This window comes from Hakea prostrata, chromosome 10 (assembly GCF_041222555.1).
Source record: "Hakea prostrata isolate BN-2017 chromosome 10, UWA_Hpros_2, whole genome shotgun sequence".
NCBI lineage: Eukaryota > Viridiplantae > Streptophyta > Magnoliopsida > Proteales > Proteaceae > Hakea > Hakea prostrata.
This window is the reverse complement of record NC_142609.1, coordinates 37,282,297-37,426,475: the sequence shown is the minus strand read 5'-3', so window position 1 is coordinate 37,426,475 and position 144,179 is coordinate 37,282,297. Positions and strand designations below refer to the sequence as shown.

General features: G+C 37.7%; 7 protein-coding genes, 1 non-coding gene and 7 pseudogenes across 8 annotated transcripts; 4 read left to right on the top strand and 11 right to left on the bottom strand.

Annotated features, from left to right (window-relative positions):
- Positions 1-2,304: 2,304 nt before the first annotated feature.
- LOC149002747 (putative F-box protein At4g22030) lies at positions 2,305-3,672 on the bottom strand. Its single transcript, XM_089138226.1, is given in 2 exon segments — positions 2,305-3,417; positions 3,420-3,672. Coding segments are annotated over 2 exon segments (1,305 nt in total). The 5' UTR covers positions 3,612-3,672.
- Positions 3,673-8,442: 4,770 nt separating this feature from the next.
- LOC149002746 (putative F-box protein At4g22030 pseudogene) lies at positions 8,443-9,838 on the bottom strand (annotated as a pseudogene).
- Positions 9,839-17,556: 7,718 nt separating this feature from the next.
- LOC149002745 (putative F-box protein At4g22030 pseudogene) lies at positions 17,557-19,114 on the bottom strand (annotated as a pseudogene).
- Positions 19,115-29,661: 10,547 nt separating this feature from the next.
- Positions 29,662-30,592, bottom strand: LOC149002744 (putative F-box protein At4g22030 pseudogene; annotated as a pseudogene).
- Positions 30,593-35,523: 4,931 nt separating this feature from the next.
- LOC149002743 (putative F-box protein At4g22030 pseudogene) lies at positions 35,524-36,919 on the bottom strand (annotated as a pseudogene).
- Positions 36,920-45,117: 8,198 nt separating this feature from the next.
- On the bottom strand, positions 45,118-46,572 carry LOC149002742 (putative F-box protein At4g22030 pseudogene; annotated as a pseudogene).
- An 8,923-nt stretch (positions 46,573-55,495) lies between these two features.
- LOC149002741 (peroxisomal membrane protein PMP22-like) lies at positions 55,496-70,506 on the bottom strand. The gene is made up of 8 exons (XM_089137940.1): positions 70,121-70,506; positions 69,859-69,957; positions 58,164-58,265; positions 57,935-58,010; positions 57,535-57,605; positions 57,338-57,423; positions 57,153-57,250; positions 55,496-55,913 (listed from the first exon to the last, which is right to left on the bottom strand). The coding sequence occupies exons 1-7, from the start codon at positions 70,190-70,192 to the stop codon at positions 57,199-57,201; spliced, it is 558 nt and encodes a 185-aa protein (XP_088994066.1). The 5' UTR covers positions 70,193-70,506; the 3' UTR covers positions 55,496-55,913; positions 57,153-57,198.
- A 53-nt stretch (positions 70,507-70,559) lies between these two features.
- Positions 70,560-72,651, top strand: LOC149002740 (pentatricopeptide repeat-containing protein At5g66520 pseudogene; annotated as a pseudogene).
- A 1,893-nt stretch (positions 72,652-74,544) lies between these two features.
- On the bottom strand, positions 74,545-78,922 carry LOC149002739 (aminomethyltransferase, mitochondrial). Its single transcript, XM_089137428.1, has 4 exons — positions 78,728-78,922; positions 77,774-78,345; positions 76,905-77,023; positions 74,545-75,234 (listed from the first exon to the last, which is right to left on the bottom strand). Exons 2-4 carry the CDS (start codon positions 78,329-78,331, stop codon positions 74,676-74,678), a joined length of 1,236 nt encoding a protein of 411 aa, XP_088993554.1. The 5' UTR covers positions 78,332-78,345; positions 78,728-78,922; the 3' UTR covers positions 74,545-74,675.
- Positions 78,923-82,218: 3,296 nt separating this feature from the next.
- Positions 82,219-84,929, top strand: LOC149002738 (protein FAR1-RELATED SEQUENCE 5-like). Its single transcript, XM_089138764.1, has 4 exons — positions 82,219-83,186; positions 83,305-83,824; positions 83,913-83,978; positions 84,380-84,929. The coding sequence occupies exons 1-4, from the start codon at positions 82,219-82,221 to the stop codon at positions 84,419-84,421; spliced, it is 1,596 nt and encodes a 531-aa protein (XP_088994890.1). The 3' UTR covers positions 84,422-84,929.
- A 3,286-nt stretch (positions 84,930-88,215) lies between these two features.
- On the bottom strand, positions 88,216-91,164 carry LOC149002737 (pentatricopeptide repeat-containing protein At1g11630, mitochondrial-like). Its single transcript, XM_089138943.1, has one exon. The coding sequence runs from the start codon at positions 90,960-90,962 to the stop codon at positions 89,775-89,777; it is 1,188 nt and encodes a 395-aa protein (XP_088995069.1). The 5' UTR covers positions 90,963-91,164; the 3' UTR covers positions 88,216-89,774.
- A 70-nt stretch (positions 91,165-91,234) lies between these two features.
- TRNAW-CCA (transfer RNA tryptophan (anticodon CCA)) lies at positions 91,235-91,306 on the bottom strand. Its single transcript has one exon. It is a non-coding gene; the product is annotated as a tRNA-Trp (tRNA).
- Positions 91,307-100,095: 8,789 nt separating this feature from the next.
- On the top strand, positions 100,096-109,436 carry LOC149002735 (putative folate-biopterin transporter 4). The gene is made up of 7 exons (XM_089138972.1): positions 100,096-100,386; positions 104,109-104,236; positions 106,401-106,622; positions 106,967-107,425; positions 107,914-108,111; positions 108,248-108,385; positions 108,709-109,436. Exons 1-7 carry the CDS (start codon positions 100,306-100,308, stop codon positions 108,968-108,970), a joined length of 1,488 nt encoding a protein of 495 aa, XP_088995098.1. The 5' UTR covers positions 100,096-100,305; the 3' UTR covers positions 108,971-109,436.
- A 2,184-nt stretch (positions 109,437-111,620) lies between these two features.
- Positions 111,621-135,895, top strand: LOC149002734 (tobamovirus multiplication protein 1-like). The gene is made up of 11 exons (XM_089138971.1): positions 111,621-112,115; positions 112,456-112,546; positions 112,627-112,679; positions 115,193-115,285; positions 122,351-122,422; positions 122,964-123,036; positions 123,169-123,214; positions 123,340-123,403; positions 130,075-130,128; positions 134,967-135,044; positions 135,143-135,895. The coding sequence occupies exons 1-11, from the start codon at positions 111,987-111,989 to the stop codon at positions 135,233-135,235; spliced, it is 846 nt and encodes a 281-aa protein (XP_088995097.1). The 5' UTR covers positions 111,621-111,986; the 3' UTR covers positions 135,236-135,895.
- Positions 135,896-137,017: 1,122 nt separating this feature from the next.
- LOC149002733 (fatty acid desaturase 4, chloroplastic pseudogene) lies at positions 137,018-138,482 on the bottom strand (annotated as a pseudogene).
- Between the last annotated feature and the right edge of the window lie 5,697 nt (positions 138,483-144,179).

The window sequence follows — 144,179 nt, the reverse complement described above, 5'->3', positions numbered from 1 at the left end:
AAACCAACTCATGGATTTCACTCACTTGGGACCTTCTCGACATATTTGTTCACCCTGATTGCTAGCATTAAATGAATATCATCTCCATTAGCATCATCTGCAACAGAACTTCATCTCAAGTTTACAATTAATCATCCATACCTTTTATTCATTTCAATGAATATATGAAAAGTAAATAAATTTGTAGATAAGCATAGTTTCAAGTGCCTTCATCGATTACAAAAATAATGAAAGAAAAAAGAACTATAAGTGCGCTTGCATTGACGAAAGCCTTTTCCGCCGTAACGGGCTTTGTGAAAGTGCATGACCCACTACTCGAAAGAGGGTCACCAATAAAAACCAAAACTCTTCTTCTCATTAGCCGGATGACCAGCCAGTCAAGACAGATCTGTCAATGCCCATCCTCCCTTTCGAGTTCTATTCTTAGGGATAGTTTCATTCCCTTGGGATTAAGGTAACCCAGGGGATTCGGTAACCCAGGGGATTCGGTGGATGGAGGAGTCTGCCGGGGCAGGCCAATAAAATCGACCATAGATGGGTATCGGTCCCCTATGTATGGAGTAAGGCGGTTGAGCAGTATCCATTGATCAACTCCAGTCTCCAGGAGGAAATTCATGAGAGGCAGGCAACTATTATTGATCGGAGAAGCGAGATTCAATCAGAAGTTATCTCGTAAGGAATTTTCTACCCGGTTTGGACTGGGGTAAACATTCAAGGTTTCGAAGGGTCATGGACATTCACTCTCCTAATAAGGAGAGGAAAAGGCAGTGTTCATTGAGAAATTAACTACCTATTCAATAAAATCCGAATATTTGCTTTTCATCCACTTTGCTGTTCTATCCACTGTTCATCGAGAATGAGGGGTTAGGCTTTTTTATAGATTCGACTTGACTTTATTCCAATCCAATCAATCCCTTCATTGTTTCGGAGGAACACATTTCGAGGACCTCAATCCAAATTTGGTATCAATCCATGACACTCTACTGCCTCTCCCGCCTCATAATTGATTCTATCCGCTAGCCCAACAATAAGAGAGAAATAGACTATCCATCCAACAAGCAAGATCTTCATGCTAGTGCACTCATCCATTGCGCTAAAGCACACACATCCGTCTTCTTGCTGGGTGCCCTTGGGGGAATAAGATGATTCTAGATTTGATCTGCTAGCCCACTGACTGAACGATGATTTCCTCCCTAGCTGCGAGTAGATCGATTGAATGCGTGACAAGATTGAACCCACGACCTCTCCACTAAGAGGTATTGGTATTACCAACTGACCAACCCTATGATGCATACCATGTTGCTCAAAAATTATTCTTGATGAGCCTAATAAGCTGGAGTATACTCCCCTTGGTGTATCTCCCTACAACTTACCACATTATATTGATCTAACTTTTAAAATCTACAAGTAATTTCCTAAATTGGGGTGATTGGAAGGTGTTTTTAGGACAATACTAGTGTCCCATTGAAGTCCCCAAAACCCCCAAATGAGTGAATTTCAAGAGGAGATCAAAATCAAACACTCTTGGTCGCGGCCCTAGGGGCTGGTTTGACTGGCCCTGATAGGCTTATCCTGCCTCCCCATGAATTGGGTGTGTGTTTTGTCTTGTTTGATGCCCAGGCAATTCCCAAATGATACCTAACCTGATTTTCATGTTTCTTAGGGTTATTTTGGGCCATTTGCCCTCTCCAATTCGGAAATTCTTGGACATTGGAGTTATTATTGTCGTTTATGGGTGAGGAGAGATATCATCTTACATCATGCATTTAATTTAAGTTCATTTTTTGTTATTACCTTCTCATATGTCTCCCGTCGTTGACATATGCATTGCATTATTGACATGTTGAAGGTAACGTATCCTTGGATATGGACCACTAAACTGTGAATGTGTTGTGTGTCATATGATGCCGGTAATGGGTTTGGATAGGAACGATGTCTCGTCAACAAAAGGTGAACTAATTTATGCCTTTGGGTTGGGATCTAGATAGAGTTTGAAATTTCAACTTTAGCTTCCGAAACTTTTAATGAGATCTCAAACGACATACCAAAATTTCCAAAACTTTGACTAAAATATTATATATATTTTTATTCCTTTATTTCGGACATCCATAAATTCTTGATATTTAATCCAGTTTTTTTGAGTTATGGCATCAACTGGGTCTAGCATCAAGTCAGATTCAAGTTCTTGCTCAAATTCACAATGAGTTAATGGAGGCCTTTTCTACAATATGTGTTACCCAAAGTCTGTACATGACTACATTTCACAAGATTAATGGAGATGATGGTTGCTCATCTATAGTTAAATTAGAAAAGCTTGCTGGCAAATTCTTCAATGGATTCACCATGTCTTATGGAAGAAGAAAAGGATGATGATGCAAGATCCCTGAGCTCAGACAAGCTCCTTCCCAGTTGAAGAGCCACCTTCATTTCATACAACTCCCCGTTTTCTCTCTTGTCTACTTTTTCCTTCAAGGTGGACATGATAGACTCTTCCATCAGCCGAAAGAAACCAGCATTACTCCTGTACATCTCAAACACCATCCCTACTTGTCCACCATGCTCCATTGTGTTCACTATGGCTGCTAGAGCTCCTGCAGTGGCTCCCAAAAAAACTGCCCATGACCCATGATGTTGAGAAGCTGATCCTATTAAAGCAGATCCCACAGCAGCAATTCCTGTAAGTAGAGGCCCAGAAATGGCTAAAGTCTTATTAACTTTCAATGCCAACTTGCTCAGCCTCAAATACTCCTCGGTATCCTTCCCCTTTATCACACTAACTATTCGTCTCATTTCCTCTTCCAGCTTTGCATTCCATCCATTAATGCTTCCTTTCCTTTCTCTGTTTTCACCACCAAGTCTTCTCTGATGGGATTCTTGTGGCCACCACACTGCAGGCTCTACTGTCTCAGGGAACTTTTCAAGCATTGCTCCAAGCAAGGGAAGAGGGTAGGCCCTATCAAGAGCCAAGACCTTGTCCATGGCATCTTTCACATCCTTTGTTGTGGGAGACCCAATTGCAAGTGTTGTTTGGATTTCCCTTTGGAGCTGCTTGAACAATCTCGCAGCATTTCGCTGCTCTTCAGCTAGTTGGGAAGGCTGGATCTTGTTCATCACAACCAACATCCCCGTGGCTGCTGAATATAAGAGAGTAGAAGAGAGCTTGAGAGCTAGAAGAGGTGCCCCTGTGCCACAGGTGGTGGCTGCCAAGCCAACCATAGTTGCGGCGGTGAGGGTGATGGCATTAATGGACGTAAGAAGGAGGTGGTTCCAGTTATTCCTCTGCTCTCCGATGTTGTTGTGCATCTCTACTCTATCAGCAACTGCTTCCATAATAGCGTAAAGCTCTGCAACCACCTTTGAATTGGAATTTAGCTGAATATCATTTGTGTTGCGACTTGGGTTTGATTCTGTAGTGGTGTGGTTGTGGTTCCGCTGTTGTATCCGCTTCTCAAGTTCAATTCCTCCACCAAGTCTCTTTTTGGGAACCTTGGGAGTGTGAGTCTACTTGGCCGAAGTTCAGGAGCCTGAAGCATTGCTTCAATCCGTCTGCTTCGACGACATGAAGAAGAAGAAGAAGATGTGAAACTAGAAGCTTGACAAATCGCAGCCATGTTAACTGAAATGAACGATGTAATTTTTCTCGCTACTTATTGTTGTTTCTGGATTTGGGTTTCAAATACTTTGGAACTAACACACTGGATCTGGGGTGATTGATGAGATTAGATACCTGTTATCGTAGTATTTATAGAGGGAAGCACTGGAGGATGGAAGATTGAATTGACCTGGTTTAAGCTCTTTGAACGTGTTGACGAGATGGGAATGAGGCTTGGACCTTGGCTTGGATCCTTGACAATTACCAACTTGCAACTCTACGGACTACGTTGTCAACGGTAATAAAATGACCGGTTAAGAACTGAACCAGGCAACAAGAGGACTTCGTCATGCACTCCTGTGGCTGTTTGGCTCGTTCTCCTTTGTCATTTTCATGCTTTTGAACAATTCAATGCTATTTGCCGGACCCAAAATAAATAAATAAATAATCAAAATATTAAACCAAGAATAATGATAAAATATAGGATTTTTTTTTCTTTATCGAAAAAAACCTAATAGAAAAACATATCATTTTCTCCTCTCACACAAGAAGTTATTAGATATGCGTGAGACTTTTTTTTTGTGCGAGCGACCATGTCTAGTAACAATTTCTTGAGATAATAATTTTTTTTTTGGGTGGTAGTCTTTTGAAGTAATTAATTATTTTACAATAGGATAAGATAATAGTTTATCATGCTTATGTGTTCTAGCATGGTCCTTATGCCTCACTCACTCTTGTTGACTCTTTTTTATATATATTTGAAACAGGTAATTTTTATATATAGGAGATAGAGGTATTACATAATTTATCATTAGGCATAGTCGAATCCATGATCTCTTCAAGATGTGTTGGTCTTACCAACCAAGCAACCGTGGCTATGATTATATTTGGTCATTGTATGCTCAATTGCAAGAAGAATGGAAAAGGAAAGTGAAGTGAAGGGACAAGAATTACTTTTGCCTTTTAAGTTGTTTGACTGCAAGAAAAGTAAAGCTAATTTTACCAAGTTATTTGGTTGGCTCTAATATTGAGGTAGATTTTTTAAAATTTATACATCAACCTATTTTATTGTAAGTGCCATGATTATCTTATTCCATGAAACAAGATCCTAACATATCGTATTGCATTGAAAACATTGCATGCCTTGTCAGTAGAACCACATTTCAGCTATATGCTAATTGCATTAGAAACAGACATGTTCATGTCTATTTATTCATTCCCCACAAATGCATGGATAGTCTCATCTATTGACGCTTGTAATTTCGAGTTTGCAAAGTGAAAGGTGAAGGCACCAACTGATTTTCTTTTGGCTACCAATGCTCTCACTGAAGATGTAGAGTCAAGAGTTGAGATTCCCTAGGTATATATATATATATATATATTTTTTTTTATTTTTTTTTTTATTTTTATATATATATATATATATATATATATATATATATTTTAATTTTTAATTTTTTTTTTTGGGGGTGGGGGTTGGGGGGAAGATTCAGGCTCACCCAGGCTAGCTACTTGCACTTTGATCACATCCTCTAGGAACTAGCTATTACATATAATTTAAATATAAAGCGAGGATTTGCCTGGCCCAGAGGGAATTCAAACTTCTGACCTCTTACTTAGAGGTGCTGAGATAAATAGTATCCTAACAACCAAAGACCTAAAATTACTTTTCCTAGCGATATAAGTTTCACTTTACATCAAAATATTGGCATTTACCTTGCAGCCAAATGAACTCTGTAGGACTGAGCTGACACCACTTGTGGGTATGCTTGAAAGTCATTTATTATAAGAAGAAAGGTGAAGAGTGTACAAAGAGGACAGAAAAAGCTCAACCCTCCACATACCTTCGATATAGCCATCACTAAAAGAAACTAACTTGGTATAACCTAATATAACAAATGGTGACTGTTGGGAAAATGTCATGTCAACATTTTACATCAATGTTACATTACCCTCCATTAATTTTAATGATAACGAACACAAAGTACTAACGATTGTTTTGAGTTGTGTGTGCCTAGTCCAAGATGAGAGCAAATGGACCGAACCAATTTAACACTGGATCCTAAACTAAAAAGTCAAGGCCAAGATCAAGCCAATAGTGGATATAAAGTCCAAGTTAAGATGAGCATAAAGAATGGAATGCAAGAAGACTAAAAAACATCAATGAAAATCAACTCAAGCTCAAAGCAGAATACTTAACAAACTAGGGCCTAGGACACCTCTTTGCACATATAAATGTAATTGCACTCATTTGCATCATGTCATTAGATTAATCTTAAACATGTTAAGAGAGTATATGTAGACATAGGGGTTGGCTAGAAAGACCAAATTCTCTTTCTAGTCCACTAGGCTCCAAACTGCACCGTTTGGTCCCAAACGTTGCACCGTTTGAGAAAACGAAGCACTAGACAACGTGCCCTATGATTGTATATGAATTCATATACAATCACAATGGCTCAGATGGAATACTCTATCTAAGCGGATTATGATCCGTCTGAGTTAGTGTACCCCAATGGCTATTTTCCAAGTGATGGCACACCCTTGCCCAGAAGGAGCGCCATCTGGGGTAAAATTTAACTGTTAATTCTAGGCGTTGGGTGGTTGGGCCAAATAATTGAATGCCCATATTTATAAGCCCAACCACTCCTATTTGAGAGATTCTACATTGCTAATTGATTAATTGCTCCCCAACCGTTCTCAAGCTCTCAAATTTATCAAAGACTTAATTGTTATTGCCTCTCACACTCTTTCATCCTTGAAGAACATACCAAGGTGCTTAAACAAACTTATTGAAACTGCTTCTTCTTTTTTATTTTTTTCATTTTTTTCATTTTTTTTTGAGTGCATATCATTGTTATTTGAGCATACGTCTAACTTGCATCACACTCACACAAGAAGTAAAGTGCCACGTCCTTGTTAGATAATATCCTTTATTTTCTTGTAATTTGTTGTTTTAATTCTACTCTAGATTTGATTGGAATTAGTTAGGAATTAGTTAAGGACCCTCTTGCCCTAGTGTAAACCAATATTTGTAAATAGTGTTCTTCCTCTTTTGGAACAATGATTTTAACGGGTGCTCTTATCTTTGACCAACAAGATTTGTAAGGGTTTGATTAATCTACCCATTGTATTGAAAGAGAATCATTATTTGAAATCTCTCTATGACCAAGAGAGGAGTGGACATACACGTGTAAATGTTGAACCACTATAAAAGCTTTGTGTTGTGGTTGATTGCAATTGTTTAATTTTAATTAATTTATTAATTAATCTTGAATTTGCAATTAAATCAAAAAATTCGGCTAATCCACTAGTTGTAACCTACTCACCCCCCTAGGAAATTTTGTTATTTTAGCTCTATTTGTCTCGATATAAGATGACGGACTAATTTCGTTTTAGCCGTTGTATTTAATAGTTGGCATCCTCTTTGTCCATGCATCACCTATCCAGTGATCGAGCAAACTGAACGGAAAAAAGTGTTGGATGGAGAGAGTCCAAATTCAAATTCTTAGTATTTTGTTTTTATATGTACAAAATTTATATTAAAATGAGAAACAATAATTTTAATAAAAAGGTTTGAGAAAAGGCTTTTTGAGATCTATAATAAATGAAGGTTTTTAAAAATATCATTAATAAGGATATATTAGGATAATAGAATCAGTGAAGGTAAAGTAACCATCATTTTATTATGATTTGAATTTATATATTTGACTTGCGCCACTCTCACACCTTTATGAGACTTGAGGAAATTGAGGTATGAGAAATAAACCATTGAATATATGTATGTAAAATTAATTAAACTAGAGACAATTGGGTTTGAAAACTACCATTTTGCCCAAGTCGTCTACTCCAGACAAGCATTTTTTCAAGGTATTACTTAAAAAAAAAAAAAAAAAAGCTTTCTAAAAGGTCTCTAATGTATTACTCAAGACTTTTAAAATTAATCATTGCCTTTAGAACTGAAGAGCTGGTTGCCAAAAGCCACATAGGTAGTGTAAGCCGGAATTTGGGTAGCTTTTGGAGATAGTTTTCTTGAGGCATACCATGGATGGTGTTTTGCATCAATGCCAAAGTCTATGATTTGTCATGTCTTGTATATGCATAAACACTGAGGGTAAGATCCATACTTCTCAGTGGAGTAGTTATGGGTTCGACCCTTGCGGATGATAAAGCTCCCCCTTGAAGATGTAATCGAGGTGCGCACAATCTGGTCCAGATGAACCTTAGATACCAAAAAAATAAAATAAAAAATAAACATTAAGGATAAGGGTTTTTATCATATATCCTCTCTTAATTAAGTATAATTAAGAATAAGATGATTGCAAGAGACTGCCAAGAGAGACACAACATACTCTGAGCCTCTTCCCCTCAGAATACCTCAATACAATGACTTAAACTAATATGATAACCTCAAATTGGAATGTAAATAAAAAACATTAAAATAAAAAATAAAAAAAAAATCCTGAGAGAATTGATGTGTTAAAGATCTACTTCGCTTGTGGCCCCAGCAACCCCAACTTAACAAAACTTTCGTTTAGGATAATTGCCACCATATATTGTTTAAAGTGAAAATGTTCTATAGATTATAACACCTAAATTCTCCCATACAATGATGATGATCAATATATATAGAATGCAATTATGCATATATCTGACTTTATTATCGATCTGTTTCTAATTGTTATCTAATGGTTGGGAGGAACAAAATGGGTAAATTTCCAACAATAAATTTTCCTATTTGAGTTGTCTGATGTTTACACTGAGTTAATCAACTTCTTGCCTACAGCATCCGTGACTCAATTTGTACAAGATTTACACTGCACATGGTGTATGTGTTAACTACAGGAAAAAAATTAGAAGAGCTTGCTAGCAAATTCTTCGATGCTCTCTTCATCTCTTCTCGAAGAAGAAGAAGAAGAAGAAGCTGCTAGATCCCTGAGCTCAGACAAGCTCCTTCCTAGTTGTAGAGCCACCTTCTTTTCAAACAACTCCCCATTGTCTCTCTTATCTACGTCCTTTTCCTTCAAGGTGGACATGATGGACTCTTCCATCAACCGAAAGAAACCAGCATTGTTCCTGTACATCTCAAATACCATCCCTACTTGCCCACCATGCTCCACTGTGTTCACTATGGCTGCAAGGGCTCCTGCAGTGACTCCCAGAAACGCTGCCCATTGCCATTGATGCTGAGGAGCTGATCCTACAAGAGCAGACCCCAGAGCTGCAATGCCCGTGAGTACAGGCCCAGAAATGGCTAGTGTCTTGTTAACTTTCAATGCCAACTTGCTCAGCCTCATATACTCTTCTGTGTCTTTCCTCTTCACCACCTCAACTATCTGTCTCATTTCCTTTTCTAGCGTTGCATTCCATCCATTGCTTCCCTTCCTTTTTCTACTATTACCAGCAACACCGAGTTCTTTCTGTTCTGGTTGTTGTGGCCACCAATTTGCTGGCTCTACTGTCTCTGGGAACTTGTCAAGCATTGCTCCAAGCAAGGGAAGAGGGTAGGCCCTATCAAGAGCCAAGACCTTGTCCATGGCATCCTTCACATCCCTTGCTGTGGGAGACCCAATTGCAAGGGTTGTTTGGATTTCCCTCTGGAGCTGCTTGAACAGCCTCGCAGCATTTCTCTGCTCTTCGGCTAGTTGGGAGGGCTGGATCTTGCTCATCACCACCAGCATCCCCGTGGCTGCTGAATATAAGAGAGTAGAAGAGAGCTTGAGAGCCAGAAGAGGTTCTCCTGTGCCGCAGGTGGTGGCTGCCAGGCCAACCATGGTAGCAGCAGTGAGGGTGATGGCATTAACAGATGTGAGGAAGAGGTGGTTCCAGTTATCCCGCTGCTCTCCAACGCTTGTGTGCATCTCTGCTCTGCCTGCAGCTGCCTCCATTACCGCATAAAGTTCTGCTACTACCTTGGAATTTGGGGTGTTTTCATCAAATTCTCTTGTGGTTGTGTCATTGAATCTGGTTCTCAAGTTCAATTCCTCAATCAAGTCCCTTGCAGGAAACCTTGGAACTAAAGCTCTATTTGGTTGGAGTTTTGGGGCCTGGAGTGTTGCTTTAGTCCTGCCGCTTAGACATCGCTTAGAAGATTTTGAAAACAACGATGAACACCCTGTGAAACCTGATGCCTGAAGTGCTGACATATTAGCAGTGCTGCTGATGATTTACTCAGTTGTATATAAGCTTCCGGTTGTTGTTTTTGTGGATTCTAGATTTGGGTTTGGATCGTTTTTGAATCGAAGATTGAGAGTGAGGTGTAGATTTGGAGTTGATCGATCTCCAATATCACTTTTTATAAAGAAAAGATGAACAGGAGAGAGAGAACGAGGTGGAACCCGTCTCAAGTGGTTTGAATTGTTCCCGGCTTCCTTAATTTATTATTAACGTGTTGACCTGAAATCATCGGAATGGGCAAACTTAACATTTCGTTTGCCCCACTTCTGAACGCTTCAAGTCATGTTTGACTGTTGAGGGTTTCTACCAAGAAAAAAATCAGGTTGAGGGACGGATTTGGACGATTTCTATACCGATTCGCATCGGATAATTTGGGTCAGCGGATTCGGCTTATTTCACTGGACCGGTTCCTATTCTTTGACCGGTTCTCCAAAGCTAGTCGTTTTCTTTATGGTATTAATGTTGGTTTATTTTGTTTATATATATATATATATATATATATTTATATTTTGGTAGAGTTTATTTTGTTAACTTAGTAAAGCTTCAATATATGATTATTCTTTCCAATTGTTGCTCTGACTAGTTATGCATAAGGGTATGCCTCAGGCACTGCTGGAAATATCCGTTGATGGTACTTAGATTGCAATAGTATCTATGTGGGACCGATATGTGTATTATATAAAATTACTCAAGGTCGTTACCACAAAATCAAATTGAGTGAAACCCTAAACCCTCTCTTCCATCACTGATAGGCAGACCATCTTTTTTTTCAGCTAAACACTAGCCGAACGACTTTGGTTTCCTTGTCTCCACCTTTAGTCAATTGATCTCTTTCATCTTCATCAATCCATCTAGACTCTATCCGCATTCTAGCCCAAGTCGAAATCAAACAATATGTTGAGGTTTTCAATGCTTGCCTCCAAAGCCACCTTCTTTGAGGGGAAGAAATCCCCACAGTCTTCAAACTGCATTGAATTGATATCGAGAACTTCCTCAGTTCCCATGGAATGAAATTCTAGAAGTTTTCTTTTTCCAATTTATTAGTGTAGTGAGGAATTAATAAAATTACTGCATCGAGCATGATGGAGCAAATAAATTTTGGGGTAATGCTTTTGTTACGTCTTTAACTCTCTTCATTTGGTTTTGGAAAGCAAACCATTGTGTAACAGATTGAATTAGCAAGTATAATATGTTGACTATCCAATATTGAAAAGTTTTGATTTTAATCTTACTTTTCTTACCTTTATTTTTCATGCAACAAACCTTTATCTAGGTCATTCACCTCTTGTGAAGCAGGAAAAAAAAAAGAAGGGGGGGGGGTAATTACTACATTATTCCCTATACTTTTTGAAATTACTAATCTAACCTTAGACTTTACCTGTAATTACTGTTGCCCCCTACCATTAAACTTTGTTAGTTAAGCGATGACGTAGCAATTTTTATTTATTTTAAAATTCCAAAATAATCCTAAGATTTTATTCTACTTATTTACACTATATTCAATTACATTATTACCCTAGTAATTAGAAGAAGAAGAAATTAACCCTAATTTGGTAGCTCTTTATTTTGAACTTTTTTATATGTAGTCTTCAATTTGCTGTTTTTTTTTTTTTTTTTTAATTTTTTATTTATTTACTTTCCAATTTGATGTTATCAATTTTAAGAAGTTCATACTTCCATTAGATTTTCATTTATTTACTATCTAATTTGGCATTATCAATTTTAAGAAATTCCATTTCAATTCTGAAATACAATATATATGATATATATTGTTATACCAAATTCAAGCTTAGACCACCAAACTGGAATGAACCGTTCAATTTGGTACACTAGTCTTGACTTGGTTCAAGGAATCAATGAGTAACTTGTTGGCATACGCTTTCCAGGAAGTGACTCTTCCTTGAGACTACCCTCATGATATTGCCACGTAGAAATGTTGACATGACAGCATGAATTTTAATAGATATCTAAAATGTTACTTCTCGACAAAAGTAGCGAGAGGATGGGAGATAGCATGTTTCTAGCAACAAATTTGTCAGAGCATTAAATTTGGCATTTAATGCTATGCCCTTGTACCTCAAGTGCTTAATGCTTGTCATAGGGGCACTAATCCGTCCAGATCTTCTTGGGAACTGCTTCCTTACGATTTCTCTAGAGTTTAAGAGGGAACACATCATATCCAAGGTCCACGTATGTCAAGATTACTGACAAATGTGGGGGAGGGTGTATTAGGTCCTAAACTTCTCAAGCAAGATTTGGGCCTTGGCTCCTCCAACAAGATTGGTGTCACAACCCATCCAAGCCCCCTCCATTTCGAATACATAGATCCAATGGTCAAGGTTTGTCTTTTTCAGAAAGAACATAGATTTGTCTATAAAGGCAAAATAAGAGGGAACAGAAGATAAGCTAAGATTAGTCTTACATTAACTCTCTTGCAACTACCAAAGAGATCAAAAATCTTTGAACATTAACTCCTCTCAAGGAGGATATGTGTTATCAAAAATCTGACTTGCGCATCTGAGGTGACTTCCCGTCCACAGAGGAGACCCATTCTTATTATTCTTCGTGTTTGTAGATAACTGGCTCAAGTCATCCTCAAACTAAACTAGCCATGTGTTATATTCTAATTAATTTAAGGGTTAAGACAAATCCAATGAATACCTTTGGATTAGAATATTACACTTGGCAATGGGCTATAACTCATTTAACGCTCATTGGAAGAGCCCCTCTAAGAAGAGGATCCAAACTTGTGAAATCCCCAGGATTTCTAACCCTTCAACCAATGATTTCAGGATCGCGAATTCGGACCTCGAGTTGGCGACAATTTTGGGCCATTTGAACTGAGCCTAAAAGTTTAGAAGTGGCAATGATTGTGGATGACCCTAGTGATCACTCGACATCTCTCCAGGAGTTTAAGAAGAGAGAGAAGGTCAATCACGATGGCATTAAAAGACGATTTTGGCACGTTTGTAGACTAACGATGGAGCGTCCGATTGACGAGGTAAATATATCCAAACGAAGATAATCGAAAGACCTTTCTTTCAAACAAAAAATCACCGAGATTGGACCTCAAATGGGGGTCCAAACATGAACAGAATGAGTGGCCGGTTGGCCCCTGCTCCTCCCCGATGACGGGACAGAATCAAGATTTCAGGTTTTAAAACCCTATTTTATGTTTCAACTCACCTCAAACACATTTTCTAATGCTAGAGTGGGGGATGAGGCTTTGGGAAGAGGAGAAACTAAGGAGAAGAGTAGATTCCATCCAATCAAAGGTGTTTTGTGATCCGGATCGTCGCAAGAACATTGAAAAAGGTGAGAATCTTTAAACCCTCTTCTTTAAGCATAGTTTTGTGGGGTTCTCTTCACTTTGAATGTGGGATTTTGGTAGTTGAAGAATGTGAGGTATTTTAAATGCTCTTAAATAGTTGTATTAATGCTTTCCTCTAGTATGTGAATTGTTTGTGCGAATCATTGCAAATGATTTCACATTTTGATACTCTGAGACGCCCGCGGGTGATTTAGAAAGCCAAATTTGGTTTTTATTTTTTATTTTAATTTATTTTTATTTTTATTTTTTAGAATAAATTGGGCGAAATTTAAGGTGCCTTTAGGACCCTATTTCTACTAATTAGACATTCCCAAAGTTTCGTTTCGATTCGACTTTGAATTGGTAGCGAAATATTGACCTTTCGCTGAAACTAGGTTGAGAACCGTGGGTTTCAACCCATATGATAGATTGGGTTTTTGTAGGATGATTTTGGGATATCTTTGAAACCCAATTGACTCCTAATTAATATCAATTAATTCTATTACATGCTTAGGTTTATTTTGATTATAAACACTGACACTTGAGAGCAAATTTGTGAATTTTTAGAACATAATCGAATTGAAATGTGAGGAATATACTTAACCTTATATTGCATGTTTAATGATGTTAATTAATTTTCATTATTGATATCTTGTCTTGCTTTAGTATTTTTTATCTTGTGATGATGTGTGTGACTTTGCGAGAATGAAAGGTGAGGAAATATCTTTGCTTCTATTTTTCAATATTCTTTAAATGATGATATGAAAATGTATGTGGATTGGTTTTGAGACTTAGATTCTCTTATGTATATTTACCAACTAGGGTTGTGGGTTTGCCCAGTACCTAGTGAACTTACATGAGTATGCATCCAAACCTAAGTACAAAAATGTTAGGTGTCTAGAAGTGTTTAGGTAGATAACCTCATGAGTACTATTACCCTTCCGATAGGGGTATTGAAACCGAATAACCCGTGATGTCAATGGGTGGGTCCTGTGAGCATCAAGCAGGCCCACTACACTCATGAGATGGTAGGGTTGCATATAATAGATAAGGGCTCATGGGCGTTCAAGACCGATAACCAACCTATGAGAGGACATGGAGAGCATCATGTCCATTATATGTGGATGACCATAGGGTTGAGAAATGGAATCCAACAGATGCCTCCCGTTGAGGATCCTATCTCTAGGTGAAAAATGATACTGAACTGAGTTGGTTGGTGCCATGGGGGAAGTATCTGGACCATATGTAGTACGAGACCGTATGACTATGCATTGGGCCTAGAGTAATCCTTGACACGCGTCAGTTCTCATGCCAAATGGTGATGTGAGAGAGTGGTGACTTATTTCTTAGCCACGGATTGATGTGACTTGACCCAACAACCGCGAATAACCCAAGATATAAAGATTGTTGAGGGAGAGAGAATGAAACCGCCCAGAGAAGACTGGTCTATGACTTAATGCGTGTCTAGTACAGAGACTTCATGATAGAGTTAGGAGAATAATGTCATAATCATTCATATGTCATATCATTATCATTAATTACATTATTGATATTCATGTTATATGTGTAATGGGATCTTGTGAATGAATGCATGATATGATGTTGAGTTGATCTCACTAACTTCTGTTGAACTCTTTCCTTTTATGTGTTTGTTTCTATTAGAATATACTACAGGTTATGAAGACTCCTTCAAAATTGAGGATTCATCGCCAACAGACCTTCTTGAAGGAGTGACCGAAAAAGTGGACGCGCATGGAGCTTCATGCCTTTGCCATGATTGTTCCTATGGTGTTGGATTCCATTAGAGAGTCAGTTTAGTTTAGATTCCGTTGCAAACAAACTATCCGCTTTTCTTTTCAAACTCTAATGTTTATGTCTTTTGGATTTGAGAAAGTAGAGAAAGATTGATTGTTAGAGGGCTGATCCTTAATAAGCATAACCAATCTACTTGAAATTAATGTTTCACCAATCTCTGGGGATTCGATTCTACTCACTATTATCATAGATTCAATTGAGAGAAGGATTACATGTGGTGGATTCGACACCCACCACTCTTCTTATTAAGAGAGCCTGAAGACTAATCACGAAACCCAAATAGGAGGGTCGTTTCCATCAGTGGTGGGTGGTTTCTAGCAAAGAGTAGGAAGAAGAGGAAATCCATTCTCAAGGTTGGGTATATGATGAGACACAAGGGTAGTTTCATAAAATGATAGTCTAATATTATTAGGATATTTTGGTCATTTCATTTTGCATGAGACTTAATTGAGACTAACTAACACTCTCAGTTGTGTGCTAGACGTATTATTGGAGTGCGTTACATGTAATATAACCCACTTAAAGGAGGTGCTAAGAATTTTACCCCAACTGGTTACCAAAAAAAAAAAAAAAAGAATTTTACCCCAACTAAAGTGAGTTAGTTGCCCTTTAAAATACTCTTTTTACTTTCTATCATAAAAAATGAAAGTGCCATGTGAGTGATTTGTTATTGCTTTAACAATTGGGTAAGTGGTAAATTAATCATACTTATGGGTTCTAGGACTTGCTTACTAGAATTACTACAACTAATGTCCTTACATTGGTCAAGTATGTTTGGTTGCAAGGAGAATGGGAAAGGAATTAATTTTTTTCCTTTTAAGCCGTTTGATTCAAAATGAAGTCCAGTAAAAATAATTTTATTAAGTTGTTTGGTTGATTATAAAATTGATGTAAAAATTTTCAAATTTATAGATTGACCTATTTTATTGTAAGTGTCATGATATTATGGTATTCCATGACCCAAGACTACTAGCACAGTGTATCATTGAAAACATCATATGACTTGTCAATAGACCCACACTTCGTGTATATACTAATCACTGAATTGCAAACATACGCTCATGTCTATCTATTCATATTGCACAAATGCATGGATGGTCTAATCTTTGACGTTTGAAGTTTAGAGTCTACAAGGTGCAAAACGGAGGCACCAATACGTTTGCTTTTTGCTCTCATTGAAGATGGAGAGTCAACGGACAAGATTTCCTAGATTTTTTTAATTTACTTATGTTTTTGATAAGTAAACTAAAATTACATTTTCATTCAAAATGTGAAAATATTCTACTTGAGAAAAGTAATATCCTTATGACAAACACTTAAAAAATATTTCTTCCTGAGACAATAAATTTCACTTTACATTTCCTTTGCAATCAAAGGAACACTACTTCTTCTTTCATTCTTTCTTTTTATTTATTTTTATTTATTATTTAACATTGGGTAAAAAAAAAAAGGTTTAGGAAGCATTTCTCTTATTATCAGAGCCAAGTTTCGATCTTGGGACCTGTGGGTTATGGGCCCACCACGCTTCCGCTGCGCCACTCTGATTAGTTGTTATTTAAAGGTTATGTATTGTAATAAGATAGAGGATAGAGTGTAAGAAACTAACCTAGTATAATCAAACATTTCAAATGGCGACATTAACAAAGGGCTTGTTTGGTTACATGAGTCTGGAAATTTCAAATCTATGGAGTCACAATTCATAAAATTAACTCTTTGGTTGTGGAATGAAATCTGTGGTTTCATCCTAAAAAACTATTTAGTCAACGTGATTTTTTTTTTTTATACAAAGAAAGCAAATATTACATTGTATTGAGATCATTCAAAGATCATTCAAAGACCTATCAATCCATATTCTATCACTTTGTCTTCCTAAAGCTTCGTTGGCAAGTTCTTGAGCAAATGGTGACATTAAGCAAGAAACTAAGATTTGCCTTGAGCATCCATTGCAAATTTTTATTGTGTTTCCCCGGCTTCTAGCTAATGACCTAGTAAAATTTGTTACTTCGGCTTAATCTCTATATAAAGTTTTATAAAAAGTTTTATCTCATGAATTTCACTTTGTAAATGTAGAATTTTATATGTTGAAAAGTTTTCTATTGTATTTTTTTCTCTAATAAAACAAATATTATTACATTTCTCACTTTTTTATTAAAAAATAAAGAAAATGAAAAAATTTGACAAAATAAAAATTTTTGAAGTAAAATTGCTATGTTGAAACAGCCCCGTACACCCCTGGAATCTTCCTTCCTGTATTAAAAAACTCCAATTCATGTGCACTTCAACAACATTCTCACGGAGGTAATGTTATATAATTATTTAAACATGTGGTGAGACTTCGGTCATAACCTTAAACAGATTCGAAATCTAGACTTCATATTATGAGACAATGGTCTTTGCCAACTAAACTAATTCCTTAAAGTTTATTGAGTACCATTTTAGACACTGTATTTTGAGGAAGTTTTTAGATAAATCTCTTTTAGATAATTATCTTTAATTTGTATGAGTATCTTGGGGTACCATTTATTGTTTAAAGAGAAAATGTACTACAGATTTTAACACTTATCTCCCTTACATTAATGATGATGACCAAGAATCCAATTATCTGCTGCTGCAATCTGATTTTATTATCAATGTGTTTCTATAAGTTTATCCAACGGTTGGGAGGAACAAGTGGGTATATTTCCAAGAATTTCTACCCAAAAAACTATTTCCGAACAATTAATTTTCCTCTTTGAGTTGTCTTTTGTATGAAGCTCTTGTCTACAGTATCCGTGAATCAATTTTTACAAGATTTATGCTGCACATGGTGTATGGATAATCTACAGGAAAAATTAGAAAAGCTTGCTAGCAAATTCTTCTATGCTCTCTTCATCTCTTCTCGAAGAAGAAGAAGAAGAAGAAGCTGCAAGATCCCTGAGCTCAGACAAGCTCCTTCCCAGTTGTAAAGCCACCTTCTTTTCAAACAACTCCCCATTTTCTCTCTTGTCTACGTCCTTTTCCTTCAAGGTGGACATGATAGACTCTTCCATCAACCGAAAGAAACCAGCATTGTTCCTGTACATCTCAAATACCATCCCTACTTGCCCACCATGCTCCACTGTGTTCACTATGGCTGCAAGGGCTCCTGCAGTGACTCCCAGAAACGCTGCCCATTGCCATTGATGCTGAGGAGCTGATCCTACAAGAGCAGACCCCAGAGCTGCAATGCCCGTGAGTACAGGCCCAGAAATGGCTAGTGTCTTGTTAACTTTCAATGCCAACTTGCTCAGCCTCATGTACTCTTCCGTGTCTTTCCTCTTCACCACCTCGACTATCTGTCTCATTTCCTTTTCTAGCGTTGCATTCCATCCATTGCTTCCCTTCCTTTTTCTACTATTACCAGCAACACCGAGTTCTTTCTGTTCTGGTTGTTGTGGCCACCAATTTGCGGGCTCTACTGTCTCTGGGAACTTGTCAAGCATTGCTCCAAGCCCAGGGAAGAGGGTAGGCCCTATCAAGAGCCAAGACCTTGTCCATGGCATCCTTCACATCCCTTGCTGTGGGAGACCCAATTGCAAGGGTTGTTTGGATTTCCCTCTGGAGCTGCTTGAACAGCCTCGCAGCATTTCTCTGCTCTTCGGCTAGTTGGGAGGGCTGGATCTTGCTCATCACCACCAGCATCCCCGTGGCTGCTGAATATAAGAGAGGAGACGAGAGCGCCTGAGCCCCCAGAGGTTCTCCTTCCCCGCGGGTGGTGGCTGCCAGGCCAACCATGGTAGCAGCAGTGAGGGTGATGGCATTAACAGATGTGGGGAAGAGGTGGTTCCAGTTATCCCGCTGCTCTCCAACGCTTGTGTGCATCTCCTGCTCCCTCTGCCTGCAGCTGCCTCCATTACCGCATAAAGTTCTGCTATTACCTTGGAATTTGAGGTGTTTTCATCAAATTCTCTTGTGGTTGTGTCATTGAATCTGGTTCTCAAGTTCAATTCCTCAATCAAGTCCCTTGTACGAAACCTTGGAACTAAAGTTCTATTTGGTTGGAGTTTTGGGGGCCTGGAGTGTTGCTTTTAGTCCTTCCGCTTAGACATCGCTTAGAAGATTTTGAAAACAACGATGAACACCTTGAGAAACTTGATGCTTGAAGTGCTGCCATGTTAGCTGTGCTGCTGAATATATAATTTCTTCAGTTGGATGCTTCTGGTTGTTGCTTTTGTTGATTCTTGATTTGGGTTTGGAGCGTTTTTTATTCGAAGATTGAGAGTGAGATACAGATATGGGGACGTTCGATCTCCATTGGGGAAGTGGGCGGGGGGGGTGGGGGGGGGTCCGCTCGGGTTGAATTTCGAATTTGACCTGGCTTTCCTTACGGCATATTAATTAACCTGTTGACCTGAAACCGGGTCACGGGTTGGACGACTTTGGACTCTTCTGCAATTCATGGCAAGTAAAAGCATTGGAATGGGACCTGTTGACCTGCAGAATCCGTCCGTCTCCCACTTCTTCTGAATGCTTCTTGAAGAGTTGGAAGTCATATTGCGGGACGGGTTTGGACGATTTCAATTCTGAGAATTTGGGTCAGCGGAAAAAAATGGCCTTATGGCACCGGACTGGTTCATAGTTTTGGACCGGTTCAGAAATCGGACATAAATTAATAACATGAAAAATTCAAAAGTGCTCAACAAAATATCATCTAACATCAAAATGGAAAAATAAAAAAATAAATTTTCATCCCAAAGGACTCTTCTTTGTTTTCTTTTGTTTGGAATTAAAAGATAATATAAGGAATTTTACGAGCGCCATATATCGAGCGGCGGAAGATGTGTATCCTTCATAAACGAAGCTTAATCTGCTTGAATTTTTAAATTCATTGAAGGATCAGGTTATTTTAGGGCCTGTTTGGTTACATGAGTCTCGAGATTTCAAATATCTAGAGATTTCAAATCTATAGATTTCAAGTCTATGGAGTTATAATTTATAAAATTAGATGTTTGGTTGTGGAATGAAATTTGTGGATTCATCCTAAAAAATTATTTGATCGACGTGATTTTTGTGAATGTACAAATGTATAGCTTTTTTGAAATCTCGACTTTCATCTAACCTCAAATGAATATAAATTTTCATCCCAAGCTTTTTTTGTGTCTTGTGTCTAGATTTCAATGAATCTAGAGATTTTTACAACCAAACTGGGTAAAATTCTGTATCCTTCATGAATCTTAATCGCTTTGAATTCTTTAGATTCATGTAAAGGATCGGGTTATTTTAGGGGATTAGCGGATTGGCCGGAGTTTGATATCTTCGAGTTCCTCGATCATTTCCAAAAGTATATGTCGCTACTTTGTCAATTGGCTAGCTCCCTTTTTTTGGTGTGGGGAACATGCTTAGGGCCTCATTTTATTGGGTTTATGATCTAGCAGTGATCTATGCATGGATACAAGTAAGATCCGGTGTGAACATGGCATGTAGCTGTTCTTTTCTCCCAGCCCAGCACAGGGGGTTTTAAATCAAGATCATAGACCCACTTATTAACAAATTAAGTTCATGACTTTGTTAGGATTTGGTTATGGTTTACTAAACAACACTTCATTTCGTCGAATCCAAATAGCATAACAAGTTAGCATAATTATTGAAAAAAACCAATGTAACATAGGTTTCCCAATGTTGAGTGATAAAATAATGAACAGCATAGAATAAGCAAACTAGCTAGTTTGGTTGAAAAACTCAGTGCATAGCTTTAGTGGTCCAGCGGTCCAAATTCGTTTGGTTCATTCGCAATCAGTAAATAGATATTGCCAATTAAGTGATTCTATTCCGACGCCACAAAGCAGACAATTAGGCTGAATTGGAGTCCATCAAGAGAGAGTCTCTTTAACTGGAATACCTACATTAACCAAACGCCAGAAGAACATCTTATAATTTGGGTGAATGTTGATTTTCAAAAAGAATAGCCACCAAGCAACAAATTGAGACAACAAAATATTATTTCAATGTTTGGTTAATTCCTTGACAGCAAGTTTAGTTGAAAAGGTTCCATTAGAAGAAACTAGAGATTTTCAACTATCATATTCTAAATTAAGGATTACAATAGCAAGAGCAACAACATCTCTAGGGAACGGCAATCTTATTTCCTCTAGAAAAAAAGGTCTCCTCTCCCCCCACATCGGTGATTAAAATCGCCAACTATATAATCCTGGGTTGTGGAAATCCAAAGGTTGAACCAGAAATTGGTGTCTTTGCCATTCGGCCACCTTTCGAAGGACCATACCTCCAAGAAGGGGGAAATCTTTCATAAGCTATTCCAGATGTAGGATAAAGAGTTGTGTGTCACCTTAGGATCAAAGAAAGATCTTTCAGGGAAGTATTTAGCCTTGATACATTTGGCCCATATTGAGTTTGGCTAAGATATCAACCCCCAACCTAGTTTTAGAAGTAGGGCTATTATTGATACCTTTCATCTTCTTGAAACCTAAGCTCTCTTCTTTTTTTGGTGTGCAACATTTATCCCAAGACACAAGAAGAAGTTGTTTATCTGGCTTTGTGTGTCCCAATTAGAACCTCCAGCAAATTGGATCCATTTGTCTGCAAATGGTCTTGGGAAAGAGAGAGTGTTGCTTGTCATGGATGGGAATAAAATTAAGAACAGATAGCATAAAACAGTTCTATCTACAAATATAAAAGATTTTGCCTTCCAGCAAGCTAATTTATCATTCACTTTGTCAATAATGAAGTTAAAATTCTTGTTCCTAGCTCTTTTGTTAAACAAGTCTTTGTCATCCATTTCCTTGATTCCTAGGACCTCTAGGATTATGTTCTTCTATTGAGTGGAACATTTCTGCTAAAACAGACTTCACTTTTGTCCAGATCAACTACATGGCCAATTATTTGGCAAAATTTTCAAAGATGGTTTTGATAAATCATCCTAAATGACTCTAATTTCCAAAGTGAACCTAATATCATAGTTGAAAAACTGAGTTCTTGGCTCCACTCTTCTTTTAAAAAACTTCACTACTTGGAAGGGGAAAAAATAGTGGGACTGATTTACTATTTTGTGTTTTGAAATACAAAAAAGCATAAGTTACTGCTTGGAGAGGCTCTCTCCATAAGTGCCCAATGAGGTATAAGATTTAGGGATGCGTAATATTCTAATCTAAGGACTAAGACAAATCCAATGAATACCTTTGGACTAGGAGTGCCGCTTAAACCCCTATCTTTTTTCTTTTTTGTGTTATGGAAGTCTTGTTCAAAATCCCTGGGGACCCTTAGTAATACCATTAGTATTCCTATTATGGAATGGAAGTGTAAATACTTAGCATCAACTTGTTTCAGTCAAAATCATTAACACTAGATTTTTAGTTTACCAATCCAACGCAGTTGGTTCACACTTATAACTTTAGAAATTTATTACTTTCTTAAGCTATGCTCTACTCTGTACTGTAATTTTGGTTCCAATCTTAATGGATCAATGTCGCAGATTTGGTACCAATTCCCCAAATCATAGATCCAATTTTGAGTTTTAACTTGATCGGTTATGAAGCTAAAGTGTGTGTTGATCTCTTCCATTAGCTTGATTTTTCCAAAGTAAAGGAGAGGTTAGGTTACTAAAATGAAAATCATTACATTGGCAAAAAGGAATAATGGAAATCATTGAATAGGCAAAGACAAAAAATAAAAACCACTGAATAGGCAAAGATGAAGAATGGAAACAATTGAATTGGGAACAATGAAAATGATGAAGTTGGAAATGAGGCAAAATCGACAGGAAACCTTTATAAGAATAAAAGGCATTTCTGGAGAGTGGAAATCACACACTACAACAAGAGGAGGTCGTAGTTCTAAGGAAGAGAGGGCACGATGTTTTATTCAATTATCATTTATTTGTTCTTCTTTCCTATGTCTAGCTAATTCTTTCTTTCAATCAAGATTAATAGAAGTTTAATTTTCCACAATTGCGAGACTCTGGGTAATTAGTTTTTTTCTTTAATTCTCGGGTAATTTTATGTTTTTCATATTTATTGTGTGATTGGATTAATACCTAATCAAGAGGTCTATTATTTGATGATTAATTCAATAGTTGGTCAATTAGAATAGTTATTTATTGATTATTTTAATATAAGTGATAAATAACATCTTTGAATGAGTAATCAATACTCTAGAGAGTTTGCTATGGGAATATATATCCTAGTTAAAATAAACAAGGTTCTTTTTTTTTTTTGCTTTACTGGCTAAAGATTGGGTCTTCAAGATTTAATGGAATATATAGGCATAACTTATAGGACTGGTCCAAATGTTATGTTTATTGATTAGCAAAAAAAATTACTCAAAGGGCGGATCCAAAGGTTATTGAGAAAATAGAGAAAGATTGGTTGTTAGAGGATTGATCCTTAATGAGCATAACCAATCTACTCGAAATTAATGTTTTTGTTTTTGAGTCAATGATCAATTGAGGGAACCAATACTGAAATTAATTCTTAAATTAAAATTTTGTTATTATGGTTCTCTTGTTATTTACATCATCTATTGTTTGTTTTACTTATTCTTTAGTTTCTTAATTCAAACCCCCCCCCCCCAAATTTTTATCACAGAATAAGTTTTCACCAATCTCTGTGGATTCGATTCTACTCACTATTATTATAGATTCAATTGAGAGAAGGATTACATGTGGTGGATTCGACACCCGCCACTCTTCTTATTTAGAGAGCCTGAAGACTTATCATAAAACCCAAATAGGAGGGTGGTTTACATTAGTGGTGGGTGGTTTCTAGCAAAGAGTAGGAAGAAGAGGAAATCCATTCTCAAGGTTGGGTATGGGATGAGACACAAGGGTAGTTTAGTAAAATGATAGTCTAATATTATTAGGATATTTTGGTCATTTCATTTTGCATGAGACTTAACTGAGACTAATTGACACTCTCAGTTGGGTGCTAGACATATTATTGGAGTGCATTACATGTAATATAACCCACTTAAAAGAGGTGCTAAGAATTTTACCCCAACTAAAGTGAGTTAGTTGCCCTTTAAAATACTCTTTTTACTTTCTATCATCAAAAATGAAAGTGCCATGTAAGTGATTTGTTATTACTACAACTAATATCCTTACATTGGTCAAGTATGTTTGGTTGCAAGGAGAATGGGAAAGGAATTAATTTTTTCCTTTCAAGTCGTTTGATTCAAAATGAAGTCCAGTAAAATTATTTTATTAAGTTGTTTAGTTGACTATAAAATTGATGTAAAATTTTTCAAATTTATAGATTGACATTTTATTGTAAGTGTCATGATATTATGGTATTCCATGACCCAAGACTACTAGCACATGATGTATCATTGAAAACATCATATGACTTGTCAATAGACCCACACTTCGTGTATATACTAATCACTGAATGAAGATGGAGAGTCAACAGACAAGATTTCCTAGATTTTTTAATTTACTTATGTTTTTGATAAGTAAACTAAAATTACATTTTCGTTCAAAATGTGAAAATTATTCTACTTGAGAAAAGTAATATCCTTATGGCAAACACTTAAAATTTTTTTTACTAAAATAATGGTACATTAAGCATTTTTCTTATTATCAGAGCCAAGTTTCGATCTTGGGACCTGTGGGTTATGGGCCCACCACGCTTCCGCTGCGCCACTCTGATTGGTTGTTACTTAAAAGTTATGTATTATAATAAGATAGAGGATAGAGTGTAGGAAACTAACCTAGTATAATCAAACATAACAAATGGCGAAATTAACTAAGGGCTTGTTTGGTTACATGAGTCTAGAGATTTCAAATCTATGGAGTCACAATTCATAAAATTAATTGTTTGGTTGCGGAATAAAATATGTGGTTTCATCCTAAAAAACTATTTAGTCGACGTGATTTTTTATTTTATTTTATTTTTTTGTTGATACAAAGAAAGAAAATATTACATTGTATTGAGATCATTCAAAGACCTATCAATCCATATTCTATCACTTTGTCTTTCTAAAGCTTCGTTGGCAAGTTCTTGTGCCATTTCCAGCAAATATATTGGCTTCTTCTTGAAAATTGATATCCCTTTGAGAAGTGGTCCTAATATCAAGAAATCATGAACTAACTCCAGTGGCCATGGTTTTTGGGGACGTGGTAGAAAATCTGCAAGTTGGTCCCAATTAGTCCAAATCGATTCGATGTGAATATTGTATTGTCTTGCCTTCTCTATTCCCTCTTTCAGCCCTTTGACAATAGCCCAAGGTAAATCGGCTCCATCTAGAACACCGCTCCAGCAATGTATAACTTGGTTGTTGACAGTAATTCCCCAACGACATCCTGTCTTCTTAGTTCTCTGATTTGCAACACTTGCACAGAAGAGCATTGTAAGAGTAGGGATGGGAATTGTTGTGAAATTTGGTGCATGATTGATTTGATCATAAACTGGTGTAGTGACGAAGTTTAAATCGCCAAATTGCCCAGGTGGTGTTAGATGGAGATCACAACACCAAGCATTAACAAATTTTAACACTCGTATGGGCTGTGGTGGTTGGCTCCTAAATTTCGTTTCATTCCGAACAAGCCATATACCAAAACAGGTGGTAAATATGATAGCAAGCATCTAGATTAACAAAACTTTGTCAATGTATGAATTATAAAATAAATCCAAACAGAAGTCACTAATATTGTTGAAAGGTAGACTTTCAGTTCTCAATCCTAGTGGTCCTGCTGCCTAGACCTGCCTTGTCCATTCACAATTGAAGAAGAGGTGCCAGCTCGATTCACTGCTTCTACCACAAAGCTCACAATTATCCAAATTTATATTCCATTTGGCAAGAATCCCGTTAACTGGAATTCTTGCATTTAGAAGACACCAAAAGAAAAGTTTAAATTTGGGATGAATATGTAGTTTCCAAAAAAATAACCACCAACATTTATCGAAATGGATGCACTTGCTATTCGCAACTAGAATCTGTTGATAAGCCAACTTGGTAGTCAATTTTGGAGCAGTAGAAAAGCTCAATTTCCAAGTATCAGAATTCAAAGGAAGTTGCAGATTATGAATAGCTGAAGAAATTCTGGAGCAAAATGTTAGAGAAATTTCAGAAGCAAAACGCCCTCTAGTCCTAACAACTTCAGGTACAATAACCCTTCGAGAAGAAAAATGCAAATTGAACTCACCAACCGAGGTCTCAGATGATTCCTTAATCCAAGGGTCAAACCAAAATGATGTCTCATTCCCATTTCCCACATCTCTAATGACAAATTTATGAAGCAAGGGAAATACAGATCTTAGACTATTCCAAGCAGGCGATCTAGCTTTAGACTGTACCTTGGGATAAAAAATAGTGGCGTCGCTGAAATACTTAGCTTTAAAACATTTGGCCCAGATTGAAGTGGGTTCAGATAAGAGCCTCCAACATTATTTGAGAAGCAAAGCTTTATTCATTATCTCTAGCTTTTTCAACCCTAATCCCCCCATACTCTTTGGTGAACAACATTTATCCCAGGAGATGAGTGTAAGAGACTTACCTTGGCCTGATTTTCCTAGCTAGAACTTCTGGCAGATCGAATCCAAAGATTTGCAGATTTGTTTGGGGAACATGACATATTGCATGTGATATAGAGGAACAACTTGCATCACAGATTGAATCAAAACAGTTCTCCCTGCAAAGGAAAGGGAATGGGCTTTCCAACCAGCCAGCTTAGCCTTAACTTTGTTGAGAATGGGGGAAAGACAAAAGATTTAGCCTTTCCAGGGAACAGAGGACTACCCAAATAAGTAGTAGATTTACCCATTTCCTTAATGCCTAAGAGGTTCAAGATTTGTTGCTTTGTTGAACCACTGGTGTTCCGGCTAAAGAAGGCTTCACTCTTGTTGAGATTAATCATCTGTCCAGTGATCTCACCAAAGATATCCAAGATGCAGTTTGATAACACGGACATCATTCGAGTAGCGGGACAAAAAGAAAGATATCATCAGCAAAGAATAGATGTGTAATCTCAGGGGTAGTCTTAGCAACTTGAAAGCTCCAAGGAGTCAAGACAAAATTTCCATGATGAGAAGGAAAAGATAAGGACTCAGGGGGCAACCCTATCTCAAACCTCTAGAGGCAGAGAACCAGGAGTAGGGGGATCCATTAAGCTTTACTGAGAAAGATGCAGAGGAAATAAGGCAATCAATCATGTCACAAAATTTGGAATCAAAACCAAGACACTTTAAAACTTTTAGCAGAACACTCCATTCCACTCTATCATATGCCTTTGACATATCAAGTTTCAAAGCCACAAACCCCTGTTTGGCCTGAGATTTTTTTAATGAAATGAAAAATTTCCTGAGCTATAAGAATATTGTCAGTAATTTGCCTACCAGGCACAAATGCACTTTGCAGTGGGGATATAATATCATGGAGGAACGGTTTTAGCCTCATAGCCAATAATTTAGCAATAATTTTGTATGAGACGTTACACAAGCTCATGGGTCTAAAATCAGAAACCTGACAGGCATTATCCTTTTTAGGTATGAAACAGAGCAAAGTGTGATTAGTCCCAGGTGGTAACCAAAAATTATTGAAAAAATTAGCCGCAAACTGTACAATATCAGGTTGAACTAATTCCCAGAAATGTTGAAAAAAGCAAGCTTGGAAACCATCAAAGCCTGGGGCCTTAAAAGCCCCAATAGAGAACACAGAGGAATGAAGTTCCTCCAAGCTAGGACAACAAGTCAAAGAAGTATTATTCACAATCGAGTTTATGAGGGGAAAGAGTATGTCAATAAGAGGAGGAATATCAGGATTACTAGAGGTATAAAGATCTTGCATAAACTTAGCAAAACAATAAGCAATACCTGCAGGATCATGGATAAACTGATTATCATGGAGAATAAACTCAATTTTTCTCTTCTTCTGATGGAATTTAGAAGCATTATGATAAAACCGAGTATTCTTGTCTCCATCCGAAACATATTGGAGTCGAGACTTTTGGAACCAAAAGGATTCCTGGGCCTCATAGACCCACCTCAACCAGTCTCTCTTTTGGAAATAGAGATTCCAATTAGGGTCAGAGCAATTTTCAATAGCAAACAATTCCATCTCAATCCTATCACAAATGTTAAGCACAGAGCCAAAATTTGAAACATTCCATCCTTTAAGGAAATTTGAAAGTGAGGCGAGTTTAGAAGAAAAAAAGCTCTCCTCCAATCCGCTCCAAGCCTTACCAACATCGAAAGAGAAGTCAAGGTGTCCCTGCTAGGCCAATTGATAATGAAAGAGTTTTCTTCCTGAGAAAAAAGCACCGTTAGTGCTAATGAGAATAGGTGAATGATCCGAACCAATTGCAGTTAATTTTGAGAGTTTCAGATTGGGAAAAGAAGAAAGGAAGTTTGGACAAGGAAAAGCTTTGTCGATTACTTCTTTAGTGAGATGGGGTGGTTGCTTGTAGTTTGAGCATGTATAAGTGGGACCATCACCAACGACTTCAGATAGATGAAAATCAGAAATGAGATTACATAAAAAAGGAAGAGCAGGCGATGGTTTGAACGTGCCTCCCAATTTGTCAACAGGCGAAATCAATTCATTTATATCCCCACAAATGATAAATGGGAAAGAAATGGTTGAGAGGTGGATGGCAAGATCAATCCACACTTGCTTTCTGGAGGGGTATTGAGGGGGTGCATAGATGAAAATAATTGCAAACTAAATATTAGCAGATTCAATTAGCAATCCGGAAAAGTGATTTGAAGAAAACAAAATGGGGGTTGGTTGTCATCGGTTAGAAAGGATCCAAAAACCACCCTGAAAACCCCCAGAACCGATACTGGGAACTTCATGCACAGACTCGTAGCCTTTTAGAGCACCCATGAAACGTTTATGGATGTTGCTAAAGTTTGTACACTTAGGTTCGCAAAGAAAGAGAAGTTCAGGATTGAATTTCCTACAGAGTTTTTCCAATCTCAAGAGTGTAAATTTCCCATTAATGCTACGAACAGTCCAACTAAAAAACAACATTTTAGACTTGATCTCTCTCCACCAACACACAAAAGGAAGCCAAAGCCACCACACTAGAGACATGATTTTTGTGAACTCGCAAATGTTTAGCGCTATTATAGTCACAATGAAATTTTTGAATTTCACCTCATACCCATAAATCTATAGATTCACTTTTTTAGTGTAAAAAGATGAATCTCTAGATTCTATGAATTCAGAGATTCTCACAACCAAATGGGTATAAATCTCAGATTCATGAAAACAGAGATTTGAAATCTCTGGATTCATGTAACCAAATAGGCCCTAAGAGACTAAGATTTTTACCTTGGGCATCAATGTAAATTCTTATTGTGTTTCCCCAACTTCTTGCTAATGACCTAGTAAAGTTTGTTACTTTGGCTTGGCTTTGGGCTTTTTTTTTTTTATTATTATTATTTTTTTTGTCTCAACATAAAGTTTTAACAAAAAGTTTTCATTGATAAATTTCACTTTGTAATTGTAAAATTTATATCTGAAAAGTTTTCTAATGCCTTTTTTCTATAATGAAACAAATATTGTTACATTTCCCACAAGTAATTCTTTACATGTTGACTTTTTTATTAAAAAAAAATGAAAAAATTCCAAAAAAAAAAAAAATTCTGAAGTAAAATGCTATGTTGAGATAGCCGCTTTACCCATGAATCTTCCTTCCTTTTCTTCTTTGTCTTTTTTCTTTTTTTTTTATACATTCTATTGGATAAAAATCTATTTTATGTGCACTTGAATTACATCTTCACTTCGATAAATTTATATAATTATTTAAATATATGGTGGGACTTCGCTTCTAACCCTAAGAAGACTCAAACTAATGACTTCATAATATGAGACTATAGTCTTTGCCTACAAGAGCAGACCCCACTGCTGCAATGCCCATGAGTACAGGCCCAGAAATGGCTAGTGTCTTGTTAACTTTCAATAATAACTTGCTCAGCCTCATATATTCTTCTGAGTCCTTCCTCTTCGCCACCTCAACTATCTGTCTCATTTCCTTTTCTAGCTTTGCATTCCATCTCTACTATTACTAGCATCACCGAGTTCTTTCTGTTTTAGTTGTTGCGGCCACCAATTTGCAGGCTCTACTGTCGCGGGTAACTTGTCAGGCATTGCTCCAAGCAAGGGAAGAGGGTTGGCCCTATCAAGAGCCAAGACCTTGTCCGTTGCATCCTTCACATCCCTTCTTGTGGGAGATCTAATTGCAAGAGTAGTTTGGAATTGGATTTCCCTCTGGAACTGCTTGAACAGCTTCGCAGCATTTCTCTGCTCTTCAGCTAGTTGGGAAGGCTGTATCTGCTGAATGTAAGAGAGTAGAAGATAGGTTGAGAGCTAGAAGAGGTGCTCCTGTGCCAAAAGTGGTGGCTGCCACGCAAACCATGGTAGCAGCCGTGAGGGTGACAGCATTAATAGATGTGAGGAAGAGGTGGTTCCAGTTATCCCGCTGCTCTCCAACGCTTGTGTGCGTCTCTGCTCTGCCTGCAGCTGCCTCCATTACCGCATATAGTTCTGCTGTCACCTTGGAATTTGAGGTGTTTTCATCAAATTCTCTTGTGGTTGTCATTGAATCAGCTGGTTCTCAAGTTCAATTCCCCAATCAAGTCCCTTGCAGGAAACCTTGGAACTAAAGTTCTATTTGGTTGGAGTTTTGGGGCCTGGAGTGTTGCTTTAGTCCTTCTGCTAAGACATCGCTTAGAAGATTTTGAAAACAACGATGAACACCTTGTGAAACTTGATCCTTGAAGTGCTGCCATATTGGCAGTGCTGCTGCTGATTTACTCAGTTGTATAGATGCTTCTGGTTGTTGTTTTTGTGGATTATAGATTTGGGTTTGGATAATTTTTTAATCGAAGATCAAGATTGAGGTACAAATTTGGGGTTGTTGTCTATTTGTATAGAGAAGATGTACAGGAAAGAGAGGACAAGGTGGAAGTCGGAACCCGCAGCGCGAGTGGTTTGAATTGGACCTGGCTTCCCTAACTTCTTCTTTTTTATCCGAGGAAAAAGAAATATATTAAGTATGATGAAGATTACATCGTTTTGTCTTAGAGCTTGTTCCATACATCATATCTATCATAGATCTTAGATTAGTCTTAGCATATCCATTAGCCTTACTTACTTCCTTTGTTGCCAGGTTAACAAAAAGTTTTAAAAGAGTGGGGGATTGAAAAGTAAAGCAAGCAATAACGTCTAGGTTTTTCAATTTAACTACTATATCAAGAAGGCTTGTCAAATGTTGTAGCAGCCACACATTGCCTTTGGAGACTTTGGTAGTAGGGATGTGATTCTATCATCATTGCACCAAATATGAGTGATTAGAATATTTTCCTTCTTTGCTAGGTCTAATCCCAAAGTGATTGCAAAAAGGGTAGCACCGATCCATCATTATCATTCACACAACCTGTCTCCACCGTAATAGTCTTGCGTTTTGCACTTATCCCTGCACTCCATCCTACTTTCTTTAAAGATGCATGAGCTACGCCTGCACAAAATAAAACTGGTGAGTAAGACATCGATAATTCGTTGGAAGCATAATGTATTTGTTGTTCCAAAATAATATTATCAATAAAGGTTTGGTGCGATTCTTTGGGTGGGTGCAGAGTTGAAGATTCCAATTGAAACTCCGCTATTCAAAAACAAATATTATTCATAACTCTAACCAGGTTGGGTTTTTGTTTGTCAAACATCACATTATTCCTTTCTACCCATAAAAAATAACAAGTGATACTAAAACAGTAAAAGAACCAACGAGAGGCTTCTTTGTTCAATAGTGTGTTAGCTAGAAAAGAAATAACAAAGGTGGGTGAATCAAATCTCTAGGGGTTAAGTGTTGAATTTTGAGTCCTAAGGATATTGCCATCTAGATCCTCTTGGTCCATTAGCAAGATAAGAACAATGACATAGAGTCTCTGCCTTATCTCTGCATAGTTCACACACAAGGTCCATTTTCGACCATCGGGCAAGAATGGACTTAACTAGCTATCCTGCATTCAATAGACGCCAAAATAAATATTTAAACTTCGGGTGAAGAGGTAGCTTCCAGAAAATTTTCCACCAATAAGTAAAGGTATTGCACCTGATTGGGTATTTCTGTTTCTACAATGCTCACACTGCCAACTTAGCAGAGAACTTGCCATTGGAAGAGATTTTTGATAGCCACCTATCATTAGAAGAAGTTAGTGAATAATTAGATAAGACTGAAGAGTTAAGATTAAAAGTTGAGAAATACTCTCTGTTGAGCTCCAAGTTTCTCATCATTTGTGCAACCGTAGTTTCTGGTACCCAAACTGGGACATCCTTATATTTGTTCACAATAGATGTGCCCTCATCTAGCCAGGGATCAAACCAGAACGAGGTATCATCTCCATTAATTTCTAATAGATCTTTGAACCATTCCTTCAAGCAAAGGGATTATACTACAGATGCTGGACAATGGCCAAGAACCCATTTTCTTTCGCACTTTGGGATTCAATAGGGATGTCTTAGAAAAGTATTTACCCTTAAGGGTCAAAGCCCAAAGGCTATTGAGCTCGTTAAGAAGCCGCCACCCCTATTTGAGAAGTGCCGTATTGACGTCTTCCTTTCTTTTGAAGCACATTTATCCCAACTAATAAGAATAGTGTTTAGCCTTAAGAGGATTACCAAGCCAAAATCTCTGGCAAAGAGAGTCAATTTTAACGTGTTGACCTCAAATTGGGTCATGGGTGGATGATTTTGGACGCTTCTGCAATCAATGGCTATTATTAGCCGGTAAAAGCATTGGAATGGGCAAAATCCTCTTAAGATTTGAGAAGTAACACCCTAATTAATATTAACATGTTGACCTCAAATCGGGTCATGGGTTGGATGATTTTGGACTCTTCTGCATCAATGGCTATCATTAGCCGGTAAAAGCATTGGAATGGGCAAACTTGAGATTCCGTTTCTTCTCCACTTCTAAACCCTTCATGTCATCTTGAATACTGAGGGATTGATTTGGACAATTTCAATTCTGGTTTGAATTGGAGAATTTGGGTCAGTGATTGGGCGTATTTCACTGGATTGATTCAATTCTGGTTTGATCATGCCAATGACTCTAATTACCCCAAATGAATCCCAATATCATTCTTACCCAAAAAAAGAAAATCCTAATATCATAGTCAAAAAAGTGGGTTCTTGGCTTGACTTTTCTTTTAGAAAACTTCATTGCTTGGGTGGATCAAAAGTAGTGAGAGGCAGTTACTAGAGTATGGATCACCTCCCCTGGGAGCAGAGATGCTTCATGACTGTAGAAATTAGGGGGGTTATAAGGGACACAATGTGAGTCCTACCTCTAATTTTTTTATTTATAGATTTTCTCTTGTGGGCCCCCTAATTTTGTGGTTATATATTTATGCATAAATTAATTCTTGAAGGGGCTCTCTCAATATGTGCCTAATGAGTTATAGGATTTAGCCATATGTTGTAGTCTAATTAATTTAAGGGCTAAGACAAATCCAATGAATACCTTTGGATTAGAATATTACACTACTCAATTTGCTATAACTCATTTATCACCCACTAGGAAAGCCCCTCAAAGAAAAGGTCCAAACCAGTCTTCATTTGCATTAACGCCTTCCTCATGTCCTAGTCCTCTGAACTCTTCTTTATTTTTATGGGTAGAAGGCTCTGAATTCTTCTCCAACAAAGAAAATTTAGGGCTTTAGAAGTTGGATTTTTCATTCTTGCGGTCGGTTCTAAGAGATAAGGATTCTAATGCTGCCACACATTTTGGGTGCTTTAAACCCAAGAGAAGCCTTAGACAATGGTGCCCCCTTAAGCCCCTATCTCTTTGTTGGTGTTATGGAAATCTTGTCCAAAATCCTCTGGGACCTTAGTGATACCATTGGTATGCTTATTATGGAATGTAAGTGTAAATACCTAGCACTAATTTGTTTCAAATTAAAACCATCAACACTAGATTTTCAGTTTCTTATTAATAAAGTTTGTTCTAAGTTAGCTGCTTGGAAATCTAGCAATCGGAGTTTTGTAGGACTTATAGTTTTTAATTAACTATGTGCTCTCATCTCTACTTTCTTTCTACATGGGTTGTTTTGCTATATTCAAATGGGTTCATTCTAAACTTGACTCTAGGCTAACTACTTTTGGAGTGGATCCATTGGCAAGTCTTGTGCACTTACCTTATCACTTGGGATAAATCATGTTTGCCTCGGTAGGTTTAGGGGGGTTTGAATTTAGAAAATCTTAAACCTAGAATATGGCTTTTCTTATGAAGACAGTCTAGAGACCGGTCACGGAAGCCGAATAGGGTAGTGGTTTCTGGCGGTGGTGGGTGATTTTCTAGAAGGTGAAGGAAGAAGATTGGTGAAGGGGGAATCTGTTCACCCATCTAAGGTCTAGGTATGGGATGAGACAAGGGTAGTTTAGTAAATTGATATTATAAGAGTATTTGATCATTTTATTTTGGGACTTAGCTGATGCATCATCTGCGTTGTTCCGTGAAATCCATGTTTTCCTCTCTCTCTCAACCGTGGTTTCCATTCTTTTTCTCTCCACAGGAATTTTCATCTATGGATTCCTCTCTCTCTCTTGATGATAAGGTTTATAGAAGAACAAGAATCCATAATTGGAGTTGGAGTTGGGAGTTGGAGTTGGATTAAATACGGTAATCCTAATTGTTTCCCTGGAGGGTTCGATGGATTTAGGTTTTCTTTTCGAACGCTAATGATCGAATCGTAGACTAGGTTTTAGATATCATCAAGAGAAAGAGGAAACCATGGATCAAAATTCCTGTTGAGAGAGAGAAAGAAAGGAAACCACGTTGAGAGAGAGAGAAAGAAAGGAAAACATGGATTTCACGGAACAACGAAAACGATGCAGTTGGTTTTGAGTTTTATTTTTTAATTAGTAACCCGGACCGGTTCATTTATTTGAACTGAATTTTTGTAGCCGGTTTAATGGAAAAACAGAGGAAAAACTCTAAAAACCTTCAATGGTTCTGATTTTTTGGGATGACATGTGGCGGCCATCTGGAGCGGCCGCTGGATGGCCGCTCCTTTGATGGCCGTAGAGGATTGAAAGCCCCATTTTAGGGATTCACATCCTCTGTAATTCCTTTCCCTACAATTCCCTGTAATTCTCTCTTAGGAATGTGCCATGTGGCATTTAAGTAATCTAACGGTTACCCAACAAACTAGAGTTTAAATAAAATTCAAATTTATGAGTGGGTTTAAATAAAATTCAAATTTAGTTTAAATTGATGTGTTAAAGATATCAAAACATTAAAAAAAAAAAAAAAAAAAAAAAATCCTGAGAGAATTGATGTGTTAAAGATCTACTTCGCTTGTGGCCCCAGCAACCCCAACTTAACAAAACTTTCGTTTAGGATAATTGCCACCATATATTGTTTAAAGCGAAAATGTTCTATAGATTATAACACCTAAATTCTCCCATACAATGATGATGATCAATATATATAGAATGCAATTATGCATATCTGACTTTATTATCGATCTGTTTCTATGTGGTTATCTAATGGTTGGGAGGAACAAATGGGTAAATTTCCAACAATAAATTTTCCTATTTGAGTTGTCTGATGTTTACACAATTACACTGAGTTAATCAACTTCTTGCCTACAGCATCCGTGACTCAATTTGTACAAGATTTACACTGCACATGGTGTATGTGTTAACTACAGGAAAGAAATTAGAAGAGCTTGCTAGCAAATTCTTCGATGCTCTCTTCATCTCTTCTCGAAGAAGAAGAAGAAGAAGAAGCTGCTAGATCCCTGAGCTCAGACAAGCTCCTTCCCAGTTGTAAAGCCACCTTCTTTTCAAACAACTCCCCATTGTCTCTCTTATCTACGTCCTTTTCCTTCAAGGTGGACATGATGGACTCTTCCATCAACCGAAAGAAACCAGCATTGTTCCTGTACATCTCAAATACCATCCCTACTTGCCCACCATGCTCCACTGTGTTCACTATGGCTGCAAGGGCTCCTGCAGTGACTCCCAGAAACGCTGCCCATTGCCATTGATGCTGAGGAGCTGATCCTACAAGAGCAGACCCCAGAGCTGCAATGCCCGTGAGTACAGGCCCAGAAATGGCTAGTGTCTTGTTAACTTTCAATGCCAACTTGCTCAGTCTCATATACTCTTCTGTGTCTTTCCTCTTCACCACCTCAACTATCTGTCTCATTTCCTTTTCTAGCGTTGCATTCCATCCATTGCTTCCCTTCCTTTTTCTACTATTACCAGCAACACCGAGTTCTTTCTGTTCTGGTTGTTGTGGCCACCAATTTGCGGGCTCTACTGTCTCTGGGAACTTGTCAAGCATTGCTCCAAGCAAGGGAAGAGGGTAGGCCCTATCAAGAGCCAAGACCTTGTCCATGGCATCCTTCACATCCCTTGCTGTGGGAGACCCAATTGCAAGGGTTGTTTGGATTTCCCTCTGGAGCTGCTTGAACAGCCTCGCAGCATTTCTCTGCTCTTCGGCTAGTTGGGAGGGCTGGATCTTGCTCATCACCACCAGCATCCCCGTGGCTGCTGAATATAAGAGAGTAGAAGAGAGCTTGAGAGCCAGAAGAGGTTCTCCTGTGCCGCAGGTGGTGGCTGCCAGGCCAACCATGGTAGCAGCAGTGAGGGTGATGGCATTAACAGATGTGAGGAAGAGGTGGTTCCAGTTATTCCGCTGCTCTCCAACGCTTGTGTGCATCTCTGCTCTGCCTGCAGCTGCCTCCATTACCGCATAAAGTTCTGCTACTACCTTGGAATTTGAGGTGTTTTCATCAAATTCTCTTGTGGTTGTGTCATTGAATCTGGTTCTCAAGTTCAATTCCTCAATCAAGTCCCTTGTAGGAAACCTTGGAACTAAAGTTCTATTTGGTTGGAGTTTTGGGGCCTGGAGTGTTGCTTTAGTCCTGCCGCTTAGACATCGCTTGGAAGATTTTGAAAACAACGATGAACACCCTGTGAAGCCTGATGCTTGAAGTGCTGCCATATTAGCAGTGCTGCTGATGATTTACTCAGTTGTATATAAGTAAGCTTCCGATTGTTGTTTTTGTGGATTCTAGATTTGGGTTTGGATCGTTTTTGAATCGAAGATTGAGAGTGAGGTGCAGATTTGGAGTTGATCGATCTCCAATATCACTCTTTAAATAGAGAAGATAAACAGGAGAGAGACAACGAGGTGGAAGTGGAACCCGTCTCAAGTGGTTTGAATTGGTCCCGGCTTCCTTAATTTATTATTAACGTGTTGACCTGAAATCATCGGAATTGGCAAACTTAACATTTCGTTTGCCCCACTTCTGAACGCTTCAAGTCATGTTTGACTGTTGAGGGTTTCTACCAAGAAAAAAATCAGGTTGAGGGACGGATTTGGACGATTTCTATACCGATTCGCATCGGATAATTTGGGTCAGCGGATTCGGCTTATTTCACTGGACCGGTTCCTATTCTTTGAAAAGTTCTCCAAAGCTAGTCGTTTTCTTTATGGTATTAAAGTTGGTTTATTTTGTTTAAAAATATATATATATATATATATATATATATATATATATATATATATATTTGGGGTAGAGTTTATTTTGTTAACTTAGTAAAGCTTCAATATATGATTATTCTTTCCAATTGTTGCTCTGACTAGTTATGCATAAGGGTATGCCTCAGGCACTGCTGGAAATATCCGTTGATGGTACTTAGATTGCAATAGTATCTATGTGAGACTGATATGTGTATTACATAAAATTACTCAAGATCATTACCACAAAATCACATACATAATAGCTTATATGGTTCAGCTATGCCTCTATCCACAGGCGTACTAGAACTTCTTCACTATGAGAATGAGATTTTTGTTCTTATCTGCGCGAATATCGTCGATGCAATCCCTAGATTGCAACACCCGTCTTTTTTCTAATTTGCAATAGAACACTCTTGATTGAAAATAAATTTACAAGAGAAGCCAAAGTTTGGGAAAAATCAAATTGAGTGAAACCCTAAACCCTCTCTTCCATCACTGATAGGCAGACCATCTTTTTCGTCAGCTAAACACTAGCCGAACGACTTTGGTTTCCTTGTCTCCACCTTTAGTCGATTGATCTCTTTCATCTTCATCAATCCATCTAGACTCTATCTGCATTCTAGCCCAAGTCGAAACCAAACAATACGTTGAGGTCTTCAAACTGCATTGAATTGATATCGAAAACTTCCTTAGTTCCCATGGAATGAAATTCTAGAAGTTTTCTTTTTCCAATTTATTAGTGTAGTGAGGAATTAATAAAATTACTGCATCGAGCATGATGGAGCAAATAAATTTTGGGGTAATGCTTTTGTTACGTCTTTAACTCTCTTCATTTGGTTTTGGAAAGCAAACCATTGTGCAATAGATTGAATTAGCAAGTATAATATGTTGACTATCCAATATTGAAAAGTTTTTATTTTAATCTTACTTTTCTTACCTTTATTTTTCATACAACAAACCTTTATCTAGGTCATTCACCTCTTGTGAAGCAGAAAAAAAAAAAAGGGGGGATAATTATCGTTGGCCCCCGTACTATAGCTTAATTACTACATTATTCCCTATACTTTTTGAAATTACTAATCCAATCTTAGACTTTACCTGTAATTACTGTTGCCCCCTACCATTAAACTTTGTTAGTTAAGCGATGACGTAGCAATTTTTATTTATTTTAAAATTCCAAAATAATCCTAAGATTTTATTCTACTTATTTACACTTTATATTCAATTACATCATTACCCTATTAATTAGAAGAAAGAAAATTAACCCTAATTTGGTTGCTCTTTATTTTGAACTTTTTTATATGTAGTCTTCAATTTGCTGTTTTTTATTTTTTTATATTTTTTTAATTTTTTTTATTTACTTTCCAATTTGATGTTATCAATTTTAAGAAGTTCCTACTTCCATTAGATTTTCATTTATTTACTATCTAATTTGGCATTATCAATTTTAAGAAATTCCATTTCAATTCTGAAATACAATATATATGATATATATTGTTATACCAAATTCTGGCTTAGACCACCGAACTGGAATGAACCATTTAATGTGGTACACTAGTCTTGACTTGGTTCAAGGAATCAATGAGTAACTTGTTGGCATACGCTTTCCAGGAAGTGACTCTTCCTTGAGACTACCCTCATGATATTGCCACGTAGAAATGTTGACATGACGGCATGAATTTTTAATAGATATCTAAAATGTTAATTCTCGACAAAAGTAGCAAAAGGATGGGAGATAGCATGTTTCTAGCAACAAATTTGTCAAAGCATAAATTTGGCATTTAATGCTATGCCCTTGTACCTCAAGTGTTTAATGCTTGTCATAGGGGCACTAATCCGTCCAAATCTTCTTGGGAATTGCTTCCTTACGATTTCTCTAGAGTTTAAGAGGGAACACATCATATCCAAGGTCCACGTATGTCAAGATTACTGACAAATCTGGGGGAGGGTGTATTAGGTCCTAAACTTCTCAAGCAAGATTTGGGCCTTGGCTCCTCCAACAAGATTGGTGCCACAACCCATCCAAGCCCCCTCCATTTGGAATACACAGATCCAATGGTCAAGGTTTGTCTTTTTCAGAAAGAACATAGATTTGTCTATAAGGGCAAAATAAGAGGGAACAAAAGATAAGATAAGCTAAGATTAGTCTTACATTAACTCTCTTGCAACTACCAAAGAGATCAAAAATCTTTGAACATTAACTCCTTTCAAGGAGGATATGTGTTATCAAAAATCTGACTTGCGCATATGAGGTGACATCCCGTCCACAGAGGCGACCGACTCTTATTATTCTTCGTGTTTGTAGATAACTGGCTCAAGTCATCCTCAAACTAAACTAGCCATGTGTTATATTCCAATTAATTTAAGGGTTAAGACAAATCCAATGAATACCTTTGGATTAGAATATTACACTTGGCAATGTGCTATAACTCATTTAACGCTCATTGGAAGAGCCCCTCTAAGAAGATGATCCAAACCTGTGAAATCCCACGGATTTCTAACCCTTCAACCCATAATTTCAAGACCGTGAATTCGGGCCTCAATGTCAACGACAACTGTGGGCCATTCGAGTTGAGCCTGAAAGTCAGAAGTGGACCCAATGACTGTGGATGACCCTAGTGATGACTCGACATCTCTCCAGGAGTTTAAGATGAGAGAGAAGGTCAATCACGATGGCATTAAAAGACCATTTTGGCTCGTTCGTAGACTAACGATGGAGCGTCCAATTGACGAGGTAAATATATCCAAATGAAGATAATCGAAAGACCTTTCTTTCAAGCCAAAAATCACAGAAATTGGACCTCAAATGGGGGTCCAAACATGGACCGAATGAGTGGCCGGTTGGCCCCTACTCCTCCCCGATGACGGGACAAAATCAAGATTTCAGGTTTTAAAACCCTATTTTATGTTTCAACTCACCTCAAACACATTTTCTAATGCTAGAGTGGGGGATGAGGCTTTGGGAAGAGGAGATACTAAGGAGAAGAGTAGATTCCATCCAATCAAAGGTGTTTTGTGATCTGGATCGTCGCAAGAACATTGAAAAAGGTGAGAATCTTTAAACCCTCTTCTTTAAGCTCAGTTTTGTGGGGTTCTCTTCACTTTGAATGTGGGATTTTGGTAGTTGAAGAATGTGAGGTATTTTAAATGCTCTTAAATAGTTGTATTAATGCTTTCCTCTAGTATGTGAGTTGTTTGTGCGAATCATTGCAAACGATTTCACATTTTGATACTCTGAGACGCCTGCGGGTGATTTAGAAAGCCAAATTTGGTTTTTTTTTTTTAATTATTATTTTTTTATTATTTTTTTTTAGAATAAATTGGGCCAAATTTAAGGTGCCTTTAGGACCCTATTTCTACTAATTAGACATTCCCAAAGTTTTGTTTCGATTCGACTTTGAATTGGCAGCGAAATATTGACCTTTCACTGAAACTAGGTTGAGAACCGTGGGTTTCAACCCATATGATAGATTGGGTTTTTGTAGGATGATTTTGGGATATCTTTGAAACCCAATTGACTTCTAATTAATATCAATTAATTCTATTACATGCTTAGGTTTATTTTGATTATAAACACTGACACTTGAGAGCAAATTTGTGAATTTTTAGAACATAATCGAATTGAAATGTGAGGAATATACTTAACCTTATATTACATGTTTAATGATGTTAATTAATTTTCATTATTGATATCTTGTCTTGCTTTAGTATTTTTTATCTTGTGATTATGTGTGTGACTTTGCGAGAATGAAAGGTGAGGAAATATCTTTGCTTCTATTTTTCAATATTCTTTGAATGATGATATGAGAATGTGTGTGGATTGGTTTTGAGACTTAGATTCTCTTATGTATATTTACCAACTAGGGTTGTAGGTTCGCCTAGTACCTAGTGAACTTACATGAGTATGCATCCAAACCTAAGTACATAAATGTTAGGTGTCTAGAAGTGTTTAGGTAGATAACCTCATGAGTACTACTACCCTTCCGATAGGGGTATTGAAACCGAATAACCCGTGATGTCAATGGGTGGGTCCTGTGAGCATTAAGCAGGCCCACTGCACTCATGAGATGGTAGGGTTGCATATAATAGATAAGGGCTCATGGGCGTTCAAGAACGATAACCAACCTGTGAGAGGATATGGAGAGCATCATGTCCATTATATGTGGATGACCATAGGGTTGAGAAATTGAATCCAATAGATGCCTCCCGTTGAGGATCCTATTTCTAGGTGAAAAATGATACTGAACTGAGTTGGTTGGTGCCATGGGGAAAGTCTCTGGACCATATGTAGTACGAGACCGTATGACTATGCATTGGGCCTAGAGTAATCCTTGACACGCGTCAGTTCTCATGCCAAATGGTGATGTGAGAGAGTGGTGCCTTATTTCTCAGCCACGGATTGATGTGACATGACCCAACAACTGCGGATAACCCAAGATATAGAGATTGTTGAGGGAGAGAGAATGAGACCGCCCAGAGAAGACTGGTCTATGACTTAATGCATGTCTAGTACAGAGACTTCATGATAGAGTATGGAGAATAATGTCATAATCATTCATATGTCATATCATTATCATTAATTACATTATTGATATTCATGTTATATGTGTAATGGGATCTTGTGAATGAATGCATGATATGATGTTGAGTTGATCTCACTAACTTCTGTTGAACTCTTTTCTTTTATGTGTTTGTTTCTATTAGAATATACTACAGGTTATGAAGACTCCTTCCAAATTGAGGATTCATCGCCAACAGACCTTCTTGAAGGAGTGACCGAAGAAGTGGACGCGCATGGAGCTTCATGCCTTTGCCAGGATTGTTCCTATGGTGTTGGATTCCATTAGAGAGTCAGTTTAGTTTAGATTCCGTTGCAAACAAACTATCCGCTTTTCTTTTCAAACTCTAATGTTTATGTCTTTTGGATTTGAGAAAGTAGAGAAAGATTGGTTGTTAGAGGACTGATCCTTAATGAGCATAACCAATCTACTCGAAATTAATGTTTCACCAATCTCTGTGGATTCCCTTCTACTCAATGTTATCATAGATTCAATTGAGAGAAGGATTACATGTGGTGGATTCGACACCCACCACTCTTCTTATTAAGAGAGCTTGAAGACTAATCATGAAACCCAAATAGGAGGGTCGTTTCCATCAGTGGTGGGTGGTTTCTAGCAAAGAGTAGGAAGAAGAGGAAATCCATTCTCAAGGTTGGGTATATGATGAGACACAAGGGTAGTTTCGTAAAATGATAGTCTAATATTATTAGGATATTTTGGTCATTTCATTTTGCATGAGACTTAATTGAGACACTCTCAGTTGTGTGCTAGACGTATTATTGGAGTGCGTTACATGTAATATAACCCACTTAAAGGAGGTGCTAAGAATTTTACCCCAACTGGTTACCAAAAAAAAAAAAGAATTTTACCCCAACTAAAGTGAGTTAGTTGCCCTTTAAAATACTCTTTTTACTTTCTATCATCAAAAATGAAAGTGCCATGTGAGTGATTTGTTATTGCTTTAACAATTGGGTAACTGGTAAATTAATCATACTTATGGGTTCTAGGACTTGCTTACTAGAATTACTACAACTAATGTCCTTACATTGGTCAAGTATGTTTGGTTGCAAGGAGAATGGGAAAGGAATTAATTTTTTTCCTTTTAAGCCGTTTGATTCAAAATGAAGTCCAGTAAAAATAATTTTATTAAGCTGTTTGGTTGATTATAAAATTGATGTAAAAATTTTCAAATTTATAGATTGACCTATTTTATTGTAAGTGTCATGATATTATGGTATTCCATGACCCAAGACTACTAGCATAGTGTATCATTGAAAACATCATATGACTTGTCAATAGACCCACACTTACGTGTATATACTAATCACTGAATTGTAAACATATGCTCATGTCTATCTATTCATATTGCACAAATGCATGGATGGTCTAATCTTTGACGTTTGAAGTTTAGAGTCTACAAGGTGCAAAACAGAGGCACCAATACTGTGCACTACCAGCGCAAGCACTGGTCCCGTCGGCGGAGCCCCACCGAAGGCCTAGTATAGTCCACAAAAGCCGGTAGCACTCATGCCCAGGCCAAAGAGCACACAACTGTCCAATGCAAGAAACAGAGGAACAGAGGGGATTCGAACCTGCGACATGAGGTTTACCAAACCACTTGGGAGTGAGCTTGGGACCACTAGACCACCACCCCCGGTGGTTTTACTTATGTTTTTGATAAGTAAACTAAAATTACATTTTCATTCAAAATGTGAAAATTATTCTACTTGAGAAAAGTAATATCCTTATGACAAACACTTAAAAAATATTTCTTCCTAAGACAATAAATTTCACTTTACATTTCCTTTGCAATCAAAGGAACACTACTTCTTCTTTCATTCTTTCTTTTTATTTTATTTTATTTTATTTTATTTTATTTTTATTTTAACATTGGGTAAAAAAAAAAAGGGTTTACGAAGCATTTCTCTTATTATCAGAGCCAAGTTTCGATCTTGGGACCTGTGGGTTATGGGCCCACCACGCTTCCGCTGCGCCACTCTGATTAGTTGTTATTTAAAAGTTATGTATTATAATAAGATAGAGGATAGAGTGTAAGAAACTAAGCTAGTATAATCAAACATTTCAAATGGCGACATTAACAAAGGGCTTGTTTGGTTACATGAGTCTGGAGATTTCAAATCTATGGAGTCACAATTCATAAAATTAACTCTTTGGTTGTGGAATGAAATCTGTGGTTTCATCCTAAAAAACTATTTAGTTGACGTGATTTTTTTTTTATACAAAGAAAACAAATATTACATTGTATTGAGATCATTCAAAGACCTATCAATCCATATTCTATCACTTTGTCTTCCTAAAGCTTCGTTGGCAAGTTCTTGAGCAAATGGTGACATTAAGCAAGAAACTAAGATTTTCCTTGAGCATCCATTGCAAATTTTTATTGTGTTTCCCCGGCTTCTAGCTAATGACCTAGTAAAATTTGTTACTTCGGCTTAATCTCGATATAAAGTTTTATAAAAAGTTTTATCTCGTGAATTTCACTTTGTAAATGTAGAATTTTATATGTTGAAAAGTTTTCTATTGTATTTTTTTCTCTAATAAAACAAATATTATTACATTTGTCACTTTTTTATTAAAAAATAAAGAAAATGAAAAAATTTAACAAAATAAAAAATTTTGAAGTAAAATTGCTATATTGAAACAGCCCCGTACACCCCTGGAATCTTCCTTCCTGTATTAAAAAACTCCAATTCATGTGCACTTCAACAACATTCTCACGGAGGTAATGTTATATAATTATTTAAACATGTAGTGAGACTTCGGTCATAACCCTAAACAGATTCGAAATCTAGACTTCATATTATGAGACAATGGTCTTTGCCAACTAAACTAATTCCTTGAAGTTTATTGAGTACCATTTTAGACACTGTATTTTGAGGAAGTTTTTAGATAAATCTCTTTTAGATAATTATCTTTAATTTGTATGAGTATCTTGGGGTACCATTTATTGTTTAAAGAGAAAATGTACTACAGATTTTAACACTTATCTCCCTTACAATGATGATGACCAAGAATGCAATTATCTGCTGCTGCAATCTGATTTTTTATTATCAATGTGTTTCTATACGTTTATCCAACGGTTGGGAGGAACAAGTGGGTATATTTCCAAGAATTTCTACCCAAAAAACTATTTCCGAACAATTAATTTTCCTCTTTGAGTTGTCTTTTGTATGAAGCTCTTGTCTACAGTGTCCGTGAATCAATTTTTACAAGATTTATGCTGCACATGGTGTATGGATAATCTACAGGAAAAATTAGAAAAGCTTGCTAGCAAATTCTTCTATGCTCTCTTCATCTCTTCTCGAAGAAGAAGAAGAAGAAGCTGCAAGATCCCTGAGCTCAGACAAGCTCCTTCCCAGTTGTAAAGACACCTTCTTTTCAAACAACTCCCCATTGTCTCTCTTATCTACATCCTTTTCCTTCAAGGTGGACATGATGGACTCTTCCATCAACCGAAAGAAACCAGCATTGTTCCTGTACATCTCAAATACCATCCCTACTTGCCCACCATGCTCCACTGTGTTCACTATGGCTGCAAGGGCTCCTGCAGTGACTCCCAGAAACGCTGCCCATGGCCATTGATGCTGGGGAGCTGATCCTACAAGAGCAGACCCCAGAGCTGCAATGCCCGTGAGTACAGGCCCAGAAATGGCTAGTGTCTTGTTAACTTTCAATGCCAACTTGCTCAGCCTCATATACTCTTCTGTGTCTTTCCTCTTCACCACCTCAACTATCTGTCTCATTTCCTTTTCTAGCGTTGCATTCCATCCATTGCTTCCCTTCCTTTTTCTACTATTACCAGCAACACCGAGTTCTTTCTGTTCTGGTTGTTGTGGCCACCAATTTGCGGGCTCTACTGTCTCTGGGAACTTGTCAAGCATTGCTCCAAGCAAGGGAAGAGGGTAGGCCCTATCAAGAGCCAAGACCTTGTCCATGGCATCCTTCACATCCCTTGCTGTGGGAGACCCAATTGCAAGGGTTGTTTGGATTTCCCTCTGGAGCTGCTTGAAAAGCCTCGCAGCATTTCTCTGCTCTTCGGCTAGTTGGGAGGGCTGGATCTTGCTCATCACCACCAGCATCCCCGTGGCTGCTGAATATAAGAGAGTAGAAGAGAGCTTGAGAGCCAGAAGAGGTTCTCCTGTGCCGCAGGTGGTGGCTGCCAGGCCAACCATGGTAGCAGCAGTGAGGGTGATGGCATTAACAGATGTGAGGAAGAGGTGGTTCCAGTTATCCCGCTGCTCTCCAACGCTTGTGTGCATCTCTGCTCTGCCTGCAGCTGCCTCCATTACCGCATAAAGTTCTGCTACTACCTTGGAATTTGGGGTGTTTTCATCAAATTCTCTTGTGGTTGTGTCATTGAATCTGGTTCTCAAGTTCAATTCCTCAATCAAGTCCCTTGCAGGAAACCTTGGAACTAAAGTTCTATTTGGTTGGAGTTTTGGGGCCTGGAGTGTCGCTTTAGTCCTGACGCTTAGACATCGCTTAGAAGATTCTGAAAACAACGATGAACACCCTGTGAAGCCTGATGCTTGAAGTGCTGCCATATTAGCAGTGCTGCTGATGATTTACTCAGTTGTATATAAGTAAGCTTCCGATTGTTGTTTTTGTGGATTCTAGATTTGGGTTTGGATCGTTTTTGAATCGAAGATTGAGAGTGAGGTTGAGATTTGGAGTTGATCGATCTCCAATATCACTCTTTATATTGAGAAGATGAACAGGAGAGAGAGAAGGAGGTGGAACCCGTCTCAAGTGGTTTGAAGTTTGAACTTTGAATTCTTCCTTAACTTATTATTAACGTGTTGACCTGAAATCATTGGACGGAATGGGCAAACTTGAGATTTCGTTTCTCCCACTTCTGATTTCTGAACGCTTCAAGTCATGTTGACTGTTGAGGGTTTCTACCAAGAAAAAAAATCATGTCGAGGGAAGGACTTGGAATCATGTATACTGATTCGTATCGGATAATTTGGGTCAGCAGATTCGGCTTGTTTCACTGGACCGGTTCATATTCTTTGACTGGTTCTCCAAAGCTAGTGGTTTTCTTCATGGTATTAAAGTTGGTTTATTTTGTTAACTTTTTTTTTTCTCGTCGGGGTAGAGTTTATTTTGTTAACTTAGTAAAGCTTCAATATATGATTATTCTTTCCGGTTGCTTTTCTGATTAATCATGCATAAAGGTATTGCCTTAGGCAGTGCTGGAAATATCCGTTGATGGTATTGAGATTACAATAGTATTTATGAGGGATGGCTGTGTGTATTACATTAAATTATGTAAGGTAATTACCACAAAATCACATAGATAATAACTTACATGATTCGGTTATGCCTATATCCACAGGCGTACTAAAACTTCTTCACTATGAGAATGGGACTTTTGTTCTTATCTACGCGGATATCATCGATAGAAGCCCTAGGTTGCAACACCCGTTTATAAAAATATCCAACAGTTTAAATGAATATAGTTTTAACGTTTTTCCTAATTTGCAATCGAACACCCTTGATTGAAAATAAATTTACAAGAGATGCCAAAATTTGGGAAAAATGGACTTTCAGATCGAGTTAAACCCTAAACCCTCTCTTCCATCTCTGATAGGTATACCATCTTCTTCATCAGCTAAACCCTAGCCAAACAACTTTGCTTTCCTTGTCTCCACCTTTAGTCGATTGATCTTTTTCTTCTTCGTCAATCCATCTAGACTCTGTACTTTCTAGCTCAAGTTGAAATCAAACAATACACTGAGGTTTTCCATGCTTGCCTCTAGAACCAACTTCCTTGAGGGGATGAAATCCTCACAATCTTCAAATCACAATGAATTGATTTCAAAAACTTTTGTAGTTTCCATGTAATATTATGAAATTCTAGAAGTTTAATTACTGCATCAAGCATGATGGGGCAAATAAATTTTGCGATAATGCTTCCGCTACATCTTTTACTCACTTCACTTGGTTTTGGAAAGCAAATCTAGGGGCAACAGATAGAATTAGCAAGTATAATAGGTTGATTATCCAATATTGAACATTTTTCATTTTAATCTTACCTTTCTACCCTTTATTTTTCATGCAAGAAACCTTTATCCAGCTCATTCATCTCATATGAAGCAGGGAATAAAATAAAGGATAATTATTGCCGTCCCATGTAATATAACTTAATTACTATTTTATTCTCTATACTTTTTAAAATTACTAATCCAACCTTAGACAGTACCTGTAATTATATTTTCCCCCTACCATTAAACTCCGTTAGTTAAGTGATGTCATGGCAACTTTTATTTATTTAAAAATTTTCAAAATAATTCCAAGATTTTATTCTATTCCAAATTTTCAAAAACTAATTTGGTAGCACCCTAGTTTTTGGCTTTTTTATATTTAGTTGCAATTTTGTATTACTTTTTCAATTTTTGTTATTACTTTCCAATTTTAAGATGTTCCTACTTCCATTAGGTTTTCACTTTTTTACTATCTAATTTGGTGTTATTAATATTAGGAAGTGCTTTTTTCGTAGGGGAAAAGAATAATTTAGGTAGTCTTTTTTCAGAATTCAAAATAATAAGAATACAACTCTAAAATTGGTACTTGATATGGTTTTTTTTATTTTTTTATTTATAAGCATAGTATTGTGTTTTGACTTTCCAATTTCAGAAGGATAAAATAAACATTAAACATTAAACTGTAATGGTTTATTAACATTGTTAAAACTAAGGGGGCAACAATAATTACATAAAGAGCAGGATCCATATTGATTAAGTATAATATAAGGGACAACAGTAATTATCTCAAAAAAGAAGTTTATGCTTCAAAAATCATAGCAAACCTCCACTTCTTTCTTCTTTGCCCTTTCTAGCGTTTCTTCTAATTTGAATTTATTTTGTAAATTTAGAATCTATGTGGGTGGAAATATAATTTAAAATTTTATAAAGTATCCTGAACTAACAACCTAGTCATTGGATATTCTGGTAGACAGGTATTAAAAGCCAATGCCTATGCGAACGATATCCTCGCAAGTGCAAACAAAAATCCATGAGAATGAAACTATATTTTTACAGTGCTTGGATTTAGAATCAAACTTAACCTGGCCCTGATACAACTTATTGAGAAAAATATTAATACCATGTTCACTATTTTCAACTGTATAAAAAATCGATGGATAAAATAAAATTCAAAAATCGAACTTGTGAATATTGTATATGTGTCTAACGTGCATATTACATAAAATTACGCAAATGTAATTACCACAAAATTCATATATAATGCTTGGATTTAAAATCAAATCTAACTTTGTATTCAAAACCAGATGCCCTATACACCCTTTCTCAATTCACAGTCTAAACCTTGAAGAGAAAACAAACCAACCGACGACTCTAAATTCTTACCCAATCAGCATTTACTTAACAGTTGAGTGAACTAGTCTTGTGCTAAACACTTGTAGAGTCTCACCCATGCTCCTATAGCATGTAACTTGTAGCCAGATCATCTGACTCCATCTAAAATCCTTGCAAAGTCATAATGAGGTTCATTAGACCTAGTGTAGGTTCAAGTTCGAAAGACACCGATAATGATGTGCCCTATTGTATCTAACATGTTCACAAGTTCAATGTTTGTTTTCATGAAATTTTTTGAATTTTTTGAAGGATTATCATAACTTTCGCAGTTATATTTGTGAAGTCAAAAAATTCAGTTTGCTAGAGATAGGGTCTTTTCCTAAAACACCTAAATAGCCAATAGGTATCTCTTTTGGTGGACTGGTTTAGTGGCTAACAAACAAACCTTAAAGAAAAAGATGTGTTTTTTGGATACAACCTTTGGTGGTATCTATTACTTTCCTATATAAATGTAGGAATGATTATTTATTCGTACACCAAAAATTGTTTGAAAAACTTCGTTTTTTTTATTTCTTTAAACTATATCATCAAAACTGATTGATGAATGTAGCTTTTGGATCCCTTACGCCATCAATTAAGAAGTGCACCATATGCGATAAAAGGGTTGATTGATCTTGAGGTGAAAACACACTAATAACCTGTATGCACTATTTGAGGTGTTTAAATATCTAAAATAGGACCGTCCACCACCGACATGTCTCAGCTCCCCCAATTTTGTTTGTGTATCACTAGATAGACATGCGTAACTAAGCTTTCGACAAGGAAGTTATTCATGTTTGAAACAGATAAGTTCTCAAACTTATTATTTTACTTCATTTGTTTTATACGATTGTCCTTCACACATTATAGTTCTAACATGGTCTAGAGCACTTTTGAATTGAAGATTGAGAGTGAGGTATCATGCCATTTCTGATAAGAAATTCATTTCTTAATGGATGAGTGACTCACGTCCACAACTCACACCAAAGGACTGATATTAGATTTTGAATAAAAAATATTGAATTTTTTATATGAGACCCCTCCGTTTCCATTGGAAACTCAGTGCACCCCCCCTCAAAAATTGAAATCTTACAAAGCCCCCTCCATATTTGACACCGTTAGGTTTTCGTTAGTTTTAACTTTAATTTGACAATTTTACCTTATTGAATAGATTTATTTAAAATCCTAAAAAGTTTTTACAAGCCCCCTCCATTTCAATTGGAAACATTCAACACCTCCCCAAAATCAAAATCTTACAAAGCCTCGTCCACACTTCACACGATCTGTTTTCTTTTAGCCGTGATATGATTTTACTTGTTCATACTTCACACACAATTATAAATTTATATAAAATCATAAATATATTTTTAATATTAATTTTAGAATCCTAAACAATATTTTGATGTCACCATATTACCCCAAATTATATGACTGAAATTTTTCTCAAATTAAAAAATCTCTTGCATAATCATTTTGTCACTCTATGGCTGATGTGGTCATATAAACAAATTAATTTGACTTTAATCAGTTACTGCTACCTTCACTAATGGTGCGAAGTGTAAAGGTGTCTTGTAAGGTTTTGATTTTGGAGGGGGTGCGTCATATTTCTAATGGAAATGAAGAGGGCTCATGTAAAAAATTCTTACAAGTATTATATAGAATTTCAAAAAATTTTATAAAGTGAGGGAAAAATTGTAAAAGCAAATTTGAAAATAAAAAAAGAAACTTGACGGTGTTAAATTTGGAGAGGGGGACTTTATAAGGTTTCAATTTTGAAGGGGGTGCGTTGAGTTTTCAATTGAAATGGAGGGGCTCATGTAAAAAACTCAAAAATATTTTATTTCAACCTCAACTCTTTGATGTGACACATGGACACGTATAATCAATATAAAATTCCTGAGAGAGAGAGAGAGGATGAGGTGGAAGCGTAGAACCCGTCTTTTAAGTGGTTTGATTTGGACCTGAGTTGGTTGCCAAAAACAAAAAAGAAAGAATTGGACCTAACTTCCCTAACTTATTAATATTAAGGTGTTGACCTGAAATCTTTGGAATGGGTAATCTTAGGTAGTGTTTGGTTCCGCAATTTTCTGGAATCCTCTTCAGAATCATATTTGTAGGGAATCATGAGTCTGTGGAATTAGGTTTTGTAGAATCATATTCATAAAAAAAAATTGTTTGGCTACCTTGATTCTGTTAAGTTAATCTGTCTGAAAAAACCATTTGGTTACCTGATTTTGAAAGTAAATAGGTCTGAAAAACTATTTGGTTACCTGATTCTGAAAGTGAATCTGTTTGAAAAACTGTTTGGTTACCTTGATTCTGTGAGTGAATTCAACCTGAATTACTTTGAACAACCATTTATTATTGGGTTGAGACTATTGAGACGAAGACGAAGAACTTTCTTAAGATTCCGTTTCTTCCAATTCTGAACGATTCAAGTCATGTTGAAGGACGGATTTGGACGATTTCAATTCTGATTTGTGTCAGATAATTTGGGTCAGTGAATTGGGTTTATTTCTCTGGACCGGCTCTTATTTTTTACTGGTTCAGCAAGTCGGACATTAACTAATTAACATGGAAAATCTGAAATGCTCAACAAAAATATGAATTTCAAAATGGAAAATTAGAAAACAAAAAAAAATTATCATGCCGAATGACTAAAATAACCAAAATGAATCCAATATCAAAGTTCAAAAGATGATTTTGGATTCTCCTTTTGAAAGAGTTCTCCTAATTGATTCAGCCATGTGATATATTCAGTGTCCAGAAAGATATCAAAGTGCCTAGTGTGTCATAAGATTCAGCCATGTGATATATTCCAATCAAAGGACTACGATAAATCCAATTAATGCTCTCAGATTCATAAATGACTGGTGGCTGAATCTTATAACTCATTAAGCACTCACTTGGAGAGGTAAAATTAGGGCTTCAAAAATTAGGTTTTTTTTTTTTTATATTGTGGCTGGTTCTAAGCGGTAAAGATTCTAATGCTGATTAGTCATTATCTGAATTTTTTTTATGAATAAATAATCCATTAAAGACGAAAAATCGAACATACAACGAGCGAGAAATGGCGAAGCTAAAGCGAAAAGACATAGCAACTACAACATAGCCAAAGGAGAAGGGCTAGACAGAGACTAAAAGAACACTATTTTGCGGATTTTTTCTTCTTTTTCTTTGAAGCCTTGCGCTCGTCGTTCCTGTAAGGGTTGTGCCCTTTAATATGGTTACTTCTTCTACATCTTGCATTGTCAAGCTCGGGTGTTTGGAGGGGGGTAGGAGACACAATAGTGCGCTCAGAGGGGTTCAAATTTATGGCTGAAGATAAGGCAGGGGTGTCCGAGGATGAGGCGTGAGAGAGAAAGTGAGGGGATTGGAAGAATGGGCCAAAGGGTTTATTAGAATAGGACCATGGAGCAAAGAGTGAGGAGAGGGGCTTGGGCCAGTAAGGTTGGGCCGAAGGGGAGAAGGGCCCACGGTGGAACAACTAGGAAGGGGTAAAATAGGAAGGATACTTTTTATCGAGGATAGGGTTGAGAGAAGAGGACGTAGGGTTGAAGAGAGAGCAAAGTGAGTCATTAATCAAAGAGGGAATATGGAGAGGCGGTGAAGGGAACTCAGAGATATCAAAGGCATTATCTGATTTTTGAATTAATGTTTGTGGTGAAAATGTTTCTCTTGTACCATATGCATGATGAAATTACTTTTATATCATCTATGTTGCTAGTCACTAATGACGAACACCTCCTCGTGAAGAGGTCATAGGTTCATCTCTCCCTATAGTATATAATAATTCCCACCTCCCTACATAAAGCTACCAATTTTGTTAGACCTTTCTTTTGGTCTCAGATGAAATTTTTTTTGGTATACATGGTGTTTTTTATATATTGAGGATGGGAATATTACATATGCTATCACTTAGGGGTGTAAATGGATAACCGAAATTTGCTTCTGAATTCGCATCCGCATCCGTTTAGGGGTATCCAAATCCGTCTGATTATTAGTAGGATGGGATATGGTATACCCCTTTCTTACCGATTATTATTCGTCCGATAAAATTATCCGATTAAGTTGCTTATTTAGATTTATTATTCTTATTTTTATAAGTTTTACCTATGATATGCAACTATTTTTCTATATTTTCTACTAAAATAGCTACCAAAGTTGCTAAATTTTTAAATTTCAAACCTAGCCCTCACAAATAAAAAGGTAATGATGTAATCAAGTAGTCGAAAACTTATATTCAATCTATATTCGTACCCATTTAAAAGAATCTACTTAGAAAATAATTATCCGATTATCATCCGAATCTGACAGAATCCGTCCGAGAACCGATAGGATGCGGATATGGATATACCACTATCCGATCCGAATCCGGTCTGTTTACACCCCTAGCTATCAGTATGAGCCAAACCCACAACCTCTTCACTAAAAGGTGTTGGTTTTAAATGATTCAATTTTAATGTACATATGTAGATCTTTTTTCTTTTGCTCCACAACAACCTTGTGTTGCCTTGAGGTGAAAACTTTTCATTAAGAAAAAAGATCGAGAGAGAATGATCTCTCCCTGAATCATCAAATAGAGCAATATTACATTTTCATTCAGACTTACCATTTACATATAATACGTGATCTAAAAATTGTAGTGTTGCGCTTGTAGGTCCATCCAAACAATAGACCCCTCCCTTGGAAAACTTATTAAACTCTCACAATATTTGCATGTGCTTTTAGCACAAACGTAGCAACCTCTTATGTAGAGAAAGTAAGACTAAAGAGATTTTGGGTTAAAAGTTAAAACCTCCGTCCCTTTCGAGTCTTCCTATTCGCTTATTTTTGTGATCATTAAAGAAAAATCTCACAAACATAAAAACCCAAAAGAGAAAAGGCGTAGAAAGTAGTCCATTAAAAAAATCTCTATAATAATGTCCTTTGCTCGATTTGGATACTTTTTGGAAAGTTTTCTAATTATATGCAACTATCTCAAAGACATGAAATCCATTTGTTGGATTGGATCTGAATGTATTTGGATCTTTTATTCTGATAAGATTCATTAGAATTTTGCAAAATTTTAATCTTCGTACGTAAATTTATTTTTTCTTTTCTTGGTAGAAATCTTCATACGTATATTCGAGAACAATGAATTTGTAATTTTCTTTCCTTTTATTTTTTAATCAGGAAAATATATAACTTCCCGTTAAAACGTTGTTAAAGAATCTGTAAATACACTTGATCTTACAATTCTTCTTACGAGTTGAAACGTACCAAAGATACTTTTTTTAAGGTATTTAGACACCCAATTTGTACAATACGGGTTCTACAGTGTCTTCACCCCAAGATCAGTCAATCCAACCCTTAAGATTACACCCCAGAAAGATTACTTAGGTGTATCAGGTAATGTTCACTGCTTGACAGAACAACGACAGGGAGAGAGAGAGAAAGAAAGAGGAGGAGGAAATTCAGTGTCCAAAATGAATACAAAAATGAGTTTATATAGAGCCCCAACAGCTATGGGTGAAAGGGTAAGGTCACCTCTTTTTGTGAGAGTACCTTTCAACTCAACTCTCTTCAGGAAGGTACTTATCCAGCTGACCTCCCTGCAGGAGATTGCCTCTCTAATGGCATCTCCACGTATTCACCCAGCAGTGGGCTCTCCAGAATAGGGCCCATGACAAAATAGGCCTTCCGGATCAAAACCCACGACCCAAGTCCCAAGTCATATAGATTTATATATATCTATATAATCATGGTAGGGTCACAACAGAATTCAGACTCGGTTCGTGTTGCCCAAATTAATAATACATGGGCCCTTACTATATATAAACCATATAATCAAATCCTCTCAACCCGATGTGGGACTAAATAAAACCATGGATAAAAGACACGATTAAAACAGATATTTATATAAAATAACATTAATAAGTTTTTAACATATTTACAAAACCTCCTCAGCTTACCGGATTGTACATTCTTGCCTTTTTAATCCCCTTCATTTCTGTATACTATAAACGCAAACAGGGTTTGTCAACTGACAAGACAAGAAAATAGATTCCCAGTGCATCCAAATCCTTTACACCCGTATCATATGCATAGTGCATTCAACTTTTTCCCTCACAGCCCACCTGAGGCTGCATTGGTTTATATCAGGTGGACTGTGAGAGGAAAAAGTTCGACACACCGTGCACCAAAGTAGAGGAAATTCAAATCCATTCTTGGTAGCCAACTTAATTCTAAGTCAGATCTGAAATGATTAGATGCTCCAAGAACAGGAAGGTCCTATGTTCTTATTGTACTTTAAAACACCGAACTTTTATTTATATGAACTTCATCACAACAATTTCATTCAAGAGATTTATGCCAACAAATTAAAATTGGATTGGCTAGATACACAAGCTAGGAGAGCCCACAAAGAGGATCAATTCTCCCACAACAAGATTAAGTTTGTAATTCATCAGTTCCTTCAACACTGAAATGGTGTCGAAACACTGAGCATATTGTCACCATTGTTGGATGGTTTTACTCCAAAATAAAATTTAATCATGATCTGGGAAAGTACCGCTTATGTGGTAGGTCTAGTCTATTACCATTACAGGAAGTTGGATTCACATGCGAACCTTCAGTGGTGTTTGGTCGCACTATTCTGCAAACAAAGAAGAGTTCATACTATAAGATACCAAGATAGCAGCATGAAGAGTTAGGACACAAAAGAAGGAATATGAATAACATGAAACAGAATTAGAATATAGCTCCGATAACAGGAAAAACAGAGAGTATTATTTATTTGTTATTCATAACAGGACTTTTCTTGTTCCTTTAAAGGTTCACAATTTTTTGGGTATAAATTCTGAAATATGAAGTTTGGTTATTTATCATGCAAGCGAAAGTGAAACACAGAACCAGCAAATAGTGTAACAGTAATTGTACTTTAGGCTCCTAACATGAAGATCTCGCAACTTCCACTCTGCGGGCATAACTCTCTCTCTCTGTGGTCTCTCTTACTGCATAGGGTAGTGATTGCAGTCCTGTCTATTACTTTAGCAAGTCTGGAACAGCCTTGTAGAAAGGGGGTAAAGCTGCATACATCTGGATACAGATAATCAGGTCTAAGACAGTAAAATGACCTTGAAATCAATCAAAATTTCATGATCATGAAGTTCTTCATCATAGAAACCTTGAACAGGAAGTTACTGATCTTCCAAGCTATAACAGATTTCGCTCTTAACCTTCTGGAACCCAGTTTCAGATGGATTTTCTGACCCTTTTGTCACTACAATGAGATGATTTCCATGCCATTAGATAGTACAGTACTCTTAATAAGCTTTCCAACAACACTTAAGATAAATAACATAATGGATATTTCCTTCTGATTATTGAGTATTTGAACAGAATATTAACCCCAATGAGCTAAAAGAAACTAGAGGCAGGCCTAAAATGACCATGAGTGAGGTTGTGAAGAATGACACAAGGCTTGAGGCTCAAACCTAAGTATGACCTTAATTAAAGCTAATTGGAGGACGCAATGATCCATGTTGTCAGCACCATGTAGCTGGGATTTTTCTGATTTCCCTCTTATCATGATGCTCCATCTTCCATTTTTCACTTTTGCTATTTCATTGTTTCTTCTTCTTTTTTCAAAAAAAAAGAAAAAAAAATCATTTTCATTCTTCCTTAGTCTTGATAGGACCAAGCAGCTGACCCCATTTAGTTGAGATAATGCTGAGTTGTATTGACACCAATGAGCAATGCTAGATAACAATTATAAGCATATAAAAGCAACCATGAAGTAGTCAATCTTGAAGAAAAGCCAACATTGATATATCACTCCTAAGAAAAGCCTAGGTTGCCAAATATATAAGGAATAGTCGATGTAGACAATCACCTTTCCACAACTTCATGTGTTGGGTCTCTTTCCTCTCAAAATCTACCTATTCCTTAGCTGGCATTACAGATCTTGCCCGTAGATTCAGAAATATTCCCCTGATCAATGGAAAATCAGCCAAAAACATGGAACTAGGAACACAGTAATAGTAAAGAAATACCACACAGTCCAAGTAGAGCTGATACCAGCAGCATGCGACAAAGCTGTGAAAGATGACACGAAACTGCAGAGGCATATATTGGTGATTTATCCAGCCCACAATTGGCCAAAACTGTACATTATCAACTCAAGATATTTAAATTCATTCAGAGCTCCCTGTTTCCATATATTATTAGGTTACCACAAATTAGCATTTGTAAGACAGAGAAGCTGGCATAGATACCATCCATGATGTTAACTGCACAGAAGGATAATCCTTCTTGATTTTACTCCTAACCTGATTCCAGGTTCTACCTGCATGTGAAGACTTAAATAAGTATAATAACATTGAACATTTTCCAGTGGCAATTATATCTGCCAAATGATTAGAAGAAAACCAAAATCAACTAATACAGAACACAATAAAATTAGTGAACTTCTTCACACATACTACACACAGGTGTTTGTGTCCTAAGGGTTTGGCTATGGATGGAAATTCTAGGTCTGTTAAGCTCCAACCAAGATTTGCTATATTTTAAGTACATTTAAGAACAGATTTTCAGTTGATTAGGCAACTAATCCCCCCCCCCCCTGCGCCTTTCACTTTTTTTCGAACTCTAGGATAATAGCTTGAATGGGCTTACCCTCAACAACCAACCCAAAGTATAGCATGAAAGCTATGTTGTTCCAAGGGGAAGATGTCAATTGTTCCAGCAACACCTGAAAAGAATATAACTAAACATTTCAGAAGCATTTCACTGACTAAAAGGGCAATAGTACCTAAAATTTAAGATCCAAGCTCATGGACAATTAACCAAATTCATTTTACTGATAAAATGTACCAAAACGTGGTATAAGGGTTCACTGAAACACCTTCTTGGCAACTGTTTTTGTGTCCTTCTTCCCCTTGAAAATTTTATCCAGCAGTTTATGCAGGAAGTGCCCAAAAGGCCCTCCATAAGCAAATCCAAACAACTGAAAGCAACATATTAGGAATTAGGACATATAAAAAATAATTATAATTTTAGATCTATAGATGCATAATAATACTACTTTGCATGTTCGTAACCACATTCTAAATGAAATCACCTTAGTGAGTTACTACTCTATCTATAGCAGTATTGCTTGCACTTTTGCTTATAGGCATCATGTATCTCAATATAGTCAAAAGAGACCATCTTTATCAATCTGAGAAGGGAAAAAATCCAACCAGTATTTTCTTCTTTTTTTTTCTCGAAGGAGCTGGAAGGCTTCCACTGGTAATTAGCTTGTGCCTCAAACAATATTAATACAGTTTAAGCTTACTTAGTTCAGCCAAAGCTTTCTAATTTTCAAGTAGCCAGACTAAGCTAGAATATTACCTGCCTCACTTGACATCATGGGAATAAAATGACAAACATCTATGAAATTGGCAGCATAGCCCCAACAAACTTTTGGTGGCAGGAAGGAAGACCTATGATGAATTCTTCTTATAAACATAACGATGTAAACTAACCTGGGAGGTTACTCTAGTCAATATAGAAATACATAGGCAGAGTCAAAAGTATCAAATATAACAGCTGATACAGGAAAATATGGCATTTACCACCACCCAGTGCCTAACCAAGAAATGCAAAAAGAATGTAAATAACATCATTTGGTGATGTTCTTTCCTGATCCAAAATCTTTGAACAGCAAGGCAAAAAGAGTCAACAGCACACTCTAAGTCATCCAAAAAGTCGAGGCAGGTGGTTTCTTTGGATGTTCACTGAGAACTTTATTCCAACTAGGAACGGAAAGAGTAAGTCTACCAGATGAGGCCTTTAAGCTTGGCAGTATAAGCATGAGCTTCACCATCTCCTTAAGGGAAATCTTATTTTTTGACAGTTTGCTTCTTTTTCATTCCTATCTTCATGACCTCGCAAGCATGGTCTTTATCTTTTCATTCTCCAAAAAATGCTTGTTGTTTCTGTTATGTTTTTTATTGGTATTCTTGTACCCGATTTGGAAGATGGAGTTGCACTAACATATTTTGGTGGGCAACTCGAATGACCCATTTGCAAAGATTTGTGGAAGGGGTGCGGGGACAAAGCCCCCGCGGTATAGTAGAACCCGACCCTATGGGTCGACCCACTATTTATGTATCTTAAGTTCGCCTACCACACTATTAAGAGATTTGGGATTTTCAATTAGGGTTTTGGGTGAGAGTTCTTGTAATGCCATTCTTGGCGATTGGTTGTGAGATCTCCTTCTGTTCTTCTCCTACATAGTGTAAAAACTCTTCTTCTTCGCTTATGGACGTAGCATACCACATCGGTGTGTGAACCTGTTAAATCTCCGAGTGTATTTGTTTTTGTTTCTTTTTCGATTCGCTATTTCGAGGTGTTTGTTTTAACATTTTCAAATAGAGAAAGTTATACCAACGCATTAAGCTATGTTCAAGAATGCCAATTCAAAAACAGTAAGGTACAAAAGGAATATATGAGAAGTTCACTAAGATACCAGGTTCATTACATGAAGAGGACAAAAAACTTTCCATCTAATAATTCTTTCAGTGGATTTAACCTATTTGCAACTAATTTAAGAGTTTCAGTAAGCACCTTATCAGCTACTCTGGTTGTCTATGGGTAATAGTGACCATAGCTGGAAAGGTCTGAGATACAAAATGATAATGGAATTGCACAGATGGTTACTAATATGTTGAAGGGTAGATAGATATCCACGTATGGACTTATGGTAGAGGATGGACAAACAAATCTTCAGTCTATAAAATCAAGCTGGAGAGAGCATTATTTTTACTTCCACTCCCATTTATCCAGTCCCTCATTTGAGTGGTTCATCCCTAGTGGCAATATCAATCACTTTAATAGTCACAAATGCTCAGATATCCAGTGGTCAAAACATCAAGCGCACATCATCATGTAAGAGTGAAAATAATGATTTACAACTTAAAACTCCAGGGATTCAATTAACCAAGAGATTCTTTCTACAGGTTCCAACTTACTATTCAGAACCAATTTCTTCATAGCAACATGTGAAGAAAGAACTAAAAATTACCACCTTACTGATGAATGATGGAAATAATTATTACATCAAACAGATATAGGAGTTTCAGTGGGCATCATTCCTTAACTTATTCTTGATGTTTCCCTCAGATTCAGCATGGCATCAGGTTAGAGCTGGAATTGTACCTTGGCATTAAGTGGTTTGGTTCAAGAATCACATTCCTTGGACAGCTACATAGTTTGCAGAGGTGCCCATCAAAACTCTCCCTACTATAGAGTTTCTCCACCTAAAGAAAGCGACCATCATCCTATTCCTGTAGCTATTACAGGAAAGAAGTGAAAGATGTTGCCAAGCTTGTTTTTTGGGGCAGTAGATTCATTAGTCTTTCTGGGTCCATTTGGAAATTCTTCAGGTGGTGCTTGTTGTCTGCATTGTATAGCTATACTGTAATTCAATTATATCCTATGCAGCGGAATAATTTTTTTCTTCTTTGAATGTCATTTTTGTCACTACAGCAAGAGAAATACATGTCGAGGCATTTCTATTCGAATAACATTTGTTATCTAAGTTCAACATATAACCATAAAGTCTAAGATCACATTTAAAATGTATTTCATACCCTAAGTCTCCATAAAGTACTACATTTAGTGTCTAACTTCAGATACCACAAATTAACATCAAGCAAACTGCATCAAACACAAGGTCTTAAGAATTTATCCAAACATCCCTGCCCCTTGAGCATTATTAACGAAGTGTTCAGACCCCATTTTACCATCCATTACTTGGGTAATTGTACATCCTTTCCCTTGATATCTCTAACACAATCAGAACGAGGGCAATCCACATATAAACGCTCTATAAAAATATTCCACTAATCACAGAAAGAGCTCAACTAGCTTAGTCATAAGAATATAATCACATCACGTTGCAAAAAGATGAATGATAAATCTGAAATGTATGACAACATTTGATCATAAATATATAAGCATGCATGATACTTGAAATAATATTGAGGACATGTTAAAAGACAATATGAAAACATTTTAGTTCTTGAAGTACATTGTTTAACCAAATAAGTCCAGTCATCACTGTGAACTACCATTTACATGTTAAAACTCAGGTTATCATAACTATTACTCTTCCAATCTCATGCTTCCTTTCTAGGATCTGTTACATTAGTTTTCTTACTAGCCCATACAAGAGCCTAGAAAATTAAAATAACCCAAATCGGAGTATGGACTTGGTTGCCTTTTCTGATGCAGATTGGGCTGAATCCGTCATTGATCGCCGTTCAACTACAGGTTATTGTACTTTTCTTGGTGGAAATCTTGTGACTTGGAAGAGTAAGAAACAACCCACCATTGCCCAATCTAGTGCTAAAGCTGAGTATAAGGCTATGGCTCACACCGCTGTTGAATTGATGTGGCTTCGTTTGTTGTTAGAGGAAATGGGATTCCAATTGCTGCCCCAATGAAAATGTTTTGTGATAATCAGGCAACCATTGACATTGCTAGTAATCCAGTGTTTCATGAGAGGACGAAGCATATAGAGGTAGACTGTCCCTTTGTGCGTGATGCAATCAAGAAAAAGTTTATCGCGACTCCTTTTGCGAGCTCTACTGACCAGCAAGCTGATTTGTTCAAGAAAGCTCTATTCAAACCAAGTTTTCAATCTATCTGTTGCAAGCGATACTACTCTACTTTCTATTTCTAATGTAGGAGTCTCACTACATAAATTTTGGGAGTTTCTAGAAAGCATAGTTTTTATTTTGGTGGTAGTTTCTATTTTCAGAACTTTATATTTTAGGAGCTAGAAAGTAACTAAAGCTGCAATTTTTTGTTTCTTTTTTTCCTAGAGGACAATTACTTGTCTCTCAAGTTGTATTAGATTCATTAGAAGCTATAAATAAAAGGGCTCTGTGATTCTAAACTCTTTAGCTATAATCACAGACCTCTTCTGCTGGTTTTTCATCTCTCTTCTCTTCTTCTTCTCTCTTTTCTCTGTTCAAGTTCAGCTGCTGTTTTGATTATTTAAAGCTTGTTTTCTAACAAAAGTAATTATCAAACCTAGATGGGATGGATAATATTGTTATGGGGTTTTAGGTAAGGGTAGGGGTTAACAAAATCTAATGGGTTGTAGAATTTGGTTAACAGAGAAATATCAGCTAGGTTTAAGGTTTTGTTGAGAGGTACTGGATGACCTATTGTTGGTAGGAAAAGGAATGGGGTGAATTTGGATCTATATGGGTATACTTTGAGATAGTTAGAGATGGGCAAATTTGGTGTGCGTTGGGTTTGGGTATAGTTGGGGACTAACAAATCTCTCTGGGATGGTTTTGAGATGGATCAGAGGAGTAACAAATCTTTGTGGGTTGGTTTGAGACACCTAATCTAACACTAGGGTGATCAAGGAAGCCTATGATCGGTATGGGAGGGTTTCTAGGGTTCTTGAAGAATTCTTAGGCACTCTTTCTTGATCTTTCTCTCTTCTTCCCTCTTTCTATCTTTTTCTTCTTTCCTTCTTTCTTTTATTTTCTTTTCTCTTCTTTTCTTTTTTTTCTTTTTTTTTCTCCTCTCTTTTCTTTCTTTTACTTTTCTTTTTCTGTTTTCAGATCAGCCGCAAGAAGGGGGGGAGGGGAGGGGGCCGAATAGGAGAATGAAGGGGGAGGGGTGCCGCAAGGTCAAGGGGAGGGTAGGGGTGAGGTATAGGGTTGCTGCAAGGGTGGAGAAGGGCCTGGGTATTTCACAAGGATGGGAAGGGACTCTTAGGGCTGTCGCAGGGTTGGGAGAGGGGAGAGGGGAGGGGTGGGGGATGGTGTCAAGTGAGAGAGGAGGAAAGGGAAGGGGATGGGGATGCTCTACTTACTTGGGGAAGCTGCTGAATTGTTGAATTGATGCTGGAACATGAAGAAGATACTCTCAAAAACTAACCATGGAAGAAGACCAGGATTCAATTACCTCAATAATCAGATTTGTATTCACTTCAGAGTGAGTTTACAATGAGCAGGGGTGGAGCCTTACAAGTAGTGGGAAAGACTTGACTCAAATTAGGAAATAAAGACTAACTCAACTGGGGAGTCCTTTATAGAATAGGATCCCCCTTACAACCGATTAAATAATCCACATGAATAAAGAAAGTAACTAGTTAACCAAAAGGAATCTTAATTTAAAATAGATTCCTAGTGGAGTCCTTTAATGAATAAAATACCTAGTTAAACAAAAGGAATCTTAATTTAAAATAGATTCCTAGTGGTACTCCAATTCTAACTAGGACTCACTTAGCTGACTCAAACAAGGAAATAAGATCAGATATGGACTTATAAAAATAAAACAAAATTACTGGAATAAAAATAGTTAACTAAATAGGTGGGGAAAATGACCAAATTACACCTAGGGGGTTTTGGCCAGCCTCTCCTTGGCCACTTTGGTTGGGCCTTGGGCCCAAATTAGGGTTTCGGCCAAGGAAAATTCCGTGCTTACATCAAAAACTCATGTAATGGATCCTAGAAAGGAAGCATGAGAAGGAAAAATTAAACCAATAAAATAAAAGTATAAGAAAGAATAGAAATAAATATAAACTTGATCTCTTCATTGGACATCAATAGGCTTCAATGCATGTTCAAAATCCCATTATATGTAATGAATTATTAGAGCAATTCTGATAAAACCCTACGGTATAGAGTGTTAATTAAGGGTATATGTAGTTGCTTTAGTAGAAATGACAAATATATTAATTTAAATGGTAAGATAGTTAAATTAGACTATGAAGACCAAAATGACTAAATCGAATCAATAAAACTAAAATCTAAGTCAAATTAAAGAATCTTGGGGAACAAATACCAAAGCAAATTGATAGATCAAGCGAGATGAATGACTTCAAATTAAAATGTATACGCCTTTGTAGGTGTTGCAACTTGCAACCATGGAGAAGAAAGACACTAACCTTGAAATCCTTCAGGTTTTGTTGACCTTGAGGTGAGTAAGATATAATCACATCATTGAGTTTTATTATATTTTGTGATTATTCATGTCTCAAAGTACCATCATCTATGCTTCACAAAATTTGTTGTATTTTTACATCTGAGAATGCTTTTTTTAATAAAATGTATGCATATATTCATATTTTAAGACTTTGAGCATAATGGAAACAAAATGATAAAGAACCTAAGTGACTACCAACCCTTTCTAGAAGAGGCTTAGGTACTGGATGAGGTGTGTAAAGACTATTGTCTTATCCTTCCTAGGGTTACAATACCTGGAATTAGGAGCAGATCATGCATAGTGTGATAGACATTGTATATTTGGAAATAGTCCTCCCTGGGGTTATGATGCCCCACAATCAGGAGTAGGATATCCCTTGTATACCAATAAGAGTAGTCCCCTCAAGGTCAAGATGCTTGGAAAATGGAGTAGACTATCTATTTCTCACGGTTTTATCGGTCCTCCCCAAGGTTACGATGCCTAGAATCAGGAGTAGAACACCCCCCCCCCCCCCCCAAATTCATGATAATTATGATAAACATGCAAATGGTAGTTCACAGTGATGACCACACTTATTTCATCAAATGATGTACTTCAAGAACTAAAAGGTTTTCATATTGTCTTTTAACGTGTCCTCAATATTATTTCAAGTATCACGCAAGCTTATATTTATGATCAAATATTGTATTATATTTCAGATTTATCATTCACGTTTTTACATCATGATGCAATTATTTGAGCTCATTCCATGATTAATGACTATTTTTACAAAGCATTTACATGTGGACTGCCCATTCTCTAATTGTGTAAGAGATATCAAGGGAAAGGGTGTACAATCTCCCAAGAAATGGATGGTAAAATGGATAATAATGTTCAAGGGGCAAAGATATTTCAATAAATTCTAAAGTCCTTGTCTTTGACAAAGTTTATTTGACATTAATTTGGGTAATCTGAAGTTAGGCATTAAATGTAGTATGTTGTAGAGACTCAGGGTATGCAATGATTTTAAGTGTGATCTTAGACTTTAGGGTTATATGTTGAACTTAGATAAGAAATGTTATTCGAATCCTCAACATGTATAACCCCGCTGTAGTGACAAGTATGACATTTATAAAGAGGGAAAAAAAAAAAAAGGCTGCATAGGATTTAACTCTGAGAGAGATAGAGAGATAAAGACAGATGGATTTGGTAACCTTTTTTAAATGGTGACCCGCGAAGGTCAATCTTACACCCACCCAGTCGGTATGTATCTACCCAAATACCCAAGGGAGTGATCCATAGTCACATGATCAAGTTTCACGTTAATTGCATACCATTCCACACAATACTTTAATCATTGAGCAAGAATCAACAAAAAAATCCTTTATTAAAGTAATAAAGTAATCAAGAATAAATCAAAGGATCTCAAACAATAAGTGGAAGCGAAATCAAAACTGGTATAAATGTTAATCCTCAAATGGAAAGTAAACTGCAAAGGAAAGAAGTCAAATCTCCTAAGGACTACGTAAGTATTCTTAATCAAATAGTAAATGTGAAACTCAAACGTCTCATTTTCTTGGATAATCAATGTCTTCATAAGCATAGGATTAATCTTGGTATGCACAGTTAGACATGCACATGAGTTACCATGCACGTCGTCAGTCCCGTAATTTGGTAAGTCGTACGCATTAGTCGTCGGCAACTTGTAATCTTGAAACGTCGAGGAATCTTAATCTAGAATAAAATCTAAAACAACAATTCCACAAGGGATGAGTTCCAAAGAACTCAACAAGTAATTCAAATATATATGTCCACCGTTCAAGCATGTATATGATAACAAGATATGGTATGAAATGCAATAAGGTAATGCTCCTGTACTCTAACCAATGCAAGTCTCTATTTAGGTAGACGCACTTTAAGATACAACACCAACCTTCTCTGGGAAGTCTCACAGACCCCAACGGCTCTAACAGAACTGGACATCACGACCAAGGTATAAGGATAACAGTCCTCTCATCAACCATGGTTGGGGATTAGGGCCACACTCTCTCACGACTACCAATGGCGTGAGCATTGGATCTTGTCAAGGAAATACTTAGCCCAATGCAAGTCATCTACTTAATCATATCATTCTAGGTTTAGATACCTCACCTGTGGCATCATACACTCAGTTCAATATCCTTCCTTATCTAAAGTCAATGTATCATATGGCTCCAACCAACTCAAACTACGCCTCCTCTTAACCCTATTGTTCATCCACATATGATGGGGGGGAAGCTCTCATGTCCTCTCATGCGTTGGTTACCTGTCTTGAGGGCCTATAAGCCCAATTGTAGCATATGCAACCCTACCAAGAAATGGCCCATACAATGTGGTTGTGTCCTCTCACAAGTTGGTTACCAATCTTGAACGCTCACCACCCCACATTGCTGCCATAGGTCACTTAGCATCCGATAGGGTAATAACATGATGGGGTTGCCTAACCACATTCATCTATACATCTTAGAAGTGCAAAACTAGGCTATATGTTCATTCCAAGGTTCCTAAGGCAGTGGTTGCACCACAACCCCAAGTCAAGTCCATCTTTATTTCAACTCAACCATGACACTTATAACCCAGCAAAACAATCATGATTTTATAATTTCAAAATATTACATGAATGTAAAAGGAAACAGTAGCATACAAGTCAATATGCAAGTTTGATATCATTTTTGAATTTAAAGATAAAACACATATAAATGAATGTCCTCAACTTGCAAGTAGATTGTACTTCTTCCAATAAAATCAAAAGACGACTTAACACGCCCCAAATAATCCTATTTAAATGCTGGTTCAATGTTACAATAAACCCTAGAAGTCCAACATCGAAAGTATAAACAAAATCCAGAACTGCAAGGGAAGGGTTGCATCAAAGGGTGGCCCTGGCAGACCCCTATCAATCGACCTTGAGGTTAGGGTCACTTGAACAGTGCAAGTAAGGGTCGCTTGGGGAGATCCTTGCCAGGAGACCTCTATCCAAGCACAAACAGCATCTGATTCGACACTCAGACGGCTACAAATTTGGGTTCCAAACAACTTTTAGAACGAAAAGAATATTGTAAAAACTCCTAAGAACAAGATCTAACTACAACAATCATTCAGTAACTCGAATTTAATCAATAATCTATCAAATCATAATTAGGTCTTCTCTAAAATCTATCCATAAAGAAATTGACAAAATAGGGTGATTGTAGAATCACTCCAGAACAAAATAAAAATAGGGTTTAGGTTCCCCATAATTATAGATCTCTTCACAAGGTTCTACCTTTTAACGAAAAATCAAACAAAGATGGGCTATACTAACAGAGGAGTTTAACTAACCATAGAAATCGTGGTTAGAACACGGATAACTCTATAGATGATCGGACGATCTTCGTATCATTCTCCTTCACAACAAACACTCTGACATGGACTGACGCTCTCTAACGGCTAAGTAGTATAATAATACACTTTAGGTCAAAAAACATCTTAAATAGGGATCCGAAACATAAAATACCACAAATACCCTTTCTCACTCGCAGGCACCAAGAAAGGTCACCCAGTCACCTAGGCAAACCACACCCAATCCCTGGAACTTAGTCCAGGAGGGTGGGAGCTATGTGGCTTCGCTTCAACACTTAGCTCACACCCAAGGGGGTCTTACCTGATCTTTGGGACCTTCCAAAAGTGTCGTCAATGAACTCTTGATCCACTTTCCAAATCCGCTAACGTTCGAATTAGATCCTCTTACAAATTTTAGCAGAACTCTAGATTCCTCATCTTCACCATCCACTTCCACTGGTTCAAGTTCCAATTCATTGGTTTATATCTGGATGGCCCACAACTACCTTCTACTCACATTCCGGTTCTCAGACCTACAATACGGGTTTCTGAGTTAGGATCATAGGGGATTTCACAGTCAGCACCCATATCTTACACGAATTTGGTGGTGCTACACTAAAAAATTGAATACATAAGGATATTGAATTTATATGGAAATGGCATATAGGAATAGGAATTTATAGGCTGATTGGATATACTCTAGATACCTTAAGGAGGATACTATTGGAATAGTCTCTTGTCCCCTACAAGCATCCTAGTTTGACATAAGATTTTGAAAGACAGACATTTTGTGGCTTTTATTATTAAATCTATATTATATGATGACCCTCCCACCTTTCTTTGGTTTGAGCACCCTATGGGGGTTATGTATAAAAATTTCATTCATTGTCTTTTTAAGATGGAAAAAAACCTCCCATTATCATTGTTTCTAGATGAAGCACAGGTCAGGTGTTCGCTCTGAGTATGATTGAGGCTCACACAGCTTTTGAGAGGATTAGTGGCCTAGAGGTCTGAGGATCTGGTAGAGTGGAAGACTCCCACATCTGGGCACTTCTCCTCAAGTTTCCATCTGGAATTAGGGGAGATCCTTGTCTGAATCAGTTTCTTGACTTGACTTAATTTAAGAACTAATCTTTATTGTGCGGAAGAGTTTCGACTAAGACTCTCTACTCAACAATTCTTGTAATCTGGAAATATTTCCTTCCCATTGCCTCCATGTTTTTGTTCGAACTACTCTTTATTGTGTGGAAGAGTGTCGACTCTCTACTCAACAATTCTTTTAATCCAGAAATATTTCCTTCCCATCGCGTCCTTGTTTTTGTTCGAATGAATTTGAGGACACTTAACAGTAATTCTTCTGATATCTGTTTCTTCTCATCTACAGAAAGGTAGTATTAAGTCAATGTTGGACTATCATTTGAGAGGTATGTGGCTGGCATTGCTAGATACAGATTGTTTAGATTACATGTCATATAAGTTGGATGGTCCTGATGTTTAATGGACTATAGTGGATGCTGTATATAGCTGTACTTTGTTTATTACTTTAATAAATCGACCTTGTACCTAATAAAAAGATTGGAAACTTAGTATAAAAATGTTAGATATAAACTTTGAGATTGCGCTTAGAGCTTCATTTATCACATTTGGATGGAACAAAATCATAGTAATTGGGCTAGACAAGATGTCAATTTTGGGAATTCATTTCAGGGGTAAAGATGCTAGCCCGTCAAAACACTTGCTCTGATGCTCCCCACAATAGGTTCTTGGTTTGCTTCTCTGCGGTTTACCTAATCAGCTTAATGGGTCCTTTGCTTCAACCGCATATCTGAGGTTGGTTCTTAATTGTATAGTTTTTCCTTCATTTTCTTCTTCTATTTTCATTTTGCTTCCCCAGCTTCTGTTGCAAAGGTCCCTTTTTTCTTCTGTGATTTGTAGAAATTTTGATTGTTCTCCCAGAAAGAATTTCTAACCCTGTGTTTCTTTGGGGGGTTTTTTCCTTCAAACTTAATCCATCATCTCAAACCATGTTCATAATTGTTTCGTTTAAGCCAGACCAAGCCCATCTTGTGGTTAGAATACAGAGCAAATTAGGCTCGTCGACTTACAGTGTAGCACCACCATTGAGAACGAAATCACAATTATTTCTAATGAAGTAATGATATTGCAAATAGTGACTAATTGCTAAATTCAAAAGTTGATCGAAGCCACACTCATAGCATGTGAGTTAAGTAAGTAAAAAGGGAAAATACATAAATAAATGTTACCACTTTAAGAAGAAGGCGTCTCAGCTGGAGTTTCTGAATACCAGAGAGCTTCTGAGAAACTGAATCGCTGATTGCAGCCAACACACCGGCAGTAATCGCCTTCAATCAAGCAGAAAATTTACCAACCAAAGAAAGAGAAAACAAACAATTGGATCCCAACTGGTTTCCAAACCCAAATATCGCAATTCAGAATTGTGAGAAGTGTTTTTTTTTTTTTTTTTGGGGGGGGGGGGGGGGGGGGGAATTCAGTTTACAACCGAACCTTAGTTCTCAAGGGATGATGATGGAGCTGTAACATGTACTGTTGCCATCCCTTCTTGGTTAGTGCCCCCATAATCCACTCTTTTTTCTTCTGTCAAGTTCGGAACCAGAGAGCTCTCTGTGATTTTCTTCCACTTCCCCTGTTATGTGAACATCGAACTTGTTCTTTCCCTTAACCTTCTCGGAAAACTATGGTCCAGAATCTTTTAGGATGAACTATGTCCTTCCTGTCTCCTTCCTGTCTCCTTCGACCTTTTGCTTTCATCTTTTGCGTCTTTACAATCACAGTGAATTTCACGTTCCATTCTTACACAGAGTCCTTGTAACAGAAGAACAGACAAAGCAAAATGGCGGAGCGCGCTGATGGCTGTGCAGGCGCAACCCTTGCGGACCCCTAAGGGGCACTCATGTAAAATTACTTCATTTTGCACGAAGTGACGACGCCACGAACCATGAAGCGGTATTTTTAAGCTCTCCCGCAGAAATTCAAATTTTCAACGCTCTAAAGGTCATGATTGATTCCAATGCCACCCTCTCTAACCACCGTTGCGCTTCAGCTACAGCTCTGTCCATCCAATTCCATCTCACTAACACAGCACCCTCCATGGATTCCAACTCCGCATCTCATCTCGAAATACCCAAATCTTCGTCATTTGAGCTCTTGCAAGACGATGAAGCAACTAACCCAAATTCATGCCCAAACCATCACCACTGGCATCTTCGACGACAATTTTGTGGCTTCACGTATTCTAGCCTTTGCCGCCCTTTCTCCTCGTGGTTCTATCAATTATGCTCGCCTCCTCTTCTCCCGGATCCGTCAGCCTGATGTCTTCATCGCTAACACCCTCATCAGGGCGTATGCGTTTAGCCTGAATCCTGTTGCTGCAATCGATTTCTATATCCACATTCTTGAGAACTCCCTTGTTCGTCCTGATATTCACACGTTTCCTCTCCTTTTGAAAGCATGTTCAGAGATTCCCTCTCTTTCGCTTGGCCAGGCTATCCACTCTCATGTCTTCAAACTCGGGCTTTCCTCTGAGGTTTCAGTCCTCAATTTCTTGGTCCAAATGTATTCTTCCTGTAATTCACTTGAATCTGCAAAACTGGTGTTTGATAGAATTCCTGAATGTGATGATGCTTCATGGAATATAATGATATGTGGGTACATTAAATGCGGTTGTTTGGAGCTTGCCAGAGAAATGTTTGATGGAATGTCGGAGAGGAATGTTGTTTCTTGGAGTGTCATGATTAATGGATATGTCCAGCATTCTCGTTTTAAGGAGGGCTTGGAACTTTTCCAAGAGATGTTGGTCAAGAAAGTGGAGCCAAGTGAGAGTGTGCTAGTGAATGTTCTCTCAGCGTGTTCCCATTTGGGAGCCATGGAGCAAGGGAGATGGATTGAAGGGTTCATGAAAAAGAAAGACAGTGGATTTACAGTTAGATTAGGTACTGCACTAATAGATATGTATTCAAAGTGTGGGTGCACAGAGAAAGCTCTTGAGATTTTCCACGAGATGGAGGATAAGAATGTACTTGCTTGGAGTGCGATGATATATGGGCTTGCAATTAATGGACAAGGGAAGGATGCATTAAGTCTCTTTTCTGAGATGGAAGCGTTCGGAGTTAAACCAAATGAGGTAACTTTCATTGGGGTTCTGAATGCATGCAGTCATTCAGGGTTTGTCCATGAGGGAACAAGCTATTTTAATTCTATGACAAAAGTTTATGGTTTAGAACCAAATACCCATCACTATTGCTGTCTGGTTGATCTTTATGGTCGTGCTGGGTTGTTAGACGAAGCAGAAAAGGTGATCAAAAGCATGCCAATGAAACCCAATTCAGCCATTCTTGGGGCCCTCCTCAATGCATGCAGGATCCATGGAAATACCGAGTTAGGTGAACAAGTTGGAAAGCAGCTAATTGAACTAGAGCCAAACCACAGTGGGAGATATGTGCTCTTATCAAATATATATGCTTTGAGTGGAAGGTGGGATTGTGTGGCTGAGTTGAGGGGCATTATGAGAGAGCGGGGGATCAGTAAGATACCTGGTTGTAGTTTCATAGATGTGAGGGATGCCATTCACGAGTTTGTTGCTGGAGATAATACTCATCCTGAAAGTGAGAAGATTTACGGAAAGTTGGAAGAAATAAGCAGGGACCTAAAGCTTGCAGGTTATAAGCCCAATATGAATGAAGTACTACTTGATACAGATGAGGAAGAGAAAGAGACAGCCCTTTTCCACCACAGTGAGAAGCTAGCCATTGCTTTTGGACTCATAAATAGTAAGCCAGGGACTACTATCCGAGTCACAAAGAACCTCCGGGTTTGTGCAGATTGCCACTCAGTAACAAAGCTAATCTCAAAAATCTATAATCGGGAAATAGTTGTAAGGGATCGAAGTCGTTTCCACCACTTCAGGGATGGATCTTGCTCTTGCATGGATTTTTGGTGAACTTTGTATCTAGTTTTCAATCTCTTACATGTAAGAACACTTTTATGACCATATGAGTAGAATAAAGAGCAAAAAGAAAACGGAATGAGCACAGAAACATTTTAGTGTATGGTTTTGCATGTTTGTATGATCTGAAAGAAAAGAAACCATCTTTCTTCACCCATCCACAGCTCTGTAATCCTTAGCGTTGAACTGGGTGTGAAGAGAAAAACAATGGGCTTCATTTTGGGTATTGTGAAACTACCATGTTGTTTTCACCACTGAAACTTGAACCCCACAATTATTCCTGTTACATGGAGATAAGGAACAAAGATATTATCTACTTTATAGGAAATTAAATGAACAGCATGTCAGCATACACACCAAGTAATGAGGAACAATCTATGTCAACACAAATTCTAGCATACTAGAGGGGTTCCAATATAAAGGTCTTCATATCAGAGCGAAGTGGGCGTCCGAGGGCAGACCGATGCGTCTAAGGCATTCCTGGTTCTAGAAATCCAAGGGGAGGCCAAGGAGATTAATCCACAAGGGAAGAGAACTGAAGTACAGAGAAGCATTGAGGGCTCCCAGGACTTGATGAAAATGGGCAATTTGCCAACAAACCATAGCGAACCTTCTAGAGCTTTGGCTTTGCATGAGGGTGAGGCAAACTTGAATAACACAGAACTGGCGTCGATCACGTAAGTATCCATTAAACCTTGGGCGTGCCATTGCTTAGAAAGGAAGGTTTTGACTATACCAAGGGGAGGCAAGGGCCAAGGAATTGGCCAAGAACAGTGAGACTCCAATGATGGGTGCTAGCAACGGTGGCATTTGAGGGGCAATGGACCAAAGGGGCAGGTTCAGAGGTGGGCTGGATGCATGAATGTGAGGCTACATTTAGAGGCGGAGAGGTTTGGGGATGGGGAGAACAAGGTGTTCCAGGCTTTTGGTGGAGGGGCAAGGTCACAAGGGGTAAAATTTAGTGGAGGGGAGGAGTCACAGGGGGTGGCAAAGGGTAGACCCATAAATGGATAGTCAAAATCCGCCCTCCGAATTCGCATTCATATTCGTTTAACGGTGTCTGTATCCGAAAATTTTCAGATAATATCCGGATAGAATAAAGTATTTAATATTTTTTTTCTTTGAAAAGGGATGATAATCAAATTCAAAAACCGGTAATAGGTAATCAGATATTGGAAATAGGAAACTAAAAAATTAAAAAAATGACAATCACCAATCAATAATCAGATAATTTATTGGATTGCATTATTATCGAATATCCAATAAAGTTACGGATTCGAATTCAGATGTCTTCTCTAAACTTCTGCCAAATTCAAATTCAGATTCGCACAGCAGTTTTGCTAATCAAATTCAGGTACTGGAATATCCAAGCCAAATCCAATCTGTTTACAAGTTAGCAGAGGGTGGTGGAGGGCTAAGGGAGGCTGGAGGGAGGGAGACGTTGGAAGACATGGAGTAGCGTCAATCCGCTGATTATCGACCAACAATAATTTTTCTTGTCCTGGGTTTGACGCTGTACCAGTTAAAAAATCTATTTGACTCATAGACGGCTCTCTCATTTTTTGACACTACAATCGTCTTTCCAGCTATTGCTAACTCTCCTGATACCGAGCAAGCTGGCACCAAAAAGACAAGATTTCCCGCTTCTACAACATCTATCACCAATCTATTATTGCTCAAGTAAACATAAGATCAGATATCTGTGGTGCAGGTAACCATGTAGACAGAGTAAGACAGGAGGCAAAATTTATGCAGTGGATCAATGAAAATCAACAATGTGGATAAAGAGCTCCATTCTAACAGTGGGTAATGAGATTTGATTAATACTCATTCCACATGAGTTTGATTTCTTTACCAACATCCATAATTCTGTAGAAACTGCAAAGCAAGCTGCTCCCGGTTTAGTATACTCCAGTGCATCATAACCTGAAGATGACACAGTTGTTTCTTTTAAAAACTACTAGAATATATGAAGTGGTCTTAATTCCATTCAAATTCTTGGAAGAGATATAGACTTTTGTCTTGTTACAGTATTGCATTCCATCACAACATGTCAGAGGAAGAAAGGAAGACAGAAGAAAAAAGAGCAGAAATTCATCATTTTGGGGGGCTGGGTGGCTTGTAGTATTTTGTAGGCACAAATGGCATTTTGGTGACAGCTCCTTCATAAGATTTCCCTCGAATCACAATCTTAACTTTGGTCCCTGCCTTATGTAATCCAGATTTCACATACCCCATTGCTATATTCTTTTTCAGGCATGGGCTGAATCCTCCACTAGTCACCTCCCCAAGGTCCTCACCTTTCTCAGTAACAATCTGACTGTGGCTCCTTGCAGGAGGGCCTTCTGAGAAAAGGCCAACACGCCTGATTGCCGGACCCTCTTCAAGCTGTTTGAGGATCACATCAGCACCTAAGAAACCACCTTCTGCTCTTCTTCTTTTCCCTATGGCCCATGTAAGTCCAGCTTCCACAGGTGTTGTGTGTTGTTCCATGTCGTTTCCATATAAACATAGACCAGCTTCCAGCCTCAGACTATCCCGAGCACCTAACCCTGTCAACCTAATTTTCCCTTCAGATTTCTCCAAGATCGCCTTTGCAAGATCTACAGCATGTTCTGAAGGTACTGAAATTTCAAAGCCATCTTCACCTGTATACCTGAATACCAAAGGAGAATATATTAAAAAGATACAAAAACTTTATGATGACTATTATCTTCTCCAACATTCTTGTAAAGGAAACAATTCATATAGGACGTACAACTTCTAAAGATGATTATAATTGAATCCTTATTGGTGAGTTCCAGATGGGAAAGTTTGAATAGACAACATAAAAACAAAACAACAACTTCCCATATAGCTTCATAAAGATTTTCCTTTTTGGGGTGCAAACGCTTCATAAAGAAATTACCAGAACTTTTCAGAGTAAACTATAAATGTTTTGATGTCATGAAAACATTATGGTGTCTATTATAATGAGTATGCAACTGTGAAATTATTGGAAACTATGCAGAAAACGATCAAGAGAACTTAAAAAAGTCTGAACAACCAGTTCATGGTTCAAAAGATCTACTTTCATGTTTTTATGGCAATAATACTAAATTTTATAATTACATCTTTATGTTAACCCCCAAGGGGCTGATTCTCAGAAAATATATTGGGCCTCCAAAAGTGCAACCTAAGGAACTTGATTTGCTCCAAGGAGCATGGAGCAAATCATGACCAACAAGGGTCAATTGGCTCATGGAACTATAATGTTCATCAACAAATCCAATCCATCGCCCTTTGTTTGAGAGGCATGTTCAATGGGGTGAATGGTGTTAGTGTGGTCAGCTGGTAGTATAATTTAATTTCAAGTCTTCTTGTATCTCGTTAATTTTCATCCCATGGTCCAAGTTTGGTTCCTATTGGGTTGGTTGCAGTATTTTACCCAAAAAGAAAAAGATCAGAAACTTGAGGATTCAGAAATAACAACACTCAAGACTAGATGTAAAAGTACAAGTCTGACACCTCTTCTCTTTATAATATGAAAAAACTTCTAGTTTCTTACCTCCTTCCATCAGTTTTAATTCAAGACCCAATTTCCCTTGTTTAGAACCATATTTTAAGTACTTAAAGAACTAATATTATTGCTTGTCTTCTGGCTGTGCTACTAATCTTCAACGTCCAAACAGTATCTTTATTTTAAGCCATAGCCTATTTCCCTTTTTTTTGTCATAAAGCTATTTATTGCCTTCAAATATCTCCATCTTGCAACCTATTCCTGTCATCATAAATTTGAATTTTGTGAAACCTAATTTTGATTTTTTGAGTGTTTTCCTTCATTGCAGAATTGAATAATCAGCCATGAACTGTGATTGTCTTCTGCTACTTCTCAATCTAACACAAGTATAAAAAAGTTTCTCCTGGTGAGATGAAGGAAAAGTAATATATGCTGAGGAATATTAGCATTCATTATGTTGAGGAATATTAGCATTCATTACGTCTTTTCTCAGTATTTAGTATCATTATCTCTTGAATCAGTTTTGTTTCTAATCTGTTTCTCCCTATACCAAAAAGAGGGAGGGCGGGAGGGGAATACAAAGGGAGGCTCCATCAAAGCAAAGGCTGAGAATCCAACCATTTAAAAACAGAAATAAAGCAGTAAAGATCAACACTGGGGCAGCTGTGTGGTTGGGATGTGGGAGGGGCAAATATAAACACTTCTACTGATTTAAGAGAAGCAGTCTACATGAAGAGGGTAGGAACTCACTCTAAAACATCAAATGGTCAATTAGAACTTCTCAACATCATCATAAATTAGCAATGTGAACCAGGAAAGAAACATACCCAGTTCTAGTGAGAAAGCAATGCGCCCCATTGATATCCAACATTTTGAATTCCCCAAAGTACACCTTGCTCAAATCATCCTTAGTTAAGTGCTGAAGAACTGGTGCAGAAAGTGGACCCTACACCAGACTCATACATATAAAATGCTAGATTGAAACATCTTCAGAAGGATACAAAGCTCAACAGAGTCAATGAGTGCTACAATTAACTAAAGAAAAATGTAAGTCACTCTAGAATTGCCGGCCATCTCTTATGCAATGATTGGCAACTATGAGCAAATATAGATTTAGATCTAAAATGTACACAGACTGCTTAATAACCTGATATTTTTAATTTATTGTTTTTCTTACAAATTGCAGGCACTGGACAGGAGAAAAGGTAACAAAGAAAGAAGAAATGAGGAAAAATCAGTACCCAGAATATAAAAAGGAGAAGCACCCAGTAAAGAAGTTACGAATATGCATCACAGATTATTGAGAATCAGCCTGATTATGGAAGAATCCATGCTAAACAGGTAGGGACATTTTCAAACTGAATTTTGGAAGTAGATATCCTTCAGAACAACAAACCGAAAGGAAAATCCAAAATATTAACAAAGCTAAAATAAGGAAAAGAAAATCTCGGAATTTAAACCTAAATACACTGAAACTCACAAAAAATTGACAAGGGCTGATATTGAAACAATACTAAACCATAGGATTTAAAGAACTACTAGTAAATAGCAGTAAATGACACCAGAATAGACTCTAAACTGGCTTAGATAGCCAAGGCAAGAAGAAACTTCAAAAATAAAGTTTCTGTCATATTATTAGTAATTACCAGCATCCATGTGATTAAAACAAAATGGGAAAAGAAGGCTAGAAATAGACCTGGAGAGCTAGAAGAGATCTCTCGTCATGTATATGCCATGAGACATCCCCACCCTTGGCTTTGAATGCCTTCATGTGCTCCTCAATGTGTGCAAGATCCTTGTCCCTACAACCTGCATTCACGACCAGGTATATGTGATCATCCTTCACCTTAGTAATCACAGAATCATCAATTGCTCCTCCTTTCTCATTCGTAAAGACAGTGAGGGATCCAGTCCCAGGGGCAATGCCAGCAACATCAGCAATGACAAGCTTCTCGAGGAATGGTATACAGTCCTTTCCCTTAAGACTCAGCCCACACATGTGGGAAACATCAAAGAGGCTACCATTCTCCCTGCAGTTCAAAGTGGAGTCCATAATTGAGTCTTTGTACTGGATTGGCATGCTCCATCCAGCAAAAGGCACCATCTTCCCACCGTTTGCCACATGGAAGTCATACAGAACAGTTTTCTTAAGCTCAGCTTCAGAAGCAAAACATCTACGTGCAACTGTCTTTTTATCAGCCTGACCGAGGCGGCGTGTGATGGATTGCCCTAGCTGCCATAAACCTCCTCTCATATTGTAGATAAAATCTAAGACATCATAGGATGAAACAGACAAGAGAATGTCAGTGACTTGTGGGTAAGTAATCTCCAGCCAAATTTACTCCTACAAGCTCCGAATAGGATAATCAAACAGAGGTGGGTCGGTGCACAGAGAAACAAGTTCAAATATATAACACATCTGTAACCACAAAAGAACAGCAAAATACAATCCTGTGGATGTGACAGAATGCGGAGACGGAGATAATCATCATCAGATGAATATGAAAAGAAATACGAAATGCTGATAGAAGCCAATCAATCAAGTACTCAAACAAATCAGGAATTTTTTTAAAAACAAAAACCCAGAAGAATCAGTTAAGACAGATACTGAAAAAGATGAAATGCAGATCAAGAAGAAGAAAGAACTTACTGAGATTTTTCTCTCCTTTCGGCGGAACTAAGCCAGAGAGATAGGGAAGAGATAAGAGCTCAAACAAGCAGCATCACTGTAGAGAGAGTTGGTAGTGAATGAAAAAGGAAATCTAATATTAATATTGCTGGAGGATTTAGTGGGTGGTAGAGATTTTCCTCCGCTAAATCAAAACAGCACACCCCATCGTTGGTGAGTGGTAGTGAGTCACCATCTCTCTCTATGGATATATCCACAGGATTTTTGTTCGTGTTTCAGAGAAGCGTTTTCGTTGAGTCTGAAGGAGGGTCGTTACGTAAATTCACATTGCATATGTTTTTAAAGAGTTTTCAAATTTACAACATTAAACCCTTTCAATTTTCTGATTCACTCGCAGAACCTTCGTTTTCATTCTATTTTCTACACAAAATGTAGATGGAGGAAATCTCATCAGCCCTAACCTTACATTTGCAGTAGACAAGCTTTGCCTCCTTCTCCGGCGACGGCGATTTCGATTGCGTTATGAGATAGACAACTTTGCCTCCCTCTTCAGCGACGACGGGTTCCATCTTGACCGGTATCGTCTGCCGCGGTTAGTGCATTCAGGATTTTGGGTCCTGCTCTACTCGGTTAGTTCGATTACGTGTTACCTGCTTAATGCTCTTGATTTCCGCTGTTCCTGTCCCTTCTTAATTTCTCGTCTGTTTTTAGTCTTCGTGGATTATGTTAATAACCTATAAGAAGGCTAGGTAAATGAATTCATATGGAGGTGGGTTGCAGAGATAGGGTCACTGAATAGGTGACCAAGGCGAGAGTTTTTCTTGCTTGAGGAATCACGTAAGGGCATCTGGTTGGCCTTACACCATCGACACCTAGCAGTGTTGGACTTGGAACAGTATGAATGTTCTCTGTGTTCAACTTCCACCTCCTGCTTTGGCCAATATCTGAACCCACTTAACCCTAATAAATTCATTTTCTCTCTTTCTGTGTGTCTGAGGGCTGCTGTTGTTTTCCTTGTGTGTGTGTCACAGCGTGTGCGTGATAATAAGTATAAGAACAGGATTTAAACTAACAAGCAGAGGAGGACCTCATTAATTAAGGTTCTAGCGAAGTAATTGAAATCTTAAAGATATGTGAGATACCTAAAAGTATAGACATCATGATCATATCCCTTAGTTCCTTTGATCAATTATAATCATACATAGATATAGTGATTCTATAAGCAATACCAAGTTTATTTTGAGGTATCTTGAAGAAGGCTTACAGGATGAAACTTGACTCAACTTAGGACGCCCACAATTGCCATAAGGCCCATAACACCACCAATTTGAAGAGTGACAAGTACAAATCCAATGAATGATTTCCACATGCAGTGTAAATAATGAAGTCCATAGATTTTGCCAATGCCTGTAAAGGAAAGAGAGACCGGCACAGCAGAAAAGACACATAAATCAATACTCTATCTAGAAAATTTGTGTTGCTAGTGTTTCATGAGATATATATAAGACATGAGAGAGATTCCAAATAAAACGCTTTATGTCAATATGTTACCTGCATCAGCTCCATACCAAATTTTGTCTGCACAAGGAGATTTAGAGCATTTTCCTTCATCGATGTACATGTGCTTAGAACTGTGACATTTAACCCAAAAGCCTTTCCGAATTTAACAGCCATATGTCCAAGGCCCCCCAGCCCAATCACACCAAGAGACTTACCTGGTTGGTTTATCTTATGGCTCATCATGGGATTGTAAACTGTAATTTCAGCACATAACAATGGAGCTGCTGAAGCTAAAAGGTAGTTATTAGGAATCGTGAGACAGTACCTGCAGATTAAGCAACTCACAATTAGTTCCTGGACAGTTGTTATGTTTCAAGCAGGAAATGAAAATATTTGATTTTTAAGGAAACCACAATGCTGATCATAAATGCGAGACCTTTGTTCAAGACTTCTACACAAGGATGGTTTCAATGTAATTTGATTATAAAATTTAACCTTGCATTTCATTTGCTTTACAAGTTAGAGCTGGGTTTTCCATTGGTCATGAAGTGGATTCTTCTGCAGAAAGCACATTTCTGGTTTTCTGTAATTGAATTGGGTAATTCCCAGAAACCATAAAGTCCCTTGATGGGTGTTTCTTATGGAGGACACAGAGATTCAAGAAATACACCCTTCATGGAAATTTCTTCTTTGTTGAGTTTGAGAACTAAAACTGTTCTGAATTACTGTAGAGTTTTCAGTTATTGGCTGTTTGTTACTTCCCAGTCTGACTACCTTGAGCCTTGAGGTTGAGAACAGACAACAGCTACCATTTCTTTGTTTTTGGCTTTTGTGCGCACGTTATTTCTGAATCTGATAAGAAGGAATCTGAAACCTAAATTGGCCATGGTAAATGCAGGTGAAAATTTTATAGTTTACATAGTCTTTTATGCAGAAATTATTTTAATAGCTCATCTAAATTTCATTTCATTTTTATTTTTTCTGGATCCAACCATTGCCAGGATTAATCAGAAAGGGATGAGGAGGAGGGATGTCCTGTATTCTTGAAGTTATCATCCCCCTGTGAATCATGGAATCAAGATAATCTGTTCAGAATCTTACTCAGTCTATTCATTCTCTTCTAGGGTTTAAGTTCTACTCGGGTGGATTCAGTTTGTAAAATAGTTAACAACTTATCATCTCAAGGTTCACCAGATGATACTCAGATAAAAATTCAGAACTGCATTTCAGACAGTGGACCGAATCCCACCCCACCCCACCCTCACCGCTCTTCCCCTCCCCACTATGACCTGGATTTGGTTGGTGGTTTCTCAAAATCTGGATTTTTTTTAAGTGTAATGTAATAATATTTCTGCTTAATATTTCTAATACATTTTGTTGATGGTTGCTGATTTCTATTTTTTTCTTTCTTTTTTGGTAAAGATGTCAGTTCATTATAGGATAGGGTTGTATTGGTTTTCTTTGAATTATTTGATATACATTGTGGTAGTTTCCACCGAATTTTTGTGTTGGGTTTTTTTTGGAGCTTATAATAATTGTGTAGATGTTGATCACAGAAATGGATAAAGACGATGGAATTAAGCCTAAGATCGGCATGCAGTTTGATTCTGAGGAGGATGCATATCATTTCTACAAAATTTATGGTAGCATATCGGGGTTTAGTATTCGGAGACAGTATGCACATAAAAGCGGACAAGATATCTCAAAGATAACATCTAGGAGGTTTTCATGTTCCAAAAGTGGTTGTAAGGAAGAAGATAAGTGTGATAGATCCACAATTAAAAGGCCTCAAGCAGAGACAAGAACCAAATGTAAAGCTCGCATGGGAATCAAGCTTTTGGAAAATGGTAAATATGAATGTAATGATTTTGTTGAAGGTCATAATCACAAGTTACACACCCCATCCACTTGCTCACATGATGCGGTCACAAAGAAAAATTTCAAACGTGCAAGTCTTTGGGATTGAGTTGGTTAGTGAATCTGGAATTAAAACCAAGGATATGATTCAATACATGGGTGCACAAGACAATGGAAGTCAAAACATTGATTATGTTGCTCTAGATCAACGTAATTATTTGAAGGTCAAACGGCGTAATGGGCAACTACGTTATGGTGAAGTAGGGAGTTTGCTTCGATATTTTGAAGATCAAGTTAGACTCAATCCTTTATTTACCTATAGGGTGCAATTGGATGTAGATGAGCTGATTACAAATCTATTTTGGGCTGATGCACAGATGATAATGGACTATGAACTCTTCGGTGATGTTGTTACATTTGATACAACATTTTGTAAAAATAAGGAAAACAGACCTTTTAGTATTTTCTCTGGGTTTAACCATCATACAGAAATAGTTGTATTTGGAGCTGCATTATTGTATGATGAGACAGCAGAATCATTCAAATGGTTGTTCAACACTTTCTTGGAAACTCATGGACACAAGAAGCCCAAAACAATTTTTACAGATCAAGATGCAACCATATTAAAGGTGATCTCTGAGGTTTTTATTGGAAGTTTTCATGGTTTGTGTACATGGCAATTAATGCAAAATGCAGTTCAGCATTTAGGGAACTTAAGGAAGGATGGAATCAGTTTTCTATCACATGTGCAAAAGTGTATGTGTGAATATGAAGAGGAAGTAGATTTTGAGACTGCATGGACAAACTTCTTTAACACCGAGTATGTGGTTGGAGATGATTCATGGTTGGATCTTGCTTATAAATTGAAACACAAGTGGGCTAGATGTTATGTGAAGTATACATTCACAGGAGGAATGCAAAATAAGCAGTTAAGTGAGAATTTAAATGCTGACATGAATGATTACACAAAGTGTACTATGGGCATTCTATGTTTTTTGAAGCATTTTGCAAAGATTGTTGAGTCAAAGCGTAGAAATGAATTGAAAACTGAATTTGATGCACAATGTAAGAATCCAAAGAACAAGCATATGTTTGCACCTATTATGTGTCAAGGAGCATCAATGTACACTCCCAAAATCTTTGATCTCTTTCAGTGTGAGTATGATTGGGTGCCTATGTGCTATATAAAGCATCGAAATGAAAATATAGAACGTCGTGAATACGTGGTTGGTATATTGAAGTCGATATAAGGAATATCAAGTTAAAATTAATCCAAATAATTTTGATGTTGAATGTAGCTGTAGGAAGTTTGAGTCGTTTGGCATTCTATGTCGTCATGTTTTGAAGGTGTTTGACATTCTTGACATCAAGATTATTCCAGATGCATACATCTTGAGACGATGGACACTTACAGCTAGAAGTATGTCAGTAGAATATGACAACAGCAAGCAAGTTGAAGAAGATGTGAATATGGATCATACAAAGCGGTATAATTTTATTTGCCGTACCTTGGTCAAGATTGCATTACAAGCATCCAGATCTATAGAAGGGTTTGAATATGTGAACAATGTTGCTTCTAATATGTGTAAACATTTAGACACTCTTGTGATGCATACTGCTAATCCTCTTGAAGATGAGCCAAGTGAGTATGCCGATGTGAATGTTGATACATGCTTGAAAAAGAGAAGGTTGAAGAAGATACAAGGGACACCTGATTCTTTTAGATCAACAATAAATTCATCCCAAGCTTCCACAACTCCGGTATTGATAATAAATATGTTATTTATATTTAATATTATTTTATCGAATGATATCATTGATTTTGCATTTGAAACTCTGAACTTTGTAGGCGGATACTCTTTCCTCCCAACCTATTGATGATGGGAGTAGTAGGGATACAGTTTCTCCAGCCCAGGTACAATAGCTCTGTATTTAAGAATTTAACTTGATTATGATTATTCTATAGGTGAAGTGATACTCAATATTTTGTGAATTTGTTGTTTATGTGCAGATAACCTCTGAGTGTTGTTTTTCCTCCTGATTTAGCTTCTCACTTCATATATACAGCTGTTCAAAGGACAAGAATGGATGATATTAGTTAGATTTTTAGTGGATGTTATGAAATATAGAATTGTTTATCATAAATTAATTAAGTATTTCAGCAGGTTCCATGATTATTTATCTTTCTGAAAGCAGGGATATTGAATGTATATATTCGGCTAAGTGGCCATTTTGGTTATTGTAGATTACATTGTCTAATGGGCTCCTCTTTCTTCTTTTATCCTTCTTCTTCCCTTTTATTTTTCCCCGTTGCAGGTTGAGTCCTTAGCTCGGAATGGTAGAGCACCTGGGCAATAACCAGGATATGGTGGTTCAAATCCACCAGGCCTCAAAAATAGGAATAGATTCTGCTTTTCACCCAGAAGGATATGTGAAATAAATTCTAGAAATTCAGACATTTTATTTGTTGTTGAATGAATGTATTATTCCATATTAAGATTGTGGTGAATATTTGATTTATTATGTTGAAAGACACTATGTATTAGTCTCTCAAGACAACTTGATATATTATTGTCGGAAGACATTTGATGAATTTGATCACAGTTTGTGAATGTTGTCAGTTGTTCCATCACACCTGCAATTGAAATCCATGTATCTCAAATAGTGAATATTAGTTTTCGTTTTGTTGCTGTTGCTGTCGTGACTATTATCGTTGATACTAGCGCTTGTATTGCTATCACACATCATAGAGATCCGTCATTCAGAACACTAATTATAGCATCATGAAATTCAGGACTAGTTGCAGATCAGAGAACTGAAATCTAAATCTAGAGATCAATTATATAATTAAGGGGTTTATTATTCATGTTATGTACAACTGAGAATCATCAGGTGGGATTAAACATGTGTCAATTTCATAGGATCAGTTTCAAGTTCTATTCTACCAAATTACCAAAAAACTAACTCCAATCAACAATCACTACATAAGCAAAGTGAAAACCCTGATTCAGACACAAAAGGAACCCTTGCTGAGATGATTATAAGGTGGCCTGAACGTAGGAGTTATGATGGGAATGTTTTCTCAGAGTTACCATGAAACTGACATGAACCCAGTGTGTTAGTTCTGGTCAAATTTTAAAAGTTGTGGAATATGGATGAACTGAACTGAAGAGGAAATAGATGCAATTTGCCATGAAGGAGATCAACTCAGAACATAATATTGATAAGTTTCAGACCTGGAACTAGGTAAAGAATAGTAGCACACAGCACATAACCAAATTCCAGATCAAAAGCTACCAACTGGAAAAGAAAAGTTAGTGACATAATAGGTCCAATGTTGAACAGTCTATAACATAGTAGCAGAACCAGCAAAATGAAAATTAAAGAGAATATCAAGTGGAGAAAAATAAAGAGAGAAAGACACAGTAGGCTTTACCAGGAACCACTTCCAAAAGAAAATCACGTAGCCATCCCACCTCAAGTTAAAAAATGATAGCAATTCATGTCTGTGTATTTTTATTTATTTTTTTATTTTTTTATTTGGAGTAAACTTACTGATTCAAACTCAATAATACCAAAGAACCAGAGGTGTTCTTGATAGAGAACCGAGGAGATCATGTATAGGTAGCAAAAAGAACCATGGTTAGATTAGATAGTCTAACCCATTGGCAACAAATCTTACCAATAACCATTGGTTACATTAACTAGAAATAGAAACATAATAACATCTCCAGCAAGCTAACTCTACCGAACTTCAACAAGCATAAATAACAACAACAAAATCAGAAGTATTAAAAAGAAAGGTAGTATAAACACAATCTTAAGTTAAGCAAAACATACTTCATAAAACCACACAGAAATCATATGATTGTTTCGAGTTTGAACTCGTACGATAAATTCTAAGAATTGAACACAAGCTTGCTACATCAAGAGGCGGAGCCATTGAACAAATGTTGATATTTTGGCGCTTGTTTTTTCAAATTTTACATTTTTAAACCCACAGCTCTTTTCGATCAAAGAAAGGCCTCATGCAAGAAAGCAACTCTAGCATCATAAACCCTGTGAAGAATGAAGGAGCGGTAGAAAAGTTGTTTTGATCAAGAGAAAAAGTTGCAGCGGTAAGCTAAGCTAAGGGGGTGCAGTGATCATAAAAACCCTGTTCTGAAGAATTTCTTTATGAATTATAAATGTTCTACTCTGTTTAAGTGATGCATTACCTTCAGCACTTTCACTTGAAATTCAGGCAACATTGATGTCGTTGCGAGGAACTTCTCTATGAAATTTGGATGTTTATCCCGTTTTATTAGAATTCATTCAAACATAGGTTCACATATTACATAACCTTATCATTTTTTGCTTTGAGATTTCATTGTTCTTGAGCTGATAATATCTGAAATTCAATGATCTTGATATGCTAGGAAAACTCACTTTCCCCTCTTTTAATATTGATAAAGTCAGAACTTTGTGATAAACATAACTATCCGAACAGCTATTGATGGTTTCAGAAATTGGGTTAACGAGGCTAAATGTTTTGTGTCAACCGTATGAAGTCGAGCAATCTCATTTGGATTCTTTAGGGCCTGTTTGGTTACATGAGTCTGGAGATTTCAAGTCTATAGATTTCAAATCTATGAAATCATAATTTATAAAATTAAATGTTTAGTTGTGGAATATAATTTGTGGATTCATTCTAAAAAACTATTAGATCGACGTGATTTTTGTGAATGTGCAAATGTATAGTTTTTTTGAAATCTTTGGATTTCACTCCTTAACCATAAATCTACAAATTCACGTTTTTAGTGTAAAAAGGTGAATCTGTAGATTTCATTAATCTAGATATTTTTACAACCAAACGGGTATAATTCTCAGATTAATGAATCTAGAGATTTGAAATCTCTGGATTCATGTAACCAAACAAGCCCTTAGAGGAGGAAATCCAAGAATAGGAAACAAAACTGTCCGGGGGCCATCAGTACCTTCAACTCGTCAAAGAAATCTATATCAGATTATCCCTTTTGTGATTCACTCAGCTTTGCTCACTCAACCGGCATTATTGCCCTTAAAACGAAAAGGGTCAATGAAGCTTTAAACCATCAGAAGAGACTGAAGGAGGCGTTTTTAACCAAAGAAGAGAGCTTGTCTTCTGCTAACCAAGGGTTAGGGCTTCAGATTTTTTTCCCCAAATCAATCGTTTTGTCTACAGTGACAACGATGGTTCTACGATTAAATCGGACAAGTTGAGGGGGCTTCAAGTTATAAATTTACGAACTTGTCAACACATACTAACTTAACCCAATATTTCTTTCACCCAACTAACCAACAAATACAGAAAGAACAAACCCAATGTCAAACGCTTCTACACAGCCAGCATCGTAGGAGACAATTTTCCTATGCAACCATATCCCAACAATTTTTAGTGAAAGATTGTAACCATTGAACCAAGACCCACCCCTACACAACCACCCAAAATAAATGCAATAAATCAAATCATTCCGACATTGATCCATAGATAAAACAACCCATTAGTAACAACCCACCCACTGGTGGGCTTATGTAGCTCCGTATCTACTGTCCAAACTATACAATGTGTAGGGAATTAACCCCTATACACTCTCACCCACAGAAGCCAGCAAGGTGGATAAATGCAGAAGCCTGAAGAATACAACAATCATGAATAAATACTTATATCAGTATCTCACTCAGTGATTACCTCTTCCCCAAAAAAAATCACCATTTCGCCATTCCATCAAAAGACATCACTAGTTATGCTTAGAATGTTTTCTGTCACGGGCTCTCAGGCCTCTTTATCTTCAACCACCTGTCCCTCCCCTCCCCCAACCAGAAAAGGGGGAAAGGGCAGCCTTTGATTCTATCACAAAGTTCCATTTCCTGCTACCCGATTTTTGTGTATAAATAGTACCATGAAAAGGTTGCATGGATGCATCATAAATCTTCTAGTTCTTCAAATATAACTACAACTCTCACAACTGCAACCCCATGTTGTCAAGGTTTTTTGAATGTAGATGGACCAACTGCCTTCCCAAATTTAGTCTTTTGGAGGAGAGAAGAGCAGGGAAGGGGAGTACAACAAGATCACGTTGCACAAACCAAGAGGTTATTACAGAAATCTGCATTGTGGAAGACTACAAAATCTCATAGTTACAGGTTATTACAGAAATCTGCATTGTGGAAGACTACAAAATCTCATAGTTACCTTAAAAAAAATGATTCACCATAATCAAAGGTGTTGGCTGAACAATAATGTACTATCATAACCCAAGACCCTTCCCCTTCAGCCAGAGAAGTCAGAACCATGCAGACTACTATAATGACAAAAACATGTATGGAATTGAAAATAACCACATAAGAATATAAAGGAATATGGGTATTAGTAAAGCAGAAAAGAGCTACAATTCTCAAGCTTCAACATCAACAAGATAAATAGAAAAGAAAAAAGTACATTTGGTCTTTGAGATTAGTAACGCAAAAGACAATGGAGCCTTTGAATTAGAACCAGAACAGACCTACAATTCACAAACTTGTACATGTTTCAACAGACCAGACTACACTAAGCACAAAATTTTATCAAGGGGGGCAAAAGGCTCAAAAGCAGCAGTGTGGATGCCCTCGTGCACAGGAAAGAGTCACTGGTGCAATCAGGGTGACGAGGGAGGCGTGTAAATTGATTGTTATGTTATTGAAACCAAATCCCAATACATTTACAATTAAGCTTGGGATGACTTTTCCCAACCGAGATAGTATCTCTACCACATGCAGAATTCAGTGTTTCTTGGAAATAACTGAACTAGAAGTGCACTTATACACAAACTTAAAAGCCTATAAGATAGTTCCACCTTTAAGAAAACTGGTACAGGAAATATCACCGAACTTAAGGAATATTGGTATTAGTAAGATACAATTCTCAAACTTCAACATCAAAAAGAGAAGGGGGGAGGAGAAGCACAGATGATCTTTGAGATTACTAACAGAACAGACAATGGAGCATTAGAATTAGGACCAGAGCAGACCTACAATTCACAAGCTTGCACATGTTTCAATACACCAGACTACAGAAGCACAAAAAGCAGCATTCCCAATGTTTGGATACCCTCGTGCACAGGAAAAAGTCACTGGTGCAATCACGGCGAAGAGTGAAGCATGTAAAATCGATAGTTGTATTATTGAAACCAAATCCCATTGCATTTACAATTAAGCTTGGGATGACTTTTCCCAACCAAGTTAGTATAATAGTATCTCCTTTCCATAAAGAAGGCAGTGTCCCTTGGGAAATTCTAACTGAACTAAAAGTAAACAAGTACACATACTTCAGCGCCTACAACATAATTCCACCTTTCAGAAAGCCACTGTAGGAAATATCAGTAAACACAACAGAGATGGATACACAGAAATGCAAAAGCTTCTAGCAATTAAGGTAGCAACAAAATATGACCATCTGAGATGCCTTAGGAGATAAAACGTGAAAAAGAAAGCAACATGACATCAATCTGAAAAAGCTAACCCACCAAAACAACACCATGCCTCAATGACTTAATTTAATGTAGATGCCAATGATTTGTTTGCAATATAAGGTTAAAAAAAGGCAAATACAACAAAAAAATTCCCAAATCTGCGACTTTGTATACAGCATTGGCCAAACGTTCACTTCTTACCACCACGGTGATCATAAGTGAAGCTTACCAGATAAACTTTTCTACTGAGGCAAAGCTTCTTCAATTTCCTTCCACAAGTCAGCAGTCTTAGCAAACCTCTCCTTCATTTGGCCAACAAGTTCACGTGCCTCTTCAACCTTCGAAATGCTCCCAAGCCCATTCACAAGGGTCTTCATATTCGAGAAGTTCGGTACCCAATTCTTTTCCATGCTTTCCTTACACAATTTTAACGCAGCATCGAAGTCCTGGCCTTGACAAAGGAAGTGGATCAAAGTAAAATAGCAATCACTATCTGGGGCACACCCCTTCCTCGGCATATCATTAAAGAGCCTCTTTGCTTCCTCTAAATCCCCCTCCTTACAGAACCCATGAATCAAGTGACAATAAGTAACAGTATTAGGCTTCATGCCCTTTGATAACATACCTTCAAACAATGCTTTAGCCTCAACAGATTTCTTCAGTTTGCAGAGACTTTGGATCCTTATATTATAAATACTAACACTATGAGCAAGACCGTGTTTTTTCATCAATTCCAACACTTTCCCGACGTCTTCAAACTTCTCTTCTTTATAAAACCCAGCTAGCAACGTACCAAAAGTAGTTGCATTCGGTTTACAACCTTTCCGATCCATCTCAGCTAAAATCGAGTAAGCCGAACTAGATGAACCCGATTCAGAAAAAGCTTTGATAACAGTATTATATGTATCTAAGTTTGGATTAATTCCATAAGTTTTGGGGAATTCCATGAAAATTCGACTTACCTCTTCGTACTTTTTCGCGAGAATGCAAGAAAACAATAGTGCATTGAGCGTTTTGGCAGAACGAGGTATACCCAGATCGTCCATTTCCTTGAAGGTGCGGATAGCATGACTGAGCATTTCAGATTGACCATACAGAACAATGGAATGAGACATGAATCGCTCGTTCTGGAGATCGGGGCGGGATTTTAATTCATCAAGATAGGAGCGGATGAATTCAAACGATTTAGATTCGGAGAGTTTGGAGACCGCGACGGAAAAAGCAACGCGATCCAAGTGAACTTCAGGGGTCAGAGAAGCAGCACGGCATATGTCAAGAATACGTTCAGGGTTCTTCTCAGATTTCAAGAGTCCAAGAGCAGCTCGAGTTTTTTCTTTGCTACTGAGAACTGCAGAGTCTGGACTAAGGATCGATGAGAAATAACGACAGTTGGGGAAAAGATTTGGGCGCAGACGAAATGCAGAAGCCATGGATTTTAGACAAATGGTATGATCTTAGGGTTTAGACAGAGAAACTCGAGGTTTCAAAGATGTTCATAACAATTATCAATCCAATCTCTGCAGCAGCGCAAAAATGAAGAGGGGCTGTTAGTTGCAGAAATGATTCTAGGGCTGCATGAGAAGACATCGCGATGGGGTTTAGCCAAAGGGTTTTAGCCGTTTGGGGTTTGGTCTAAGGGTTACACCAGGTTTTAGCCCAACAGTCGGGGGGTTCGAAAAAAAATGGATCAATTAGGGGGTTTTGAACCCGACGTGAATCGAACACGCAACCTTCTGATCTGGAGTCAGACGCGCTACCATTGCGCCACGGATCCAATTGATGTTAATGGTATGAATATTATTAATCTTATTGAAGCATAGGTAGAAAATCTTATAAAATTTCAAACCTAAATGGACCAAAATACCCTGTAGGTTATTTAGTATAATGTGTTATAACTAAAATGTCCTTTAACTATTCACAATATAATTTTTTTTTTTAAACCATATACTAATTAAAGTTTTTTTGTCATGAAGTATTAATTAACACATTGTATTAAATAACTTGAGAGGTATTTTGATCCCGCCAAATTTAGAATTTGAATACACTTAACGGCAACTAACAATGTTAATCTAGTTGAAATCCACATGTAATATATTGCATTAAAGAAACCCAACATTAGTTTATGGTCCACTAAGAGGACTCGGACCGATCTGTTAGGAACTGTAATTGCCGCTCTGTTAGGAAAAAACCCTCGCCGCTCTGCAACGTCTTCGATGGAAAGCTTGAGGCGGAGAGGCTCGCCTGAATTTGCATAGTCTCTCCGCCTCCCCTGTTTCTCTTCCATTCCTCCGATCTTCCCCTACTTCTCTTCTACTCCTCCGATCTCCTCTCGGTCTCTGATCTCCTCTCCACCTCCGCCCCTATTTCATCCATATCCTTTTCCGCCTCTCCCGCCTCTCTGCCTCCCACCTCTCCGGTCTCCGCCTCCTCACCAATCCGGTCTCCGCCTCCTGCCTTTCCTCTTCCACCGCTCCGATCTCCTTCTCCTCTTCCGCCTCTTCGTCGCCAATCTTCGATCTGTTTGCTTTTCCGGCCGCTTCCCTCTCCCTGGTTGTAACACTTCCTTTTCCCTTTCTTCAGTTTTAAATAACAAATAATTTCTTTGGTTGCAGCGATCGTTGGTGCACACCGCCGAGAAACTCCAAATCAGGATACAAGTTTTTCTGCGGCAAGCTTGAACGCCTTTATGGCAGCCCCGGATGGCCGGTCTAACCCTCCTCCGCATTTTTGATGTTACCACTGCAACAACCAAACGACTTTTGTGTCCGCCCTTGAGGCGTGTTGTGTGTCTGTGTCTACCCTTGAGGCGTGTTGTCTGTCCACCCTTGAGGCGTGTATTTTGTTCTCCTATGTGGGTGCCGGTGCTTATTTGGTGTTGTATTTGTTGCAATTTTATTTCTAAGGGTATATTGGGCTTGACCCATCCCTTACTCAAGATGACCCTGTTTATTGCATGTATGACAGTTTGGTCACTTTCTGCTCCTTGGTTCGGTGTGAATCTTGTGTTTTCGTGCAGCTGTGTGTCTGTACTTTTTTCTTTAATGAATGAAGTACTGTTTACCAAAAAAAAAAAACTAAGAGGACTCCAGATGTAAAAATCTCTATTAAAAAAATCACATTTTTTCCTCAATGTGCAATTTATTCTAGACCTATAAACAGATCAAATTCAACTTAGATACACTAATATCCAAATTCAAATCAAGTGGAAATTCTTAGAAAGGTATCAGATTATTGATTGTCTTTTATTTATTTAATTCTGATTTCCAATTTTTTTGTTACAGATTATCGGTTTCTGAATCTGATTATCAACAATTTTTAAAGAAAAAAAAATGTTAATACTTTACTCTAGCAGGATAATTTTCAATTTTTCAATTACAGATTACCAGATTTCGAATATAATTATCAGTCATTTTCATATAAAAAAATGTTTAATACTTTACTTTAACCATATAAATTTTTATTTGGATATTTTTCGATCCAATTTCTTATTAGAGGATACAGATATTTCCCTGTAAGAAAAAGTTTCAAATTCAAAAACTCTTAAACGAATAGCAAATTCAAAGGTGGATTTCGACTATCCATTTACAGGTCTAATTCATTTAAAAGACAAAAACAAAATGTTGAACCCAACCTGAATCAAACACCGACCCTTCTATCTAGAGTCAAAAGCACTACCATTGTGCCACGAATCCAATATGTGTTTGTGACAATTAGGTTAAACTCTTGTTTATACAGATATACAAGAGGCATGTGATTTCAATTTCTTTCCTCTTCTTCTTCCTCCTTTTTATTTATTTTTTTCTTTCTGATTTTTTTTTTAAGCAAGGAGAGTATGTATCTATGAAACAACACATGGAACTTACTCAATTTCTTTATGACTTATTGGCAATGAACTTACTCGAATTTTGTTTTTGACCAGGATTTAGGAGAGAAAATCAAAATAGAAAAATGCAAGCATGTATTCTTGATTTCTTGTATGAAAATAAAGACTTGACGTTGAGAAACATTTAAAATATTTTTTTAATATAAAAACTTCATTCAAGTAAATGACATAGATTACACATGGGAAAAAATATTCAATTCTATATGAAATTGAGAGTGTGGATCATTTCCTGACGGCTTTACAACCACAATACATAAAGGCCCACAAGTAAAAATAATAAAAATATTTAAAAAAGTGGGACCCATCATCAGTACCTCGTAGCCCCCCACTATAGTCTATGGTCAAAAGCCGTCGGGGAGCACTCTATGCTTCTCGTCAAGGGAGACAATCCGAACTTTGAAGTTAAGAGAAGTTAAGGTTATCCCTTGTGAGAAAAACAAATTTTCAAGTTATCAAATAAAGACAATTGGGGAATTTTCAGCAGGCGACCCTCAAGTTACCCTCTAAAATTATTCTCGCCTTTTGAGTTACCCAATTTATTAGTCATGGTATTGACATTGGATTTTTTTTTATCTTCCATATATGGGGCGGCAGGGAGCTCTATTTTGGGTAAAAATGGGGTTGTTGGTTGTGCTTGGAGTTGTGGGTCAGTTATCTCCACCAGGAATCTCTAATGTGGGATAAAGGATTAGATTCATCAGTACCCATGGATGTAGAAGGCAATGGCAAGACCAAGGAGCCAAGAGGAGTGGGTGTGGTTAGGATAGCGTAGGAAAAAATATTCACGAAATGTAATGTGTCGGGTAGCATAGATATTTTTCATTTAGAGGTCAAAAATGCAATAGCCTTTTTGGCCATAAACATAGATAAAGACGCTAGTCTAGCATTGGATCAGACTCATGATGGGCAACATAATTGTAACCAAAATAGAGACATCCAAAGACTCTAAGATGGGAGAAAGTGGGCACTTTCACGCCAAAATTTAAGACACAGGTGAGACTAAAAACGAGGAACACGAGCCCATTAAGAAGGTGACAATGTTTTCACTTAATATTTCCATTTTGTTCGGGGCATATCAACACAACTAGATTGGTGAAGAACACCCAAGGATTGAAGAAATTTAGAAGAAGGATGGCTGAAAAATTCAAGACCATTATTAGTTCTAATGTATTTGATGGTGACATTAAACTTATATGAACCACAAAAAAAAATTGATCGAGGAATTGAATGGATACTATCAGACTTAGCATTCATTAAAAATATCCATGTACAATGAGAAAAACTCATACTGGTTAAGAAACAACAAGCGCCAAATAAAGGAGTTTGATAAGGGTCTCAAATATCAAAGTGGACCAATTCCAGACAAAATGTAGTAGTAAAGGAACTATTAGGAAATGGGGGGCGAGATTGACTATCATAATACATTTGCTTATGTTGTGAAACTTGTTACCATTTGAGTCATCATATTCGTCGTTGTTGCTCACAGTTGGGCCCTTCAACAAATGGACGTTAATAATGTGTTTCTATATGGCAATTGGATGAAGAGGTTTACATGACACCCTCACTGAGACATTGCCGAAAGGGGGAGAACCTTGTTTGTCGTCTCTACAAGTCTTTTTATAGCCTAAAGCAAGCTTCTCGCCAATGGTATTCAAAGTTTTTAGCGACCTTATGTGCATATGATTTTTGCCACTCTACAGCTGATCAGTCCCTTTTCATTCTTCATAAGGGCATTGTGGTGGTATTTCTCCTCTTGTATATTGATGATATTGTTGTCACTGGCTTGGTTGCTTCTTTATTACATGATGTTCAAGAATGCTTTAGAGTCAATTTCGCATTAAAAACTCAGACAACTTAGGTATTTTTTGGAAATTCAAGTTGCCCGATCTAAGCAAGGCTTATTAAATAACTTCAGTTATACTAGTGCCCATCTTATTGACACACCTATGGAGCAGAATCTATGCTTATCTCCCTATCAACATCTAGTCGGGCATCTAATTTATCTCACAGTCACTCGTCCTGATGTCACTTGTGCTGTTAACATCATGAACCAATTCATGCACCAGTCCTGACAACCTCACCTTGATAATACCCATTAACTTTTTAAGTACCAAGACCACCCTTAGGAAAGGTATTCACTTTCTTGCCACCACCAGTTTAGACCTCCAAGTCTATTGTGAGTCTGATAGAGCTAGTTATCCAATGACCAGTTGCTCCACCATTGGCTATTGTATCTTGGAAGACTGAAAAGTGACATACTATTATTCATTCTTGTATCGAGGTCAAGTGTCATGCAATGGCCGTCACCACCGGTGAGCTCATCTGGTTGATTTGTCTCCTTAATGATATTGGCATCTCTTATAGCACTCTAGTTCCTTTATATTGTGACAATCAAGCAGCACTTCATATTGCAACTAACCCCATCTATCGCATACATACAAAATACATTGAAATCTATTGTCACCTTGTTCGTGAATAGCTATAGCTCATCCATCCCTGCAAAATATCTTCCAAGGATCAGCGTGCCAACATCTTCACCAAGGCACTAGCTCATGAGCATTTTCGTACTTTACTTTCTAAGTTGGGTGTATGCAATCTTCATGCTCCAACATGAGGGGGAGTATTGTTTCTATATTATCTTCCAAAAACCTTATATTAGCCTCCAAAGATTCTATATTATCCTCAAAGAATTTTATTATATTCTGCTAATTCTATTCCTCATCGTTCTTAAATTGTACATTGTATTGATTTACTTGTCTTTCTCTTAGGATCAAAATTAGGAAATTTCATTGTTTAAATATGAATTATTTGTAAAGAGAATACACACTAAACATATGACATTCAACTACTCCATTTTGTAACAAGATTAAGTTGCGTGCATGAGTAGGAATAGGGTTGTTTAGTGGTTATACTTTATTAGGTTGTGGTTATTTGATTCGGTTGTGGTTATTGAGTTATAGTGGATCAGTTACTATGGGTAGCGGTTATATTTTTATTGTTATTTGAATTGTAGTGGGTTATTGTTAATTGAGTCAAGGTGGGTTATTGGTATTTTAGTCGAAGTGAGTAATCATTGTAGAGTCTATATATAATCATTTGATTTGTTTAATGGAATCATCTGAGAAAATTATATTAAAACTACTCTTGAGTAGAGAGGCCAGGCTTCCTCGATAAAGCCAGGGCTCCAATCATCATGTCTTCTATTCCAATTCCCATCATGACCATAGGTGAAAAGAAATGATCCACCACATATATACCAGCTTGGTATCAAAGCTTGAATATGGATGAGAGGGTGGAACAATTGGAAGGGGAAGTGAATTCAATCAAAGAGATGCAACAACAGATCTTGTCAAAGTTAGTCAGCCAACAACAGACGTTAGCAAAGATCGGAAAGATGTTTGATCGCATGAGCACTCAACCTCCACTCCAATTAGGGGGCGATAGAAAAGATAACTCACGAGCATCAAACCAAACTAATGAGTAGCAAAAGTCTCCAATCACCACAACCACTTGGAAGTTTTCAACATCGCAATAGATGGTCCATCCGAAATTGGTTAAGCTTGATTTCCCACGCTATAACAGGGAGGAGGACACAACTAGTTGGACTTGTAGGGTGGAACAATTTTTTTAATTCCACCTAACACTAGAGGTGAAGAAAGGTGCATTGGCATCCTTCCATTTAGAAGGAGAGGCTCAACTTTGGTATCAACTTCACAAGCAAAGTGGAAGAGGTGGGGCTAGTGTGAGTTTTGTGGGGGCAAGGTTTGGACCTATTCCATTCCAATATTTTTTTTTGTTGTATTAGTTAAGTTGTGACAAACAGGTTCAGTCCGTGATTAGCAAGCGGATTTTGAAAGAATTTTATCAAAAGTGGGTTAATTACCACCCAATAGGCAAATCAGTTGCTTCATGAGTGGGTTGTGTGATCACATCAAGGAGGATGTTTTGGCTGCAGGTCCAATGATCCTTTTAGATGCAATCGGGCTCACACGATTATATGAAGCCAAGAGAGCATCACGTGAACTGCCTGCAACCAACAAGAAACCACCAGACGAAGGGGCGACATTACTGATCCAAAGGATGACAGCTAGTGAAATGAAGAAAGGAGAGCCAAAGGGCTTTGTTACAATTGTAATGACGATTTGTCCCATGCCATAGGTGCAAGAAACTATTCCTAATTCAAAGGTGCAACGTTGAAGACGAAGAAGATGAAGTAATACCTAACATTGCAATTTTTAGAAATTGACCTTGAGGACCAGTCAAAGTCAAGAGGGGAGAAACATGTTATGTGCATGAGTGGGAATAGGGATGTTTAGTGGTTATACTTTATTAGGTTATGGTTATTTGATTCAGTTGTGGTTATTGGGTTATAAGTTACTATGGATATCGATTATATTTTATTCTGGTTATTTTTATTTGAATCGTAGTGGGTTTATTATTGTTAATTGAGTCCAGGTGGATTATTGGTATATATCAATTAAGGTCACCCCTTAGTTTTCCAATTTCTCAATTAGACCATTGGTGAAAATATATCAATGACACCCCCTATCTTTGGAAATCAAAGTTAAGTGATGATGTAAGGGCCTGTTTGGTTACATGAGTCTGGAGATTTCAAATATCTAGAGATTTCAAATCTATAGACTTCAAATCTATGGAGTCATAATTTATAAAATTAAGTGTTTGGTTGTGGAATGAAATCAGTGGATTCATCCTAAAAGACTATTTGATCGACGTGATTTTTGTGAATGTACAATTGTATAGCTTTTTTGAAATCTCCGGATTTCACCCCTTACCCATAAATCTACAGATTCACCTTTTTACACTAAAAACGTGAATCTGTAGATTTCATGAATCTAGAGATTTTTACAACCAAACGGGTATAATTCTCAAATTCATGAATTCAGAGATTTGAAATCTCTAGATTCATGTAACCAAACAGGCCCTAAGAAAGTTAAACTTTTAAAAAGATAAAAATAACCTTAAACAAAAAACCTTATGCTTAACTTGTTCCTTTGTCTTCTTCTACTATCTGTGACTTTTCTTCTCCTAATTATAAATCCTTATAAAGTTTGGAAGACATGGTTCATAGAAAGTGTTTTTAGATTTAGGACGTGAGGTTAATATTGAAAATGGATAAATAAAAACTAAGAATAGTAATAAATGGTTAGGGTGATAAATTGAATAACTTAAGGGGTGAGAGTTAACATTAGGGAGCAACAAAGGGGATGCGACTGAAAACTTCACTTAAATAATGGGTACAAATGAGAATCATAGTTACAATGTAAGAAAAATCATAGATTAGGCCTTCTTTGTATCAATTTTCATTTTCTATTTTACCTATTTAAAAGAAATGAATATAATAATTCATTTTGGCTGAACATGAAAAATACTTTCGCAATTTTTGTCCAGAATAATTTATGGGATGAAAAATAAGTTTGGTATGTCAAAATGAAAGTTAATATAAATGATAATAAAAATTGAGAATACATCATTGAATTTCAAAGTGAGAATATAGGTAAAACATTAGAAGAAAAAGAAGTTTGCTACATTCTAAATTCATTATCCCAAAAACAATTCTCAACTTTATGCTCCTTTACATAAAAGTGGAGATGCCGAAGAGTAGATAAAAAGTTCAGATCAATCTACATTCTATCCATTCATGAGAATTTGAACATTTATGAGAATCTTACAAAAAGGAAAATGCGGCCATTTGAATCTACTAGAGTCTACTTGAAGTTATTCTACCAAAAAACTAAAAAGTGGAGGAAGAAGTAGGAGGTGAGACTGTTTCTTGAATGTTGGTATAGAAATGTGAGGGGAGCAAAGTCCTCTACTTAGAGGGATAGAAGATTGAGATTATTTATAAAAGGTAGGGAGGCGCGAAAGAAATTTGAATTTTTTTTTGTTTGTCAAGAACTAGAAAACATATCATTAAGCAAAAGAATGTAAGCTAGGAGGCCTGGACGACAATAATGTGACATTAACTATAAATAAAAGTTGATGTCACCAAAGATATTTGAATTTATGAATCTCTATCCAATCTCAATCCGATCTTCTTTCTTTTTTTATTGGGAATTGATAACTGTATATTATAGGGTGGGGATTATTACATATACCATATGGAGCACTCATGATCTTTAGTAACCCTTTAAGGATAAAACCAATCTTCTTATAATTGGGTAATAGGTGCTTTTTATATCATGCGAATGGAGGTATTTATAAGTGAGTCAGGATCAGGAATCCCGACGGCTTCCCGACTACAAAAACAGTGGGGCCCACAGTGAAAAACACTTTTTGGGAAGGAAAAAAACTCAAAATTTCACGTGTGGGCCCCACTGTGTTTTTGTGGTTAGTAAGCCGTCGGGGAGCACTTCGGAAGATGATCCCGATCCTTTATAAGCTGGGGCTTCGCCTTGGCCCTAAGAAGATTCGATCTTTTATCCTCCCATTGGAGGTGGTTTGTTTTTTTGTTTTTTGTTTTTTGTTTTTTGTTTTTTGTTTTTGGTTTTTTGTGTGGGTCCAAAAGAGTTGTTTGGTACCTTACCCACTGAGCAGCCCCTCGGGGTAAATGCGATCTATTTTACACCCTTAATTCCGGATACATCACAATCCAACCGTTCATATAAAGCTGAAGAATCTATATTTGTTCGGCGACACCGTGTGAAGACTTTAAACGGAAAGAGAGCGGAAATGAAAAACGTAAAGGACGGTTCAAAGAAGGAATGAATAGTCAAGTTTCTGTCTGAATGAAGGCACGAATGGCCTTCAAATACGGAAATCATTTCATTCTGTCTCATTCCATTTGTATGAAACGAGAAGAAATTTTTGGGTAGGGAAGAAGCGAGAAAAATTTTAGATGCGTCAAGAATCTCCTATTTGTCCTACCCAAAATGATAGTATGGTTCAAACAGTTGCTGTCTGCGTTTGGGATTTCGTTCCTATGGATGATCTCCTTGGTTTACTTCATTCAGGTTTGGATCTTCTGTTTCCTTCATTTTATGGAATTTATTGTTTCTAAATAATCTATCTGTGATGCATTTTTGTTACTTGCGATTCTATTATGATCGTTTACTGCATTGAGATTTATTTTTTTGAGGTTTTGGCGTTTCGAGTAATGAGCTACGAGACGTTGTAGATTTGTATAATCTTAGGAATTCCGGATCTGGTACATTGCCAACCTTACCTGGTTCTGAATTTGGAGCTCATTCCTGTGAGACTTCTCAAATTTTGTTTTTATAGGGAGCGATGAGCCTGACATTATAGTTGAATTAGACGATAGGAATGGTCTATATTGAGACATACTCTTAAAGTTTGAGTGGCCTAATTAAACTTTTGAGTGCAAAAGGGCATTCTCTTAAACTCTCAACAAGTATAGTTCCCTCCTGATTCATATCTTCATTGGAGACATGCAGAAGACATGCTTATGTATCTTTATGACTTTCCTTCCTCTTGGTGTCAAGCGAATGCTTTAAACCATGGTCTGGACTCTGGAGAATATGGAGAAGAGCTATTTGATTTCTCCAATAAACGTGGGGACGAGAATATAGTTTCTCTCCTCTCGTTGAATCATGTCAGGGGCATTGACTCTCAATAATTCATCAACCATCTTATGATGCTAAGTCCTTATATTTGGTTTTTCAAATAATCCTATAGGAAGTACAAACTTGGGTCGGGGGTTGAGTTACTCAAGTGTGACCTAGAATGGATTAAGGCTCCATTGGTTGATACAAAATACTGTCAGAAAGTAAGAAAGCCAGTGAAAATAATATATATATCTTTAAGACGATGATGGAAACTAAATTAACCCTCTTCTTTCTTATCTTTCTACCCATAAAAAGAACCTGAGGGATGATAACTTTTGAGGTACCATATCTTGGAAAATTACACAACTACAGTTTGTTGCAGGCGGCAACCTAGTCCTCTATCAATCTGACACATTTAGTAACTATATCTTGCGACTAGCCAACAAAATCTGCAATTCCCTCTATTTCCACCATTTTTCCAATCTTTCCCTCTATTTGGCTTGCATTTGTCCGCTCTTGGAAGCAACTTTTTTGTTCTTTTCTCTTTTAAGTTAGGTGTTTTGCAGTTATTGGTCAAATGCTATTGCAGAGTTCAGCACAGAAATTCCCGTTCTATTCCTCTCGCCTACTCTGTATTCTCCTTGAACCTCCTCAAGCCTCTATAATCCTTGGCCATGTATCTGTTAAGGTCACCTCCAGTAATAAGATTTTCCCTGCCCCAAAAGCTTGCACTAATCTTTCCATATGTTTCCAAAATTTTATTTAACACTGTCATCCACTCCTGCCTAGATGCATACTATGTTGATAGCCTCATTGTTGAGCTACTTGATAGATACCATCCTATCTTCAAATTCTTTTAACATCCACTAGTTTGTTCTTAAGGTCTTTATCCACAAATATGCCCACTCCACCTCTCCTACTTTCATCCTCCAAGGACACCATAGTTTGAAATCATCTAATATCTTGGCCTTGTGATCCTTCCATCTTGTTAATCTTATTTCTTAAATGTAATCATGGATTTTTTTTTTTTTTCCGAATAACATCTACTTGCTACAAACACTTACTTGTTAATTCCAAAATACAACAACAACATCAAGAAGCCTTCTCCCAACTAAATGGGGTTCGCTACATGGCTTTTTCCTCTCAATCAGCTTCATTTGAGGCCATACTAGATATAGAGTATAAGCTATGCAATTATTTTGCACCGCTTCCCTTAAGGTTATCTTAGGTCTGCCCCTAGTTCTTTTAATTCCTTCAATCTAGATTGAATTGCTTCTCCATATAGGGACATGTATAGGCTACCGTTGAATGTGTCTGTGCCAGCTCAAACAACTTTCTCATAGCTTATCATTTATCAAAGTTACTCCTAGACCAACTTTAATATAGCTTATCATTAATATAGCTTATGTTGTAGCTTTTCTTGGCATAAAGGCAAATTGGTTCTCTGTAGTAGTGGTTACTTGTCTCAGACTTGTTTTAGTTACTCTCTCCTATAATTTTATAGTATGACTTATCAGTTTGATGCCTCTGTAGTTATTATGGCTTTGAATTTCTCCATTATTTTTATAAATTGGAACTATAATGCTTCTTCTCCATTCATCTAGCATTTTACTTGTGCTCATAATTTTACTAAACAACTAGGTCAGCTAAGCTTTAGTGGATAGGTTCCTTAGTTCTTCTATACTTGATAGTTTATGTTGTGTGGTTAAGCTTTTCCCTGGTACTTGCAATCATTGCACAACAATTTATAAGACCTTCTAGTTAGGATGAGATCTATTTGGCTTCTATGGTGTCCACTTTTGAAGGTAATAATACTCCTTTATCTTTTGAAGTAAGTATTTATGATAGATATAGAAAAAACAACTAAAAAATCTAAAATTTGAGATCCCTTCCTCATTCTTCTCTCCAAAATCATTTTCTTGATGTACACTTTCTTAGCCTCTTTGATCTTTCCCAATATGTCCCTTTAGAGATCACCCCTTATGACCATCTTTTCTCCTTGATGAATACCTTTGCTGTAATCCCCATCCATATTTTCCCAAAATTGTAACTTCAGACTTTCATCTAGTCTACTTAAGGTGCATATGCAATTGTATTTACGATCTCTTTCTCCATTACAAGCTTGATTACAATAGTCCTATCACCTGATCTTTTAAAATCCACCACATTGTTCTTTAAATCTCTATCGACTATTATACCTACTCCACTTTTTATTAATTCTCTCTTTGGTATACCAAAGTCTAAAGTCACCTAACTCTTTAGCTCTTTTTACCTTTCCATCTAGTTTCTTGAATGCAAGCTATATTAATCCTTATTTTTCTCATTACATTTAGCAATTCTAAGCTCTTACCTGCTAAAAAACCTATGTTTCAAGATGTCAATCTGATCTTATGTTCTAAGATGCCGACCCTATGTTTCTGGACTGGTTTTTATACTCGCACTCATTCACAGTGCAAGAATGCTTTCCTACTTATCATTGCATTTAGGTGCCGACGTGCTGTGTCACTTGTGCCGCTTTCGAGGGGTGCCCTAGCTAACTCGTACCCACGTATCATTACACCTGGGCCACAGTGTAGCACGTCGCTCCTTTTGTTAGGGAACGACGTAGCATATCTTTTTTCATATAAGGTTGTTTTTTTTTTTTGGGATGAATAAATAATCAATTAAAGAGACGAAAAAACAAACTACAGAGGAGCCAAGGGCTAGCATCAAATAGGAGGGAGGAATTGGGAGTTGAGCCCCCATGAAACAACAATGAGCCTGTTCCTTTAAGGTTGTTGAATCCATGTAAAAAGGGTTTGGCTGGGTTTTTTCAGGTGCTGGCTGCCAACCTAATGCTCAAACTCTCCTCCTTTACCCGGGCTTGGGACTAGCGACAAACACTAGCGGAGTATTGTTAATTCTAAAATGGCGTTAAATGTTGATATACATGCTAGTTTTGTGGTCACATATTTTGAGGCTGTCACCAATTACCAATATGATGATTTTCTGTACTAATTAAATACTATTTGTATAACTAGATATATTATCCATTCATGATAATCTTTTCCTCTTTCGGACTTACATTTGGAGCAGTTCTGTATACAGTGTTTGGAAATGTCACTTTCTTGGTTTCCTCCCATTCTTTGTGTCTTCTTTTCCTGAATCTCAATGGCTATTTGTCAATGCAGGGTTTCAGGTCGTTTGTATGGACTGCAGTTTCTTATCAAATGAAAGACTTGCTTAACTTGTCACCATCAGCCTCTCAGCTTGTGTTTTCTGTAGCCTTTTTTCCATGGAGCATAAAACCCCTTTATGGGTACTGTTCTTTTTAATGCTCAAATTTCCATTAATTCTTGTATTTGGAACTCTTAAGTTTGTGAAGTGCATCTTAATTGGTATTGGATCATAAATGGGAGTGGACATGGAATAGCTACAACAAAATGTTGAAGAATACTCAGTAACTCAAGTAGATTAAAATGTGATATTCATCCAAGATGTATCACTGCTCTTATGCAGAAAATACATAAATATGAAACCATAGATTTAACAGAAAGAAGTTTATTTGGAGATTATTATTAAGGTTTTTTTATTTTTTTTATTTTTCTTATCTTATTTTATCATGGAACCCCTAAACAGACTTTTATTAGGATCCAGGTTCTTTAGGTCACATGACATAGTATCTTTGGGTGTGCATAAAATACTATGGCAGGTTAGATGGAGTTTTGTGGACAAGCAGACCCCAAAGTCCCCTTTTCAAATTTCAAGTTGCTGGTCAAAGTGAACAGGTCAAGTAGCAGAACAAAAAGAATTTGAAAAATCCAGTGAAAAATTGAGTAGAAATTAAAATCTGAAAATAGAGTTATTTACAAATGAAAGGGGGTGGGTGGAGCCACCATGCCCTAAAAAGAGAGAGAGAGAGAGAGACTTAGCTCCCTTAGCAAGAAAATCTGCAAAAAAGGTTCACTGCTCTAGTGAAGCAGGGTCAACCTCCTGGCAGGGGGGGGATAGAGTTGTTTACAATGAAAGAGGGTGGGCAAGAAAATCTACAAAAAGGTTCTCTGCTCTAGTGAAAGCGCTACTAAAGCTAGGATTGTATCTACCAGCCCATGACAGGCCCAGTCCAGCGAAGTGCCAAGCCCATTTAAAGCTTGCACCAGAGGTCTGCAATCAGAATATATACATAGTTTTAAAAGCTATAATGAAGAGGCTAGTCATAATACATCTCTTATGGCTTCCAATGTGAGAGCAGCTGCTGGATTTTCATGGCTTGCAACTGACTTGGCTGAGAAGAAGTGGCCCGCTGGGTCCAAATAATTTCTCCTCTACCTCCTTCTCCTGTGGTTGGGTCTCGTGCTGCATCTGTAAACTCACGACATGTGGAATTATCCAGTTGCTAATCAACTGACTATGAAAGATCTGGCTCTGGAGGTCAAGACTGAGAAGTTAGGCTCTGTCAAGCTTGAATCTCAGCTAGGCAGGGCAAGAACCTTGCCATGGTGGATGTCAGTGAAGGAGCTTCACCCCTAAATAAAGACTTGTTTTGGGTCTTCCAGATATGCCAGCAGAGGGTGCTCCAGATTGTATCTACTAGCTGAATATCACTTGAATATTTGTATTGAGAATGTATGAATTGCATCCATACTTTTGTAATGTATTGCGTGCAAAATCATTCACATTTAGTTAGAGGGGGGAAGCCCTCCAACAATCTTGGGCACGAGAGCAGAAAAATAGTGCATGACTGGTAGTTTCAAAATCATTTGTACATAAGAAACACACAGGGGAGGTTGAACTTTGTTGATGGAATAAGGGTTGATTCTGGGGGAGGGCATTGTGGGCTGCCTTCCAAATGAAGTTTTGCACCTTCGGTATGGATCATACAGATGTTGGCCCAGAAGTTCGATGAGCTGAAAAGTGCTGCTGTGATTACCCTGCATTTGATTGTATGGAAGTGCAGAATAATAGGCAGACCTGACAGTGAACATACCAGTTTTAGAATTGGTCTAAATCCATATATCTGGACTGGAAGAGGAACGCAGCAGAATTGCTAGAATTGCATTCACTTCCTGCTGGTTGAACAGCTTAGTCAGTTGTGTTTTGTCCCACTGTTGAATTCTCCAAATAATGAGATCATGGACAAGGGTGCCCCCCCGGTTGAACAGAAGTAAGTGATAATTCAAACAGCTGGGACAAACTTTTCATGATGCAGGACTTTGTCTTGTGGACATCACTCTTGAACTGTAAGCTGTAAGGCATAATCTTTTGTTTTTCCCGTCTGACATGTATTTTGGCTTCTATGTACCCTTAGGTGCTTAATGTATACCCTTTTGCATGTCAAATATTGGAGGAGTAATGACTAAACTGAAAGTTGAAATTAAGGTTTTGTGTTCATAGTCATGGTTAATGGTAGATAGCGTGACATTCGAAATTGTTTTTGTAGTTCTTATATTCCAGCAGGGGCCTAACTCTTATCTTCTTCACAGAATATTGTCAGATTGTATCCCGATAAGAGGGAGGAAAAGGATACCATACTTAATGATCTCTACCATACTATCTTTCTTCCCATGGCTAATTCTTGGGCTGCATTCTTCTATGCGAAGTGCTAGTGGACCTCTCATGATCTTGTTAACAGTGCAAAACCTAGGTTCAGCCATGGCAGATGTTGTGGTTGATGCAATGATTGCAGAAGCTGTACGTTCTGAGCGGTAGGTTCCTTCATTTTGTATTGTTATTTTATTGTTTCAGTTATTTATGGAATAAGTTTTGAGGTACCCATCAACAAGATTGCAAGAAAAATGTCAATAGTATGCGACTGGGTTGGGGTGAGGGAGGAGAGAATAGAGATTGTGAGTTCTATCATCTGCATGGATTGATTTTTATTTGACCTCACTTGTATCAATTGTCAAAATGGTTTATGCCGTCTGTTGCATGCTACTTCAGGTAAAAAGTCTGGTTCTGTTTGGACTTTCTTATGATCTGCTAAATGACTTCCTGAATTGGTTATTTGTGTTTGGGGATCTGACTTAATGATATTTTTTCTCCTGATTAGGGAAGCATTTGCTGGAGACCTACAGTCAGTGTCTTGGTTGGCCATGGCCTTTGGAGGAATATGTGGCAGTTTGTCAGGAGGATTCGCACTGAACAACTTCCGAATAGAGACAATTTTTCTTCTTTTTTCAGTACTCCCAGCCATGCAATTATTATCGTGTGGTTTTGTCAAAGAGGATTCTGTAGGTACCAAAGTTTTTCCAGAGCTGGATCATTCAGGAAGCTCTCATAGACAAGATAGTAACAGTAACATCTCAGACTCCGACAATTCCCCAATGAGAAGGTCCAGATCAAGTACTACACGGAGAAAAAAGAGCCGCAACAGAAAAATGAAAAATTTCAGCATAATTCGATCTAAAACTCTGGAAAAGGATGGTTCCTTGTCTGTTCAGTGGTTCCAGTCTCTGAAAGCGGCTATCTATAGTTTGTGTCATGCATTTAAGCAACCCATGATTCTGAGGTATGTCTTGAGGAAAGCAATGGTCACTAAGTAGCGAGACCTTGGGGACCATCTATTGATGCCTCAGTGCACTTCTGGTGGTGGTGGTCATTGTTCAGTGGGCATGCCCCCTAATTACCAAGAATCCAAATTCCAAAATACAATCAATTATTTATGTTTTTAACTGTTCAAGATAATAACCCAAAATAAATATTGCCCAACCTAGTATTTTGTTGGGACACTTGAATAAAATTTGGGGTCTGGTCCCCATAATCATATTTTTTGGTAGGAATGGGTGCAGAAGAATTAATGGTTGATTCTGGTCAGTGTGGTCACCATTATGATTTTCTCCCAAGGAACTGGCCACCATTAGTGGTTCCCAAGGTTAACCAGGCTGTTACTTTATGTTGAGTCTTATTTATTATTTTTTCCGCAGTTTTAGAATCTTCAGTTTGTATATCTTCTAAATGATGGTTAACTCTGTGATCAATTTATTTTGGGAAGGTCAGACCGATGACTTGGTTTTTCTTAGCGCATGTCACTGTTCCAAACCTCTCGACAGCCATGTTCTATTATCAGACTGAAGTCTTACACATGGATGCATCCTTTTTGGGTAGTTCACGTGTGGTTGGATGGTTAGGCCTCATGGTTGGAACCTTCATTTTCAACCGCTTCTTGAAGCGCATGAAATTAAGATATCTTCTCATGTAAGTAGTATTGTCTAGACTTTTAGAAGTCTTTCTCCGTTTTATACTTTATGTTGCAGGAGGATAGCTTCACCTTGATGTTTCTTTTGATTAGTTAATGATGTTATTACTATTATTTATGAAACACAATATGCAGGTCGGCCCATATCAGTCTTGCTACTTTGAGTCTCCTTGATATCGCTCTCATTTCTCGGCTGAATGTTTCTTTCGGTCTATCGGATAAACTTATGGTTCTGTGTGGGTCTGCTCTTGCTGATGCAGTCAATCAATTTAAGTACGTGCACTTCAACTTTTCTCTGCTATTTGTCCCTTTCAATTTTATCAATGGAAAACATCCGAACATGTAGTCAAATGACATTGTTTATCCAGCACCTATAATATTTTGTCCTTTGAGATTTCAATATTATTGCTGCAACTTGACTCATCAAAAGCCATCTCCTGATTTTATGGATTCTGTTTTCACTATATACACATGGGAAGTGTGAAAGTTTTGAATGGAAATGAAAATAGTGCAGACGTCACACTTTGGAATAATTGATCAGAAAAGACCAGCAAGTAGCAAACAGGTAGCTTGATTTCCTAATTTCGTTTGTGCAGGTTTATGCCATTCCTGATAATCTCTGGACAGCTGTGCCCTCCAGGTATTGAGGGGACCCTTTTTGCACTCTTCATGTCCATAAATAACCTGGGGACGACACTGGGATCATTTATAGGTGCCGGTTTGGCCTCTATGCTGAACATCTCTTCAAGTAACTTTGATAACCTTCTACTAGGAATTGTAATTCAAACGGTCTGCATCTTCATCCCAATTGGTTTCTTGCACTTGATACCAGAAGAAGCTACAGGGACAACTGCTTAGGCAGTGGTGTTGTGGACCATTTTTCTTCTTTCTTGAGAATGAAGCTTCTCATATACAGCAGAGATTGATACTACAGTATGTAGCCTGAGAAGTCTTTGACTTCTCATTTTGAATGATTTTTGTTTGTTGGTAGCTAATGCATTCACTAAAATGTGTAGTGATTGTTTCTAGAATTGTGATTCTTCTCGGTGTATGTAACATTACTGAAGTCAGAAATGAGCCTACTTCATGAGAAATGAATGATATTTGCAGTAAGTTTTTTTAGGTAATAGTAACTTGCGTGAGATTGGTCTTCCTGTTGTCAGCTGCCCATTATATATCCTCATAAGACAAGAAAGGATTCTGGACGTCTTTTTCTTTTTGGGTAAAGTCCTTTTTCAAACTTCTAGGTGCTGGATAATGTAAGATATAATGTGGTTTGAGCAGTTCAAAAGACAGTTTTCATCATCCAACGGAAGATGGAAAACTTCTGGGGGAAATTTCTGAAAGTTGATCTCAGCACCTTTATCCCCTTGAACGTATGAAGATCCCTATCAGTATATAGAAGTGCGGATATGCATTCAGTGGAGATAATGAAAAGAGAAGAACTCAAATGGACAGCTTTGGGTAAGAGCTGTGGTCAGTTCAATAAAATCAAAACTATTTCCCCAGTTTAAGGTTTCTGAATTATGAACTCGCCTGGATTAGTTGCAATAGAGGAGAAGCTTTGTTTACAATTATGAAGTCTGAATCACTGTTTTTTTGGGTCAAAAAGTTTGTTCACTTAAAAACCAAGTAATGGGAGATGTGAACTTTCTGAAGCTGAGTTCCAAAGTGCAGAAGAGTGTAAAAAACTATTAAGGTTGAAGTTCAGGCAAGGAGTACATAAAAATGGGATTTCGAAGTTTTGAAAAATAAGTTCGGAAACCTTTTTCTTTTTATCAGAGCAAAGTTTTGATCTTGGGATTTATAGGTTATGGATACACGCTTATGCTGCGCTACTCTGATTTATTGCAAATAATTATCATGTAAAACATTTTATATATGAAACAAAATTTTGCATCTGATCCTCCTAGTCAAGCTTAAATTATGTGTTGGATCTTTAGTGAGAAATCTTACATCTAGATATAATGGTTTCTAATACCATGTGTAGCCAACCATTAGTTTAATTCAGTTTTAGAAGTTGAGGGACCAATGCCCCCTTCAATAAATAAAAAATTTAAAATAATTATATAAAATACTTTCATGTACCCTTCATATAGGTGGTTGAAGGGATTCTCCTTATATAAAGGAGTGAAGAAGAGATACACCATGAATAATATTAGTTCAATTCAAGATTTTAAAAGTTAAAGGACAAAAATGCCCCCTCAATTAACAAAAATACCTTAATATACTCTTCATATAGGTGGGTGAAAGAACTCCCAGTACAAGGAGTGATGGGTGCAGAGGAGGGTCTCTAAAACCGTTAGTCATTGTTAGTTTAGTTTAAATTTTAAAAATTAAAAGACAAAAATGCCCTACCTCAATTAATAAAAGTTATTACTCAAATATACCCTCATGCATCCTTCATGGTGGGTGAAGAGATTCTTCCTACATGAAGTGAACATGAAGGAATTCTTTTTTTTTGGTAATAGAACATGAAGGTAGTTGTTCTTACCAAAAAAGAAGAAAAAAGAAGAAGGTATTTGTAAAATTACTTTTCTTGATTGAGAGAGGTCATTTTTGTCCTTTAACTTTTAAGATTTGAATGGAATTAATAGAGTTACTCATGATGTTAGAGACCCTTATATCAAAATTTTAGATCTTTCAATAGGAGGACCCAACACAGAATTTAACCTCCAAGGGGTGTGATCAAAATCAACACTGATGTAGCACTACGGTCTAACAGGACAGCAAGTGGATTAAGAGTTGTTGCAAGAAACTGGAATGGGGACTCGTTACTGGCGAAGTCGATTCCTCTAGTGTTCGGAGAGGCTGCTGTTGGTGAAGCGATGGGGATAAGACAAGGACTATGGTTAGCAGCTAAGGAAGGTTGGCTTCATGTAATCGTTGAGACTGACTGTCTCTCAGTGATACGACTCCTCTTAAATCCAGCCCTTCGGGTCCCAATTCAACTACAAAATGTATTCTCTAATATCAAACATCTGGCGAGGGCTACCTTGTCTTGTGTTTTTTCTTTTACTCCAACAAAAGCCAACTTTGTGGCTCATTCCTTGGCTCAGGAAGCCCTAGTGCTTGAGACAGCACTGGTTTGGCATAATTCCACTATCTGGCTGAAGGAGAATATTACTCAACTAAAACTTGTATCTTCTTGTACTTAATCTAGTTTTCTACCCAAAAAAAAAAACCCACATGTAAAATCCTTACCGATATATATATTAGTTTTTTTTGACTATATGCTGTACTGTTATAGTTACTGGCTAAATGTCTAACAGGCCCATTCATCGATGAGACAAATAATATTTCTCATTATTGATATATTAATAATATATTTGTCTCATATTTATCATTATTGATATGATAATATATTAATAATATGAATATGATATGATATTATTACCAAAAAAGTAAAAAATAATGATATGAAAGCATATTTTGACATTCAATAGGATTCGGAGCGAATCAGCTAACCGTTTTGTTCGGTTTTACTGATTTCGAAGCCACCGACCGTTCTCTACCTCCCCGTCGTCATTCCTTCCACTTACCAATCTCCAGTCTTCCACACTTACCAATCCCCAGTCTTCGACTCTCTCTCTCTCTCTCTCTCACTCACACACCCACACACGGTGTCACAACAGCGCGGACCCTAACTCTCTGAAGCTTAGCTGTGGCCAGAGAGTGAATTACGGCTCTCTATTGGATCGTTTGATGAAATCATATAGTGCTCTTTCTTCTTTTTTTCTTGTCTCTGTCTATGAAGCTCACGTTTTGCTTGGGATTTTGAACTCCACGTTTTCTTTTGGCCTTCTGGGTCTTGCAGAGCTTCGTTTAGAAGCTCAAACAAAGAAAAATAACCAGAACGAGAACGTCTTTCAACATGTTCTTGACAGAGTTCGGAGCCTTGTCCTCTAGTTGGTGGGACGACATTAACAACTCCTCTGTCTGGCAGGACGGGATCTTCTTCACTCTTTGCGCTGCTTACGCTCTCGTCTCCTCCGTTGCTTTGGTTCGCTACCCTTGTTCCTTTCCTCTCTGTTTTTCTCTGGGTTTTTCTCTGGCTGATCTCTTTTTTGTTTTTGGATGAATTCTGGTTGATCTTTTGTTTACATTGACTGAATTCGTTTTGGTTTATGGTGGGTAACGGTTTGATCTTCTTTTGTTTCTTAGAACTTTCATTTTTGTACCTATTTTTCTGGCCCGTCATTGTCTTGTACTTCATATCCACTACTTTGAGAACATCTAGAGTTTGCAAAGTCTGGCTACTATACGGTTTGTATTTGTTCGAGTTGTTGATAGAGCTTGTATTGGCGTTCTCATGGCCTGGTCTTTTTGTTAATATTGTGCAGATTCAATTAATAAGGATTGAACTGCGGGTGCCAGAATATGGTTGGACGACACAGAAGGTTTTTCATCTTATGAACTTCATTGTAAACGGAGGTAACTTTAAATGTGTCCATTGTGGCTGTATCAGTTTTAAAATTATTTCTTTACCCTAATTGTGATTTTGCTCATTGCAGTGCGTGCAATTGTTTTTGGATTTCACACGCAAGTATTTCTTTTGAAGATAAAGGTTAGTTTTCTCTCTTTCGTTTTTTTTTTTTTTGGGGGGGGGGGGGGGGATGCGGTTCATAATGCATCGGTTTTAGGTTGATGCTTGTACTTTATTTTGTTGTTGTTCTCTTTTCGGTAATGAGCCTCTAAATCTAAGGAAAAGCCAAACAAAACCTAGGATAGCCTGTTTGAGATTCATTAAGCTTGAAGTACAAGATTTTTAGCCGGAGGTGTAAAAACTATGCTCTGTTATTCAAGTCCTCCTTTAATCACTGATGGGTCCCACTCTGTAGGAGCAAATTGAGTGAAAATCACAGAGTAATCATTCAAGACTATGAGCTCCGAGGCCCTTTTAGGAAGGTCAAAATCCAAAGAAAAAAGTACGCTAATCACAATTATTTTACCTTAAGTCAAAATAAAGTATTAGATTTATGCATAAACATTTTACTTCAGTTTGACTCATTGTGGCCTATGCAAAGTCATAGTCATTTTCAAATTAGTTTGACTATCACAATGTAAATATCTATAAATAAATGAAATTTGTTTATGATGAGTGAAGGAGGTTATAAAAAAAGGAAAGCTTATTATTGCAGTTTCCTATTTTGTTAACCATAGCGAAATCTTGACCCTTGTCACTTGAAGATGCTGAAGCGATGAAAACATTAATTTGATTGGTTGCCTGCTTCAGACATGTTGATGGCTGATGTCAGAAATTCGACATTGATAGGTCACAGCTTTTTAGCTGTGACCTGTCTCAAGTCTCAACCATGCCAAACATCTGTTGGTTCTTCTTTTCCTTGCATTACCAAACATTGGATTGACAAGGGATGATGGCAATATTTCAAGCTTTGATCACTCACCATGTATTGGACCTTTTCCCCTGCGTCTTTGTCTTGACCAAAAAGCTGAGACTAAACAAATGATTCAAGGATGTTGCAGGTAACATGTCCAACAATATAAGCACTAAGCTGTCACATGATAGAGGAAAAACAACTAATAATTTTGTCAAGAGACAACTCACTAGACATGCTTTAGAGACATTGCAGCCAATGATAAATCCATTATTGATTAGTAATTTACTTTGTTAGATAACTGAAAGAGCACTAGATCCTGAGTGGATCTGGGTTGCTATTTTGCTTCCATATTGGACTCTTCTGTATCATTATTACCTTTTCTTGTTCTCTCTGTTCTCCCTATAAAGAAGTGTTTTATGAGGATCCTCACAACATGAGTGAGGCCTCTCAATCCCTTTCTCTCATGCTATTCCTCCCTCTCGTTCTTGAGTTTTCTTCTTCTATTTCCCTGTCCATTAACAATATCCTTTACTGATTAATAATTTATATAAATAGTAATAATTGACAGAGACCAACATATACAAGCTATTAATAAATGACAATCACTTGAGGAAACAATTTCAAAATAATATGTTTAAGCAAATTCATATAATCTAGGATAAGCTGCTTTTAATAGTTGAAGAAAACCAGAACCACAGATCACACTATCCTCATGGTACTATGGTTGAAGGATTTTTCTGTTGGAAGAGAATGACAGAGTTGGAATGGGTATAGATTTATCAGAATACATCTATTGAAAACAATGGGTCAATCAAAATGCTTCCCTTGTTTTCACCTAGAACTCTATAATCGCTGCTGCATTTGTGCATTTTGCACGGGTAGAAGGGACTTCCATTCGTGCAGCACGGCCACATCTAGATTTCTACTACTAATGTACAAGAGCCTGGTAATGAAGGGCCACCTTGAGATATATGGATGGAGTACTTGAAGTTCGGACATTGCCGTTTACATCAACATCTTTAGTCTTTCTATTCTATCTTTGTTTTCTAAGGCTATGTTGAGTTCAATGCCGTGTTGGATTCAGACTTCTGCGTTGATACCACTATGATGTGTTTCTTCTCTTAGTTTTCTTCATCTGTTGTTTCTGCAGTTTGCTAGATATGCTTGATTAATGTGGCTTATAGTTAAAAGTCAATTTTGGAACAGAACCTAAGAAGTTGGTCATATTGAGAATGAGTGCATGATACATGTAGAGGTCATATATGTCAAATGATTTGGAACTAAGAATGTCATTTGAGCATGATATGTATCTAAGGTTGAATGTGTTTGCAAAGGAAGTTTTTCTGTTCCTTGGACCAAAACATGATCAATGATGACTTGAGTGAATTTTTTTTTTATCAAGGTACTTTGGATGTGTTGTTTTATAATGTAGTGCTATTTCTTTCCTTCCTGTTAATGACATCAGTGATGTCTAGCTATTGCCAATCAGGTGGAACTTTGGTTCAACAATTAGCATATGTTTTAGGGACCTGACTAGGAAATTCTTACTGTTTATTATCAAATTTCTGCAGATGATGAATTTGTTGTGGCTTAATGGAGAATATAGGTTATTTTGTGTTTAGTAGTGCAGATGATAAACTTTTAGTGACTTAATGGAGAAGATAGGTGATTTTAAGTTAAGTAGCATTTGTAGTCCCAACCTGTTGTGTTGATAAGGGATATCTTTTCTTCGTGGCAGGTCATTACATTTGTGTTGTTGGATCTTCCTGGACTGCTATTCTTCTCAACCTACACCCTACTAGTCCTATTTTGGGCAGAGATATATCATCAGGCAAGTGCTAATGTTTTATTTTCTTACCTGCCTTTGGCTGATAGCCTTTGTATTCATGATGGGATCAATTCTCTCACCTAAGGTTGGAACTTGGTGCTCTGGATGTTTCTCTTTGTTGATGTGGAAATATTTCATGGAAGGTCATGGAAATCCTGTAAAAACCAAAGATGTTGTTGGTTAGTCTGAAAATTCTGCAATATAATCCAGTAACTTCCGGACCGATAAGTTTAGAAATAAAACCCTTCAAGGTTGTTGTAGAAGCGTCTACTGATGCTCAGCTTCCGTTGTGTATGTGTGGGACATCTTTAAACATTGTAATAGTTTCCACTGTGGCATAGCCCATAATGTCCCCTTTTCGATTAATAGATGACATTTATATGTACAGAACATCTTTTTTTTTTTTTTGATGAAATACAAACACCTAAATCATTGTTAAATTGTTGAGGTTTTCCTTATAATTTCTGTTCTTTCCATCCAAAGATTCTGTTAGTACCCAATGGATCCCTGGTTTCACCGCTGCAGTTAACCAAGATAGAATTGATTCAGAACATGAAATAGATGACAAGAAGTTAACCAAGATGGAGAAGGATTCTGATTTGTATTAGAAATGAAAGACTAGACTCAAACTACATCGAATCCTTCTCCATGGCTGATGCCATTACCATACCTTGGATACCCGAGGGTCCTCCTCTCATCTATGAGCACCACTCGTTCCCTCTCTAGTCCTCCCCTACTTTCCCCCAATATACCCTAAAACGAATCCTAAAGCTACCCTTTCCCCTGCCAACAATCCCACATTAGTGTGGCTCCCCCCTCCCCACTTCAAAAAAAAAAAAAAAAGGTGAAACCTTGCCATCCATCCTTGTGTCCTTCAGCTCCTTTTTCCCCACATGTCCATCTGTATTTGATCCCCTTGTCCCTCCTATATGCTGCGATGTACGCCCCCTTGGATATCAGGGTCTTATCAACACTTCACCCCTTTAGCTTCACTTTGCCCTCGAGTTGAAATCGAACATTTTTCCTCAAGGTGAGGTAGGCTGGAAGCTTGATCGTCCATGCTTGCTACGCAACCATGCCAATTCAGCATCCTCAAAAGCAAACTTCCAGGGTTTTGTTCCCTCACCGAACTTCTCCATGTTAGGGCAAATCAGTGGCATCACCTATAGTTTAAAGCCTCTTGAGTCGAAAAAATGTTGTTCTGTTGTAGTCCCAGAGTCTGCTAGGGAAGCACCCCAGGAGGGTTAGTTTGACAGGCCACGTAGGTATTGATCCCATTCCTGATTTGATCAGTCCAACCCAGCAGCTTGACCTAACTTTAGACTCGAGCAAGTCATAGGAGTCATTGTATTCCCAAGCGTCAACACCTATAGGAGATCAACAGGGTAGTGCCTTTCACTGGCTCTCTTTGGTGAAACAGATCAGGAATGAGATCTAGATGGTGAATGGTATGAAGATTTGGCCTTCAAAGATTTGCTCAAGCTCTGGCTTTGGCTGTAGCTGTGACCATGGCTAGGGCTTCTACTTCTTGAGTGAGAATGACTATTTGCAACTCCATGGATACCACCACCACGACGGGACAATTAAGTGAAGGGAGCATCTCCTGCTCGACATACAATCCATAAGATCGGGCCCATGCTTATAGGATGGATCTTCTCTTCCATTCATTGCTGGCTGCACGTAGCGACTCTGTAGATTTCACTAGAATGATGAGGAGAGGAGAAGACAATGGTCCATTCTAATGTAGGTTTGATTGAACCGCTATAGGGTTTGTGGTCCTAGTGGTCCTTGGGTTGGACTTGGGTCCATCTGTATTAGTTGGGCCCAGGCTAATAAAATGTTAGACTGGACTATAAGTGAATGAAATGGGCTGAGCCCATTTTAACGTCTTAGGATATTCAATGGCCCAGTTGTTAGATTCCATAGATTGGGCTGAGTCCCTCATTGGCCCGATGCATTCAGCCCAAATAACCTAATCCCAGCTCTTTGGCCTTCCTGCGATCACCCTAACCACCTCTTTAAGGCCAACTTTCTTTCCAAGCTCCAGTAGCCACCGCGAGCATATTGCCTCTCTTTGTAGTATGCTTTCTTAAGATACCGTCGATCGAAACCCGGACCATAAGAGCCATAAACAAAGTAAAAAATCTCCTAAAATTGATACTTGCTTTTCGGGCGAGATCTCTCACTCCGCTTTTCTTTCTATTCTATTGAATTTTCATAAGAGCCTTCTTTCTTATTCTACGAAAATCTCCTTTCGATTTGATTTTGATTGATTGAAGAACTGAGCGCCTGTTTGATATACGAAAAAAGACGCGCTTCCAAATAAAAAAGAAAATAGTACTTTGTGTGAAAATAAGGGCGCCGGAGGTGCCTGCTATCGCCTTTTCGGTGTGATAGCCCCAATCCACGTATGATTCACACGAGTTTCATTCTGTCACTGATGAACGATTCTTCCTTTGTTGAGATATTGTTGACAGACTAAGCACCAACTAGATCACCTATGAACAAAGTACGCATAAAGACATTTGAAACTCATTTTTGTGGTCGATTGATTCACAAAATGAAGTCCTCGCAATGGTGTCATGTGAGTGTTCTTTGGCTCAATGGACTTCTTCTCTCTCTCCTTTTCTCTGTTCAATGTATATTTAGTTTTGTTCACCTCTATGAGCTCCAGCAAAAAGATGCCTTATTATTCTTTCTCTTTGACAAGTAAGCTTGCGCAACCACCACGTGCATACCATCCCTCTCTATAGTTTGCAATGGTGCCCTATGAGTGTTCTCTGATGTGATGGACCCCTTCTCACTCTCCTCTTCTTGGTTTGACGTGTGTTTTGTTTTCTTCACCTCTATGAGCTCGGGCAATTCAGAAGCTACCTCGCTATTCTTCCTCTTTGATAGGTAAGCTCTCCGTTGCTCCTTAAACTCTTGGTGGGCCTTCTCTTCTATCTTTATTTGTTGCACAAGAATCCCTAGATTGGAGCCCATAGCCGACAATTGGCCTTGCACGTTCTTCACGATAGCTCTCCATTGGATTCCTTACCTCCCTTGGAGTCTGCACGGCTCTAATACCGAGTTCTTAGGACCCCAATAGAACATTGGATTCAACATTGCAGTTTACCCCTTAGCTACAATTAGCCCCCCTCCCTCCTAGATAGAATCGATTAACAGAGCATGAAATGGATAATAAGAAGTTAACGAGAATGGACTCTTGTTTAATGAAAGACCATACTCAAACTACATTGAACCCCTTCATCACGACTATTGCCATTACTAAACCTTGGATACCTGGGTTTTCCCTTCACCTATGAGCATTGTTCGTCCCCTTCCTTTGCCAAATACTTCTCCCCTCTCTATTCCCTACTTTCCCCTAATATACCCCAAAACAAATCCTAACTACTTTTCCCCTTGCCAAAAATCCCAACATGAATGTAGCTGCCCCCCCCCCCCCCCCCCAAGTGAAACCTCACTATCTGTCCCTGTGTCTTTTAGCTTCTTTTTCCCCCCACATGTCCAGCTGTATGTGATCCCTTGTGTCCCTCCTATATGCTGCAGTGTATGCCTCCTATATTTTTTTATGTGCATAATGGAGCCCACTCTGGTGTATAGGTGCTAGATTGGGCCTAGCCTAGTATGAGATAGGTTAAAGGGCTGGATCAACTAATTCCACCAGCTTTGGAGCTTTTGCCACATTGGTTAAGTACCTAGCATTTGGTATTAGAGACTCAGAGCTAGCACCACATCCAATGTTTGAATCCTAGAAAGGGCCACTGAAGAGAAGGCTACCTGGAGTAAAGTGTAACTTACCAAGATAGGGCTACATGCCACCTAAAGAAAAAGAGGGAGCAGAGTGCAGTTGCTTGGAGAGGGCTAACTACCGCCTAAGTGTGACCTGCCTAGAGTGAGTGATGTATTCAGCCCCCAACTAGTCCAAAAAGAGCAAAGAAAGAGGCCCAAGTCCATTCGGAAGTTAGGACAAACTTGGGGAGCCGAATTCTATCCAGGGGTAGATTTGTCATTTTCGTACCCCTGGATTGAGCTTAATTAGTTGACCAAGTCCACTTTTATATCTAGATTTTAATTCTATTTATATTTCCTAATTTGGAGTCTTAATAGTTGAGTAGCTTTGGTATTTGTTTGTTGGTGTGATAGGGTTTTGTTTAGAAAATCCAGTTTTGGTAAGTAATTAGATTCCTATTTAGTAAGGAATTCATTAGTTGAGTCCTAACTAGATAAGTTTTGGTTACTTGGGAACCAAGTTTGATTGTTTTGAGTCTATTTTGGTTAAGTGCCTATGAATAGCCTAGTCTTATTGTAATTTTTCAGATTGGATTGATTCAGTAAAGTGAGTTTTGAAGAAAAGGCTTGATATAGTCGTGGGACGGTGGGATCCCTGGGAGGGTGACCTGCAGCTGGTTTGAGCTCTTGTCTTCTACAATTCTGAGATCTTAGCATCTTCTTCAAGCATCCTTCTACAACTCCAGCAGAGCATCCACTCACAAGTAAGTGCAAACCATCCCCAATCCCCACGACCACATCTCCAGCCCCTTCCCACCCCAACCCCAGACCATTGGCTCAATTTCCTTCTCTCTCTCTCTCTCTCTCTCTCTCCCCCCCCAAGCGATACCTAGTCCTACTCTGCTTAACCTAGAGTTACCCAAGTCTTCTAAACAAGGATCTTATTTTCTGCAAACTTGCCTTGGTTAGTGACTTCTAAAGATTCTGCACTTCATCTTCAACCTTGGGAGTTGTGGAATTTTCAGGGTTCTAGAGTTTGGAGTTTCTGAGTTCTTAACCCTCTAAACTTGTTCAGGTTGTTGAAGTATCATTAGGAAACAGTTCTGACCATCCCCAACCCAACCAAACCCTAATCTTGACCTAGAATTCAAAATTTGAATTATGAATTTGAATTTTCTTAAATTTAAGACCTGTTTTCGGCATTCCAGCAACCTTTTAGTGATGCGGAATTGAAGACATATTTAAGAAAGAAGAAGCCCATTGGGTCAGGCCGATCAAAGGTCTAAAGCTATCACCCAAATTAGCCCATGACTTTCATGGGCTAAGGCTGTTTTAGTGGGTAAAAGTTAGCCCACATAATCATGGTCTAAATCTAAGCCCAAGTTTAGTTCTTGAAAAGTCAACAAAATGGCTTGTGCTTTGAAAATAAAAGAACTCATTGTCAAAGGAGTTTTCCTTTGTCAAGAGTTAGGTAATAGTTGAGTTATTAATAGGTACGTGGTGTTAGCTAGTGGTTGGATGTTACCATTAATGTTTATGTCTCTTTAGAATGCTATATAAAGAGACTTATGTAGGAGGTGAAGACATAACTCATCAATTGAAATCAAATTTCTTTGTTAGCATTCCTTCTCTGTGGAGAATCCTTGTGTTTGATCAAGGTAGGTTGGTGTTTGATCCAATCCAATCGATCCACCTTGCGGTGTGAAGCCTGGGTGTTACATTTTTATTCTCAATTCCTTCATATTGTCCTTTCAATTTCTTCATCATAGTTCTGCCCTTGTTTTGAAGATCTATTCAGCCCATATTGTTATGTTATATCCTTATAATACCACTCTAGTTTAAGCCCTCTTTCACATCTAAATTCTGTTCCATCTTAAATCTATCAAATCTAAACTTGATTCCCTGTGAAAGGTCTTATTTGTCTACTGTTTTGATCAATCAAATACAATACTACATTATTTAGGCCCTTTAAAAACCCTAGCTGAAACCTTTAAGGGCCCTAAATAGCTGCTGCAACCTTACTAGAAGATCCTGGATATCTAACCCTAAACCCTGGGTTGCATTAGTGAGAGCTGTTGAGGATGACAATAGAAGCGTGGTGGTATATTATGTGCCTAATGGGGCCCATTGTAGTGTATGTTTATTAGATTAGGTTAGCCTGATATGGGATAGGTTAAAGGGCTTCACTAAACTCATTCCACCAACTTCGAAGATTATGGTGCATTGGTCAAGTATCTAACAAATTCCTTTTTACAAATTGTGAAGAAATCGGAAAAACTAGAAAATCATTATTTGTTCCTATTATATTCTTGCCCATGCAAGCATAGGTACATTGGTTGTGTTTTTTATCAGATAAATGTAATTGTTTTATTTTATTGAATTATATGGAAGTTTGGTAAGATAAGGGGCTGGGCCTTGGCGCAATGGTTGGTGACCACAGTTGTAGTTTGAGGTCAAGGTATTGAAACACCTCTCAGCAAGAATTGTGGGGGTAAGGCTGTGTAGGAAAAATGCCAACAGACTCTGCTTGTGTGGAAGCCTTCAGAACCAGGTTTGTCCTTTTTTTAATGGAAGTTCTGTAAAATCTCATAAAATATAGGATATCAATGAATGATGCTAGAAGCGCTTTTAAAGTCTCCTCTTGTTTTTCTGTAATCATCTGTTTATACCAAAGTTTGTTACAGCTGATTGTTGTCTCCAGTTTTCCTATTTTACCCTAGATTATTTTCTCCCTCTCTCTAACTTTTTTGTAGTTTCACTTGCCCTGTCGCCAAATTTGGTTACCAATATTAGTCTCATCTGATGTGCCACCAGACTGGTTTGATGTATGTGTTCCCCTGCCATCCATGTTCATTTTCAGTCCAAATACCACAGCATATCACTCATTGAAGGACTAATAGATGATCAATCCCTTGATCAAACAAGCAACTAACCTAGAGGAATTGCATTTCAGCACAGAGGCAGGGTGGTGGATGAGGGGCTGTGAGCCTGTGGTTGCAACATGCAACAAGGGAATTAATGGAAGTGGTAGAGGGGTTTCAGGAAGGGGAGGTTGGATCAAAATTCTGTCTTGAGGCCCTTTTTTATAGTGCCGCCTCATTGTATTGGGATTACAAAAGAAGGTCACAATGTGGTTGTCTTTTTACAGAACTAAGGTCTCACCCTAGCAGAACAATGCTAATACTTAAAGCTTGTACTCATGTGCTTTATAAATGGAGCACCAACCAGAAAATTGTGTATGAAATGATGCACTAAGGGGAAAACTTTTTCAAAAATAATCAAACGATATGTAAACATTGAAAATTCTGACTGTTAATTTCTAATCATTAACAGGCAAGAAGTCTCCCAACAGATAAGCTGAGGATTGTATACATTTCAGTTAATGGTGGAATGTACTTTATACAGGTATTATTTTATCTCTTGCAAAATTACAGTTACCTTCTTCCTAGATACTTAGTCTTCAATATTAGTTCTGTTTAATTGCTAATCTTCTATTACAGCTGTTGTACTTTTGTTGGTCACTACTCTTCATCCTTTTGACTTTTGAGCACCTCCTGATCTGTGCATGTCCTTGTTTTGTTTTGTTATAGAAGCTCCATTGCAATTTGCTCTTTTTTTTCTTCTTCTTTTTGGGGTGTGAATTTTGATCATATTCACCTTTTATTGAGGTAAAGGGGGAGAGGGTTGGGTTGTTTAAGAAAGGGGGGTGAGTAAAGGTGGACTCAACCCGGCTCATGGAACAAGGCAAAGACCTTTTGAGCTAGCGGGCACCTTCTAAGATCTCTCATTTAGTTGCTAGCTGTTATTGCATAATACATGTTATACATCTACAAATTTATATCTTCGAGGGTTTATTCAGTTGAGTATATTCGCTAGTTGAAACCTTGATTATTTCTGTATGTATTCTAATGCTATGACATTTTGTTATTCTAATACCTCGATCCAGGTTTGTATTTGGATATACCTGTGGATAAATGATAATAGTGTTGTGGAAGCTGTTGGAAAGATATTTATTGCAGGTTTGTCCTTGGAATTATAGTCTTACCATTTTACCGTCCAAGAGATCTCTTGGTCCTCTCAGTCTATCCTTATATACTTCTAAATAGTGTTTTCACCTGTTGATGTGCTATTGTTGGTTCATTTCTTTGCAGTTGTATCATTTACTGCGGCATTTGGTTTCCTATTGTATGGTGGAAGGTGGGACTTATCAATTTTAGAGCATCTTGAATTATCTAGATTCTTGTTAAGCTTGTGCTCCATTTAGTTTAGATGCTTTTGGATCTACTTGGAGTTTATGGTCGTATCCTTTGTTCTACCTGCAGACTATTTTTCATGCTCAGGCACTTCCCTATTGAGTCTAAAGGGCGAAGAAAGAAGCTCCATGAGGTGAGTGCTTTAAACTTATCAGTTCAGCCATCTAATGGGATAGACAGCACAATGGTCACAAATCTTGGCACAGGATAAATGTATGGCATCTAGAATTAGACGTAGCTGAACCTAGCCAGCTTCTCCTTTTTTCTTCCTTGTGTACCTCATTTTAGAGGATTTTGAAGTCAGATCGGATACTGTTTTAGTGCTGCTTTAGACTTATTACAATGTGAGTAGAGAGGGTTAACTCAAGAAGATGTTCTATGAACTGGTTCATCCAGCCCATCCTTTGTCAGCTTCAATTTTTCCTCAAGGATCAGAAGGCTAATTGTGCCTCAACTTTTAATGAAGAGAGGAATACTTGATGGAATGATTTACTTTTGCAGTCTTGCAGATGCTAGATAAGTAATTGATTATCCTTTATTTTGGTTAAGTTGTATTGTGAAGTTGGGTTCCCCTACACCTCCATCCTTCCTTTTGTGGGGCTAAACATGGAAATGGTTTTGCATCTTGGAACAAGCGGTGAGGAAGCACATGCCTAGCTTAGAACTCATAAGGACTATGGATGTTTGAAGTATTGATTAATTACAGCAGTGTTTGTGTGAACAGTGTTATGAACAATATTCATGAATACTGTTCTGAGCAGTGAATCTTCTTAATGTTATTTTCCCTTCTGTCCCATTACATATCACCCAAGTGTTCTATAGCAGGCAGAGATCTCTTGCTAATATTTTTTTAATCTCTTTCTTCCTTTTTTTGTATTCAGTTTACCTAGTTTAGATTCCTAAGCTGTATTGGACTTTATTATAACTAAGTGGCTACTGTGAGGGGAAGAGTTGTATTGCTTTGGGCGCAACTCTCCCGCCACTCTTCTTTTCTTCTTATTCTTCTGCTTTTTTTCTTTTGGTTTCTCTGGTTTCATGTTATAAATATATGACTACTGTGGCTGACCCCATGCATGTGTCATTTTGCATCATATGGAAAGTGAAAAGTAATTATATTGAGATGCAGTGTATAAAATTATAAACCATATAGAAAAAGCGTTTAGGCAAAGAAAGAAATATTAAGTTAATATCATACAAGTGCATATTTAAGGAGAAGAAAAGAAGATATATGTGTCTCTGCCCTACATTTTTTTGCCACATACAGGAAGTAATGCAATGTTGGAGTGTGTGGTGTATAACTTTCATCACACTACAATGACAAAGAAGGGATGAAAAGGGATTGTACCCAAAAAAGAGGGGGGGGGGTTGGTGAAAAAGGGAGAGATATGGCAAAGTGATTATTTAAGATATCTAGGGTCATCATACATAAATAAGGCAAAAAAGATCAGGTTTTGCACGGAATTTAAGTATAGGGATGAGGTGGAGAGGTGCTGCCCGAGTGTTGTGTTATCGACTTAGTGCTTAATTGCTTGAAGGAAAATCATATAGGACAGCCATAACTCGTATGGCTGGCTGTGATGCACAGGGCGAAATGTAGGGATGCAGATGTTGAGATAGATGAGTGGCAAAGCTAGGAAAGATAAATAAAGATAAGAACAAATAAGCAGGCCAAGCTTTGTAAATTTTTTTTTTTGGTGTAGCTGGCGAGTTTGTATTAGGGGGGGGGGAATATTACTAATATAGGTGCCGCCGGATGGGTGCGAACCCAAGACCTCCCCATGGGAGTTTGTAAAAGTTGTTTGAGGTGGCATAGCCATGTTTAGTGGAGGCCTTAGGTTGCACCTATGTGGACATGTGATTTGATTGAGGGAACTAAGAGAGCTAGCTAGCTAGGGGCAGGCGTAAATGACGCTGGGAGAAGTAATAAGGAAATAAATTCATAGTCGAGGCCTTGTCTTAAGTATGACCTAGAATATTGCTGATTCAAGTGGAAGGACATAATCATTACCATCCTGAAGTCGTAATAGTAATTACTATGCTGATGGAGTTGGTAGCATAATGGAAGGAAGCCCCTATCTCATACAGCTCAAGTCAGCAAGTTGTAGGTTTGAATCTTGTAGGCCTCATTATCTCTTGTTGGTCTTATGGAAGCATTTCTTGCCGTATGGGGCTTTGGTTTGGGAGGTACGATCACTGCCAAGTACTCTTCTTCCGTTATCCAAATAGTGATAATAATAATAATAATAATAATTACTACTATGTCATCTAAGATTAGTGATGTGAACCAAATTCTAGAGTTTAAGTGTTTGAATGTTGGCCTAGAACCAAGCTCACTCTGGGATCCTCTTCCCTGAGATCAGTAGTCTTCGAGGGCTGAAAGTACCCTCAGTGGATGAGTTATGGATGGATTCAGGGTTGGTAAGGGTTAGACTAGGGTTTAATATGATTCGACCAGGGTTTTGATCTTAGGACTTCAGTTTTTCAATCACTAAACCGAGCTGTAACTGCAGTTTCAGATCTGAAATAGTGGTTAGGGTTTAAGCAGGTTAGGTTTTGAAGGGATCTAGGATTAATTAGAAAGATTTCTGGGGTTCGGGTAGGCTAGAATCAATCTGATTTTTTATTATTTTGTAATTTCAGAATTAATTCCAAAGAGTTAGGGTTTTAAAAATAGGTCTCTTAGTTGGATTGGGACTCTAGGTGTTGTCTAGGGGTTAGAGTTGGAGGGGAGGTAGAGAGCATATTGGAGTAGGCAATCCTAAAAGGGTTTTGAGTTTGGTTGAGGGGTTTGGGAGTTATGATAGTTTCAGTGAAACAAGGGTTGAGGGTTTCTAGAGGAAGAAGATAATTGCAGAGAATTTTCTAAACTAAAAGTAGACATGGGGCTTAAGGGAAGGTGCAATCCTCTAGCAAAAGGAGGGGTTGATTGGGGTTGGGGATCTAGGGTTTTAGAGGGGAGGAAGCTGCTGCTACTGTAGGGAAGAAAGGGGAATGGGGTAGGGCTGCATGGGGGTTAGGAAGGTGGGAAGGGGTAGGGGAGGTGCTGGGGTTAAACTTAGGATCTGTTTGATAACCCACCAAGTGTTTCTGCTTCAAGAAACACCAAAAACACTTCTAGGTGTTTCTGGAAGCAAAAACACTTTTTTAGGTGTTTGATAAAACTTGCTTTTGGAAGTAGAAGCAACACAACATTTGAATCTTATTGCCCCAACAACTCTAATTCCAACTCCAACTCGTCTTCCTGCCATTGATTGAAGAAATTTATCAGAGTATTGAGACGATTTTAGCAAGTAGTTGTGTACTTGTGTTTACAGTGCCAAGTTCCAAAAATACCCCTTCTAAAATTGTTTCACATAAACCCAACCTGCACCCAATTGTTGTTGCATCGAAAGTGTTTCTCGAAGCATAAATTTTCATAAATTTCAATTGATGTTACAAAAATCATGCGAAACAAACGGTTTTATCAAACAGTTTCTGCCGATTTTTCTGTTTCTCGAAGTAAGAAACACCATAAACTGTTTTTTGGTGGGTTATCAAACGGGTCCTTGCTTGAGAAGGGGTACTTGAGGCTTGCTGATTACTCAAATTTGGTTGCTGGTGCAGGCTTGAAGGAGGGGAAGTTCAAGAAGAACTTGCAGGATTTAATCACACACAGCCGTGGGACTCCTCTTAGGAACCCACGACTCACTCTTCAAATCTTAGATTTTTATTCAATAATTCAAATTTGAATTGTTTACAAGGTATGAGGGGCTATATAGCCTTATTATATTGAAGGAAAATAACAAGGACTCAATAAAGAAAACCAATTTGAACTCAACGTAGAAAACCTACGTGGACTCAACGTAGGGAATCCAATTTGGAAAAAATTCCCTATTACAACCAAGGAACAAAATTTCGTTCCAGTTCGCCGGTTCGCTTCCAGTTCACCGGTTCGCTACCTGGCGAACTGGGGAAATAAAAATCAGCATATTTCGACCCTCATTTCGAGGGGTCATTTTTGGTCATTTTGTGTCTACCCTAATTTGATGCCAATATTTGAAAATTTTGAATTATTTCCTATAAATTCTTCCATTTAAATTCTCTTTTGTAGCCACATTTAACATGTTATTTTCTGAGGCCTAAATCATTCGGACATAATTAGAAAGATTACCCGTTGACCTTGAAGATTCCATTATTGAGGCCCTTCATAATTTAAATCGTTTCCATAAATTCTTTCATGTATATACTCTTCCCTAACCACATTTGGCATGCTGACTTTTGAGGCCTGAATCACTGGAATATAATTGGTAAGATTGCTCATTAATCTTGAAGAATTTGTTATAAAATGTCTTCCTAATTTGAATTATTTCCATAAATTATTCTATGTAGATTCTCCTCCCTAATCACATTTGGCACATTACCTTTTGAGTCTTGAATCATGGGACGGAATTGGTAAGATTGTCCATAGACCCAAAAGATTCCGCTATAGAATCGCGAGAAAAATTGCCTAAAAATCGCGAGAAATCAGAAAAATATCGATATGTTGGTGATATGTCGGTTGATTCAGCAATATATCGCGAAAATTCGACCGTTCGGCGAAAAATTGGCGATATCTTGCAACCCGAATTTTGGTGGCCGTTACGGTTTGCCATTCACCGGAACGGCCGAAATTCGGCAAAATTTTGCCAAAAGGTTGTACATTGATTACAACTAGACTTAACTTTCTAAGCTAGAAGAGGACTCTTAAGTAAGGTTTCTAAACAAATACGACTTGCAAAATAAGGGATCAACTTTAACAAGGACTGCTCGAAATTGGATTCCAACTAGGATTCCTAATCATGTCAGGACTCTTGCAACTAACTCAATTAAGAAAATAACAGTAGATTCTAACTCCTAACAACATGGGGAGACTAACTAGACCACTTTTGACCCCAAGTAGGGGTAAAAATGACCAAAATACCCCTTGTAGGATTAGGGGCCGTAGGGTTTGGAGAAGCAAACCTACGCCCTGTGCTGCCTCTGGAATGATTTACATCAATCAGTCCCACCAAAAAGTCTGTTGGAGCTGAAATGCATAAATCTTCGAGTGTAGGACATACACATGTCTGTCATACAGTCATACTCTGTAAGAAGAAACAGTTGTAGTCCTCCATTTTTGGCAGGTGCATTGCATCATTAGCATACTTAAGGTAACCTACCTTAAAATATCCATTAGGAAACTGTGGAGAAATCTATTTATCCATTGTCATACGAATCATAAGATGCCATTAGCTGTGGTGTTGAGTGGGTTGGGAATAGGATAAGATGTCATCCAAAAAAGATGATCTAGTATGTTCTTTGAGTGGAATTCATGTTTAATTTCCAAAATGCCTGAGATTTAAATGGAAATTTCTGATATTTCAATCCTAAATTTCTGAATTCTCCAAAATTTCGAGTCAGATACCAAATTTTTAAAAATTTTGACGCAAATAGGGTACTTTTTTTCATTTGCAATTAGTATTTCATTTTGTACAACACCAAAATTCTTGAAGTCAAGTGTTTGAACTATGAATATGGTTACATAGTTTAGAAGTGACACATAGATAAAACTAAAGAGGGCAGAGATGAGGATGTTTAGATGGATGAGTGGCAAAACTACAGAGTATAAAGTAAGTAATGACCATATTAGAGTTGAGTTGGGATAGCCCCTAGTTATGCAAAGCTACAGAGGAGCTGTTTGAGGTGGCACAGTCATGTTAATGGAGAGACTGGGTGTATCAATTCAATGCTGTGATTTTATTGACACAGATAAACTAATGAAGGCAGAGATGAGGATGTTGAGATGGATGAGTGGCAAGACTAAGAAGAACAAAGTAAGTAATGACCATATTAGAGTTGAGTTGGTAGTAGCCCCTGTTTATGTAAAGCTACAAAGAGCTGTTTGAGGTGGCATAGTCATGTTAATAGAGGCACGAGGTGCACCAATTCAATGCAGTTATTTGATTCAGCTTGAAGGAACTAGAAGAGCTAAGGGCAGGCCTTTAATGACCTTAAGAGAAGTAGTGAGGAAAAAATGAACACAGTTTGGGCCTTGAATAGAGTGCCTGAGGACCCCATTTACGTAGGAGTTCCCTTAGATTTTGTCGATGTTATTGTGTTTTTTTCCCTTTGCCAGTGTGTTTAATTGTTTATTGTCTTTCCAAGGATATCCACTATAACCGAAGCCGCTTGATTGGGATAGGGCTGAGTTGTTGTAGACTCACATGTTGGGTCTCGCTAAGCCTTTCAAAATGTTTGCACTCACGTTGTATCTTTAATCAGGCAACTGGTGACAAAGTAAGGTTTACATTCCCTTCGCTTCCTATTAAGAAAATTCTCAATTTATTTGTGTTATGTGGGTCTTGAATTCTTGTGCTTGTTTCTTAGAATGACCAGCTCCAACATATTTTTGGTGTAAATCTGAATGGGCCTTTCCTAGATCAGTGATGGGCTAGGCTTGTGCCACTGTATGGTACAGCCAGACTCCTTTCAACTAGTATCTATATGCCTTATCGTCTTTCCATAAGTATGACTTTGGGGTTTTTTCGACTTTGGGTTTTGGATGAGCACTTGCAGTGCCACTTTGAGTGTTCTTGAGAAATTTTCATTTTAATTATCTTCCATTGGGTAGTTAATGCATTTTCAACTTCACCAGTGGATGTAGCACATTGAATAGGTGTGGGAACCATGTTAAATTTCTGTGTTGTCTTACTTTGTCCTTGTTTCAGTTTGTGTTTTTGTTCCAGCATTTTGAGCTAACTTCTACTGCTTTAAGGGTTCTAATGTAGGGTTTGTGTATTGTTGCAGGTTGGATCAGTTACTGCAATATGTTTCACATGCTTTCTAATCAGATGCTTTGTGGTGAGTATGTGGTTTTAGGAGCTAATATTGTTAATGCTTCTTGAAAGACCTACTTGTTATGCTTGAAAAATAGACGACCTAGTTCATTTTTGCAGCTGTACTTTTGTAAGGTGGATGATAGGACCCTATAGAAATGGTTACAGCGTAGTTAAATTTGCTAAAATTTTGGTATTCCAATTAGCCATATGAAATGACTGGCAAAATTCAAGGATTCAGCAATATTTCAGTTGAAAATTAGGGCACTTTGGTAATTTCAGTCATGTCTACGTTATAGTAAAAGAAGTACTATTTTGCTGAAACTTCAGTTGTTTCAATAAAAGTTGGGCATCAGACAAAAAACTATTTCAAACTGTGGTCCATGGTGCCTATGTCATGCATCTTATGGTACAACAAGATTCCTGGAATCATCTTTTAAAATGTGTCTTAAGAGATATGGAGGATGAAAAGGCTGATAAGACAATCTTAGGTAATGGAACCCTAGGCACCTAGTAGATTAGGTTAGGATTCTCAGAGAAAACCATGTTGCAGGGCTTTGATAAGTCCAGTATTGGGAGATTTGAAGAAAATCAAAACTGATCAACATGATGGGGCTGTAATCCAAGTCGAAGGACATTATAGAACAGTGGAACAAACCCTCAGAATATGATATTAATGGAATGGTTGGATCTGAATTTATGGGTTATCTCATAAACAGGGAGTATTGTAGGCTTTAAATACCCACAGAAATAGAAACTCAGTGGATAAGAAACTGAGTTGGACATTGACTGCAGCATCAGGCTTATGTCTTAAACTGATTGGAACTCTGACAACAGCATGAGTAACCTATAATTAAACTGTGAAATCTGTTAGAGCGAACCCTAAACGTGCAGAGATGGCTGGACTGATGGTAAGTCTGAAACAAGAATAGAACCTGATGCTGGTCCAGCACAGAAGAGGCCTTCTTTAGTCAAGAGACAATCTAGGGTTGATATGTGTATGAGTTGGGCCTTCATTGGACTTCCTTTGTAATTAACCAACTTAGTGGACCTAAAACATGAGTACTTGAGTATGAAATCGTTATGGTTAGAACTTAGAACCATGTGCTATTGGGTTCATTAGTATGTTCAATTTAAGTTAGCATGTGACTAGCACATGACTAATCAGTAGAATGTGACTAGGAGTTACTCCTGAGCCTATTTCAGTTTCCTAGTTTGTCTAAGTTACTAAATAGGTTCAGGGTTGAATTAGGCCTTCCATTTTTAGTTTAGGCATTTTTTGTTTTGAGTCTTTTATTTAGGGATGTAATAGGGCTAATTATTAAAGGTGGATCTAATTATGAAAACTGCTGATCGCAAGCTATGATTGTGACTTCTTTCTCTGTGAGAAATAGTTCTCCAGTGTTTAAAGTCTTGACAACTGAACAGCTACTGTTTAGAGTATAGGTAGCTAACTGCACTTGGTGTTTGTAGTCCAAGTGCTGTTTGCCCTGGTTGTTAAAGTGCAGGAGGATCTTGGGTGCTTGGGTGTTTAAAATCTAGCTCCTCTTGTTGACTATGGAATTAATCCTCACAGATCTGCTAGATCAAACTCCCATCCTCTTTCTTTCCCATTTACTTTTTATTTTCATTTTTGAGACCCCCAATAATAGGAATCCAACTACAGCTGATACACACCATAGAATCCTCCCAAATTCAATTCACAGAAACCCCACGTCGTAACATACGTTCAGTCCACCTTGCTGCCCAATATAACAACCATAAACCTTAATTTCAGGTTCAAAAAAGGCTGCCATGTTGAAACTTGCAACTACCTTCTAGAAGAACATACGCAATGTGTTTTTGCAGAGAACCTGCTCAGCAATCCAGCCATCAGTTCTACATCCCCCATGGAGCATATGATCTCCCTACTGCCTAACAAAACCATTTGAATCTGGTTGCAATCTGACAAGCAGATTTTCCAAATTACCCTTTTACCCTTAAGTTCTATTCTGTTCTATTCTATCTAAGAATCCTCTAGTTCCTAAGTTGGAGTTGGTTCTTATTGAGATTTTGGAAGAATTGGCCCTTAGTTGATCCTATTCAAAAGATCAGTATATCAGATTTGAAGAAAGATTGGAAGGAAACAGCACCCTAACCATCATTGGAGATGATTATACAACTGAGAGAAGAAGGAAGTAAGGTTAAGGATGTGCTGGCTACTCTTTGACTGTAGAGAAAGTCCTCTCCAATCTCTGGCCTGGAGTCCCACCAGGTTTATTGTTTCTCACTGCAGAAATTCTCTCTCATAGTCTTAACATTGCAATGGAAGGTTTTTCATTGGCAGAAATTGTCACTGGATGCCATCTATATATATAATATAATAAAGCAACAGTACAAATTTGGGAACTCTTCATGAGTACAAGAGAGTTAACAAATAGAATCTATAATTGGATTGTAGCATACATATTCAACTCTTATAGAAGCACTACTACAAGTAAGAGTACAATTTACTAGTATTTGTGTTAATATACATTTGCATTGTTCTGACTGTGTGTGTGTGCGTGCGTGCGTGTGTGTTTGCATGAGAAAGTTAGGACCAATTGGGGTGTTCATAGGCTGGTTGATGTAGTGCATAAGACATATGCTAGAAAAAGAAGCCCAATGTGTCACAAGGGTCTGACCCAAATCAGCCCATGGCTTTCTTGGGCTAGGACTATTTTGGTGGGCAAAAGTCAGCCCACATGTCATGATCTTCATGGCATAGACTTAAGCCCAAGTCTAGCCCTTGAGAATTCAACAAAGTCAATAAAAGGGGTTGTAGTTTGAAAATGAGGAACGCATTGTCAAAAGGAGCTTTCCTTTGTCAAGAATTAGGTAGTGGTTGACAAGTGGGTGTGTCTTAGTGGTTGGATGGTTTATTCAATGCTTATGCCTTTAGATTGGCTATATAAGGAGACTTGTGTGAGCTGGTGGGCCACCTCACTCATCAATTGAGATCAAGTTGCTTTGTTAGCCCTTTTTCTCTATGGAGAAAGCTTTTCTCTGATCAAGGTAAGTTGGTGTTTGATCCAACCGATCCACCTTGCAGTGTGAAGCCCGGGTGTTATGTTCTTGTCATTACTATTTGCCAAATTCCCTTGTGTTGTTCCCTCACTTTTTTCATCTATTAGCAAGCCTACGTTAGTGACCATTTTCTATTTTGATTACCATTAAGATCTGCCACTTACTTGATATCATCTCTCAGTGTATCCTTCTCATGTCATAATGGTAATCTACACTTCAGCCTAATTCCAATCTGGATCATGGTTCTGCCCCTACTTTGAGGAGCTATTCTGTCCCGGTTGTAGGCTATTTTCATTGTGTATCACTCTTAAGTTTCAGTTTTGTCTTACATCTGAATTCTGTTTCATACTTAGTCTATCGGATCTAAAATTCATTCCTTGTGAAAAGATCTTGATTGGTTACTGTTTTGATCATTCAAATTCAGTACTACCATGGAACTGAATTTGAGTGCATTCAGAGGTCAACAATTGCTTGGCCTAGGCCGTGCTGTGCATCATTTGGACCTATACTTTTTCCTCTCTTTGTGAATGCTATATATTCCATGTCCATAAAGAGACCATAGCCTTGTTGCATGTCTGAGCTTGATCTATGTTATCTTCCCTTTTAGTCAATACTTGAGCACACATGGAAAGAAGAGTGTTTTTAATTAAAATAATTGTCATAGTTGCTAGCGACTCAACGTTAAGGGTGCTTGGATGCAAGGCAACACAAATAAGACACCTAGGCATCCAGGATACCTGGTTTCCTAGACAGTGTCACCTTGAAAACTATGATTAGGAATGATACTTGGAGCACAAATGTAGATCAGTTGAGGAATCTGGTAGCAGTTAGGAGAGGAGGATATGAAATGGGGAATCAGCGATTTGTGGAATTGATCCTCTATTTGCTTTGTTTGGTTTCTTGCTTTTCCTTAGAGCAAACAACAGGCTGTTCGACATAGGAGAAATGTTTGCGTTCATGGTTCAATGTCTGTCAACAAGAAAGCATGATGCCACTGCCATGATAGTTATAACTTTCTGCTTCCTACCCATAGAACGCTACTTAAGAGGCTGTACCATGAGGTTCTGTATGATAATACCATCCAGCTTGTAGTGGTGCTGACTTTGTATATTTAAATTCACTACTGGCTTTGAGGCATAGAATATCAGCTCTAATTCTGCAGTTGTTCTACCGTCAAGTAGCTACCAGCTGAATGATAATGGTTGAAGGAGGGACAACTGTTGTTTTTGTTGTCTTTTTTCTTTTCCTTTTTTTCCCGAAAGTTTGTGTGGGGTGGTTGATTGAGGCTGTGGGGGTGTGGGTAAAGTTGGTGGGGGGGGGGGGGGTTGTTTAACACCTCTGAAACGGTGTTAGTTGCTACGGGACCCAGATGTAATTTTTTACACTAAGGAGACCAAACATTTTATGTTCTACTAAGAGGACCCACACATAAAAAACTCTAAACCTAATGATATTTGTTCTGTTTTAACTTGCTTCCCCTCTGTGATCCACTAATTGAACAAGAATGGATAAGAAACTCGTAGAATTGAAGGGGAGTAGGATTGGCTATATCTATGGAGCAAACTCAAGGTGAATATGAAGAGCATGTATGGAAGTTATGGCTTTGAAGGACCTGAGTTATTTTATCTTGTGCATCAGTGTACGTCCCTAAGATTGCTAAATATATACACCTATTTTTAATTTATAATCCTCAATATACATCATCCATTTGCTTTCAATGAACATGCTTTTCCTTGTACTGGAAATATGATTTTATCCTGCAAGGAGTTGGATTCATGTAAAGAACACTGGTTTTAACTGAAGAATCATGATTTACAGGATGCATTATCTGCTTTTGACTCATATGCATCTCTTGACGTGATGAATCATCCAGTCTTGAGCTTCATCTATTACATGGTAATGTTCTGAACCAGTGATATAGTTGTTTTGAATCTTAATTCTTCAGCATCATGGACATTTTTCTTAGATTCCTTGAAAACTTATTGTGAGAACAGCTGGCTGAGATCCTGCCATCAGCACTTGTCCTCTTTATCTTGCGGAAGCTACCCCCCAAGAGAATATCGGCACAGTACCATCCGATTCATTAGCCTAGCCTGATTTTCATTCATTGAAAGCTTTCTTTATTTAGAATCACAATGAGGCCGTGGAGCTGTATGTCAGTTGTAGATAGAAGAGATGAGCAGATAAATGGATGCAGATAGCTGATGTTGACATAGCTTAAAGTTCCCTGAATGTAACATTTACGGTGCCCTTCTGAACTAGCTAGTGAGGAGAAATGTCTTCAAGGTTGCAGTAATTGGTGTTGAAAACGCCATCCAGAATTGGAGTATTTGATGATTTCTGCATTTATTTATTTTATAGATTGAGGTGAAATTTTTGCAGGGTCCCTTCTTGAGTTGTCTGTTTTCTGCAGAGGTTGGGTTCTTTTGGGATACTAGAGTTGTAGATTTGTTTATCATCATTTTCAAGGTGTTGATTGTCTTGAAAGTGATTAAATTCTTCATGAATGAAAGAGGAGAGAAATTGGTTCCATCTCTTTGATTGAGTGTATCATTCTGCACATTTCTCCTAGCATTGATCTGTGGAAAGAATTATGAGCTTAATAATTAATTATGTATGTACGATTACAGATGTTTTTATTTTGAGTTTTTACATGGACCCCCATACTCCCAGTTTGCATATTATAATGAACCTCCCATAGACATAAAAAGGGTCCCGAAAACGAACTTTTATAGAAAGTAGCTGGAAATCTCTGGAAAATTGCCGATTTTCCGGCTAACCAGCGAAAGATTAGAGAAAGTCTCTGAAATCTGGCTTGGATCTCTCTTTTCCTTTCAATCTGTGAGTTGGATGTTGGATTTTTGGATTGATCTCTCGTTCGTTCGAAAATCAAAGTACTTCAGCTACCTTTTCGATGGCATTCGTCAAAGGATTTCTGCCAGATGAGGATTTCTTAATAGAAGACCAGGGTTTGAGAAAATGAGAAGTGGGGTTCAAAACTTAGAATTTTATTTCCGGCGAACTTTGGGTGAAATTTTGCCGGTTCGCTTGGTAACAAACCGGTGAACTAGGGCGAAATTTCGCACCATTGTGCTTAATGGTTAAGGGAAGATTATCATTTTACCCTCAGATAAAAAAGAAGAGTTATTAGTTTACCCTCAATTAGTAATTTAGTACGCACTAAATCTTATTTTTATTTTCCTTTTAAATTTTACTTTTAGAGATGTATAAAGAAATACTCTCTACACCCATCTTTCTCAATTCGTGAAATATGCAAAAAAGCACGGCTTCCGGAAGCACACATGAACCAGAGGAAGTTTCAGATCTGGAGGGTTCCAGGAGCAGCTCCATCATTAAAAAGCTCTGAAAAGGCAAACAAAGACATGGAGAGAAGAGACTATGTGGACTTTCCAGACGATAGGTTCATCTGAGCCAGCTTATGCGCACCTCGACTAATCCTCAGGGGAGCTTTATGTAATTAATATAGGCGGGGCTTCACCCCTAGTTCCAAGGAAATTCGAACTCTGACCTCCTATGTGGAAGCATTGGTCTTCTGCCATTAAGTCACCCCTCGAGGTTAGAAATTAGAATTATTTAACCATGACTATACGTATATGCTAATGAAGTGTTACCATTGTGTCAATTTAAGATACATTTTAGATGTATCTACCAATTTGATATATTTTTAAAATATTCATAATTTTTGCTATTTATTTTAGGTGTTACTAAAAAAAGTCCTTTTAAATTATATGAAATAGCTACAGCTCAAGATATACTCAGATGCGAATAATTCGCCTGGGCAAACCTCAGTTTAAAAATAATAATAACAACTCAATTTGAATAGAGAATTTATCATAACCACAAACAAATTTGGAGAGAAGTTTAGCTTAATTCGATTATATCATTGGCTTCATGGAACTTACATTATTCCAATAATTCATTACAAAAAGGACGTGTAAGTGTTGCCCCTCTGTTTTGAACTCCAGATGCTGAAATGAACTTGATTGCTTTGCGGTATCTGCTGCTTATCGAGATCGAAATTATGATCGTCAATTTCACTTTTCACTCAGAGCTGGGCATTTAATGGACAACACTGATGCTAGATTCTAAAAACATGAAATGGGGACTTCAAAAGGTAGAGTTTCAGAACAGTAAGTCTTTGGTTAGCTTGGTGATCTAAATGAAATAAAATAAAAAGTACTGCAAATTGAGCTCAGAAAGAATCCATTTATGTACAAACAAGGTCTTTGGTTTTTGTTTGGAGAGAAGTGTGCTTCTCCATTTCAGCCATTTCTTCCATTTCTTCAGTCCAATCAGGGTTGGGCTCACTCCATGACCGTGGCCGCTCACCAAACTGAAAGAAAAAAACCATTTCCAGAGCCTCAAACACACAGTGCCTGTCCAGAAACTCGTTCCAAGCACCACTCACAATGCAGTAATTGTTGTTATAAGGTGGGCGATGGTGAGCGGCATGTTGTGTGCGTGAGACGAGAACCCCTGCATCTTGCAGTGCCACCACTAATGGAGGAAGACGGCTCTTAGTTCCATGAGCCCAAGCATGAAATTGTTGGCTAAACATGATACACCCAGAACAAACTCCAACAAAGGCATGAAAAACCAAATCATTGCCTGCAAGATCTATGGGAATAACAACGAATGCCACGGCCCTTGCAAGGGCATGGAGGTTGTTGGCGAATTGGCGCTTGGTGATTGTCCATGGCCACTTGTGATGGCCTTGGAAGGCATCAATTTGAGACCCAAAAAAAGGGGTTGATGCATCGCCGTAATTGTCAATTGCCCAATGGTAGATTCCGGAGCCAAGATCTGCAAGTAGGTAACCAAGGTAGGAAGCCAGAAGGGGTTCAATCCACATTGATGGGCTTGCTTGGGAAGCTGCCATGACTGACTTTGCTAGTGAAACAAGCACGGAAGTGCAACCAGTTGCAACCCAAGCTCGGTGAGTCCATGTTGATTGCAATTCAGGATCGTTAGCCAAGGCCACAACTGGCTTGGTTTTGGTGGTGGTGGTGACAGAGCAACGAACGCGCGCGGTGAGAGAAGGGTGGTGTGCGAGCCGAGCATGATGGTGGTGGGATGAGCACCTCAAGAGGTACTTTTGATGGGGTAAGATTGACATGGGGATGATTGAAGAGTGGCTCCTGTAGTGAGTTTTGAGAGGCAAACATAAGTAAACAACAGCATTGGTTGTAGAACAAACGAGAACACAAGAAGAATTAGCATTAGTGGCTGTGGTCAGAAGTCACAGAAAGAGAATATGAGGAGCAGAAGAACAGAAACTAGACTAGCGATGTGGTGTGAAGAGTGGCTGCGTGGGGCTTCAAACATCGCTAGTACCTTGTGATGCAGGTACTTCAACAGGTATCTATCAAAGTTTTTTTTGGGTGAAGCCATGTATGATGATGGATTACACATTAGCGATTATGAGGAATGTTGAGGATAAGAGTATAAAATAAGGAAAGAGATGAGAGATGTGGTGCTGGTGAGAAAGGTAGATGCGTGGGGTTTCTTACCTCCTCTAATGTCTTGCATGGCCAAATGTGTACCACAGAGAGACATTACACGTATATTGGAGTTTTAGAAGTTGCCTTGTGTCTTTGTTATCTTAATTTTTAGAGCAAATTGCCCCTTACACCCCCAAAATGAAGGTTTAAAACTTTGAAACCCCCATCCCTTTATGTTTTAAAAACACAGACACCCCATTCATTAAACACACTAGTCCATTCTGTTAATAAAACCATTAACTCACTGTTCATTTTTTTGTAATTCCAAAAATGCCCCTACCCTATCTATTCTCTCTCCTCACCCGGATTTTCTCCCCACCCCCACCTGCCCCCCCCACCCCTTCCCCCCCCTCCCTGACACGCCGCCAAGAAAGAAAGATCAGCAGCAGAGGAGAGGCCCAAGAAGAACCGATCACAAAGTCTCCGTTCAGGACGGGGGAAGAAGTTCAAGAATAGAACGGAATCGTTGTCGCTTTTTTCAAACACAATACGCTCGGGAATCCACTCTCGCTTCGTTGTTGCGGGAGTCCGGTGAGGTTGGTTCCATGGCTTGTCAACGAAAAAATGCCTTTTCGTGAACCGAATCCGCCATTGTACGAGAGATGGGGAAGATAAAACAAACACTCCCCACCTCTTTCAAAGAATTCTCTATTAGCAAAAACCCATCTGGTCCTATCTCTTATCTTCTTTTCTTCTCTGTCCATATTCTCAATCCCTCCCAATAGAGATTTCTTTGACGAGTCGAATCTAAACTACCGAATGAAAAGGAGAGTTTACTAATCAATATTTAATTTCAAAGAAAATTAGATGTAAAGGGGGGATTTAAATCGAGGTTTCTTGAAGTTTTCAACTCCACTTTTCTCTCTTCTCTGCCCCCCCTCCAACTTTCATCCATCCACCCCTTTTGTTCTTCCCCTTACGGCTCAACTTGCTTACTTTTTGCGTTTTACGGTTCCATTTTCGGGATTTTTATTTTTTTTTTAAAACCGGTTAAGGGCTTTGTTCATCTTCTTCGTCACCTGCCCACCTAATCTAATTTACGAAAATGGTGGTTTGTCGGAACCCGTGCGAGCCCGGGGGGGGGGCGGAATGTTGGACGACAATCGGGACGGTTATGTTGCCACTCTTCGTCTCCCTGGTGTTCGCCTTGTTGGTCCGATCCAGTCCAACACCTTGGCCGGCTCTCACGCCTCCGGCAGTTCGATTCTCCGCTCGAATCGTCTTTCTGTGAGATTCCTTCCGATTTTTCTCGGATGAAGCTCTGGTATGTCTACCCCTTTGCAGGCAACAATCTCTTCTTTGGGTCTTTCCCTTCGAGCTTGACTAGTTTGGGTAGGCTCACACAAGTTGGACATCTCGTTCAATAATTTTACCGTCGACCTACCCTACTCCATCAACAATCTCACCCACTTGACGGGAGGCTTCTTCTACGAAACAATGACTTCTCTGGAAATCTCCCCAAACATTAATCCTCCTAATTTGACGGATTTCAATGTTTCAAATAACAACCTCAACGGCTCCATCCCTACAATGCTGTCGCGGTTCTCAACTTCTTCCTCTGTCTTGATCTTTCTTTACCGGGCGGGCGTAGCTGTGCTCCCCCCCGAGGTGAAGGTGGACAAGGGAGGAGAGAGAATCGATAGGGTAAGGGCATTTTTGGAATTAAAGAAAAATAAACAGTGGGTTAATGGTTTTACTAACAGAATGGATTTGTGTGTTTAATGAATGGGGTGTCTGTGTTTTTAAAACATAAAGTGGGGTGTCAGTGTTTTAAAGCCTTCATTTTGGGGTGTCAGTGCAATTTGCTCTAATTTTTAATGTTGGTAAATGGAAAATTTTAAGGAACACCTCAAGATAATTGACCACAAGCATAAAAACTTTAAAAATATGTTAAATTAGGTGTCACGTTCTTTTATAAGTTAGTTGGTTGGAGAAAATGATAAATGTATTATTTTTTAATTATAATATAAAATATTTTATATTTTATATTTTATAATATAATAAAAAACAAATTATACTGACACCCCAAATAGAGCCTTAATAAACGTGACACTCCACTTTATGTTTTAAAAGCACATAGACCTCAAAATTAGATTTTCATTGAATATATTTTTCTATTTATCATTGAAAATCTTTCAAACACTATTTATTATAGGGATCTTTTTAAAAATATATAGTAATTTAACTGTTTTTAGTGATAAATTTGACAAATATATCCAATGAAAATTCAATTTTTGGGTCTTTGATTTAAACATAAAGTGGTGTGTCAATGGTTTAAGGCCTTCATTTTAGGGAGCCAGTGCAATTTGTTCTATAATAAAATGATGAAAAGAAAAAGAAAAAGGAATTCATGAACAAAGAAAGAATATGAAATTTAAGATTCTATTTTATTAAGGGTAGCACGTGAAAATTACAAGAGATTAAATGTAATTTAAGAATTATAAAATAATCTAATCATAACTTAAATTAATTTGTTAATGTAGTGTATTATTATACAAATTTAAGAGACATTTTTGGGGAACCCTTGCTAATTCGATATTGTTTTGGAATGTTTGTGCTTATCACCAATTATCTTGGAGTGTTCTTAAAATTTTTCACAAAAAACAAAAAAGGAAAGACTAAAATGTGAGACTCGTTTGATAATCCCACCAAGTGTTTCTACTTTGAGAAACACTGAAAATAGTTCTCATTATTTCTAAAAGTAGAAATTAACACTTGTTTAGACATTTGATAAAACTTGCTCGGAAAAATAGAGGCGACACCCAACTTGTTTAGGCATTTAATAAAACTTGCTTATGGATGTAAACGTGACATCCGTAGGTGTTTTAATCTCATACTACTAATGCAATTCCTATTCCAAATCCAACTCAAACTCCAACTCTCGTTCTCTTCCTACCATGGATGGAAGAATTCTATCAAAATATTGAGAGAATTTTAACCGGTTGTTATGTTTAGAATGCCAAGTTCCATTACTACCCCTTCTAAAATTGTTTCACCTAAATCCAACATGCACTACTTTTTACTTCAAGAATAGATTGCGCCAAAAGTGTTTTTTATAACAGAAATTGTTGGGGTAATTGTATTACAAATTCTTCAAACATACAAAAATGAAATTGCAATACAATTGAGAGATGAAGATCTTTGGCAAATCCGTAGAGCTTGTAGTTGCAACCGAACGAACCACCGATCGATGAGGTTGAGTCACACCTGATGCTTGTCTTTAAGGTAATTGATGCACCCTACTACCAAGGGTTCTTCGCACCGCCACCTCCAAGATAAAGCAATCTCCAACTAGAAGATGAGGTAGTTCTTTTAGTCCCTTCAAGGAGCTAAAAGCTAGAGCACAACACTTACACAACTCAAGAAAGAAGTGAACTTTGTAAAACAAACAATGTGAGTGAGGAGTGTCTCAATTGCACACAATATGCAAGGAAGGATTGGGTTTATATAGGCCCAAACCACACCTCCTCACAAGAGGAGAATCAATTCTCCACTAATGGAGAATCAATGGTTTGTCCCTCCTCCACTAATGTGAATAAACCCCCTTGACCTAACCTCCCCACTACTTGGGGAAGTAACTCTCATATTCACTTCTTTGGAATGAATAAGCTTTAACCCATTCAAAGACCTTAACCCCCACTCATGGTAATGGCCATGAATGGTCATGAAGTTGAAATGAGAAATGAAGGTCAAGAGTTAGAATTTGAGTAATTCCACCATTCAAGTAAGTCCACCTCATCACCATGATCAAGACCTTTAAGACGCATGACCAATGTCATGAAGGGCCTTCTTTACTCATGGTGCCTCATTACCACCCTTACCACAAGGGTCCCACGCACAAACAAAACAATTAAATAAAAGAAATGTAAAAATTAATTTTGAAACTTAACATATAGATAATATAGTTTTTAATAAAAAACCTAACAGAAATTTTCAAAAGTCTTAGTTTATAGTGTAAAAATTATGTGAAACAAAATGATTTTATCAAACGATTTTCAGCTGATTTTTATTTCCCGAAGCAAGAAACACCAAAAACTGTTTTTTGGTGTTAACAAGAGATCCATAGTAAGATATCAATGTTAAGATGCAGTGCACGGGAGGAAAAGAAGTATAATCACTGATATGGTCCATGGAATTTTTATCTTAAAATTTCTCGTAATGACCTTACCAATGATTATATGTGAAACCATCTTGTTGTCAATGAAATACCTTCGTTCAAAATTAAATGCATAAAAGTTCATACAGATGTTCTTTTGGTTGCATGTAAAACCATCCTGTGTTCAATGAAATAGATATGTTCAGAATTAATTAAATATATAAAGTTCATGTAAAACCATCCTGCTTAAAGGCTTGAAGGAATTGGGATTTGATTTGAGAAGGTTGGAGACGATCTTCGTCACTCCTTCGCTGCATTGATGGCTTTCGAAGTGTCGTATCTTCATCACTTCTTCTTTTTATACGTATAACGCTCGAGTGCAGCTGTAATGCAATATTGTTTCTTGCAATTTTCTTTATTTTCGTTTTGTTTTTCTTTTTGTATTTGAGGTTCATTCGGGCCAGCTTGTACACACCTCATATACATCCTCAAGGGGACCTTTGTCGTCCACAAGGGTCGAACCCATGACCTCTCCACTGAGAAGTATGGATCTTACCACTCTACCAACCTTGCATTGACCACATTTTCGTTTGTTGTCGCGTAGGCTTGCGCGACTGTTGGGATTGCACCACGTATGCATTTTAGAATTATGACGGTCTAAAATGAGAGAGTAGGGTTATACTTGTAAATACCAATTATCTATATTATATTTTAGGGCTTTTCATATTTTAAATTTATGCAAAGTTTCTATTTATTTGCTTTACCTCCTTATTGGAGTCAATCGTTTTCTTCTAGTCAGTCCTCTTGCCCCTTATCCTCCCTACACTATCAGACTTCTACGTGTTGTAGGTTAGTTCAGAATTTTCTTATGGGTGACAAATGTAAAATCACGAAGACAAATAAGCAAGACAAAATTACAACAGTAAGAAATTTACTGTAATTTCATAAAATTGCCTACATCCACTCGAGAGAGTAAGAAGTTTTACTATATCTTGAAAACCTCTTTATACCAACCTCTACCTTACAAAGTGTTATCATTTGTTTATTTCCCTTTCTCTCTCGGTTATCCCACAGAGCTGGGGTGAAAAAAATTTCTCCAATGACAAGAGGCAAAATGACAAAAAATTAAAAGGTCCAAAATTAGGTTTTATAGAGAAATTTATAACCCCCTCCTGACTATTAGAACACTTTAACTCTAAAACATATAGTTGACTTAAATACAATCATAGTCAAACTTTAATTAATGAACCTGCAAAATACAAGATATATTCAAGTCCAATAACTCTGGCTTATTCAACCTTTCTTCGGTTCTTAGGTACTCTTCATCTCTGTCTATTGAACGCTTTTGCATAACCAAAATGTCTAGAGGTGGCTATGAGTTGGGAATGGCTAAAATGGGTTAACCCCATTCAC

Excerpts from the sequence above, each read along its gene's own strand:
- LOC149002737 (XM_089138943.1), bottom strand. The coding sequence starts at position 90,962 with ATGGCTTCTGCATTTCGTCTGCGCCCAAATCTTTTCCCCAACTGTCGT.
- LOC149002735 (XM_089138972.1), top strand. The coding sequence starts at position 100,306 with ATGATAGTATGGTTCAAACAGTTGCTGTCTGCGTTTGGGATTTCGTTC. Across the intron at positions 104,237-106,400 it reads AGCATAAAACCCCTTTATGG|AATATTGTCAGATTGTATCC; the intron begins GTACTGTTCTTT and ends TCTTCTTCACAG. Across the intron at positions 106,623-106,966 it reads GAAGCTGTACGTTCTGAGCG|GGAAGCATTTGCTGGAGACC; the intron begins GTAGGTTCCTTC and ends TCTCCTGATTAG.
- LOC149002738 (XM_089138764.1), top strand. The coding sequence starts at position 82,219 with ATGGGTGCACAAGACAATGGAAGTCAAAACATTGATTATGTTGCTCTA. Across the intron at positions 83,825-83,912 it reads CCCAAGCTTCCACAACTCCG|GCGGATACTCTTTCCTCCCA; the intron begins GTATTGATAATA and ends TGAACTTTGTAG. Across the intron at positions 83,979-84,379 it reads ATACAGTTTCTCCAGCCCAG|GTTGAGTCCTTAGCTCGGAA; the intron begins GTACAATAGCTC and ends TCCCCGTTGCAG.
- LOC149002739 (XM_089137428.1), bottom strand. The coding sequence starts at position 78,331 with ATGAGAGGAGGTTTATGGCAGCTAGGGCAATCCATCACACGCCGCCTC. Across the intron at positions 77,024-77,773 it reads GATCTCTTCTAGCTCTCCAG|GGTCCACTTTCTGCACCAGT; the intron begins GTCTATTTCTAG and ends AGTCTGGTGTAG. Across the intron at positions 75,235-76,904 it reads TGCTTTCTCACTAGAACTGG|GTATACAGGTGAAGATGGCT; the intron begins GTATGTTTCTTT and ends TTTGGTATTCAG.
- LOC149002741 (XM_089137940.1), bottom strand. The coding sequence starts at position 70,192 with ATGGGGGCACTAACCAAGAAGGGATGGCAACAGTACATGTTACAGCTC. Across the intron at positions 58,266-69,858 it reads GACGCCTTCTTCTTAAAGTG|TTGTTTGGATTTGCTTATGG; the intron begins GTAACATTTATT and ends TGTTGCTTTCAG. Across the intron at positions 57,424-57,534 it reads TGCAGTTAACATCATGGATG|TTTTGGCCAATTGTGGGCTG; the intron begins GTATCTATGCCA and ends GATAATGTACAG.
- LOC149002734 (XM_089138971.1), top strand. The coding sequence starts at position 111,987 with ATGTTCTTGACAGAGTTCGGAGCCTTGTCCTCTAGTTGGTGGGACGAC. Across the intron at positions 122,423-122,963 it reads GTGGAATGTACTTTATACAG|GTTTGTATTTGGATATACCT; the intron begins GTATTATTTTAT and ends ACCTCGATCCAG. Across the intron at positions 123,404-130,074 it reads GAAGAAAGAAGCTCCATGAG|GTTGGATCAGTTACTGCAAT; the intron begins GTGAGTGCTTTA and ends GTATTGTTGCAG.